Raw genomic sequence first — 126,398 nt, forward strand, 5'->3', positions numbered from 1 at the left:
ACTGTTACTACACTGTTGGCTGGAGAGACTACTGTTACTACTGACAGACTACTGTTACTACACTGTGGGCTTGAAAGGTTTCTGTTACTACACTGTTGGCTGGAGAGACTGCTGTACCGAGAGTCTATTGTTACTACACTGTGGACTGAAAAGATTACACTGTGGACTGAAAAGCCCACTTCACTGTGGGCTAGAGAGATTACTGATACTACATTGTGGGTTAGAGAGTCTACTGTTACTACACTATAGACTGGAGAGACGTCTGTCACTACACTGTGGGCTGTAGAGATTACTGTTACTATACTGTGGGCCACAGAGACTACTGTTACTACACTGTGAGCTGGAGAGACTACTGTTACTATACTGTGGGCTAGAGAGATAGCTGTTACTACACGATGGGCTACAGAGACTACACTGTGGGCTGGAAACACTACTGTTAGTACACTGTGCGCTGTTACTACTGAGAGACTACTGTTACTACATGGTAGACTAGAGAGAATACTGTTACTACTGAGAGACTACTCTTACCATACTGTGGGCTGGAGAAGAAGAAAGGAAAGCTGCTGTGGGCCAACTGAAAATCTGTGCCATTATATCACGACAGATCTACTCAAGGAAGCCGGCCAGGAACTAAAGTTTTTCATCTATCCATCCATCCATTTACTTCCGCTTATCCGAGGTCGGGTCGCGGGGGCAGCAGTCTCAGCAGGGAAACCCAGACTTCCCTCTCCCCGGCCACTTCCTCCAGCTCCTCTGGGGGAATCCCGAGGCGTTCCCAGGCCAGCCGAGAGACATAGTCCCTCCAGCGTGTCCTGGGTCTTCCCCGGGGCCTCCTCCCAGTGGGACATGCCCGGAACACCGCACCAGGGAGGCGTCCAGGAGGCATCCTAAGCAGATGCCCGAGCCACCTCATCTGGCTCCTCTCGATGCAGAGGAGCAGCGGCTCTACTCTGAGTCTCTCCCGAATGACTGAGCTCCTCACCTTATCTCTAAGGGAGAGCCCAGCCACTCTGCGGAGAAAACTCATTTCAGCCGCTTGCACTCGCGATCTCATTCTTTTGGTCACTACCCACAGCTTGTGACCATAGGTGAGGTTAGGAACGTAGATCGACTGGTAAATCGAGAGCTTTGCCTTTTGGCTCAGCTCCTTCTTCACCACGACAGACCGATGCAGCGCCCGCATCACTGCTGACGCCGCACCGATCCGCCTGTCGATCTCCCGCTCCATCCTTCCCTCACTCGTGAACAAGACCCCGAGATACTTACTGTAAACTCCTCCACTTGGGGAAGGACCCCCTCCCCAACCCGGATAGAGCACTCCACCCTTTTCCGGCTCAGGACCATGGTCTCGGATTTGGAGGTGCTTATTTTCATTCCAGCCGCTTCACACTCGGCTGCGAACTGTTCTAGTGAGAGCTGAAGGTCACGGTCTGATGAGGCCAACAGAACCACATCATCTGCAAAAAGCAGAGACCTAATTCTGAGGTCACCAAACCGGACACCCTCAACGCCCTGGCTGCGCCTAGAAATTCTGTCCATAAAGGTTATGAACAGAATCGGTGATAAAAGGTCCAACCCTCACCGGGAACGAGTCCGACTTACTGCCGGCAATGCGGTCCAAGCTCTGACACCGGTTGTACAGGGACCGAACAGCCCTTATAAGGCAGTCCGGCACCCCATATTCCCGGAGCACTCCCCACAGGACTCCCCGAGGGACGCAGTTGAATGCCTTCTCCAAGTCCACAAAGCACATGTAGACTGGTTAGGCAAACTCCCACGCACCCTCCAGGACCCTGCCGAGTGTATAGAGCTGGTCCACTGTTCCACGGCCAGGACGAAAACCACACTGCTCCTCCTGAATCCGAGGTTCAACTATCCAACGGACCCTCCTCTCCAGCACCCCGAATAGACCTTACCAGGGAGGCTGAAGAGTGTTATCCCCCTATAGTTGGAACACACCCTCTGGTCCCCCTTCTTAAAGAAGGGGACCACCACCCCGGTCTGCCAATCCAGAGGCACCGCCCCCGATGTCCACGCAATGCCGCAGATGCGTGTCAACCAAGACAGCCCCGCAACATCCAGAGCCTTGAGGAACTCCGGGTGGATCTCATCCACCCCCGGGGCCCGGCCACCGAGGACCTTTTTAACCACCTCAGCAACCTCTGCCCCAGAGATAGGTAAGTCCACCCCCAAGTCCCCAGACTCTGCTTCCTCATTGGAAGGCGTGTTGGTGGGATTGAGGAGGTCTTCGAAGTATTCCTTCCACTGACCCACAACGTCCTGAGCTGAGGTCAGCAGCGCACCATCCCCACCATAAACAGTGTTGTTGCTGCACCGCTTTCTCGCCCTGAGACGCCGGATGGTGGACCAGAATCTCCTCGAAGCCGTCCAGAAGTCGTTCTCCATGGCCTCGCCAAACTCCTCCCATACCTGAGTTTTTGCCTCAGCGACCGACGAAGCCGAGTTCCGCTTGACCTGCCGGTACCTGTCAGCTGCCTCCGGAGTCCCACAGGCTAAAAAGGCCCGATAGGACTCCTTCTTCAGCTTGACGGCATCCCTCACCGCCGGTGTCCACCAGCGGGTTCGGGGATTGCCGCCGCAACAAGCATCAACCACCTTATGGCCACAGCTCCGGTCAGCCGCCTCCACAATGGAGGCGCAGAACATGGCCCATTCGGACTCAATGTCCCCCGCCTCCCCCGGGACATGGGAGAAGTTCTGCCGGAGGTAGGAGTTTAAACTCCCCCTGACAGGGGATTCCGCCAGACGTTCCCAGCAGACCCGCACTATACGCTTGGGTCTGCCAGGTCTGAACGGCTTCCTCCACCACCAGCGGAGCCAACCCACCACCAGGTGGTGATCGGTTGACAGCTCCGCCCCTCTCCTCACCCGAGTGTCCAATACTAATGTTCTTCTGGTGACATGGAAAACGACAGGTCCGTTGAGGGGTTAGATGAGCACCGGTGTCACAAGACCAAAAGAAACAACACAAAAAACACGCAAGATTTCTCTTTTCATTGTGAATTCAGAGTAATGCTTTATTACTAGCTGTTGAAATATCTAATAAACTATTGAAACATGCACCACACATGAAAGCAGTACAAGTACAAGGGAACATTGTCCATTTCACCTTCCTGTAGGCATGTCCATGTGCGAGAAGGGCTCTGTTCCCACCATCCTACAGGCTGGAACCACAACCGTGCAGATAGTGGCCATTTCAGCTCACTGAAATGAAACTTGTTCTGGTCTCACAAATGCAGATCAACACAGTATGTGTGCAATATCCTATTACGTGCCGCAAAAACCACCCTACAGCTGAAAGGTCCTGATGGGAATTTTAAAAAAATAACTTTTTGTTCATTTACTTTATTTAGAAGTCTGCAGATTTTCTTAAAATGTGAGTGATAATTGAATGAAAATACTAGAAAGTCATATAGGATTTAATTTTGCTTTTAGAACTCAGTTGATAAATGTGCTTGATTTTTGCCTTGATGACACAGGCTTATTTTAGAAATTCAGTATTAAACATGTGGCTCCATAATGTTGTGCTTCCATTTCCAGTTACTTTCCTTATTTCCTTTAGCTTTATTTCCCTTGAGTTCCTCACTGCCCGTGCTGCTCCCTTAGGCTGCCTTTCAGTTCCCTTTCCTCCTTCTGCCTCCATTCGGTCACATGGCCTCCTTTCTCCTGCCTCTATGAGCTCCCCTCAGCCCGCCTCTTTCTTACCAACTGTCCGATTGACTCACGTTTAACCGTGTTCTTCCTGTCTTGTTTTGCTTTGCTCTCCGTCTTGCCCCCCACCCCCCCCCCCACCCTTGTCTGTGTTATACCTCTCCCCAATGGACCCCCCTCTCCATCTCTGCTCATGGTTTAACCCTGCACCAAACTGGCCACCTCCTCCCACATCACCATCTTCTATCACTTTTCCTTTCCACACCCATTTCCTTACGCTCTCCTTTTTCGTATTCTGTCTTTTTTTGTCTCTCCTCTATCCTCCTGCCTTCTTCCTCATTTGGTCTTTACTCTGCCATTTCTCCCACCTTTACTCCCCCCCCTTGCCTCCTCGTATCTCCTCTGCTCTTCTTTTTTCCTATCACCTCCTTCTGTGCCCCCCCCCTCCTCTTTGTCCCGTTCGATGTGTGCCCCTACCCGCCTGACCGCCCGCCCACCCGCCATGGCTGCTGCTCACGTCTTCTCCACCCGTATCGTGTGCTGTCTGCCAGCGGAGCCATTCCCGAAACCCCCTGGGAACGTGCCTCTCAGTACGTACCACAGCTCTGCCTCTCACCCATCTCTCTCTCTCGCTCTCTCTCTCTCTCTCTCTCTTCATGCTGACCCACCACATCTGTGTGTCACTTATCCATGGTGGCCAGAAATCAGAAACGATCCCAAAGTGCTTAAATTTGCACCTTCGATGGAGGAAAGGCCTCCTGTAGCTTTCAGTATCCTCATATGAGCAGCATTTATTTCTCTATACAATCGCTACACAGCCTCTTTTAATCAGCAACCAACAGGGCTCAGATAACTGAATGTGTCATGCGCCCCCTGGGCAGGACATACATCTTATATTGATAGTTTCCTCTTGCACTGCACTTACACCTGTGTAGTTATGTACATCCTCAAGTTTAGCCCAGCTAAACTTCTGAATTGGGAAATTCAAATGGGGATCGAATGTACACAGCTGTAATGCAGTGAGACAGATGAAACTCGCTTAATTCCTAATGACTATGGCAGTAGGTAACATTAATGCATGTTTGTACTTTTGAAAATGGAAGTGAGTTGGATCCATTATCTGTTGAATGTTAAGTTTTAAAATATGTTGCACTTTTAGCATCTGTTATGCAAATGGGGCCTTTCTTGAACTTAGACATTTCTGGACTTTTTGCCAATATTTTATAACTATTAATGCTGTCGCAATACATTTTTATTGCATTGTTTAATAGCATTGCTTGTTGCCGCAAGCACATCCTGCTTTAAAGGTGCACATTGGTTCTGTCGCACACTATTCAACATGACCAGGCATTACAGGATTAGCATTTATCTGACAACGACGACGGAAGACAGAGCCGGTCTTGCAGAGCTTTTCAGTGAGGTGCAAAGCCTTCTTTCATCTCTCCCGCAAGCCTTAAATTCAAGGCGTTACAGTACATAAGCACAGCTGGTGATACCAAACATGTTGTTAGATACCATCCCCCCAAATGCAGTATCTCCGGAAGTGCTGATTAACGAGAGCTACAGTACCTTAATTCCCTCAGTCCTCAAAGAGCTTGTCAGCTTCTGCAGCTGTTAGCTTCTTGCCCACTTGCCATTTTCTTGAAGCTTAGATGCTTTAAAGAGGCTCATTTTTGTAAACTCTACGCCGTGGAAAGATGCCAGTGGTTTTTTTTTATTTTATTTTACTTGCTTTTACTTACAGTACCAGGTTTTTGCACACAGTGAACTTTTCTACGTTTGCCCGTTACTCACTTAACATTTACTAAAATTACAGACGCTCTGCTGCTTACGAATGAGATACGTTCCGAACGGCCGTTCGTAAATTGAAATGTTTGTAATCGTTATTCAACATCATTTTAAGGATATACGCAAGTACAAAGGACTAGGATGCTGGGAGTACAAACGCTACGCTGCTGCGCGGCGGGAGTAGCGGCCAGAAGTCATACTAGGCGGAATTGGCGCGCAGAAAAAAAAAATTATGTTGTGGACAGGAAACAGGAGCCCAATGAACACAATATGGACTTACAGTCCTCTTCATTCATATGTCTGAAGGTTCGCAAGTTGAAAGTTCGTAAGTAGAGGAGCGTCTGTATACACGATATTCTTTGCTAACGAATACGTTTACAGTATGTTCACCATTTGAGTACCTTTATTAGCAAGAAAATGTCATATCTTTGATTCATCAAAGTAATCTCCTCTAGAAGTTATAACAGCAGAGAAAATTCAGCGCCTTCATTCCACAAGGGACATTAAATATATTTATGGGATGAAACAATTAACTAGTGCATTTAAAGGTAAAGGTCAGCTTAGAATTTATCACCACACAACCAGTTAGGATGTCGGACATGCGCTGTTACTGATACTCTTTCCATTTTATAAAGGAAGCTTTTATTTGACTTGTTTATTGTTTGTTTTATTTATTTATAGCTGTTCACTTAACTTTCCAATGCTTAACAAGAATAAAATTCTGCAGTTTATGAAATAAATGTAAAAGTGGTAAAAACCTGTGGCGTGCAAAAACTTTTAAATCCTGGTGTATGTGGAGAGAATTGCGGAATGTTTTGTGTGGCTGAGAGGAATCAGCTTTCAGCACTAGAGGGAGCTAATGAGTGCTTCACCTTGCCGCAGTGCTTGCCTTAAAAACGTTACAGAGAAATTCTTTCCACACTTTTTTGAGGTTCATCCGTGCCGAAAAAGCTAAACTACCTTTGACCAAGCCAGTTAAAAGCTATACCACATACATATTAGCCACATGATGGCTTAATGGAAGAGAAAAAAACAGAAAAGAAGAGGCATGCATTCCGAGGTTGAGCATCTCCCCCTGCATGCTGGTTGTTGTTCTGTTATTCTTCATCACCGGCCTTCTGACCCACCTCCTGGTTCTGGCAGCCTGTTCCTGATGAGAGTCCCATGAAGCGCTCCGTATCCACGTTGGCTCCACAGCGCCCCCCGGAGGCCAGTGTGCATGAGCGTGTCCATGAGCGGCCCGCACCGACAAGGTCGCACCACCATCACCACCACCATCACTGCCGCCACCGCCGGGAGAAGGAGAGGAAGCAGAGGTCGCTGGACAGGTCTCCCAGTCGGCAGCCTACCAGCACCGCAGGTCGGTGGGCCTGCGATACGCACAGTGGAACCCCGGCCTGCTCTACATTAGCTATCTATACGTGTGTGTTGCTGTTGTTGTTCTTAACATAAATCAACTGAGAACGGAATGAAAAAGAAACATAATAATTAATGAAACAATTTCTGTTCTCATACTCAGTCTGCTTTTTCAAACTGTTTTGATTTTCTGCCTGATCGGAGTCATTCAACACGGCAACAGCTGCATAAAACAACAGCCAATGAATCCATTTCTCACTGGGTCCAAGTGATCCTGGTGCAGTTAAACAGGTGGCTTATAGCCCCCGCTTCAGAAGCCCCGTGTTCGGATGCGCCCTTGCATGAAAGTTTTAGTACTGAACTGATGCCTTGACAATCACATCCCAAACGGCATCCACCATGCCCTACCATGCCCTCCACAATCGCATAAACACAACAATAAAATACCCTGATCTGAATCTGGTTACCGCTGGGTTAAAGTGCATTGGCTCTGGGACCTGACCCTTTGTCCCAAACAGGAGGGGGATCACAGCGGCGACACCCATGTCCCCACCAGACAGTCCATCTCCCATCTCGCCTACAAAAAGCTTCAGACTTTACTCCTCTACAACCTGATTGGTTATCTCTCTGAACCAATCACTTTTCATTCTGCCCTCAGAACAATTTTGTGTAAGGGAAATTCCCACAAGGGCTTTGCGTGTATCAGCCTCAGCATGAGCAGTAACACTGCAGCCAGGTTAAGCCCCCCCACCCGAGATCCCTGTGACTCTGTCAACCTGCATGGAGCCCTTTTTGTGCAGCACGGACACTCCCAGATGGAGATATCCTTCACCATGTCACCTGCTTTTGCAGGAAGGCGTCTTAGGCTGGCAGAGAGAGAGAGCAGCTCCTGTGTTGAAAAACAGCCTGTTTTCCTGTCATTTATGTCCCCTTGGTTTTTGATAAATGCAGTTATCGCAACACTTAGCTACTCTATACCTACTAGCGCACTCATTCTTTTAGGATCAATCTTTGGGCGGCTGTAGTGGGCTGGTGTGGTCATGGCCATTCTCTAATAATCAATAGCTGGTGGTTGATTTACATTCTGCTTACGGTTTTAAGCAAAGCAGCATGCAGCTGGGAGAGCTGGGTCAGGCAGTTCCTGGAGCAATTGGGAGTTAAAGGTCTGACAGTGAAATCACTCTGCCAGCCCCTGGGATTTGAATCAATAACCTTCTGATGATGGGTACAGAGTTCTAACCTGCTGAGCCACATGCCAAAACCCTGGCTCTTGTAATACAGAACTAAAGCAAGCTAATTTCTCAGAGTCTCATACAGTTACTACTAGTAAACTAATGATATTTAAATTCAGATTGGTGATGAGATTGGCAGTAAGATGCCTGACAACAGTATGATTGAGTAATGCAGGCTGAACCTCAGTGGAATGTCTGGTTTTTGACTCTCAGGGCTCGTCTGTGAGAGAGATCAGTGCTTGTTGCCTGGCGGCATTAGGGCACTAAGTGTAAGTGTGGCAGCCTGCAGCTGCCCCCCATTACGGAGATGAAAGGGCCGGACCGGCATGCAGACCCAGTAACCCTCTGATTTACAACAGTGGGGCAACGGTGAAGGCGGAGCGAAGAATTTAGGAGGGGAAAATATGTGGACAGGTTTTAGACGGCTGTCTGTGTGAAAACGCCAGAGGCCAGAATGTCTGTGTGTGTGTGCTATACTGGGAGCCCCAAAAGACAGCTGCTGTGAACCTAAACTATCCCAGAAGGAAATACACTGGATTATGTGTGCATATACAGTATTATGGCATACAATTATGAATTATAATAGAGAGGTCTTTTTTAATTATTAGATATTTCACAGAATAATAATCTTAGAACAAACCTAAGGGTTAGTGATGTCAGTTTGCCCTGTTAACCCTTTTGTACAGGTACTCCTGGAGAGCTCCCGGCCACACCATCGTCCCGGGATCGAGCACATGACCGCGGCCGCTCTCACGAGAGGAAGCACCACTCCGCGTCCTCGGAGAAACAGCGGTACTACTCATGCGACCGCTACGGCAGCCGCGAGCACTGCCACGCCAAGTCGGCAGGCGCCAGCCGCTCGGCGTCGCCCAACGAGGACCAGGAGTCGGCCGCCAACAGGCAGGTGCGTGGGGCGGGCAGGGGGGCAGCAGGGGGACGGTGATCAGGGGGGCGGCAGGGGGACGGTGATCAGGGGGGAGGCCAGGAAGCCTTACCAGACCTGTTTAGGACGACATAGGGAGGGATTGTCATGAGGACTAGCTTCTGAGAAACAGCATGTTTCTCAGAAGGAAAACTATTAAATGTATAAACGTCATACAAATAAGGCATGACTGAGAAGGAATGCAAAAAGGAAAGACAAGAATGCATTTCCTGTGTATGAGAAGATGCCACCGTGCCTTGGACTCCTGTGAGCTCAGCCCAGATGTCGTTTCTCTGGACTCCTGTGAGCTCAGCCCAGATGTCGTTTCTCTGGTGGTGCGTCAGACTCTCTCTCTCTTTGCTCTGCCCTTGGTGTTCAGGGCTCCTGGAACTCATGGCTTTTCTCCTTTGTCTCCACTCTCTTCTTCACCTCGCCCCCCCGCACATCTCGCCCGTCTGCTGTCCCATTTTAATTTCCCCGTGCTGACACCCGTCTCCGCGTCGCCCCCCTACCACCCGGTCCTCCCTCTCTCATGCTGTCTCTCTCTCTCATCCGCGTTGAGCCCTTCTTATGTATATGTCCATTTCTCACCCCCCTCCCCCCCATCTCGTTGTCTTCATCGTTTTTATTGTTTTGATTTTGCTTTGTTCCAATTTTCATGTAGGGCAGTGGTTCAGCTAAAGGCAGCCCGCTGATGTTGACGTCGGGGGCTAGCACTCCCCGGGGGCGCAGACAGCTCCCCCAGACTCCCCTCACCCCCCGTCCCGGTGTGACCTATCGGACCGCCAACTCCTCCCCTGTGCCGTTCGGTGCCCCTCAGGCCGGACCGCCCTCATCGTGCCTGGGGGGGCTGACCCGCGGGCTGTCGGAGCACGTAGCTCTCCTGCAGTTGGACTCGCCGCTGCCTCTCTCCCGCATTGGGTCCGAGCCCTACTTGGCTCACAGTGACCCACAGGTAGAGGGCGGGATGCAGGGCAGCCCCGCGGAGGAGCAGGCTGCTCCCCAGGGCCCGGCGGGCTCCTACGCTGGCCCCCCCTCATTGACTGCCATCCCTCACGTAGTGGCCATTCCTCCACCACCTGCGCAAAGTCGCGGGGTCCCCAACGGATACCACTGCACCCTGGTGGGAGGCCCCAGGGCCAGGGGCCCCAGGTACCACCACAAGGGCAAAGAGGACGACCGGTGCTAGCATGGTTTCAACACGAGGGGACGCCAGCTTCTCACAGACCGGGGTTTTTCGAAAGCGTTTTCTGGGAAATGTGATGAGTTTTATCATCTTTTGTGAGGGCGGTAGTTTACACTCCTTCTGTGTGTGTATGTGTATATGCATCCTTTTAAGGAAAGGCGGGGGGGGGGGGGGGGGAAGCATCCAGAAAAAGCATCGGCTTTTAGAGTTTAAAAAAAAGAGAGAAAATGGCTGAAAGCGATCAAAGCTGATGTCGGTGTTTGGGGTTTTGTCGGCTCTTTTTGCACTAATGGCTTGTGGCATTTGGTGACGCGAAAACACAAGGGACAGAGATGTGACATGCGGGTCTGACGTTTCTCCTCGTGCCCCATCCTGGAGGCAGAAGATGGGGGGAGGGGGGAATGCAAAAATGTTCTCCTCCGGTCGATCAGAAAGCAGAGGCCCGTGCACCTCTGCAGTGCCCCGGTCTGGGGTCACAGCCCTCCAGTGTGGATGGACATGGGCCTCGCAGTGTGACACAGTGACCCTGGGAATGCAGTCAGTTCAGTGTCTTTCATGTGATCCAGGGTGTCCCAGAGGACATTTCCAGGGGAGACTCGTGGGACAGGGAATGCGGAAAATGCTCTGCGTCGTGGCCCCGCGTTCATCTCTGCTGTAGAGTATCACTACCACTGTTTATATAGAAGAGCTATTTGGTCCTTCTTAGAAGCATATTTATTACAGACTATATTCTGAGATTATTCTTCATTTGCTGCTGTTTTACATTTATGCCCAAATCACCCTTACTTTTATCCCGACAAAGAAAAGAGTTAAACGTAATTTGTCTTTTAATAAGCTACGATAGGACTTTTATCTATTCATTATGTGTGTTTTTGTAAACTGTAAAGATGAACTATGTTTTATGTAAACGGCTTATGGTTCACTATCATGTCAGGTCTAATGTTTCCTACGTACTGCTCCTGTTGTTAATTACCAAGTGCCTAACCTTTTAAATATCTTGTAGTAATGATGCAACCTCAACCTTTTTTTCACTGCATCAACACTTGAGGGAGGGAGTTGGTTTAATTGAAATGAGGCAGGTGTGCTGGGCCTCTTAGAGAACATCAGGTCCTTGATGCTGGATGCGAACTGTCTCATGATTGTAATCTAAAATTTACTAAATGGATGTTTAGGTGGAAACGAGGATTTTTTTATGGTTTTCTTTTGATTTGTTTTTATTAATGCTGAACAGAAATAAGGGAACCTAGTATAAAGATATATACATTTGAATATAAAACAAATATGAAAACTGCATTAGTTGTATATCAGTCCAACAGGAACTATGTAACCAGAGTAACACAATTGCATGTTTGAGTCTTTAACTTGGTTGTGAAAGGTTATGAACACGTATAGTAATGATGCTTATTTCGTTTTCTCTTAAGGGTACTTGGAGAAAACATTGCTAGCTATTGCTATTTATTTCAATGTTACACTTTGAGAATGAACAAGGAAAATAGGATCTGAAGTCATTAAGATTGCAGTGCTTTATAAGAAGAGGATTCAGAGCTCTGGTGACAGTGTAACGCTCTGCAGAGGCAGTGCTACCAGCCCACTGGGTCCCTCTGCGTCCCAGTTGAAGACGCTGTGATTCCTGCTGGTGATATTTCTTGCTTTCTGAACCAGGCCCAGTTTATGTGTCTCCTTGCCTGCTACATATGAAATTCTTTTAATGGGACATTTTAAACACACCAGTCCATTGCTAAGAATATTCATACACAGTGATAAATAAATGTCATGTGAACAGCACTGTTTTTTTTTTAACTCGCTTTAATATGAAATTGTGTACATATTGATTATATTACCTTAAGTATTGCTGACTGTACCTAAGTCAGTCATTAAGTCAGTAGTACTTAGGTGTAGTAAATACAAGGAGACTTTCAGAGGCTCTAGATTGCCATCCAGTGCCATTTCCACGAAACGCTCCGGAGAAGGGCAGGCTGGAGCGCCGTCACAGAGTCCTCCCTACACCTGTAGCAGAACTGAGTTGTCTTTACTGTGCTGGATCCAAACGCTCCACTCTTTCACACATCAACTGGATGTCAAGGGAAAGGTGTTGGAGCCAGATGCTGTTACCATGACCACAATCTGTCAGGGCTCTGTGGATGCCGGGTTCATTACGAAAGCAGGGCTATGCAACAAGATGACACTTTGAGAAAAAAAATCTTCATCCGTTCCGTAGCTTTACGTGCTGGGATCTTCAGATTCAGGCTTCAGCATGATTGTGACCAAATCCTTTTTTTTATATAAAAAGTATGAAATGAAAAGTATAAAATAAAAAATGCATAAAGGCACAATGATTTAGGGAAAAAAAGGATATTTGAACAGAATTTCCGCAAGTTGATATATCTGAAAATTGCATGCTTGAGATTTACTCACTTTGACTACACCAAAACAAAACAAGAATAATCACAATATGGAAAAAGTAAATGACTCATTCATTTTTCCTATAACCCACTAGGTTTACCAACCATCAGGTGACTGATAGTTTTACACTTGTGTGTAGACTTCGACATCAAATTTTGTCCAGGTTGAAGTTTTGTTTTTCTGTACAACAAAAAATGGACCTTCACATCTCTGTAACTTCATCATTTTCCTCCTGTACACCCATGACCCCATAAGTTACCATGGTTTGGAAAGGGTTTGGGGGGGGGGGGGGGGAGCATCGTTAGTGCCCTCCTCTTAATGGTACATTTCTTTCATCTGTTCGACAAATATGCTATGTTTCTTCTTTTTAAGGAGGAAAATCTTTCACAATTTGATCACTGTTGGTTGCCAAATATGAATTACCTCCTCTTTTGTTTGTGCAAAATAATTCCTGTTGAGGTGTGGCTGTACTTAAAAAAGTAGTCTGCATGTGAACCACGTATGTGCATGTCAGCAAAAACATTGTTTAACTTCCTACTTTTTTGATACAATGTATTTCTTTTGTCATTCATTTTTAATGACCTTTGATATAAATAAAGGGGGTTTGTGAATAAGAAAAAAAACTTTATATTATAAAACAGTGTTGGGCGATATTAACGTTCCACAATGTAAGAGATGGAACTGACCGCAAGTGGGTCGTGGGATTGAGTCGTTTGCTGCCTGTTTTATGTTTATTAGCCAGACTTTGAATTCTGCAGTTGTTTCTACAGTTACATTTTGTATGAAGCAAAGTCCTTGAACTAAAATAAAACGTTAGGAAAAAAAAATCTCGTCTAATTACTACTCTAGCTCTTAATTGTAACACACATCTCTATCACTTCTGTTGTTCTTTCATAAAATAATTAAAGAATTGCATTTTATAAACACATTATATGCTACATTACTTTGCAGATACTAAAGAAATGACGCAATACACAAAACAGGAGACATTTCCAGCGTGAACATACATGGGAAGGGGCTTTCAAAAAGACTTACAAAGCTCAGTTCACAGGGTATGACGTGTACGCATGTAATTACCAAAGCAGTAATATGAACACAAAAAAATCACCAGTATAATAACAGAAATAATTAACATGCCCTGATATAGGATCACTGTTTTACTTCTATATTTCTCTCATGATTATTATTCTTATACAGTGGAACTTTGGAACTGGAACGTACGTCTCTTAAGTCGATCCAACTTGGTCATGGAACGGGTCTGTTGAATTTTTTCCGACTTGTACCTCGACCTAAATGTTGGAACTCAACCGTTTCTGCGAAAACTTGTATGGATCGAGACGCGTCTCTGATGGGCAGAAACAAAGGCAAACGGACCTACTGGCATGCCGATGCCTATGAATTGCTCTGTCTCACAGTACATCTCGACAGGGACGGATTATGGGTTGTGTGGGCCCCTGGGCAAAACGTTCGCGAGGGCCCCCACCACCACCACAACCACCACAATTCAAGGGCCCTTGGCAGCCAAACGCCCTCCCTCCATGTTTCCATCAGAGGCCCTATAGGGTCAGGGGCCCTTGTAGGCAGAGGATCAAAGAATGTAGGCCCTCTAAAATAGACAAACGAAAATACATTGTTGATAAGCGTTGCAAATTGTTTTGGGCTAGGGGCCCCACGGACCCCCTGCACCCCAAGGGCCCCTGGGCAGCGGCCCCGCTGGCCCGGTCCATAATCCGTCCCTGCATCTCGACCGAGTTCGACACACGAAAACTGAGATTGTTGTGAATTTTTGTGCTTTATCTGCAGTACATTTAATGATACAGTAATTATGGCCCCTAAGAAAGTTATAGTGATAGCAGGAAAACAAAGAGGAATGTAGTGAGAGTAACTAGAACTTAAACTTGTGCATGTGTGTCTGCTCTCGCTTCGGAGTATAGGGTTGTCATTTATTTTATGTTTATTGCTTTTTTGTCTGTCTGCTTTTTCACGTGTGTCTTACTGTAGTTTTACATTGATTGTCAATGCTTTTTTATCATTAGTTAGGTATATAGGTAGATAAGTTTAAATAGGCAATCATTTGAGGGCCTGGAAATTCATTTACCTTATTTCTAATGGGGATATTCGACTTGAACCTCGACCAAATCGCAACTCGACTTGCCTTCTGGAACGAATTAAGTTTGTGTTCCATGGTACCACCGTATATTATAAATTATTATTTATAGTAGCCTATTCTATATTGTGCTATTTAAAATGACCTAATTGTAAGTGAAGCCCCCATGCATCTTGCATTAGCCATGGATCCTAAGGTATTGCGATGAGATAGCATTTATTTCCCTCCATCTGTCTGGAGGTAGAGTGTGGGCGGAGTATACCTACAGTATAGCGGTCCCATGTGTGAGCTGCGGGTAGGAAAATAGCCAAAAGTCTGGCAGCACGTAAAGGGTCACACAACAACGGGGAAATCTGTTTACTTTAAGCGATCTGCAAAGAAAGGAATATCGTATTATTATAAGCACTATAAAGACGTTGTTAAGAAAAGTTTCACCTTGAAAAAGAATTTTCCGCTGTTTTTCTTAATGATAAGACAGATATGCGTGTCCCGGCAGCGTGGGTATTGTTGACCACGATGCTTGCTGCAGTCGGCGCTTCTGCTGATTACGGTCAGGGGGATTCCGCTGAGATGGGGTCGGGGATGCCCGTCACAGGTAAGACTTTGTAGAATGAAACGATTTCCAATTGAAACTGGTTCATACAGGTGATCGTCTACTGTAAGTCTGCTACTGGTTTTCAGTATTTAAATCGTCAAGTGCACCGTGAAAATGACTTTAATACACTAATATTAATATTGATACAGTAATATTGCCGCATGCGTGCTCAAGCAGATTCAGTTTTACTTTAATATACTATATTTTAAGCCCGACATGTACTGATATAAATATAATAAATATTATTATTGCATGCCAAGCAGTTACAGCAAGTTGCTTAATCTAATGTACTTTGAACAAATGTCTGTTGAACACTATAATTAGGCCTAGTCTTTGCACAGGAGAGAAGTAGCTAATTAACATTTTAAAAGATTCTGTAAAATCCGTGTGCTGGCATAAAATGTACGTAGTGCCTTTTAAACGCCTATCCCCGGAAGAATCCGTTTAGCTTATTTAATTATGTCTGTCGTGATTTCGCAAATTTTCCTAAGTTAGGTTTCAAAATTATGAAAGTATCTGACTAAATTAATATGTATATCAAAATGTGTTTTTATGCTTCAGGCTTACTTTTAACTGCTCTTCAGTGTAACCACCTACCTCGTGATTCCGATCTGTTATACAGAATTTGACTAACTATATATATGCTTCTTATGTATTCCTCTCATCCCCCGAGTAGATGACAAGTTGATGGATGGATGGATAGATGGATGGAATACAGTTATTTACAGCTTAGTGTAAACAATTAAATGTTTTGTTGTGCTGTCGTGAGTACTGATTGAACTCGATTATTCGATTATCAAAAAGCATCAATTAAAATGTCCATTTTCAATAACTCAGCAATATGGCAGCAGGTAGATGGCGCATATAGCGGATGAGGGTCCAAATAAAGAGTGAAAGCATCACTTGTGTGGAAGCAACATTAAAAGTGAAGGAAAACACTTGTATGTCAAAAAAAATCGCTGCTAAAACGAAAGTCAGCCTATCTTACATGATATGGTACATAATAACCATATAGGCTACTATTATTTTTTTGTGAGTGTTTTATGTATTTTGAGTAGAGCTAAATGATGCTGGCAAAGTTCACATTACAATATTTTAAGTTTTTGCAATATTTAGTAGTTGAAAAGTTAGCTACATAGCCAAATGGAATTTACTATCTACCAACAGTGTGAAATAAGTCGGTGCTGCTGCCGTGACCTAGAGCCGTGCGAAAAATCACTTGATTTTGCTTACTGTCGCCTCAATGGAATAAAAAATATTCAATCGTCAGATTAGTCACTAGAGTACTTTATTATTGATATAATCGATAGTGATAGCCCAAGTATTTTGCAACCATACCACTTAGTTTGTATAATGATCTGGCTCGCTGCAGGTCGCTTATTAGGCTACGTTCACACTGCCATGCTGAAGTGACTCAAATCGGATTTTTTGCCTTAATGTGACACAGATCTGATCTTTTCAGGGTTGTGTGGATACGCAAATCTGATCTTTCAAATCGGATTTGTGCCACTTTCATATGTGGTACAAAATCGGATACGTATCCGATTCGCAGCCATGCGACCTGAATGTGACGCGCAGATCGGAATTCATGTGGCTTTTTGCTTATACGCATGCGCTGACATCAGCCTGCACCAGCAGTGCAGGAAGGTAGAAATGGAGGAGAGCTGCGATAAGTCAGTGGAAGGGTGGAGAAGGTGGGGATTTAATTGATATTTGGGGAAATGAATCTGTTCAAGCTAAACTGGAAGGAACCTATCGTAATAGAGTAATATTTGAAATAATTGCCAAAGAAATGGCACAGCGCGGACACGAACGTGGCTACAATGCCAAAGAAAAATAAAGAGCCTTAAGTCAAAGTTTAAAGAGGCAAAAGACTCGAATCAGCACAGCGGTCATGGCCGCACAACGTGCCAATTTTACGACCAGCTTTTTACCCGTGTAAAAACGTATCAATGTGCGCATGCGTGACGTTTCGGAGGAGCGATGCGTTCACATTACAGTCAGATACAAGTCACTTGTACTTATGAATGTGAACCGTCAAGATAGACAAATCCGATCTGAGCAAAAAAATCGGAATTGAACGATGTGGCTGGCAGTGTGAACGTAGCCTTAGTGCCGCACACATTATCTAGTTATTCGAACCCTTTGCCCCTTGTCAAGTGCGTCTCAGTTACTTACCTTCCCCTTTCATTGTGCCCCCTCCCATCCAAAAAAAGCTTAAAACGATTCTTTGCTACATCATGATGACCAGCTTAGATTCAAACCTTTTTGTTCAGGTGGTCAGGTTTCCAAATGCTTCGTTTAGGGGGTTAGGGCTTTTATATGTTCGATTTAATGCAGTCAGTTCAATGTATTCTTACTCCTAGTTCCCAAACCCATGATGTCACAACACTGTACGGAATATTGACAGCCTGTTTAGTATTTAAATTTGGATTCTGTGTTAGCATGGCTCAAAAATCATTTCAGTATTTCCTTAGAGCTATATAAATCTAATCAGGGCTACCGAAAACCAGTCACATGGTCACACACATGTTATGGACTGGAACCTGTCCGGAGTACAATCTGTCTTGTGCTGATTAGTGGAAGCAATATAAATTACAATTAGCTTCACCCTGCTCTTGTTTCACTAGCTTACTTCAGAATGCAAAAGCAATAAGGATGAGTCTGTACTAGTTCTTCTTTATTTAGTACTTATTAAAATGTGTTAGCACCCCTGATCTTTGTTTAACTCCGATTCAGTAAGATCACTGAAACTGCACAGAGAAACAGAACCTTGCACACTTAGCCTACTGTATAACTCCTACACACCAGAATTCTGATGAAGATACTCTAGGTTGAGTGAGCATGAGGAACTTTGACCGCTATGACCTGTGAACATCATAGCCCTTCTAAGCACCCAACCCAGAGGTGGAAAGTTACGGTTCAGAAAGTACACATCCAGACCAAGATTTTGTTTCAACCAACCAGTTGAGTACTCTGTGAATGTGACTCTTTATACTCAGCTGGTTGGTTGAAACAAAATCTTGGTCTGGATCTGTACTTTCTGAACCTCTGCCCAACCCATTCTTACTGCTTTTCAGTGTTAAGGCTCAAAGTCCTGTTATTTGCCAGCAATCCGGGGCGTGACGGAGTGTTTTTGCTCCTAGAGCTTTTACGTTTTCAAATGTGCTGGCAGCATCTATGTGTCATTATATTGCAAGAGCTCCATAATATTCTGTACATTCCATGATTATTTGGGTTCATATATGAGATTGTCATTGATTACTGTGCACAAAATTAATACGTTTTTAAAAATTAAAATTAAGATTAGAGAAATACTCCCGAATGCTTTTCTTGTTTTGTTGATTTTGTTCCTTTACAAAAGGAGTCTAGCAGTCTGTTTAACTGTAAATTAATGATATCTCAACTTGATGAGTTAAGGTTTTTCAGATTTAAATGATTGTGTCATTGCTCCTGATTTTGGCTATAGAGGGGACGTAATCCAAAAGAGTAAAGTGATCCTCTGACCTTTTTATGAAGTTTGCTTCCAAGTCGAATTGTCCAGTTGAAATAATATCCATTGTTATTTTGCATAAAACCCCACTCAAAAAGCACAGTAAATAATCTTTGAGTTAATTCAAATATATGCAATAGCCAGCCTGTTTTACCCTATTGTACTTTAATAATGTATTTCGCTTGCATGTTCATTTGGGAATTATTTTTGATGCAGTCAAAATGTAGATCATGGAGATACAGTTACACAAAAACACTTTTCAAAGGAGGACAATATAAGCACTGCAAATCCAATTTTAATCATACTTAATCAACAATAAGTTACGACCCTGTCTAGGGGTTAGGGTGTAACAGATGAAGGGAATGGGGAAAGGGGAACACAGGGTGTGGTGTACAAGGGAACACACGTGGACAAAGGGGATATTTTTATAGTTTTTTATATTTTATTCACGCAAGACAGACACAGAACAAATGGTTTAGTGCAGAAAGACTCAGGAGTGATTATCGCCAAAATAAGAAACAAAAACCCACTTGTCCAACACAACCCAATGCTAGCTTAACTAAGTGTAAAACCAAACAACAAGTGATACTCCTAACTCCCTATCCAAAAACAGTCACAAAAACTTCCAAACAAAACCGGCAATCACTCCCTACGCACCAGATACATACACAAACACACATACAAGCCAAAGCGTAAAGTCCGAGGGGCGCGCGAAGTCGTAAACCAAAAACCGGGCGAAAGATCGAAAACCAGAAATCAAACAAAACCAGGGCAGAAGTACAGAGAAGGGCAAAGCGAGAAATCGTAATCCGAGAAACCAAAACCGTCATACACAATAATCATTCAAATAAGCAAACCAAAACACAATCCAAAATATGAGCAGAGCTCTCGAGGGTACTTTCTGTCCGGCTTTTCACTTCTGCCGGACGGAAGTGACGGCCGGCTTGCGGGGAAAGGTGGGCGGGGTCCAAACGGGGAGGCGGAGCAAGGGCCGAGCCAAGTGGTCCTGGTGGAGGGGGCGGAGCGAACAGCAGCAGGACGTAACACCCCCCCCCACAAGTGTGAACCTCATAGGTTCCACAAAACACAGTTAATTAGAAACAGGGTATATTACCCCAGTATATACAAAAAGGTCATACGCGTGAGAGGGCGTCAGCCACCAAGTTACTAGTACCTTTCTTATGGACAATCTGTAGGTTGAATGCCTGTACAATGAGGGACCAGCGCATTAGTCGTTGGTTGGAATTACACATTTTGTTCAAAAACACAAGGGGGTTGTGATCAGTAAAAACGGTCACAGGTTGGGGACTATCACCTACGTACACTTCGAAGTGCTGCAAAGCGAGTAACATCGCGAGGGCTTCCTTCTCTATCGTGCTGTATCCCAACTGGTGCTTAACGAATTTCTTTGACCAATATGAAATCGGATGGTCTAAACCCGCGGCGTCCTCTTGTAGAAGGACAGCGCCGGCTCCAGTACCGCTGGCGTCTACCTCCAATTTAAAAGGCTTTCCAAAGTCAGGGGCAGCTAACACGGGGGAACTAGTAAGCAGGGATTTTACAGAGTCGAAAGCAGATTGGCATTCAGCAGACCAATTCACTTGGGCGTCCTTACGGAGTAAATTGGTTAGGGGTGAAACGACATCCGAAAAATTTCGGCAGAAACAGCGGTAATAACCCGCCATCCCCAGGAAGCGGCGAAGGTCTTTCTTTGTCTTTGGTATGGGGAACGACGTAATTGCTTGGACTTTGGCGTCCACAGGCTTGACTGTTCCGTGTCCCACCAGGTTACCCAAGTAAGTGACAGTGCCCTGTCCGAATTCACACTTCTCGAGGTTTAACACTAACGAAGCCTCCTTTAATCTAGTAAAGACTATGTCTAACACCGTCATATGGTGTTCCCACGAGTCAGAGTAGACAACCACATCATCTAAGTAAGCTTCACAATGTCTAACACCGCCGAGTACTATATTCATTAGTCGCTGAAATGTGGCTGGGGCATTACGTAATCCGAAGGACATAACCGTGTATTGTAGGAAGGTGTCTGGGGTAGCGAAGGCGGAGATCTCCGAAGCACGAGGGGTTAATGGTACCTGCCAATATCCTTTCAGGAGGTCGAGCTTGGTTACGAACCGAGCGGACCCAATGCGGTCCACACAATCTTCCATTCTAGGAAGCGGAAAGGCGTCGGGTTTGGTTACCGCGTTGACTTTCCTATAGTCGGTGCAGAAACGAGACGTACCATCGGGTTTTGGGACAAGCAAACAGGGTGAACTCCAGGGACTGGAACTAGGAACGGCAAGACCCGTTTCCAGCAGGTAATCAGTCTCCTTTTTTAATAGCTCCCGCTTATGAGGACTAACGCGATAGGGGTGCTGTTTAATGGGGATATGATCTCCAACATCAATGTCATGTTCTAACACAGGGGTCTGCGAAGGGGTGTCGGAGAATAGCGACGGAAACTTGCGCACTAGGGCCTGGATATCCGATTGGGCGGCTCTGGGTAAGTGAGCAAGCCTTTTCTCGAGGACTTTAAGGGCTTCTGAATTTGGTAGGCGAGCGCATGGTAAACAATTTCTCCCGAGGTGCAGCTCATCGAGTTCGGGCGAGTACTCGCGCACCGGCACAGTAACCACAGCAGAGGGGAGCAAAACAGAAGCGGACGAAGGAACGGGGTCAGCACGATCAACGTAAGGTTTTAGCATATTGATATGACACAGGCGAGTTTTCCGCTTGCGGTTTGGGGTCTCAATGATATAATTTGTGGGACTTACTTTTTCCTGTATACTATAAGGACCTGAAAACCGGGCTTGAAGAGACGAGCCAGGCAAGGGCAAAAGGACTAACACGCGATCTCCCTCTTGGAAAGACCGTTCTCTAGCGGTCTTATCGAAACGAGTTTTCATCACCTCCTGTGACGAACCTAACGATCGCTTGGCCAAGTCCCTGGCTGCACCAAGGCGCTCACGCAGAGACTTAACATAGCCTAACACATTCCTAGTCTGAGGAGGTGGATTCGGGGACAACCACTGCTCTTGCAGTACCTTCAAGGGACCACGTAGCGTATGCCCAAAAACAAGCTCAGCTGGACTGAATCCAGTGGATTCCTGTACTGTATCCCGAATTGCGAATAAAAGCAAAGGTACTCCCTCATCCCAATCTTTTCCTGCCTCTGAACAGTAAGTTCGCAACATTGTCTTAAACGTTTGGTGAAAACGCTCGAGGGCACCCTGGGACTCCGGGTGATAAGCACTGGAGACCTGATGTCTAATTTTCAATTCCCGTAATACCTGGGAAAACAACCGGGAAGTAAAGTTTGACCCTTGGTCGGACTGTACATATCTCGGTAAACCAAATGTGGTACAAAATTTTATTAGCGCTTTCACCACCCCTTTTGTTTTTAAGCTCCGCATGGGTATTGCTTCGGGGTAACGGGTGGTGGCACACATTAGGGTAAAGAGATAACTATTCCCTGAACGAGTTTTGGGTAATGGACCCACACAATCAATAAAGACATGTTCGAAGGGTTCCCCAATCGCTGGGACTGGGCGCAGGGGAGCGGGGGGAATAATTTGGTTCGGCTTTCCGACTATTTGGCAGGCATGGCACGAACGACAGTATCTTTTTATGTCTGAATTTATTCCTGGCCAATAGAAGCACTTGGTTATGCGGGCGAGCGTCTTCCTAATTCCAAGGTGACCTGAACACGGGTGATCGTGAGCTAAGGCTAATACTTGAGGTCGAAGGGGACATGGAACAACCACCTGAAATACCGTAGCCCATTCCTTGGGAGACTGAGGAGGTGTCCACTTCCTCATTAGCACACTGTGATCCAAGAAGTAAGCTACTGCGTGGTCTGCTAAGTCTGCTTTCTCCACGGCCGAATCAAAGCACTCCTTCAGGGAGGGGTCAGCTTCCTGAGCGGAGATTAACTCTCCCCGTGTACATATGCTACCAGTGGCTTGGGGTGGAACAAGTTCTTCTAGTTCAGGTTCTGGACCAGAGCACGGGGGCAAAATGGTGATCTCCTGATCAGCCATAAAGGTGTCAGCTAGCTCAATGTCTGCAAATTTTCGAGCCTGGGACCGAGTGAGAACACAAGTGGGGAATACAGCAGGATAGTCAACATCCAAATTGTCGGAGCAGCACCCTGGCTCTGACGCTACCTCAGGTAGTGGAACTACCTTACCTCCCGCTATGTCGTTCCCCAAAATGAATGTAACACCCGAAACAGGAAGACGAGGTCGAACAGCCACTTTAACAACACCACAGAAATCATTGGTTTTCAAATACACTTGGTGCAGAGGCACTCTCACAGTTCCTAACTCAATCCCTTGCACAAGAACATCATAACCAGTGTACGTCGAGTCAGTAAAGGGTAACACATCGTCTAGTATAAAGGACTGAGCAGCTCCAGTGTCACGCAAAATGGTTACAGGGGTATTTACATCGGCATCATCGAACGAAACAAAACCAGAAAACACAAATGGTTGGAAGGCAGGTTCAACAGAGTGGGCTGGCGGCGAGACATCAATAACACAATCAGCAACATTTACCTTCCTAACAGCCGAACGGGTATTCTTGCGCCGAAGCGCAGGACAAACGGATATCAGATGACCAACCTCATGGCAATAGAAACATTCCCTGGTTTCTACGCGTGAGGTAGAAACAGCCGTCTCAGGGGTCGGCACCGATCTAGGGTGGAGTTTACGAGGCATAGGAGTAGGAACAAACACGGTTCGATGGGTCAGTATGAATTCATCAGCGAGGGTGGCGGCTTCCGCAAGAGACGTCACCTTTTGCTCATTCAAGTATATAACCACACGATCAGGTACACAGTTTTTAAATTCCTCTAACAAAAGCAGCTCTTTAAGATGATCAAAGTCAGTCACACCACTAGCGGTACACCATTTATCAAAGAGGAGTGACTTCTCCCGAGCGAATTCCACGTGAGTTTGCTGGGCGGATTTACAAAGTTTCCGAAAGTTCTGCCGGTATGCTTCGGGCACTAACTCATAAGCCCTTAAAACAGTGGCCTTCACCACATCATAATCTAGACTCTGTTCTAATCCAAGAGCCGAACATACCTCCTGAGCTTTCCCTACGAGTTTGCATTGAAGCAAAAGCGACCAAAGGTGCCTGGGCCAATTCAAAGTGGTCGCGATGCGCTCGAAGATGGGGAAATATGCATCCACTTCATTTTCTCTAAATATGGGCACGAGTCCAATATGGCGACTCACGTCAAATCCAATGTTCTCCTTTTCAGGAGATCGAGTTAAACCCAGCGGAGATTGAGGATTAGGACGCACGTTCTCGTCCGGCGAACCTACACCGGCACGAGCGGTGGAGCGAGCAGTTTCAAGGGGCGAGCTTACCTTCCGCGGCGGAGGAACAGGCTGTGGCTGGCCTACCTTCGCCCTTTGCACGGCAGCGTCCCGCTCTGCTTCCATCTCCAAAGCCCTAATTCGTAAGATTTGGGCTTGGCAGTCCTGCTTCTTAATCTCCAATTCGGTTTCTCTCAGCCGAATTGTGAGGAGGATCTCCTCCTTAGACGAGCCGAGATTCTTGGGATCCATGCGAGACCCTGGCACCGGGCCTCCGGCTTCCGCCGTCGTAGGCGACCGGGCTGGGCTAGGTGCAACACCCGAGAGATCTCCAGGCTCTGGCAGGATTCCTTGCATAACCAACTCGTCGTGCAGGACCTGCTTAATCACCTGCTTCGAGGCACCGACAGGGATCACCACGTTGAAGAATCCCGCTATGGCTACCAGGTCAGACTTCCTGCAAGCCTCAAATTGTTCCGCTGTGGGGTTCAGCGTAAACTCAAGCAGGTCGAACGTAGCCATACTAAACCTAGTTACACAAACTATCCCTACCACAGATAAACCGCCAAGCAAACCCGAAAAACACACAGCAACCGAGTGACAACACAGAGGGATGATGCAAAACAGTGAATCGTAATCCGAGAAACCAAAACCGTCATACACAATAATCATTCAAATAAGCAAACCAAAACACAATCCAAAATATGAGCAGAGCTCTCGAGGGTACTTTCTGTCCGGCTTTTCACTTCTGCCGGACGGAAGTGACGGCCGGCTTGCGGGGAAAGGTGGGCGGGGTCCAAACGGGGAGGCGGAGCAAGGGCCGAGCCAAGTGGTCCTGGTGGAGGGGGCGGAGCGAACAGCAGCAGGACGTAACAATAAGTTAATAAGGCAAGTATAGCTGGGGGATTTGTGACCTCAGTGCTGCCTTACATATGTGAATCGTAACCAGGGCTCTCTCAAGTAATTTAGTCAATGAACTGTGATGATTCATCACCTGATGTTATGATGAGCTGCTGTATCCAGTAACAGAAATGGTACAGATAAGAGGGATTTAGTCTACATTGCTTTATATTCCTTTGGAGAACATCACAAAGCGAAGATGCCATGACTTCACTCAGCAAATTCATAGAATAGTAAGTTTTCAGAAGAGATGCTAGTTAAATAGAAAAATGATACCTTTGCGAACATCATCATTATTAATCCTAACCTAACCTTTCTGTCAACACCCTGTATACTGCTGTTGTACCCTCTGGTGGGGTATAGACAACCTGCATTGGTCACAAGATTTCAAGATGTGCACAACAAATAGCTGAGATGTTGTGCACAGTACGGTAAATGGTGCTTATTGTGAGTTATTTTGACTTTAGTGCATTGGGATTAAGGACATTTTAGGAAAACTTCCAGCAGTCTTACATTAGTCTTTTAAAACTTTTCCATACAGATGTCTGCCATATCTTTCTACAGTTCCCAGGCTAGCTATCCAACATCCAATGTACCATTTAAAGCAGGGGTGTCAAACTGCAGTCCTGGGGGGCCGGAGCCCTGTGTAGCTTAGTTCTTTCCCTGTTCCACCACAAATGATTCAGCTCAAGAGCTGTGTGGTAATTAGCACAAGGAGTTGAATCAGGTGTGTTAAATGAGGGTGAACCAAAAACTGTGTAGGGCTCCGGCCCCCCAGGACTGGAGTTTGAGACCCCTGATTTAAAGCCTTTTTGATAGTTATTTTTCAGTTATACAGATGGTCTACATATTGTCTGCTACCAACTAACTCTTGCTAGATGCACCTACCTCTCACTTTAATGAAAACTAAAGGGAAGCATGATGACGAAGACTGTTTGCCTGTCAGACTGAAACCCCAAGTTGTTATGCTCCTCCACGTGACTGAAACATCGTGTGACTGAAACATCGTGTGGCTGCCTCTCTAACCATCATGCTTATTAAGAACATAAGAAATTTACAAACCAGAGGAGGCCATTCGGCCCATCAAGCTCGTTTGGGGAGAACTTAACTAATAGATGTTAAAATCTTATCTAGCTCTGATTTAAAGGAACCCAGAGTTTTATCTTCCGCTACACTAGCAGGAAGACTATTCCATACTCTAACTACACGCTGTGTAAAGAAGTGCTTCCTCAAATTCATTTTTAAATGTTCTCCCACTAATTTCCACTTATGGCCACGAGTTCTACAGTAGTATTTAAACTAATATTGAAATAGCCATTTGGCTGAACAGCATCCAGACCTGTTAGAATCTTATAGACCTGGATCATGTTCCCCCTTAGTCTCCTTTGCTCGAGGCTAAACAGATTCAGCTCAGCTAACCTCTCCTCATAAAACATTCCTCTAAGACCAGGAATCATTCTCGTCGGCCTCCGTTGCACCTTTTCCAAGGCAGCAATGTCCTTATTATTTATCGTGTGGCCATCACGCTTGTTGTGTTTTATCAGTCTGTAAAAACAATTGCTTTATTGCCCAGAAGTTATCAATATTCTGTCCCTAAAATGGAACCTTGAATTAATGAAAAGCTGGGATTAGGGATGTTTGATATCCCACTATATTGTTCCTTCTGAACATGGCTTTCATGACGATTTTACCCCCCGGGCCTGGTACTGTAAGTACAGTAAATGTCTCTGCCAAACTGACAGGGAAGTCATCTACGGAGTACTGCTTTGTTGATATTATCATTTATTTTATCACCTGTAGTTGGTTGACCCCTGACTGCACAAAATTATTCAGTGCACTGAAACAACATTGATTATTCTTACTTAATAAGCAATGACGTTTATGTACTATAATCATAAAATGCATTTTGTTAAACTTATTCAGTTTTGAATGTAAACTATACATCTCCTGTGACTGTGATACATTGTACTATTTAAAGCTGGGTATCATTCCCTCTGCTACCCCCCCCCCCCACCCCCTATTTTAACTGTGTGTTTTCTGTCCCATTTTTCTCTCCCTCGATTCTGATGACAGGGTCTTGGCTCTTGCTGAAGCTTTTCTCTCAGTTCACTTGCAGAGCACAGGAAGAGATGAAAATGTGATTACCAGCATATTTTGACTTCGCTTGGCAGGCTTGTGTTTTCTGGGAAATCGTCAAGCGATTAGGTTTTGTGATTCACCTGGTGGATGGTTGAGTACATTAACTGTAAATTATCCTACTGTGTGGGACAGAATACATAACAGACTTTTGTTGGATACATACTAAAGTTGGATCGATACCAAAATTTTGACTGTGATATCAATACTAAATCATCCATCCATTTTCTTTACCCGTTTGTCCTATGCAGGGTTGTGGAAGTTTAGAGCCTATCCCAGAAGCTATGGGTAACCCACGGTGGGCCACCAACCAATCACAAGGCACACATGCACACCTACAGGCAATTTGACAACTCCGGTTCACCCACAGCAAAGCCCAGGAAGAACATGCATGCATGTACACACCCAGAGCCATGGTGGAGACTTGTACCCCAATTCCTGAGGTGTGAGGCAACAGTGCTACCCACCTCACCTCCGTACTGCCCTCAGTGCTAAACTGGTACTGTAAAAATTCCCATTTAAATATTTTATTGAATTAAAAGGCCTATTTATGAATTAAACCAACATCAATTGCATATAATATAGTTTTAACATCATCTGTGAAATATACACACCTGACGATCTTGAAACATCTTATGTAAGTCAAGGTCAGTGAGAGATGTGTTGCCCCACGTAGTAGTGTTTACATACTGGGGTTGTTGTGTCTGCTCGTTCACCTTTTCCATTCTATTTAAAATCAAAATAGCGCCATATCTGACTTCTGTGCCCTGTTTATCAACCAGAGGCCGGCAGTGAGCAACAGAGCTTCCCATTATCTATCTAGGCAGTAATAATAGTGAAATGTTTTATTTTGAGATTAAATGTTAAAATATCAAGATTTTAACCTGGTAATTTAAATGTTTATATTGTAATGCTGGTGGAATTAGCGAATACCGTCATGCCTCGCAAGCGCGTGTATAAAGCCCCTGTTTGAATTTGTTAGTCTAGATCAGGGGTGGCCAGTCTTACCCACAAATGGCCAGTGTGTATGCAGGATTTTGGGGTAACCTTTAGGTCAGGTGCGAGGACTCTTCAGCCAATCAATCCTCTAATTAGTAATATAATTAGGGAGTTGCAGTGAAAACCCACATACACTGTGGCCCTTTCTGGGTAAGATTGCCCACCACTGGTCTAGATCCTTGTTGTGCTGTGTCCCCGACTGTCGCGTGTACCCTTGCGTGTGTTTGTACCCTTGCGTGTTCCCTTTAGCAGAGTCCTCGCCTGATCCTGACATGTCTTAGCCATTGTGTAATAACCCACCATGTGCGCCTTACCATCAATGTAACTTCCCTGTGTTTCACTGCCACTGGCGGTATTGCTGTATTGTTCCTTGAATGTAGTCCTTTGATGGACTTCACTGAAAGAGCAACTTCGTCTCAGACACTGCATCTTCGCGTTTGTTCGCCACCGCCATCATGATGCTTCCGTCTGCCCGGCGCCACAATATTATTATACATCCATTACAATTACTGGATTAAACTTAATTATTCGGCTTTTGAAAAGCATTAATATATACTGTACCTTCTCGATGACTTGCTATTATGGTGGAAGTAAGACGGCACAGTGGATGAGGGTCCAAATAAAAAGAAACCAGAAGCATAAACAGAAGCCCCCGCTGTGTCGGGACATTTCATATCACAAGTGAATGAAAATGCAGTCGCAGAATTTAAATATCACAACAGCACCACTACAATGTAGCAACAATCTTAAAGGAAGACATCACAGACTCAGACAATGGTGCAAGGATTGGGCGCTGTAGTATATTGATGGGGAAGATGGTGGCACAGGAGGTAGTGCTATTGTTCAGCAACTGGAAGGTTGCAGGTTCGAGCCCTGGTTCTTCCTAACCCCATCAAAGTGTCCTTGAGCAAGACACTGAACCCCAAATTGCTCCCGATGTGCAGGTTGGCTCCTTGCATGGCAGCCTCCGCCACTGGTGTATGAATGTGTGTGTGGATGGTGAATGTGAGGCATAAATTGTAAAGCACTTTGAGTGCTCGTAAGAGTAGAAAAGCGCTATATAAATGCAGTCCATTTACCATATGCTTGAAAATATGATGCCATTTGATAACATTTTGCTGGGAGACATGGCAGTGAAATTGCATGGTTTATCCAGATTTTGTCAAAGCTCTTGATGGGATGTATGTTTCTGACCAAAACAGAATTGGTGCATGGGAATACAGTTTTATAATCGATTTGGCAGCATTGTATGTTAAGTGATTACCAAGTGTTTTGCAAACTTCTTGTAAGATAGATTACAAATATACTTCAAATACTGTTCGATTTTCTGAGAAACTAAGGAGTGTAAAGGACTGGTTGCTTAAGTAGTGCTTGTTGTATATGTTTTTAGATGGTTCATTGTGATACTGAAGTCCCTGTGCCCTAACAAGAAAAATCTAGCAAGGACCTTTTCAATACAGAAGAATATTTTTCCCAGTGTTAGACATCGTATATTTTAATTGAATCAGTAACTCAAGAGTAATCAATAAATACAAAATGTTTTTAAGACAATAGGATACACAGAAGACAAGCAGTGCCTTATGTGTAAATGTTAACTGTATATGCATGTTACTGTAACATGCATACATTTAGCACATACCAATTGGTAAAGCTGAAATATAGCATGCTGAACAAATACCTGGCTGCAGTGTAATTAGATGTAGCAACAGCAGTCATTAGAAATATACAGTTTGCGGTAATTTAGGTCCATTATAACGGATGGACTGAAAATCAGCAAACCCGTACTGATATAGATGCCGTTCGGCCTCTTCACATGAGCTGCATGTGGTCATACAGTTAGGATGAGGCTGGCTGTCCTTCCCCCTTCAGACCCTGCCAGACGAAATGGTCTCTTCCTGTTAGACGTGGCGCACTGCTTCCAAGCAGCGGGAGCGGCCATAACGATGATCAGTCACTGTGCTCAGCAGGCACATGCAAGCGGGGTGAACCTTCATCACACAGGGTAGAATGATCCAAAGTCTGTGTCTCGCTCCTGTTGCCCTTCCATCACGTGTAATGGTCTGTGACCATGTGCAGCATATAACATTGCTTTTATCACTGGAGTGTTACTGTGATGTGCAGGGAACCACTTCATTCTGCATTTGATGCCTTTTATCCTGGGGGTGGGTGAAGCCAATCCGAAGCAGAAGAGCACCCAAGGCTGGGGTACAAGCCGTCGCAGTATACATACAGACTCAATCACACTCTATGTGCAATTTAGAGGTAGCAGTTAGCTTAACTGCATGTCTTTGGGCTGCGGGAAGAAGCCCACATGACACAGGGAGAAGGAGCGCAGAACAAAACACGATTCAAAACCCCAACCCTGGAGTGTGAGGACACAAGGCTCCCCATCAGGCCCCCATCAGGCCCCCACCTTCCCATGTCTTACAGTATAGTGCAAAAATCAGATATACGTCATTTTCCCTTTACGCACCACAGCCGTGCACTGAATAAGTGCTCAGAAGATGTATGGATTTTTAAGAGTACTCGTTAATTCAAAGCCTCGGAAACAGATAAATGTTGAGTTGTTTGAGTCTGAGGTATCATGCAGCCTCTTAGTCCAGGCAGACTCTACGACTTTTGAAACCTTGGTAATTAACATTCAATTGAGCATTTCTTTGTGCCATAAATACTTCTGGATACTTGCGGTTGCCAGACTCTTATGATTCATGGATAGCCTGCTGCTGTGCATCCATCTGTAGGGTAGAGTCTCCGGGTTTAAGTCTGCTAACCCTCCTCCTTATTCTCTTTAATGAAGATCCACTTGGATAAGGAGGAGCTCGAGGAGTGTCGGGCATAATGACAGACCATGCCATCGTCGGAATTTCTTTGGCAGGTGTAATTGCACTAGCTGTCTCAAGAAAGGATGCCTATACAAATATGATGAATTCAAAACACGATAAAGGACTGGCTTGAAGACAAAGAGCGCATTAGGATGTGTATCGTTAACCGAGCTATTCTGTGATTGGCCTGTTGACCTGTTTTTTGTGTCGCAGTGCTCCAGCTAATTTCTAGCAAAACATCGGCATCATTTTACCCACAATTAACTGTTCCCAGTAGCTAGCCTTGTCCAGTACCTCATATGACTTGAACCGTTGTGCCGCATGCCTGTACAGGTGCCATCTTTTCAACATGAAAGGGTTTCATTTTGATGTTCACCTGGGCCTTGTTGTTATAATCAGCAAATTACTGTCTTGAGTCAAAACCTAATCTGGTTCATAGTAATCTTAGTTGCCTTATTATCTGGACCCTAGATAAAGACTTTCTTAATCCAGATAATTAAAAGAGAGCCACGATGCTCTTACCTTTCACCCAGAGCCATGGAAACATATTTTTTAATCGACTGAAGCCCTGAATTGAGAATCTTCCCTTTAGCAATAAGGGTTATTTATCAGCTGGATGACACTGTGCCAATTGCAATTCTGCTATCATTCTTACGCACAGAGAAATGAAGTGGAAAAGACGTGCAGTCGGAGTGTATTTTGTGGACAGGAGACTGAATTGTAAGCTTTTCTGATAAAATCCGAGAAGCTATTATCTCAAAGTGTCCTAGAAAAGTTACATACATTTTCCATTAACTTTAGCTGATCTTTTGTTTGCAATGTGGATGCATTTGCAGTCCATATTATAGTTTGGTAAATTAACTTACACATTTTTGAAAGATGGGCCTCTTCTGTGGAAGCTTTGAGGCAGCCATGCTAGTTCCTACAGCAGCTTGCTGCAGAGAGACACCCCCCAGTTAGCATGCTAGTCATGAAGCTATTGCACGGGTAGTTCAGATCATAACTAGTCAGCAGATCTGTGCCACTTCATCACTGTCAGTCCGGTGTTGACATACCTCTCTATCATTCTGCCTGAGCTTGTGTCAGGAGTCAGAGCTAAATTCCTCACTGCAAGATGAAGAGCAGCCTAACTAAGGTGTAGAGCTCAGACTGTGTGATACACTGTAGTTAAGGATATTGAGTCAGAGCAGCCTAACTATGGTGTAGAGCTCAGACTGTGTGATACACTGTAGTTAAGGATATTGAGTCAGAGCAGCCTAACTATGGTGTAGAGCTCAGACTGTGTGATACACTGTAGTTAAGGATATTGAGTCAGAGCAGCCTAACTATGGTGTAGAGCTCAGACTGTGTGATACACTGTAGTTAAGGATATTGAGTCAGAGCAGCCCCAGTGTTATGTGGACAGTAGGGTTAGGATCTGAAGGTTGCTACTTCTGGGAGAGTAATTTTAGCATTGGGCTCTTGATCAATGCCCTTGACCCCAATCACTCCATGGACACAGTCTGACTCTGCTCTCTGATTCTCATTTGTACATTGCTTTAGAATTTAATAGAAAAATTGAATTGGATGCCCACTGTGAAATAGGTGCTCCACCATTCAGGGGAACAATAAGATTCAGCCAATGTGAAAGTTGTTTCTCTGAATATTTGGATGAACATGCACAGAAAAACGAGATTAGCTTTCTAGGCTATTTGCTTTTCCCCCACGTCATGCAGGTTTCCTCTAGGTACCCAGGTTTGTTCCCAAATCCATGCAGTTAGACTAATTAGCATCTCTGAATTGCCCATGGAGTACGGTTGTGTGTCTGAATGGGTCCCCTGTGATAGAAAAGCATCCCATCCAAGTTAAACCCCTACCTTGTGTCCTGTACTGCCTGGGATAGCCTATAGGTTGGAAGATGGATGGATGGCTGGATTTACTATTGAAGCTGAATCTCACATTCAGTTGCTGAGCGTTTTCTCTCTCTCTTGCATCTTTAAAACCCATTAATACCTCATATAGTTCTATGAGGAACAGACTATGGCATCTCTGCTGCGGCCGTGTTCATCAGAAACTGCAGTAACTGTATAGCAGATGGACCTGCCCTCATCTGCATCACTGTGCGCTGACCTCATTCCACACAAATACTGGTGTTTTTTTCATTTTGCAGGCTTTTTTTTAAGTGCCATAAACCTCTCACCTGCAGCGTGCCAGCAGCAGCTGTGAAACATGTGCAGACTAACTGGACTCGTATTTTTCACTTATCCAGGGTACAGCATATGTTCTTTGCCTATTATAGCAGAGATGAAGAAGACCAGGGAGGCCAATCTGACAGCAGCCCAAGTATAATATATTAAAACTTACTTGCTTCACAGAACAGTGTTACCCATGTGGTGTCAAGATGTGTACAGTATGTATTTCTGAACATTTTAACATTGAATTGGATCAGATTTCTTGTGGGTGTTAATATTATGAAAAGTGGTCGTTAGACAACAAAAAAAGAGTTCAACGTTTGGAGTGCCTGTCATCTGTTTCGTGTACAAGGGAATCACACACGCCAACTTTGGATAAAAGTTTTTGGTTTCAAGGTGATTTAAGCCAAATAAGGGGTAATATGGGTCTGCTGATTGAATACTCTAGTAATCAGGGAAGCTTTGCTTAACTTGAATCTAATAGAAACGGCTAACATTTGCCGATACCATAGGATCATCAAGCTATGATAAAAATTAAATTCATGGAGATGACAATGAAAATCTGGAAAGGATTTTAAAACTGTTTCTGAGACTCTGGGGCTCTACTAACCACAGTCAGACACTTATGATTCAAATGGAGAAAGTCAGTAAATCAGCCAAGTCTTTTCTGGAGTGGTAAACTGGTGTAATATCCACCAGAAAACCAGAAAATACTCAAGAACAGGGGTGGGCAATCCTGTCCACAAAGGGCCAGTGTGTGTGCAGGTTTCTGCATACTGTTCAAACCCAGGTGTGAGTTTGACTCTTCAGCCAAATCAGTCCTTTAATCAGTAATCTAATTAGGGAGTTGCAGCGAAGACCCACATATGCCACAGCCCTTTTTGGATAGGATTGGCCACCCCTGCTCTAGAACCACTTATAGAGATCCAGAGACCTATGTGGTCACTGTTGGGTTAATCGTTTTAACTTTATCGTTAGTAAGACGCTGGGAGAAGTGAACCCAACAAGGCAGAAATTGCAGATTGTTAAACATACCAGGGCTGACACTTTAATTCACGAATCAAGTTCGAACGAATTTCAAATGTAATGCAATTCGTTCAATTTTATCCAAAGACCTGTGACTAACCCCCCTCCAAAAAAATAGAATCATTCTTTTCAGTATTTTATTAACAGCCCATGCAACGTCACATTTTGTATTGAGCCCCTAATAGATCCGGGTGGGAAAATTTTTAAATACTTTTGCGTTGCTAATGATGTCAGCACTGTGTCCGTTTTAAGTACAAACCATAGAATTAATGGACTAATAAGTATAACCCTAAACAATACAGACGTGTCCAGTTAAGTGTGCTTCAAGCATTAAACTACGGGGGACAGTGCACACCATTAACTTTCATATGTATTTATACGTATTTATTAATTATTGGACTGTGCGGATCCATTCACCACCATTGACTGTAAGCAAGACACCTGGGCTGTTGAACGTGAAGTGCACACACAGACATTGAAATATTAATTAAAATTTGCCCGTACTTAAAGCACACTTTACTGGACATGTCTGTGTTGTTTAGGTTTCGCCTTGCTGTCATGTTACAGCAAATAGCAAGTGGGCAAGTGTAGGGGGATCGCAAAAGTATTGCAAGAGAACGTAAATCTATTAAAAATATATTTTCCCACCCTGAGATTTTAGGGGCTTCGTAGCCTGCAAACAACAAAATTGCAACAAACGGTCTAATGCACGTACAGTATTGGTTACAGTGACACTTTAAAATTCGAATGGGTTAATCATGGGCCTCATTAGGTCCGATCGCTCAGTGAAATATTCTCGAGTATTTTATCCCCTGTGCCAGTCTTCTTTTAAAATAAAAAAGTCAAGCCCCAGGTAAACTTGACAATCCCCGGTATTTTTCAATAGCTAGAAACGCCCCAGGCGGTTAATTACAGTTAGAATATAAATTGCTCACATCATGTGTGAAAGAATGTTCAGTTAAAAAGTGACAGCCCTGGAACATACTGTGGTTAGGGTTAAGGTTTAATCTTTTTGTCGGGAAACCTTAATGTTGGGAAAGCTCAGATGGATTTCGTAGGTAGAATCTTGCGTGGTGATAGTGTCTTGGCTGTGTAAGCTTAGCTGCTTCAGGGATTGGAAGACGTGTTAAAGATGAAACCATGGATTCTCTGTAGCAGAGAATGTACATGAGAACGTCAGTCCGTCTGTCTTTGACCAAGGAGGCCTGCTATAGTATTCCACAAGAGACTATTCTCAAACACAGAAAATCTTCATCAGAATGAATGAAGAATGAATAATATTTAAAGCCCAAATACTGTAGAAACCATATTGAGCTGTTGTTTTAGCAGTAAATGTAATCAAGTTCAGGGAATCACACAGGGGCAAATACTTCTGTGGTTGTGTGAAAAAGCTGACGATCCTACAGCTATTAATGTCTGAACATAAATCCTGGGAGTTATTTAAGTGCTAAGTTACAGTAATTTACCTGAATTGACAGTTGGCCATTGAAGACATTTATTTAATGTCCACTCTGTTATAGTGATTAATTTCCCAGTAGTTTATTAAGATGTACTCTGTCATGAAGTCATTACTGGTGCCAGTTTTGGTGACTGGACAATGATTTCAGACAGAAAAACAGACATGCAAAGTAACTATTTGGCATTTACTCTGAAATATATAGTTACATCCATCTATTGTCCATATCCACTTATGCAGTATAGGTCACACTGAACCTGTAGCAATTGCATGTGGTTTGGGAGCCATTTTAATTAAAATAAGAGAAGGCAGGAGAACAATTACCTTATCCTTTATTTTTCCTTAATAAATTAATAAGGATTATCATGTAGAGATCAGATGCCAAGGATGTTTTCTGACAAGAAGTTCTCTAGCCAGCTTGGAGGTGATATTTAGTTGATGTTTGTGCCTGGGGCTCTTTGAAGGATCTGTCCCAGGGGACCCTCCGAACACATGCGAGTGCTGCTGTTAAACAGTCCTGGCTCATGTGTTCTCAATTCTGTGCCATAGCAGTGCAGTTAGCACTCCGCACTGCAGTAACAGAACCAAGTCAGTGATATGAATGCAGTTAGCACTCCGCACTGCAGTAACGGAACCAAGTCAGTGATATGAATGCTCTGCCAGTCACTGGACTGAAATACACAACCTTTCGGACACGGCCATCAGATCCCAGGCTCACTGAGCGTTACTGGCAGATAATGTTGATTTTACGGAGAACCAGCCAAGTGTCGCTGCAGAATGTAAAACCCCCAGGTTGCGTGAGTGACCGTGAAGGGGGGGGGGGGGTATTACTGTATAACACCAGCAGAGGTGTTCCTCTCCTGGAAGTCTCTTCCTGCAACACCAAGGGCCACCCCACCTGATCCCCCCCACTTTCTCTCCCAGAAGAGATAGACCTGCTGGAGATCCTCTCACGGCATGCGCTGAACAGCACCAATGTCACTGTGTCGGCGAGAGCACAGGAGTGCATGAACCTGCAGATTGGACAATATGCTGCTGTTACTCTGCCGACTCACCAGGCTTTTGGACCCAGGTATTGCAGTGCACACAGGAAGAGTCAGGGGCAGCTTTGTTGTTTCTGGGGACTCAGTCACCTGTTACTCCAGGGGCCCCTGCACCCCCTCCAGATGTTTAAAAAACCAAATGAAGTGCTTGTTAGCAGAGTCAGAAGATCATAGCAAGGCAGCTGATAAGCAGACCATGCTGCTTCAGCATCTCCTAAATGAGGAACATGTCCAGTTAATATTTAGTGCAGTGACTGTTTGTGGCCAATAGGGGGCATCCAAACCTCAGGGCCCCCACGCACATGCGTTGGCTTTAGAGGTAGTAAACACTATGTAACCTTTTTTGTTGTTCAGTCCTGTTTGCACGCAGTCAGTGACACTGGAAGACCCCTCTGTGAGCCGTGTGTCTCCGCAGGTTTGCCGATGAGTTCAGTCTGCTGATGCAGCTGCGCAGCTCCCAGTCAGAAGAGCGCCCCCTGCTGACCGTGCAGAGTCCCCACAGTCACATCCTGCTGCAGATCCGCCTCAGCGGTCATAGCTTCACGTTCATCACCACCCAGCAGCGGCTCTACGAGTAAGGCAGGGAGAGAAGCCTCTTGGGGAGAGCTCCCTTCCCCTCCCCTACCCTGCATGCCATACTTCTTTGTATGATTAGGGGAGCAGCCAGAAATTTTAGCCCCCATGAAAGCATGTAATATATGACTCCCAACCACAATTATGCTCGAAATGTTTTAGGGCCCCTGTCACTCAGGGGCCCTTGGAATCATCCTAAATCCCATATATTTTTTCTTATATTTTCTGTTGCTGAAGAGAATTCAGAAAGTTCCTGTTCTTGTTACCTAAATATATGTATCATCTCTTGTTTGTACAGTAATTAACTGCCAGTTTTGTTTCAATAAAGCATATTTTTCTATGTGTTATAATGTGACTGTCTGCAGAGATTCCGTTACTTTTTCTGAATGTACTGTTTAATGGCAGTGGTCCACCTGGCTCCATGATACCTTCCCCATGTTTGACGTAAGGTTCCCGGTGCGTGTGCTGTCAGATGGCGGATGGCACCGCGTGTCCGTGGCCGTGTCTGCAGGAAGCCTTGCCCTCTACGTGGACTGCGTTTTGGTGGAAGACGTAAAGTGGGGCTACCCAGGCATGGACATCAGCACAGACAGCTTGCTGGTTGTGGGCGGCATCATCGAGGACTCTGAGATACCGTTTGAGGTAGGGGCCTGTTCACTTAACATTCACACACTGTGCAGACAGGACATCCAAGCAGCCCCTGTCCAAATGCTGGCAGCCAATCAGAACTCTCCTTATATTAATTGCTTTTCCCGCTCTTCACTCCTTATTGCTAAATCCATACCACTTTCACTCACTCTGTGTGATAGCAACGCATTAAGAATATCAGGCAGTGTCTTACAGTGAAGTTTCATCTGACAGCAAGAAAAAAAATGGGTGAAAACACAGACAGTACATAAGCAGATGATTAATGGGAGGCCCTGGGCTTGTGTACCAGCATCGGCCATTTGGTTATCGGCAGAGAAATGAAGCAGATTCGGGTCATTTCAGCAGTCGGCCACTTGATGGCAGCAGAGAGATGAGAATGTGGTCTGACGGTGCCAGAGGCAGGCGGACGCCTCGGGAGAGATGTGCTGTGTCTGCATTGCTGGGCTGTCATAATGCCTCAACGCTTACATCTCTCAAAGCTGAAATTCATCAGCAGTGTACATTTTTGTAATTTCTCATCCTTATGAATGAACATGAAGAAGAGCCAATGTAGTGTAGCAAGCCCTTTAATTGGGTGCAAAACCTTATAAGGTACAGGATCGTGGAAACGTCTGGCAGCCCTCTACTGCTGCCTTCCTAGGTACACACTGCTCTGCCTTAGCTCACACTGCTCTGCCTTAGCTCACACTGCTCTGCTTTAGCTCACACTGCTCTGCCTTAGCTCACACTGCTCTGCTTTAGCTCACACTGCTCTGCCTTAGCTCACACTGCTATGCCTTAGCTCACACTGCTCTGCCTTAGCTCACACTGCTCTGCCTTAGCTCACACTGCTCTGCTTTAGCTCACACTGCTCTGCCTTAGCTCACACTGCTCTGCCTTAGCTCACACTGCTCTGCCTTAGCTCACACTGCTCTGCTTTAGCTCACACTGCTCTGCCTTAGCTCACACTGCTCTGCTTTAGCTCACACTGCTCTGCCTTAGCTCACACTGCTCTGCCTTAGCTCACACTGCTCTGCCTTAGCTCACACTGCTCTGCTTTAGCTCACACTGCTCTGCCTTAGCTCACACTGCTCTGCCTTAGCTCACACTGCCCTGCCTTAGCTCACACTGCTCTGCTTTAGCTCACACTGCTCTGCCTTAGCTCACACTGCTCTGCTTTAGCTCACACTGCTCTGCTTTAGCTCACACTGCTCTGCCTTAGCTCACACTGCTCTGCTTTAGCTCACACTGCTCTGCCTTAGCTCACACTGCTCTGCCTTAGCTCACACTGCTCTGCTTTAGCTCACACTGCTCTGCCTTAGCTCACACTGCTCTGCCTTAGCTCACACTGCTCTGCCTTAGCTCACACTGCTCTGCCTTAGCTCACACTGCTCTGCCTTAGCTCACACTGCTCTGCTTTAGCTCACACTGCTCTGCCTTAGCTCACACTGCTCTGCCTTAGCTCACACTGCTATGCCTTAGCTCACACTGCTCTGCCTTAGCTCACACTGCTCTGCTTTAGCTCACGCTAGTCTGGTCAGTCCTGGCAATCATAGAAAAGCCAAAGTGCTGCTGTACCACTGTTCGTCCTACCATCAGAAGCACATCACCTGCCTGCCATCACCTGTCTGCCATCACCTGCCTGCCATCACCTGTCTGCCAGCACCTGCCTGCCAGCACCTGTCTGCCATCACCTGCCTGCCAGCACCTGTCTGCCATCACCTGTCTGCCTGCACCTGTCTGCCATCACCTGCCTGCCATCACCTGCCTGCCATCACCTGCCTGCCAGCACCTGCCTGCCATCACCTGTCTGCCTGCACCTGTCTGCCATCACCTGCCTGCCATCACCTGCCTGCCATCACCTGCCTGCCATCACCTGTCTGCCAGCACCTGCCTGCCCTGCCCCCCATATTGAGACTGAAATCTTAAAATTTGCGCAGCGTAAATTAAGATTGTGCCATCTTGTTCATTCGACTCCCTCTGCCGGCCCCTGGAGGATGCCCCCCCCTCCCCCCTTTGAGTCTGGTTCCTCCCAAGGTTTCTTCCTTCTAGGGAGTTTTTCCTTGCCACTGTTGCCTCCGGCTTGCTTTCTGTGGGCTTTGGGTGGAATAATGTAAAGCACTTTGAGACAATGTAGGGTTGTGAAAACGATCTATACAAATGAAACTGAATTGAAACTGAATTGAATCTGACATGTTTCAGACATGGAAAACCTATTAGTCGCCATTAAGCTTTGCCCTGTCTTGTTTTATTTCCTCTTCAGGGAGACCTAAGGCAGGTGACCTTTTTAATGGGTGACCCCGATGCAGCAAGGGACCACTGCACCCTCCACCTGCCAGTGTGTGAGAAGGCAGCCAAACCTACACCAACGGCCAAGATACTGCACCAGCTGGAGGTACAGAGCTCTGAACATGCCTCCCTAAGAACAGATCCAGATTAGAGTATGTCACCCAAATGCCCTCCACCCTGTATGAATGTAACGTGTACAGTTTTTACTGCTTTCAGTTCATAGCATAGATCCTTTACACCTAAAGACAGAGATACGGGAGGTTGAATACACTCCCTATTCATCTCAATGGGGTGTTATTGCCTTTGCTAACAGGCTGAATAAACCAGTAATCGCTTTACTTGAACTCCGTGTTTTTATTGTTTAAAGGGCAGTCTATGTAAGGGCTGTCCAATCATGTGGTGTGTGTGTGTGTGTGGGGGGGGGGGTGTTGGCTCTGGGGCCCTTCAGTCTGTCTCCTCACTCACATTTAAAACCAAAGTTGGTTGCTGGACCATTACGTGACACCCCACGTCCCACGGTGAAATATGTCTTTCAAGCAGAACCTTAGAGCAGTGCTTCCCAATCCAGTGTTTGAGGACCCACAGGGAGCTAAAATGTGGACTGTCTCTGGGTCTCCAAGCACTGGACACTGCCTTAGAATGTCCTCAAAGACCTGGGGTACTCGATAAAGCCTTCAGAGTGTGCTCTGGGTGTTGTGCTTCGCTAACAGTGAGCGTGGCTGTGATGACATCTGCAGGAAGGGCTACGAGTGTCTGATTATACATGAATCGAAATGGGAGAAACAGTGGCTTGCTGCAGTCTGATGATGCAGAGACCCAGGGGGTATCACCGAACACTTCATTTCAAAAAGACATTGTGGCTAAAAATATTATTATTATTATTGGCTGCCCTCTGCCTGGTGAACTGTGATCCCTGGGGTAGATTCCAGCCTTACCAATGACCTATAGTTCTTATGGGAGGGTGGATGCATGGATTTAGGGGCGCCTGTAGAATTTAATCTCAGGGAACACCCCCCCCTTCCCCCCGGCGAACAAGGGTGAACACCCCCCCCACACACACACACACATACACACACACACCAGCATGCCATTTGTGACTGGACTGTGTTACACCACGAGACTTGAAGAAGCGATAAAAAAAACAGGTGTTACAATAAAGAGTGGACAAGGTTTAAGCTGACATTTAGCATTTCTTGCATTTGAAAATAAGCTGTTTGTTAAAAAGCAGGAATCTGCTCTTTGTATCCTGCACTGTTGGTGTGACCATCCCATTTCAGTAATGTGTGTGTTGTTAGTGGGGCCCAGGTGTGGAGGTTTGGACCAATACCCATAACCAACATATTGCTATCCGCTATCACCGATACTGATAATCAGTTAACCTCTGAGCCACTTGTCAACCAGGGGGCTTCCAGTGGTGGAACGTGCTGAGCTTGCTGGTGCAGATCATTCTGTGGAAAATGCAGCAGGGCCTTACAGCTACAGGTGCCCATGGATTAGTTACTTATATTGTCATATAACTATTACAAATTTAATTAAAGGATTTTAAATAACAGCACAATAATTATGTGTGATTCATCCTGCTAATGATTTTTTGGTTGTAGCCCCTAGTATGCTTGGGCAGTATGGTGACATTATCGTACCAACAGTCTTTACACACTACATTATTTTTGCTCTAAGTAACAATCAGTAAATTTTTAAATAATCCGCTACACGTTTAACTGCGGAAAAAAGTCCAGTGATGTGCACCAAGATATCTAAGCATATAAGAGCACATATTCACTTCAATAATTAGTACAGAAACTAGTCTAACAATTTATACGGAAGATGGTTGCGAAAAAAAGACGATTTATTTGACTTTTTTTTTTTTGGTTTCAGTCCAGATATCTTCGGAATTCTTCACTGTTACCTCAGAGTTCACGATCAAGGTGAATTTCACGATCAAGCTGAACGGGCTACTAAAATTATAATCCTAACATACATTTTCTCATACAAGTTCTATGTAAGTCTATCTACTTATGTAGCCCGTTCTTTTCACAAGTGTATTGTAGAAGCCATTGGCTTTAAGTGAATGTAATTTATTTTGTCCTTTTTTTGGAAGGCTGATTTTTAAAATGAGCATCTCTTTAAAAGATACTATCATCCATCATGGATTATCACTGATACTGAGTATTGCTCAACACTGCTAATCCAATCATGTACCCTAGATCTCTCACTTTTTGGCGCAAATGTGTAGATCTCATCTAAAAATACATACTGTGCACTGAATGACAAAATAACGCATCCTTAAAGAATAAATAAGCATAGGGAACTGAAGGGATAAAGTGTATGGCATTAAGTTTCAGGCAAGGCTGATGTATCCTAAATGCACATATCTGCTGAAATGGAAGCCTGAATATAACCTAATGAGCAGTATAGCCATTAAGGACCCGCGTGTGTGATCAAAGGTCCCTGGGAGAGAATAACTGCTGCTCATGAACCTAAATGATGTTAGTAAACAATCAGTGCTAATGTCCCCAGATCAGTTAAATCATCTTCGTTTCTCATGAAACTACTTCTCTTAAAGTGCACAGAAGATGTGAAGCACAGTATTGACACTTTGATGTACAGCCCACACACAGGGGAATGTCCCAAGTAGGAAGATCCTTAACGTCACAAACAGCCACCACTTCTGGAAATGGCTCTATTGCACTTTTCCTTCTCTTGCTGGAAAGCTGAAATTCGCACAGGATTTTGAAGCATCGCCATTAGCAAGCCCAGTCAAATCATAATAGATGGATGACTCGTGCTCAGAGCAGCATCATAATCCATTAAATCCCGGCAATAAGAGCTGACTACCCCAGGTTCTGAGCTCTAACCTTCCGGTGAAGCTACACAACTTTTACTTTATCAGACTTTTAATAAGAGTTTGAGTTGTAGATGGGGGTTCTGATTTATAACTGCAGAGCCTCTCCCTGAACAACGTGTCGGTCTCCGTGTGCTGTGTGACTCTTCCCAGCTCTGCGCAGGGGTTTTCCTCTGTGCTGCATATGCCTCTGTGTTTATGTGTTTTGGCACAGCCCCTCTGATAGCCGACGGCTTCAGTTACACAAGCCCTCTGAATTCCTAAATGCCATTTTGCATCTTCCGTAAGGTTTGCTATAGGAATTTCTGCACCTGTCATCACTCACTGATCTATAGAGTACTGTAGCTGGCTACCAGATTTACATAATCCAAAATTTATATCCTCCTGAGACCCCACCCATTCATTTATGTCCATTGTAGTGGATATTTTGTTTTTGCATCTATCTTTTCACTGATGTAAGGAAACGTATTTATTCCTGTTGTACGCTAAAGAGGACATGCTGTGAAATTAAAAAGAAAAATAAATTTGAAAAAATCTAAATTGTAAGATGTCTTATTTCCTCCAAAGACAAATAACTTAAAATTGAAGGACACTTTTTTCCTTGGGTCTCAGGAGGATATAGCATCTATTCAGGTAAGTACTGTAGTGGACATTGCCCAGTATATTTCTGTCAGAAAACAATTTGTCCTCCATTATTATTCATATATCTGTGAGCTTTTCAGCAGCTTAATAAATATTTTCCAAGCCTGTGGTTTATAGCCTTATCACCCTCCAAGGTTTTGCAGAATTATCATTGGCTAGCTGAAATAAAGTATCAGATTTTCATTTGTTTTGTTAAATAAACATTGCCATTTTGTTGTTATGAAGGCTAGTTTTCATAGCGTTTAGTTTGGACTCCAGTCCCCTAGCAGTTTAACGTCAATGATACAAGCAGCAGTATGATTTCTTGGGACAGAGCTGAGCAAGTTGTCATGTTCTGTTTTCCGTGAGAGTCTGATATGAAGAAGCTTTTTTGCATGTGTGGGACGCAGAGAGGTGAGGGATTTACAGGGTGAGCAGGCAAGCAATGCTGGAAAAAATGCAAAACTGATGTACATGCTAAGCAGTAGAAATAATAATACTGTCTGTCTAACAATCTTCCACCCAAGACACATGAAACCACTTTAAAACAGAGGAGAACCGCGACTAAGATCACAAATTATGGTTGACTGGCCATAATGAAGCAGATGACCATTCTGTAGAGAGAGGCCCAGTGATTTCATGGCCTTTGATGAGACGTTTAACCCGTGTCACGGTTATCAAATAGGGAATGTGTACCTTTCAAGTCTTGTGGTTTTCCCATGAGCCTTAAATGCCAATGAAAGACTTTGATGGATTTCGCAGATTTTTCTCATTCCAGTTCATGAAGTGTGTAAATTCTTTCTAGGTTACTGTGCTGTCACATTACTGTTTTAAAAGAAATTGCTACAAACCTTTTAACCACCCCAGTCTATATAGCTTTATCAGGCAGTATTTACCACCCTTCTTTGAGGAAGCTAATGATTATTTTAGGGCTTCTCCTGGGAGATCTTACAGATTCATTTGTGTTTTTTTTTTTGTTTGTTTGTTTGTTTAGCAGATGTAGCAATAGCCCGATATACAATGGGTTTGTGAAAATTTTCGAGGAAGGTTATATTTCCAAAAACTTTGAGTATAATATAGATAATAACAATAATAACAAGACCGGCCTATAGATCAATGAGTAGTAAAAGCAAGTCATTGTAAACTTGGATAAACGGATCTTCCAAGGAAGATCACACACCGCTTGCTCCTACTGACAAAAAATAAATATAGAGCAGCTGTGCAGCTGGATTTTGTTTAATCAAAGCTATGGTCCAAAAGAGCTTCTTTTTTGTTCTTAGAAGTTCACCTTGTACTGCTAGCTTCTCAGATCCCAGACCACATGTGCAGAGGTTCATCTGTGCAGGACAAGGACCAGTGCAGGATCTTCTCCTGTTAACATGCACAGAGGACAGCAAACTGACATCCAGCCTATTGTCAGGTTTGTCTCTTCTTGCAGGTCAAACTCTGGAACAGACAGTGCATTTGAGTTCCAGCCTCTGAATGATCCCAGGATGTTCCATGTTTCTATCTCACGTTCCTTAGAAATCCACAGAAATTCAGTCCTGGGGAACTTAAAGCTAAATCCGCATATCTGGGATTATAATAAATGCAAAATAACTTGAGACATAGTGAATGTGAAGTGTTATTTTGTCAAATCCCATAGTATAAGTGCATTAAGTTTTTACTTATCCTAGAAGGGTTTTTTTTGGTTTTAGAGAAATGAAAATCAGCAAAATGGGTTTTTCTTTTTTTTTTTTTTTTAGAAATCTTAAGATGGGTCCTGAAGTATATATGAAGTATATTGGTTACTGATACAGAAAGGGAAAAGATTTTAATTTATCAAAAACCACAAATACTCTGGCAATCCGCTTAAGAAGATTTTTGAAAAGAAAGACGCTAGATCAACAATCGCAAGAGTGGTTCAGTGGTTCCACCAGATGCCACTGTCAAGGCAGCTAATGCTTATTGCAATTTAAAGAAAATCCATCTTGTTTACTTCACTCCCTGTTTACAGCTTCAGTAATGACATTTTCTAAAAATCTGTGAATTTAATCAAAAAACTAAAATAGCCAAAAGTATTTATATTGTTTGGTTACTTATGGTTATGGTTAGGGCTGGGTAGGGATTAAGGTTTTCACTGTTGGGATTAGAGTTTTGCAAACCTGTGTGTGTGAGTGGGTTTACCTATCCTTATGGGGACATAATGTCCCCATAACGTGATAAATATCTGTTTTTTTTTCCCTTATGGGGACCGGTTTCCTGGTTCCCATAAGGGAAAACTCTATTTTATAAAAATCGGTGACTGCTGTGAAAAAACTAAAAATGCAAAAACTCTTGTATTTTGTTAGGTTACTCATGGTTATGGTTAGGGCAGGGTAGGGGTTAAGGTTGTCATAGTTAGCGTTAGCATTTTTCCCATTGAAATGAATGAGCGGTCCCCATAAGGATATGTTTACCCTACGTGTGTGTGTGTGCGCGCGCACACATGTGCACGTGACATCTTGTCAGTGGTTCCATACGTGCAAGAAACCTCTAAATATATAGACATACAGTGTATATGCTTGCTTACAGGACCATCGCTCAATAGGAGTCAATCAACAGCATGACTGAAAGGGCAATTTAGCAAGACATCTGAAGGGGTCTGCAAGTAATTCTGGCTTTATTTTATAATTAGCCTTACCAACATTTACATTTGAGCCATAATTTTTTTTGTCTGTCTGAGAGGGTCTTAGGATTAGGATGGGAGTGAAACTTACTGCATCATCTCACACACAGAAATGCACTGGAATACAATCAGGACGCATTTATATTACTGTAAGGGGTTTGGCTGTGTTGGCCAGGATTTGATGGGTCTATGCATGACTAGGCCTGGGTCTGTCCATGCCATTTAAAGAATGTGGTTTTGAGGTTGTGTGAGATGGAAAAGAGGATAACAGAACAATAAGGTCTTCCTGTCCTGCAACACAAGCTGATCCACATGCAAGGTTCTGCTTTAAAAAGCCGAATCTGCTCATTTTCTGTTTGGTACTTTTCTGGGTGTAAGTTTTTTTTCAAAATATTTTTTCCAACATAGTTGTGAAATATCTGCATTTGTTAGAAACTGTACTTTACTCTATATACCACGAGAGTAGGAGTTGTATTTGGTTTTATTCAGGTATACTGTGTGTTTGTTTAGCGACTTTAAATGGCTGTAATTGTCTTATAAGCATTTGCTGCAGTCTGATTTTAAAATCCAATATCTATACATCCATATGTGTGTATGTTTACATAATGCAATATATCCATGTCGCTTATCCAGTACAGCATTGAGGAGTAACATAATATATGTAGCAGGAATTTCAGTAGGTACTGTAGCTGCGATCATTTCCCTTTATTTTAGAGGTGAGAGTGATTTCCTCATTTTGCTATCAACACGCTTCATTTTCATTTAGCAATGACTTGCCTGAAATGCTTTGTTGGTTTTTATTGGCATCTTTCAGGTGTGCAGCTTTTATTACCTTATGAGGAAGCCTTTACCTTGCACCATTTACCATGACTGTATTGGGCTAGTTACCTAGCTTGACTCGATTTATATGATAATGACTTAAAAGATTTTTCTAGTGGTGCTGACCTTGCATGCGGTGTTTTATCACCATATACCTTCAATAAATTTCACATCTCTTTTTTAGCTGACACTTTTTAGAGTGCAGCCCAGTAGTAAATGGCAGTCGTCATGCTAAATATCTATCAGAAAAATGACTGCATTTGAGGCAGGCAAAATTGGTCAACACTGACTTAAGTGTCATGAACTGAGAATCCAAATATACTTCCTAATGTTTGCCTAATGAAGGTTTCCATCTCTTATTATGATTATGATATATTATAATGATATATTTATTTATACAGCCCACAACATCTTTATTATTGATTATTTAATCTGGCTAACAGATCAATCCTTTGTATTCCACAAAATAAAATGATATAATGTTATTCTGCCAATAACCTTCACCACTGGCATCAGCGATATTAGGCAAAAATATATGTTATCAATCGAATTTTCAATGCAGAAATATGGTGACACAAGCAAAAAATATATAGGCATTCATTAGTGCTTTTTATGTAACTGAGATACAAAAGGAATTCCATCTGCTCAGTTTTCGCTGTACTACTTCTATGTGTTGCAAAGTTTATTGCTATAAACCCTATCCAGTAGTTCCTGGTTGAGTGAAAAGTACTGTACCTTCAGTTCAGTAACTACATCCTAGGAACTATAATTGGGCTGAGTTCCTGCAGTGGGAACGCACCAGAAGTTCCTAGTTCCTGAAAAAGATTCCTACTGTGGGAAAGCGCTTATGAACGACTAGTCAGATTGTCATGACCAACTGTCAGTAGCCGTCAATGCTCCAGTACCCTAAACAAGCTTCACCCCCATCCCCCAAACCCCAAAAGTGTGGATAGAATTTTAAAAAGGAGTGGGGGGTGGCTCACCTCAGAAATTGCTCTCCTGGGCATTTGCCCAGCTTGTCTTTGCCAGGATCTGCCTCTGCAAATCGTGAAATGGACATATTTGCAAGTTTGCCTAAAATGTCATTTAAATCAGAATAAATAATGTACATGTTGAAAAACTTTGGCTGTTTACATTTGAATCCTGAAACCAGATGGTATTTTGGACCTGTTTTACACCTGGTATCTTGCAACTAAATTTTATCCACCTGGGAGGCTGCCCAAGCCATTCTGCTCACCAGGGATCTCCTATGAATGGTCTCACCTCGAACAGACAGTTACAGATATGGGAGGGTAGCGGGGGGGGGGGGGGGGGAGGGGTTATTAAAGCCTTTCACTAGCATGTATAATAACTCTACTGTCTTGAATGTACTAATATGTTTTTCAGTTAATTCCATATATTGAGGTTATATGTCAAGCCTTGAAATGCTAGAATAAATATCATCATATTACAATTTAACTGTACAGCTACTCAAAGTGTATAACAAACTCAAATTTGCACCACTTTAAATTGCTCCTTAATTTAATTTAGGCCAGTCTGGATCAATGAGTTACAGATTAGCATAACTGCTAATGATGATATCATTGACCTAGACTTAATATTAAAAATATATAACTCAATTATTAATCTTTTTTATTTATAAAGTCTATGCTGTGAGATACAGGAAAGCATAAATGTGTCCTAGACCATCTCACTGTAACGCTAATGATGAAAACCTTTTAACGTGGCAGAGAATTAATCTTGTTCACCATAATTATTATTGCAGTCCAATCTGCATAATACCTGCTTGGCATTCCCTATGCTCTGCCATGACTTATTGCGAAAGGTAATCCATTCTAAGCTGAATCTGCTCAGGTATGTGATGCAGTCCAGCTTGTTGCAATTTAAAGACATGCCTCTGATTGGTTGACACCATAGACATTTACTGTAGTATTGAACCCGGTGTACTGTAGTCTGTGCTCCCCCCACTGATGTTTTAGCATCTCACTGGGCGTCTCACCCACAAAGCTTCTCATACATGAGGTAGTACATTGAACTGATGGTACTTTTTTGATCCCTGTGGGGAAATGAGCTTTTTGCGTACCACATCTCGCTCTCCTCGACGCGCAGATGCATGTAAGTGAGAGTAAGCTTGGCAGTGAAGAGCATCCACATGCTGCAGTGCCCCTGGAGCTGGGGGGTGAAGGGCCTTCCTCGAGGGCCCACAGACGGGACTTTTAAGGGCCGGGTTCGAACATGTGACCGTCAAATCCCAGGCACAGAGGCTTAGCCCCCCGAGCCACACACTGCTCAAATGAAAAGGAGTCTTGATGATGGGTGGCTGCTCAGCCCATTAAGCCACAGTACAGCCCCAAACTCCACACCTCGATCAGCCTACGTGTACATGCAGCTACGGGGCTGTCAGTGAGCCGTTTGCATGAGCCTGTTCTCCGGCACACAGACCTGCCCTCATACTCAACCTCACGGCTATCCGATAGAGCCAAGCGCCGTGCTGAAACTTCACTTTGCCGTGCTGAAACTTCACTTTGCCGTGCTGAAACTTCACTTTGCCGTGCTGAAACTTCACTTTGCCGTGCTGAAACTTCACTTTGACAAAGAAGGTAGCCTGATCTGCTCCTGCTGCTTAAATTTCATTGTGGTTTGTAAGCAAGGCCTTTGTGAAGCACAGAAATGAACTTTGAGGGTGTCTTTAAAGCCACCTGCTGATGACTCCAGAATGGTTCCTCAGTTCCAAGAAGCCATTTAAGGTGAGCAACTGTGAACCAATGCAAGAGCTTTCGACTACTTGCAATTCTCTTTCATGAATAATTTTAATATCATGTCATTTTTTGGGGGATTTTTGTGTTCACAATATTCAGGTGTTGTAGTAATTCACTATCAGTCATAAATTCCAAGATATTCAGAAACTGACTGTTTGCTTTAATCTTATCAGTCCCAGAGTATTTGGTGCTCAGCAGACCCTGGTTTTTCTGTCATTCACTCTCACTCTCATCATTTTATATAAATCTGACTGTTTTACCCTCAGCTTTAGGACAAATATGTAATGAAGGAAAGAATCCATGTACTGTATGCGCTACTTAATCTAATGTATAACTGGCATTTTTATCACATTTCCTGTTTCCAAAATAATGTACTTAATAATCATTATTTAAAAAAATATAAATCAATTATTAATCTTTTTTATTTATAAAGTCTATGCTGTGAGATAGAAGTGATCTTTAAAGAAAATCCTCTCCTTTGATATCTTCCATTTCCTGCATCTTGTCATCTTTCCCTTTATCTGAAGGGTTCTGTTATTATTTTATTCCAGAAAAAGATTCTTCATGGGACGCCGATCTTTCCTCCTGCTCCCTGGCAGCCTGGACTTCCCAGGAGAGGAGATTCATTCCAGGAGGAAAACACAAGCTTCACTAACCCCTCCTTCCATCTCAGCCACCGTGCCTCTCTTCTCTCCATTCGCACCCAGGTCGGGTGGAGCCATGGCAAGAAACTTAATCCTGCTACAGAAGCCTCACTTGAGAACTTCACTACTGACAAACGGCAAAGTAACCCCAGAAGAAAAACCTACCCAGCATTTTCTTGGAAGCCCTTGGATGATATCATTGACCTAGACTCCTCATCCTCTACTCCTCTGAGAAAATATTTAATTAATATCAAGGGAAACAAGAACATGGCTGAGACTTCACTCCACTCCAAGGGCACTGATTCCAGCCTTCTGGTAGAAGACAATCTTCTCTCTGCAGGAACACCTCCACCTGCACCAACATCCAAGTCAGCTATGGAGAGTTCAGGTGACCAAGGTGTGCCCACCAGTTATGTGCCCCCACAAACTGCTCGAAGAGGGCAACCACTCCTGACAGCAGCTGGCATGGTAGTGATTGTAGCCAGAGAAGCTAGTCAGATACCTGGGCCAAATGGCAGAATGTATAGGGTCCAAAGTGGACCACCAGGACCTGATGGGCCAGCAGGAAGAAGAGTAAGTTACTCTTTCATGATTTTTCTACTTGCAGCCAATGTTGACAGAGGGGGTACATTATATTAGCTTGTGATCATTATTTTATATTGAATGATTTTATTATTTTTTTCTTTAAATAAATGTTTAGGGTTGCTGGGGAAGAAGAGGCTACCCTGGAATTAAGGGTGACAAGGTGAGGGACATTGTTACTGGTATTAGATGTGGGTCTCATATAATAATTTGCTGTAGATTGTTCTATATGTTACCCTGATGCCAAGTGAAATAGATTTACAACTTAAAGGGGCAGTTCACCCCAAAACTGAAAAATATATGTTTTAGAGGGGGGCTAATGCTGTCTATCAATCTATGTTGTTCTGCTGGGAGTTGCCTAGTTTTGGAGATACAGGCCCTAGAAATGTTGGGCTTCACTTGAATATTGAATAATGATGGATGGCATTCTTTATGTGGTGAAGCGCCACAGAAACACTAGGAAAATTCAACAGTAACATCTCTTAGCAGAAATCATGACCTAGTTACTCATGATAATTTACAGATTTTACATGAACTTACAATGTACTGTGATGGGTTTTTGCTGCAGCAAGTTTTAATCACTAAAGGTAAAAAAAAAAAAATGACATAGGTAGGGATTCGAGTTACATGACTCACGACTCGGACTTGAGTCACAAATTTGATGACTTGTGACTCGACAGCAAAAGTGATGGAAAGACTTTGACTTGACTTGGACTTGAGGGCACATGACTTGAGATTTGACTCGGACTTGCAATGTTTTGACTTGAGGCTTGACTCAGACTCTCCAAGGAGTGACTTGTTCCCATCTCTGCAATATTATGCAATGTTACGTAATAGAAAAGGGCAGTGCCATATGATACAAGGTAGACATTATATTGTTCATAGTAGACAATGGCTATTATGAATATTATGTGGATGAAGTACAATGGGCGTATTTATTTATACATATAACCGGAGTGTAACAGAATCTGTACAAACAGCATAAAATGCAGATAGGGTTTTGAAAGGATACAATAATGTTAGAGATTCATGACAGTTGTTAGGCCTAGAGTTCAAGATGTTAAACTGGCAAATTGCTGTTGCTATTAAGGATCTCCTGAAGTGCTCCGTCGTGTATTCTGGGAAAATGAGTCTCTGACTGTGGTAACTTCTTCTCATTTTCCACAATAGACAGCAATTTCTCCCTCACTTTCCTCTCCATGACAACCTCCAGTGACTCAAACCCACTGAGCCACTGTGCCATCCACTTTGTTAATAACTGAGGTATAAACATCTGCATCCTCAAATATCCAAAAGTTCAATTAAAAAAAAAAAAGCAGTAAGTAGATTAAATTATTTTAGAACCCTAGTGAACATGTGCTACAGTAGGGATGGTTTGTATGTGCAAATGTGAGACACAGTAACTGACTTCAGTACTCAATACAATTTGTTGTTTTCAGGGTGACAAAGGGCCAGAAGGTGATGAGGGCAGGAATGGTGATCCAGGCCCTCCTGGTCCGGCAGGGATGCCTACTCTCTACCTTTGGAGAAATACAATGGATGAATGGGCTGCCTTCCGGGTGAGTCTCACGCTGTAACTGCATGAGAACTGCACGCCATCTGCAGTTAGGGGGCTGGAATTACAGCTTGTCTATGTGCACTGAAGGCTACAGTTAAAGTGGAAACATAATGCAGATCTGAATTAACCTGTGTGCTTCTGCCAGTCTTAGCCTTAGCTTTGAGGCAGCACCTAAAAGCAGTTCCATGCTATAATAATTTATAATATTTTACCACAAAAAAATATTCCAGCCACTGAATGAAAGTTACTGAAAAAGAATGAACAAGTGTATCCCTGATTACTAGAAAACGTATCCAATTATATCTCTCATACTAGTTCTCGCCTTCATTACCATGTGTCACGCTCTTGTGGAAAGTGCTGCCTCACCATCCCCACCTCTTTGTTTCTGATTGTCATTGTTAGGTTCCTGCAGACTGCAGTCTTTCCTGTAACTTGAAGCAATCATATGTGGTTCTCTTAGATCTAAGCCTTTTCTTTTCTTTTCTTTTCAATGGGCTCTAACCATTTTCCCCTTGCCTTTGTAACCCCCACCTCTAGAGGTGCTTGAATCCCAGATCAAAGGGTAAGAAGAATTGGGGTTTATAACTGGCCTTGATTGTATTTGTAAAATGCTACAGTCTAAGGAACTTACTGGAGACTACATTCTATGAAAGGATTAGCTAAATAGTCCAGGAGTCCAAAACAAAAAATTATTTTGAACATATTTTTGAATGTCTTTTTCCTACCCTTTAAAATAAGAAAAACAATAAAAATATGACTAATGGACTTTTTGTAGCAAGATGTAGTAATAATCGTTCTGTGATGACTTTCATCCTTTTGCCACTGGGCAGATTATCTACTGTGGCGGAAGCCACATGATGTAATCAGGTCAATACACATGTTGTATTCAGAGAATTTATAATTGAACATATAACCACTGGTCCTTACGGATGGCACTGCAGTTGTGACCCACTAGGACGGCTACTCTGAGCAGTTGTTTAAAGATGATCCTCCAGCTAGGAGGTTGGACATCTCTGGGTCCACAGTTCTTGGAGCTGATCCTCCGATTAACTGTGAACTGCCCGGTCTCGCTAACATTGTGTGGGTGGTGAACCAGCTGGGGGTAGGGAAGGTCACAGAGATCTGTGGTGTCCGGGGTGAACTTCTCCAGGCTGGTGGTGAGGCTGTCCTCCTGGCATTGCAAGCAATCTTTGTTTCCATTTGGGAGACAGGTGTCAGTGTACCTATCTAAATGGGGACCATCCATTCATTTCTATGGGAAAAACCCTAATCCCAATCACGACACCATTAACCTCTACCCATCCCTAACCTTAACCATAAGTAACCAACCCAAATACAAGACTTTTGGCATTTTTTATTTTTTGATTGCATTCACAGTGTTTTATAAAACTGAGGTTATCCAAATGGGGACCTCAAAAGATGTCCCCAAAAGTAGGGAAATTTCAGGTTTTACTACACTTTGGGGACAATTTGGTCCTTAAATGTGATCTATGCAAACCCATTCACACACACACACACACACACACACACAACCAGTTTCAGTCCATATGGCACAAACCTGAACTTCCAAACACCATGGTAGTCTGATCTGGTGGCATACTGTACAAGCCCCACGTCCACGGCTTCTAAGCTGAGCAGCTAATGCTGCTGTGAATTCTTAAGTATGCTACTGACATTTATGTATTCATTTTCTCTCCTGTATCCTGTTTGACTCACCTTATGTTGTCTTATATCACATTGTGGAGACTTCATTTGCAATGTACTTCAATTCAAATGATCAAAAAGTTACAGGCATGAATCTTGGCTAAGTGGAACAAAGGGTAAATTGGGACACACTTACAGTATATATTTGATACTCTATATTGTTACGCTTCTGTGGTGTATTAAACTAAGCTCTGGTCTTGAGCTTTCAAGACCTTTCAGTACTTTTATGTTTGGTAACATATATACATATACTGTACTTACTGACAGGATCTGGCATTAATAAGCTATACCTAGTTGTTCATACATAAAACATTGACATCGATTTGATTTTGACATTTATAGAACATTAATAAAGTCATTGAATAAGGTATGTCATTTAAAGCCCTATGTATTTGGTTATTTTTTTTAAGATTCTCTTTTTTGATATATATTTGGCAGGTTTTTTTCTCGTACAGTCTAACCAGAAACTGTTCCCTGCTGAAAAATGTTCTTTCTCTGATGGACCTTGTAATTTGGTCCAAGCATGTGCTCTTTGAGGTCTGAAATATCACCTAGAAAGTGGTGCTGCAGTTGAGCTGGTGTTCTCTGCCAGTATGAGTTTGCTACAGCATGCAGTCGTAAGCTGGGTACCCACCAAGCCGTCAGCAAAAAATAGTGCCAACCAAACCTGACGGATCAACACCCTCCAAGGATCCGAGCCCATTGGTTCCTGTCAATTATAAAATTTTGAGCTGGGACACGCCTGCATAGCTAGAGGTGAGAGGCCCAGTCAGAGAGTTTGCTTTCATCAACTAACTTTGACGGCAATTCAACATGTTCATTTGACCAAAACAGTGCCAGGGGGCGCCGGCCGTGTCTGATCCGCATACACGGGTGTGACAGCCAGTCATCGACTCTCATTGGCAAAGCAGCAGCTTCAGATGGCCAATAACTGGCCTGGTGTGTTTCAGGCTTTGGTGCAGTTTCTGTGCTTTTCACAACTTCTGAGTGTTATCCACACAAACACGCTGTCGGCCCCCGTGTTCCTCGGCCCCCGTGTTCCTCGACCTTCATGTTCCTCGGCCCCACAGATCGGTATTATTAGGGGAAATTCATCTGAAAGTCACCCACACTGGGCATCTGTTCACCTTTGTCAGAAGTCGCACAGTGAATGGAGGCTTTGGTAACTTCAGTAAACTAGCCACAGTCTGTTGGTCCATGTGACTCACTCTGCACTTTCCCAGAAACCAGAGTGACAGCACTTCTTACTCTAGGTATCTTATTTAGCATCTGGAACCCCAGCATGGAACCCCAGCATGGAACCCCAGGCATGGAACCCCAACCCTTCACTTTGCCTCTTCTTTTTGGCGCCGCCTTATTTTATCAAAAAATAACCACAGCACAATTTCTTGGTTCACTCCTTTCTCAAATTATGGGTGTGTGTCTGTGATAATATGTATTTTTTTGAAAACTGCAGCCTGGTTCTTCTCAGTGTCACATTAATGAAGAGCTTCTTCCTGCTTCTAGGAGCCTGATACAAACTATCCTAGCAGTGCACTTCACACCTGCACTTAATGTTCCCCGTTCCTTTTGAAGGTCAATTGATGTCATCCTACGATTCATGAGAAACTGTCGGATAAGTTAACGGTAATTTCTGGCATTAGAAAGTCGCTTCCGCCCTTTACTGCCTGGTTTCTGGTCGTTCCCAGTGTCTCCTGCTTCACCTTCTTGTGTCCTAGACCTGGAAGCAGGAAACAGCTGCTCAGTGTAGCCTTCTGCCAGAACCGCGGTTAAACCAGGATGTAAAAGTGCAGATTTGTTTAAAAATATAAAGTGGTCTCTTAATTTTTTTCTGCAGCTGTATTTATCAGGCACCAGACCAGTACACCATCGGAAAAAGGAGCAGTGACACAGTGACAGTGTTTGTGAGCCAGAACAATAGAAGTTACAGCCTTAATCATTTCTGAGTTACTCCAGTGCTGGTCTAATGTACCAGTGAGTCTGCGGGATTGTGAATGTTATTGGTTTATGTTTTCTAGTGTAAGATTTAATAAACTTTTTTTTTCCTTAAATTTTTATTAAGTATATGTTGTTCTTCTCTGAAGGGTCACTGATCTGGTTTTGTCCTGCCTTCTCATTTCCAGCATTCTGTTCTCTTCCATTTCCTTCAGTATGGCTGCCCTGTAAGTACAGCGCAAAACTGAATGTATCCAAGCTTGACAGGAGGTGAATGGGGCTGGTTTGTCTTTTTAATTCCTGTTCCATCTCACAGGCACAACGGGGCCCAACTGGACTGAGGGGGGAGACAGGACAGCCCGGGGTACAGGTGTGGGTTGTAACCCTGTGCTGGGCTGTGATCACACATACCTAGTACATTATTCTCCAGCTGGCTTCTCATGGATCGGCTGCTTATTCTTAGAACTGCAGTTGATCACATTGAGTTCTTCAAAGCCAAAATACATATATTTTCAATATAACTATGGAGTCGTTCCAGGGAGAGAAATGTGACACTTCACTTGCACATTTCCCTCTAAAGAAGTACACAATGCTTGCCCATTTTCTTAGAAGTTGTGTAATAGAAAGTCTCAACTGCCCATCTGTGCGTTTAGTTTAGGGAGGTGTCCTCCCCCCTTGACCACTGGCTGTCCTTCCTGCAGGGTAGACAGGGGGGTCCCGGACACCCAGGAGTCCCGGGGAGCAGAGGAGACCGGGTACAGCTTCTCATTTATGCATGGATTCTTATATGGATCTTTTAAGTGCCAATGACCCATATAGGACATATAGTTACTTGATGTCATGTTTATATAGAGTCTTAAAACAGTTTTCTGATTTCATGTAAGATCTACCCAAAATTACCGAGCATTTTCTTGTATTAAATATTGAAGGTTTCTGTTAACTTTTAATGTATTTAAAGCTGTTTCATTAAAATCTGAGTATCCTAATAAATGATCCCTGCAGACCATAAGGCTTGGCAGCCTGTCTTATGTTCTGCCATCCATATCTGGTTCAGCAGTCATGCCAGATTTTGCAGAGCCAAAGTTTGTTCCGCATTTCATGGACCCGCCACTCTCCCTGCTTACGACTTTTACCCGGCAGGGTTACCCAGGGCCAAGGGGGGAGCCTGGAAGGACAGGGACCAGAGGGACGGACGGCAGACAGGGGCTGAATGGTCAACCAGGACCACCTGGGCTCCCTGGGCTACAGGTCCATCGATGAAATCTTGTCTCAGAATCCATGGCTGCCATCGTGCCGTTTGCTAGTGTGTAATGATAAGACCTTCTTTCCCCATCCTTCATTTCAGGGCCCTGAGGGCTACCCAGGAGAAACGCCCCCACCAGGAGAGAAAGGGGATAAGGTAAATTTATGGTAAATGCTCTTGAAGCAGAGGTCAAAGGTCAAAGCATCATAGAAACGGTCGCCCTTGTACAGTATGTGGGTCAATGTGATTCATTTATTTAGTTTATGCTGCAAGGATGTTTGATTTGGATAAAGATATCTATCTAAACAGCCGTGGACCCTGGTGAAGTAGCATGTGAGCATTTTGGGTTGTGATTTGAGCATGGAAAAGTCTGTGGAATATGCACTATGGACAGCTTAGGGCTGCCTTTTCCTGCTTACACAATTCAAGTGCGGAAATAAGTACAAAGACAAATATACTTGAGACAGCCTCTTATTCCCATTGATCTACAGGGCTTCAATGGAGAAGCAGGGCTATGTGGAAATCGAGGGGAACCTGGCTGGAAGGTAGAGTAAGAGTCTTGCTTACAGTGTTAAATCAGTTTTCTATTAAAAGCTTATTTTGTTATTTAAATGTCTGTATAATTGTATCTCACTGCCCTCTAGCTGTTGTAAAACATAATACTTAAAAATGTCCATCCATCCATCACCTAAGTACCATCCAGTGCAGGGTGATGGACGTATGGAGCCTATCCCAGGTCACATGGGGTAAAGCAGTTGATTTAGAAATACCACTTCACCTGGTACAACAGGACTGTGGGAGGAATCTCACATAACATGGTGAGAACATGCAGACTGTTTCAAAGCCCCCTCCAGCTCTGAAGGTGTGAGGTAACAGTGCTACCCACTGTGCCAAGGTGCCAAGGTGCCACCTACATCAAAATGTATGAATTCAAATTTCTCATGAAAATGACGTCGATGTCCTTCAGTCTATGAGAGCACTGAGCAGATTAGGTTACAGAACATCGTGTCATTGGGTATTACAGTAAATGCACTTGTCGATAATTGCATGCACTCTTTTGCCATCATACAGTATTATAGTTTTATCTGAATGGTTCTTGTCTAGTCTGAATTCTGTCATGCTGGATGCATTAAGTTGTACATGTTATGGGTATAAGTTTCAAATGAGATGCAAATGAAGTTGCCTTTAGCGAAATTTGATTAATTTTGAATGTGCCATTTTATCTTCTTCAGGGGTCCAAAGGTGAACCAGGGCTTATGGGTGCTGTTGGACCCCCTGTGAGTATAATCCTACCTGTGAATAAGATGCACAGTTACAGAGCAAGACACAGCGAGAGTCTGTATAATGCCAGTTACTCACAGGGCACGAGGCTGGGGACACGCTGATGGGATGCCAGTCTCAGGAAGTGTGGGTTACCAGCATAGTGTTCCTGTGATTTCATTACTGACAGTGTGCCGCTAGAGATTTTGGGCCCCATGAAAGCATATCACATTGGGCCCACATCCGAAGTCAACAATCAATTTTGGGAGCAGTTGATGTATTTTGTACTATGAGTGAAATGTGCATTTTGTGTCAGGTAATATGGTCCATGTGCTGACATTGTAGGGAGCGAGGGGTGTCCGAGGGATGACTGGGCTGCGGGGGGCAGCTGGGCCGTCGGTGGGTCATGACGCGCCGCCGCTCTGCATATTTCCTGTGAAGGTGAATCTCATGCATGCTCCACCCTGCATTTCTAATCATGTCCTGGTCTGTTTCCAAGGGGTATTATGGGTCAGATGGGGCTGCAGGAGCCCCAGGATTACCAGTGAGTACTAGAGCGGCGGCATCACATATTCGCAACCCTTCATTTGAAAACAAAACTTTATTTGAATCAATGTCTGTCTAATTCAATCAGAATTTATGAGGAACAATATATATATCGTTTGAAATTAATGCCAATTCACTGGAAATGTGACCTTTGCGCAGGGAGCCCCAGGTTTCACTGGACGGGTTGGGGTACAGGGAGCATCAGGTCCTCTGGTAAGTTCCTGCTACACAGGCAGTCATGAGTTCACCATCAGAGTGTTTTGTTCGCTCCACGCATTCTGCCTCCTCCGCATAAACTACTTAAATGTTAGTACCTGAGTGATTAGCAGTTATTACATTCTGGTTCCTACAGGGGGAGCTAGGCCAGTGAGGTCCAGCTGGCCAGAGAGGTCCTCAGGTATGTTGTGTTTGTCTGGCTCTCTCTCCGTCTTCTCTTACAGGCGGCTGGTTATTGTGCTTCTCTTGGTTTGTTTCAGGGACCTGAAGGCTTAGAAGGTTGGAGGGGCTCAACTGGCCCCCCAGGTCCTCAGGTAAGTCCTTCCTGATCTCTGCGACTTAACCCGCTGTACAAAATGTTTCTTAAAAACCCCAGAAGTTTCACAGTGGTTTTGCTCTTTTATGGATGTAAAAAGCTCTCAGTTGAAAGATGACTGTTGAAATATTAATAACAGTAACTGTGCATTCACATTATTTTATCAGGGACAGCCAGGAAACGAAGGACTACTTGGGCCTAAAGGTGATACTGTAAGTCTTCACTACTGAAAGGCTTCATTTTATTTCCAAAACAATTCTGTGCTCTCTAATGCAGTATCTGTACCTGAGTAATGCAGTATCTGTACCTGAGTAATGCAGTATCTGTATCTGAGTAATGCAGTATCTGTATCTGAGTAATACAGTATCTATATCTGAGAAATATAGTTGTCTGTATTTCATGAATAGCTGTTGTCTGGTCTGTAACTTTAAACATAAAAAGTACACTGATAAAGTAACCATGACCTTTGACCCCTGTCCGCTTTGTCCCTTTCCCTTCACTTGCTTGTGTTTCTTAGGGCCAATCAGGCCCTGAGGGGCTACAGGGTGAGTGTGGTGTGGAGGGACTCATGGTGAGTATAAGGGGAAAGATCGCAATTCGAATTATACATATCATTTGCTATGTACCCGTAAAAAACTGAAAAATTACTTTAAATGCTGCAGCACTAACTAATGCAAGTTGGCCAAAAATATCTGAAAGAAGAAAAAAAAAAACCTAAACAGTAAAACTATTATGAAATCATATATATCATGTGTGTTAGCAGACACTTTTAGCAGTAAAATATACATACAGTACTGTTTGATATGTTTACTGTCACAGTAATATGTATCAACCCTGGGTATGTTTAAGTGGCATCTGTTTTGAAATGCATGTGTTTCCATGAAAAGATTTTTTTTTATTTGAAAGACCGAAAGGTCATTGGAATAAAAGAGAATATAACGAACTGCAGTGAAGTAGGTTGACAGTCTTACTGCATCTTTGAAAGTAGAATTACAGTTCAGGAGCCGGTAACCAGATAAGGTGTGAGCACCATCAGTCTGTCATAGAGAAATATACCATTTAACAAGCTTTAACACTTACCTGCCTGTTATTGCACTCGCTTTCAGGGACCCATTGACTCATAATCTGACAAACACTAGAATTTTTCATAAGTGATACATAACTGAATAAGAATCTGTGTCCTTCACCAGCTTCACCCCCTGCAGCAAAGGTCAAATGGAGAAATCTCTTTGAAAAGATTCTGCGATTTTCCGTTTTCGTTGTTTGGCAGTTAAGGTTGTTTAGGGTTAGTATTAGATTGCACGTGTGCTTCTGTACAGCCTGTGTAAATATTAATAACTGCATATATTAACTGTGATTCATTGACTTCAGAGTTTGCGCCCAGAAACATGTTTTGATATTGTAACTGTGCTGTTTGGAGCCAGCAGTCCTCAAACGGGTTGACTGTAGGTTGAATGGTTTCATTTTAGGCAGCATTCGCGGTTGGTTAAAGTGATTCAATGAGCTGACACCTTTGCTTTTTTCTGCTGTCTTTCAGGGTCCATTTGGCTTTTGGGGTCTGCCTGGGTTTCCAGGGAGCAGAGTAAGATCTACAGTCCATTTCTACTGACACATGCTCAGAGATCTGGCCATTAGGCTGATTTGACATCTTCTTTGATGTCATGGTTTTTTCCACAGGGAGACAGAGGATTGGATGGAAATAAGGGAAATCATGGACCAAAAGGAGATGCGGTCAGAACTTCTGTTGTTTAACTTTGTATCTGTGTTTATCTTCATGGCGCTGCAGTCAAGAAAAACTCCCTTTCATTAAACATGATTAGAGAGCACAGTGTCAATGTCAGGAAATTCTCTCCGTCTTGCTGCAACCCTCCCCATAGGGTTTGCGAGGTGCTCCAGGAATCTGGGGTCCCCAGGGGGACAGTGGTCCGTATGGATTACCCGGTGTGCCTGGGGTCAGAGGTCAAGCAGGTGTGCAAGGCTTACAGGTGAAGATCACGGCATACCCACTTCTTTACACGCATTTAGTTAACATAACTTGATCTGATCTGATGTTCCTCACGTAGGAGCACACCTAACTGAACGTTTTATCTTAAATGAAGTGCAGGAAGCATGAGGGGTTTCACCCGTGCTCTTAGACACCGATGAATTCTGTCTGTCTCAGGGTGAAAACGGAGAACCTGGTCTCCAGGGAAACGCCGGCACAGAAGGTCCAAAGGTCAGAACTGCAGCAGACTTTTGAACAGAAAACCTGATGTTCTGTGTTTTGCTGCTTGCATCCTAAACAGATACAAAACTAAAGCTATATACAGTATGCTTGTCATTTAGTATGACAGTGCGCAGAGCAAGCAAGCTGCTTCAGTGTTGAGTCATGCAAGTGGGGATGTTGCCAGGAACTCACACATTTTTTTCCCACACTCTTAACAAGGAGGCAACAGCTACAGTTGAGAAACAGTGACTAAACTGAGTAATTATGTGCAATTGAAAGGCGAAAACAATCACTAATGGGAACATCTGCATCTGCAAACCTCGTTGATAAACAGCACTACATCTCCAGGAGATCTGGCACAGTCTCCAAGTTACCTCGTAATTTAAGTTCTGATATTGTTTGGGGAATTTTCATTAGCAATAAAATACAAACAGCTCTGGCTTAGATGTTGTGAGAATCACTTTGTTGGGGATGGTGGATGCCATAATGATGCATTCTCCTGGAGACCGGGACAGGATCAACATAACATGAAAATAAACACAAAAAAATGATGTAACCATTTTGGCAGGTAATAAAAGGGACAGACTCCCTCAAAAAAGACACAAACTGCAACAGAATCTGTCCCGGGCTTCATTGGGACAAAGTGCAAAAGCCATCCAGATGTTCTCTCTCTGAGAATGAGGGACAGGTGCAACAACTAATCATGGTTACTGTAGCACAATGACCTTCCCTACTGAGACAATGGAACTGAATATGCAGAAATCTTTTCATTTGAAGTGTATTATTTCAGATTCACTAAGCCAGTACATTCTGCCACATTTTTTCAGTATAGCTTGGAAACATTGACATGAATTCTTCTAACAAATATGTAGAAACTATAAAACATAACTCAAGCACTGCACCTACCAAAAATCCAGCCATCCCTTCCATCCCTTCATATTCTAACCACTTGTGCCAGATGGGGGGGGGGGGGGGGGGGGGCTCAGGGTAGGATCACAGTTAGTCATTTGTAACAAATTACATAATCCCTCTTAACAGCCACTTTTTGATTTTTGTTGTTCTCTGTTCTGTTTAAGGGGCAGAGAGGATCTCCAGGCCGTGATGGGAAGGCAGGTCTCAGGGGGTCCAAGGTAGTGATCATGCAGGCCTCTGTGGCCTGCCTCCTCCAGCACATTCACAGGCAGCAGGCTCCTCCGCTATTCTGACAGCAGGCCTGCAGAGTGATGCCATATGATACAGTATCATCAACTCCAAGAAGGAGAAATATATTAATAAAATATGTAGCATGTGTCTGCGTAGGATGAAATGCTTTACAGGTGTGCTGATACTTTTTTGGGAATAGATTTATATATATATATAGTATCTGCTATGAAGAATATGAATATAAACAATGACATTGTAAAATGTCTCTTCCATTGTCTGCAGGGGGACTCAGGACAGCAAGGTCACGCTGGTGAACCTGGGATGCCTGTAAGATTGGGCTGGCTGGGAACAACCACGTCAGACCTGTATACAATATCACATTTCATTTTAATTTCACAAACAGATATAAATGTTATTCTAAATCAAATACATAGCATTGCAGGTTAAGTTTCCTCTTAGCTTGAAAAGATCTCATTTTGCGTGGTTTTTATATGGTCGTGTCTGCACCTTACTGCATCTTTTCAGGGTCTGCGAGGCCTTCGTGGACCTGATGGACCAGAAGGAAAGTCTGGTATACAGGTTCCCATTCTGTACCTTTTCATACCATAAATACCACTGTGTGATGTTGTGAGGTGGAGGTCTGGCTTTGTATTTTAATCTTCCCCCAACACTTCCCAGCCAGCACTGCACATGTCCTAGTGCTCTCTCAAGCCACCCAGCTGACCCTATTTATCACGACTGGGTTGGCAGCCTGATCAAGGTCAGCAGACTTTCATTACCTGAGCTGCATGTTGGCTCAGAGCAGGTAATCAATCACCATGTAACATGTGACTGAGTGAGGCCAGCATCTAGCTACTCCAATGCCTCCCAGCAGCTCATACTACAGTTTAGCGTTCATGGGGCATTTCCCATGGTGGATCACATGATCAACTTGTCAATCACATGATCCATGCCTATTAAATGCTGTAAATCTGAGATCTCTGACCTGTTTGTGGTACTTCATTAATTAAGTTGTCTGTCACTGAAAAAAACATACTCAGAATAGCGGAAATGCTACATAAACACATTGCTTACTCTGTCCACTGTGTGGCAGTCATTGCCAATGCAGCACTGTGTGGCAAATGTATAACCTGATGGGTTGTGGAGAAAATCCTATGGTCCTCTGCTTTAATGTTCAGGTTTATAATGACTGTCAGTCCTGACATTGTCACAAGGCCTGTCTTTAGCTAGTGATAATAATAGCAATGCATTATGGGAATGCAAGTCATCTAGCATGAAGAATAAACTTTGGTAGACGTTTGGAAAATGGGAATCTGACATCATGGCATAAATGTGTGCCCAAGTGAATAATCTGCTGATCAGTGACACTCGAACCTTTACACACATTTGAATTTGTGCTGTTCAGGTGATCAGTTTTGTGATGACAGCTCTTCTACTCCAACAGGGACTTCCTGGCTCCATGGGACATGAAGGAAGCTGGGGACCCAGAGTATGTGTCGTGTCCCTTATACTAATTTTCCCCATTACTATTTAGCTTGTAGCAACTTGGAAACATCCATTTCTAGATAGGTAATAAAACTTAGATTAAGAGTATGCAGAACATTGTTTTAATGGATACAAAAGTATCAGCGAACATCTAGTAAAAAACAATCTGGTTCCAGTTCAATCTGATTATGTCTTGTGTAGCATACTGTACGTTTTTTTTTCTGACAACACAACAGAGTGCTCCGACTGAGTGTGTGTGCATGTGTGCATTTAACTGTGCAAGAGAACGTGTTAGTGTGTCACTGTAAATGAGAGCTGATTCCTGGTCAAAATCAGGTTAAGAGAGTTTAAATAATAAAGCCTGTGTGTCATTGCACATCCATTAAGAGACCAGGACAGGACCATGAAAATCGGCAAAGACTTAGTAAGTGTTCCAGGGGCTTTTAAAGCTGGATTGCAGGCTTTCAGAAGGAGGACGGACAATAATAACCCCTAGCAACGGGTCACTGGGATGCCCAGTGTCTGTACGTGGTAATAGATACAGTAATGTAATAAATTAATGAATTGACCAATTGAATTATGATATTATAGGTGTATCTCACACTTTTGCATTTCTAGGGTTTTCATGGACTTGCTGGAGAAGCTGGACCAGGTGGACTCCCAGGAACTCCAGTATGTTCAACCTTACTGTCTGTGTCCATTGTCTATCCAGTAAAAATATCAATACATCCTTGCTTTAGCCGAGTTTATTTGAAAGCCTGAATAATGCCTAATAAATATCATGACTCTCAAGACTCACCTTCCTGCAGCTGAAACCTTTGACTATTGTTCTATTGAGATATCTATGATGATGTGTCAGTGGTGTCCAACAGGGTCCTCCAGGGTGGCCAAGACAAGACGGCAACCCTGGACCACCTGGAGAGCAGGTGAGCCATTAGGGGTTGGTTAGCTAGAATAAAAAATAATAATAACGAGACATTTTTCAATCAAAAGGTAAGACGAAATGATTCCTTATAACGTTATATTAAGATATTGTGTTGTAAGAACCTAGTGTTAATCTTTCACAGTGTTAATAATTCAATGTTAATCTTTCACAGTGATAATCATTCAATTTTAATCTTTCACAGTGTTAATCATTCCTTGTTAATCTTTCACATTCTCCATAATTTGTCTCTGTGTGCCTGAACATGGCTGAACATGGACAGAATGTCGCTTAATCTATATTGTATTTCTGTGTGATTTTTGAACTAGGGGTACATTGGGCAGCCAGGCTTGGAAGGTCCTCAGGGACATTTAGGGCTGTGTGTAAGTGTTTTTCTGCCAGCTCGAGATGTGGCTGTGGGTTCACCATTCAGGCATGCTTACTGTCTGACATAATCCATTACCAGTTAAACAAAGTACATAATTATCGGAGACTTATGTATACTTGTTATTAAAAAGACACAACTGCATTTCCCTTGCTGAAAGTTTACAGAGAAAACAAATGACACTTAAATATGTGATTATAAAGATTGACCTCTGAGTCTGTATGCTTGCTGTTTGTCTGCTGAGAGTAACACTGTGTGTATATATGCATCGTTAGTGTCATTCCTGTCTGTGTCGATGTATTTCATGGTGTTTCTTCTCCCCAAAGGGTTATCCAGGAGCCTTGGGCCTGCGTGGAATAACAGGCCCCATTGGAGAGAGGGTAAACAGTTACATCATATCACTCGCCCTGGCTATGCTAGAACGTACCGGCTGTAAAAAACGATTTCTTATTACAATTCTCCTGTTGCATATTCCATAAGTAAAGGAGCTTCTTATAGTTCTTATAGTTGAACTAAAATATCAAGCATTTCTGAGTAAGGTAGTGAGGTGCATTAATGGTCATTGTCTTCTCAAAAATAATTACAGCTTTTTATTAGTTGTATTTTGTAAGGATAACTGTATGATATAAGATTTTCTCATACAAAAAAACTGGCTCTCGTTCTACCCCGGAAAAAAGACAAGAAGACTTGGCTTGGTTATGTCTGTATTTGGGTCTGTGTCCAGCACGTTTGTGTATGCGTGTATTTACCTAAGGGGGAACCTGGAGTCCGAGGCTTACCTGGTCCCACTGGGAAGATCGGACCTACAGTAAGTGAAACGTCTCAGTTCCTTCCTTTGTGCTTCAGCAGAAACAGAAAGAAAGCTGAAAAGGGATTGTTGGTGGTCCCATGGCAATGGCCAGATATAAAATGATGCCAAGAGCACAGACTTAAAGGTCTCCATTCCCAAGGTTTTGATCTTTCCATTTAGTCACATGTTTGATTGTCTGCTTATATGAGGACATGTCATGTGCATCGTAATTGGACCCTGGTAACTTGTTGTTGCTATGGTTACTTTACTTGTTAATTTCCTGTTGACTGTGAATTGTGTTCCAGGGTGCACCAGGACCGCCAGGGATAACAGGTCCCCCAGGACCTCAGGTGAGAAACCTTAGTGTTGTCTTCAGCCTTGTACTCTTAAAAAACAGACCCAAGGCTTCACAGAACCTGTTTGCATCACTGGTGTATTTTCAAGCTTCACCTATTCTGAAAATGAGAAGATTCCCTTTTGGTTCCTTGTGCGCATGCTGCAGTGCATTGGAGGTGCAGTGCAATAACATATACTATAATTTTCTTACAGTACCCATAAGTCATATGTTAGTTCAAATTTAGCAGAACAGATTGATTATGATGTATTTCCTTATATTTATTTTACATATATTTCCCTCTTTTGGTTGATTCGTTTGTGAGCAATGTGTCTCGTGATATTTCTCTTCAGGGTAGGTTAGGAGATCCAGGACCTAAAGGAATGCATGGGCTTCCTGTAAGTACTGCTGTGCCGGTTATCTGGACTTCCACGTCCATGCTATTGTTTTCTTGACTGCGTTGTCCCTGGTCACTTAAGCCTGCGGAGGGCATTGTGCATAGGGCTGGTTCCCTGCTGCGACACAAGCAAGCCCATGTTCTTCATAAACCACTGAGTCATTCTGTCCCTAGTAGAATGGAGGATTAACAGAGCAGTTTGTGAGCGATGTTTTCCTGAACAATCTTTGCTATGTTTCAGAGCTTACCTGGCTCTCCTGGGCCTGCTGGTGGTCCAGGTAAACCAGGTCACTCGGGAAGCCAAGGCCTTCATGGATCTAAGGGTTTGGTTGGATCGGCTGGGTCTCCAGTGAGTAGACACACCCTCTGTTCTCTTCCAGTTTCTGTCAAGTTTACAACAAAGCTCTTTTTTCATTAAAGTTGCATCAAAAAAGATTTTCTGATTCATGCGCGATATGCAGCAACGGTTTTTTAATAACTCAAAGACAGGGAGCACTTAAGAGAACAAGATGCTTCGCAACACTAAGACTATGAAGTACATCAAATTTATAATGTAGTAAAAGTCATTTGATTAATGAAGTTTGAAGGTTAGTTGCAGGAAGAACAAATAAAAGCTCAGTAAAAACAGTTTCATAGACTTTTTTACTTTCCAGAAAAAAGCCATTAGAAAAAAATTAGATTATTTTTTGACATAATGACATGGTAAAATGCAATAACAAAAACATAAAATATTAATGCAAACATTATCATTGTCATTGATACCAGTTTTTCAAGGCTGTGTAAAACATAAACTTAATAGTGAAAGAACATTTTTAGCATTAAAAAAACCTCAAGGACACTGAACTACATGCTTTATTGAGCCCATCTGCCTTTTGTCTGGCCTTCCATGTTTCTTCTGAGTCTGAAATTGCGATTCTTTGCCAGGTTAATTCTCTTGATATATTTTATGAAATAGACACATCGTTATATTGGGTGATTGATCTACTCACCCCACGTACCACGGTCACTTGTTCATTGAATTGTAAATTGTGGAATTTCTTTGCTTAGTTTTTGGTAAAGGTATATAATGACTACAAAGATTCACGTGAGTCAGCAAAAGTAACTTTGAAGCGTGCTTTCATCCTCAGAGATAATGTGAAGATCAAAATGGGTTCACCAGGAAGTGCTATGGGTCATTGGTGCACTCATTCTGACAAATTGTGCAACTGAAATTTTTTGTGGAAATTTTTTTTGCACTATTTAAAGCCTTGTAAGAGCTGGAGTCTTTAAAATTGCTCTTGCATTATAGGGTAAACATGGGGCTGACGGACCAATAGGATCAGAGGGAGAAAAGGGAGCGAAGGTGAGAACTAATGCTGATGCTTACAAACAATATCATGATGGGAAGCAGGGACAACCCAGATGCTACCTACTGTAGGGGTGAACCGAGGGGCTTTTATTTGGATCACTAATACACAACCAAACAGAAAGAAATGGACTGCAAGGGGTTAAAACTGAAGGCTGGGAGGAACAACAAGGAGAGTCTATGGCTAATCTAACAAGGAGGCGAGGTTCAGGCTAATAGGGCAGAGGACACACTGACTAACAGCGAAAGGGGATCATATATACTAACCACTACAAGGACTCACATCAACACTAATGACTGAGCTGGTGAGCTCTGGAAAAAATTGAGACCACAATACAATTTTTTTGTTCCACACATTTCTCAATTTATGGCTGTGCGTCTGTGAATAATCTATTTTTTTTTGCAAACTCCAGCCTAGTTCTTCCCTGTTTCTCATTGATGAAGGGCTTCTTCCTTCTTCCTTGCTGTATCGGACATCAGTCCTCCTTCTAGGAACCTGATACACACTGTCCTAGCAGTGCACTTCACACCGGCACTTAATGTTTCCAATTCCTTTTGAAGGTCTCTTGATGTCATCCCCCGATTCATGAGAAACTGTTCGGATAAATTGACGGTTATCTCTGCCTTTAGAAAATTGTTTCTGCCCTTTTCCTGGCTGGTTTTGGTAATTTCCTGTGTCTTCTGTTTCACTTTGTTCTTGTGCACTGCTGTCTTAGAAATTTTGAACCTGGAAGCAACCTGTAGTGTAGCGTTCTACCAGCAGAACCAGGATTAAATCAGGATTTAAACATGCAATTTTTTTAAAGATATGGTGTGGACTCATAAATTTTTCCTGAGCTTTATATTCACCAAAAATGAGTACTTAACAAGAGACAGGTGTGGGTAAGTAACACATTAGGGAGGTACAGGATGACTAGTGACATCTGCTGACCAAACAGGAACATAACAGGGCTAACAGGGACAGATCATGACATATGAAACATTATGCTGACAAGTAGAGCAGAATTTTTAAATAAACACCACACCGCAGGCCTTTATTTTAGCGTTAAACTTCTCATGTATTTCACTGACATAGTGTATAATATTGCAATATATCAATACCATTATACAATGTGCATGTTCAATTGATGTCCTGTAGGGAATTCTGGGAGCTCCTGGTGACAGTGGACCCAATGGTCTGGATGGACAGCAGGTTCATAATTTTTTTTACTCAGAAGTTACTCCAAAGATGATAATGAAGTTGTAATGAAACTGATTGGCTCAATTTTTTACAAAAGCACTAAGCTAAATCAGAATCAAATATCATAAATCTGTTTTACTAGAATAATATTATGTTAAACAATATAAGAATGTGACCCAAAGATCCTTTGGAACCCTGTTTAGAGACATTAAACCAGAGCCCTTCTCGGGCCTTTTGCTGTTACTCATCATGGCTGTGTGTTTATCGTGTTAATTTCCGCAGGGTCTTCCCGGCCCAGGGGGCGCTGGGGGCTCACTTGGGGACAAAGGGGAGCAGGTTAGTACTCAGTGAAGAGCAGAAGAGCAGTAGTAGAAGTTACACCTCAAAGTTAATTTTGTTTGAACACCCAAGCTTATTGTCTGTCTTACTTAATAACAGGTTACAACACTCTTTGTTCTGAGTGCTAACATGTGCATTATGACAGGGCTGACCATTCAGCCCAACATCAATGGTTTTCTTAAGATTATCATCTGGTGCTAAAATAAGTGCAGTATTCTAATTAAAATGAGAGTGGATGAAGTTGGGCAATTTTCTACCTTGCCTAATCCTTTAGATTTTGCAGAATAAATGAGAATAGTTTGCCAACCAATCATTATGGCTCGTGTGTTAGTGTCTCATTTTCGCGCCTGATAGGGAGCCCAAGGCCCCCCAGGGATGCCTGGCCCCCCAGGAGCCCTAGGAGATCCGGGACCACAAGGTGCTGGAGGGTTTCAGGGTGACCCAGGACTGAAAGGCAAAGAGGTGAGAGTCCCGATTCCAGCCCATCATCCTCTAAATAAACACTATAACTGGTGTGTCATACGGTAAGTGCATCATTTTAAATGGTTGGATTGTCTTTTGCTTTAGGGTAATATTGGAACTCCTGGCGAAACTGGAAACAGGGGCTTTAAAGGGCCAAAGGTAAAAATAAATAACTCACAATATTGTACATTTATATGCTCTGTGCCTATAAGGAATATTACTGAAAACAAAATGTTACTGCAGGAAAAGCTGAAGATTTGTGGCTTTGGGTCTAGGCTTGTTCTCCTCTCTGATTCCTGTGCCATTTTCCATATTTTTGTAATGTGTTCTTGATCATGCTCTCTGGTTGCTGGACATGGACAGCAAAATGGATTTATGAAGTAAATTTCAGATTATAATTCAGTGTGTTGGGTTTATTGCTATCTGATCTCCACACGGGTTGGCATGTCCTTATTCATTTTACGGAGCTGGTATTGTACATCAGGCTTGTTTATGGTGGTGTTTCAGGGGGATAGGGGCCCCCACGGATTACCAGGGCAGGGTGGTCCCTCTGGAACGCTTGGTAGAAGAGGGGAACGAGGTATTAAGGGACCGAAAGGCTACACAGGACTGCCGGTGAGTAATTATTATTTGGTCTTCATTAGGTAGGCGCTCAATTGCAACTTTACAAGACCTACACTCATTGGCCTCTTTAGTAAGTACCCTGGTGTAGTACTGGTGTAAGACCCACTTCACGGGTTTGCAAGTCATGCATTCACACAAGCCATTCTACATGCCACTGATGTTATTCTTGCAATTGTGGGTTTCCTCTCATTATCAAGGTGTTTTCAGCCACTGAACTGCCACTGACTGGATGTTTTTTTTTTTGTTAATTGGCCAATGAGTAAATTGTGCTTCAAAAGAATGGGGGCATTAATAGTGTAGATTGTACTGTATAAAACCTGATCTTTACAGATCAAAACAGTTAGATATAGCTGGACTTCTAATACCATTTTCTTGCATTCTTTTTTTATAAACGTACATACCTGTATATAGTGAGGCAGCTTGAGTATTTCATAAAATTATTTTTAAGGGTCAGCTTGGGCTGATGGGTGAAGCTGGAGCCTTTGGTTTACCCGGAATGGAGGTGGGTGCTTCTATCTGTATGTCTGGATTTGGACTCCCTGTAATTCCATTAAAATTTGCCCATTAGAGTAACACCAGGCCTTAATGATCCGCATTTCAAGTTCAGACTGAACAAGATCAGGTGGTGAATTCAGTGTGTCCCTCTTCAGGGCGGGGCAGGTCCTCAGGGATCGCCGGGTAGGGATGGACCTCGGGGGCAAAAGGTACTGTAGTTAAATCATCTCAATCCAAACTTTCCTAACACGGTAGCTTGACTAATGAAACACCTTTACCACTACTCCGCTCCTAAGGGTGAGATGGGACCCAGAGGTGAGACTGGCCAGTCTGGGCTTCCTGGCGCTAAGGTATTGTGTTTAATACAAGTTTGTTGAAATCAGTTCAACAGGACACATAATCATTTTAAGAAGGGAAGGGAAAACTAAAAAAACCCAAAGTTCTTAAATAACATCAATGTGACTATGCTAAGATTAAGTGCTGTCTTTTATAAGATTAAGTTTATCATCATCATACTGCCTTCCAGATTTCTACTCCTTAAAATATATTCAATTTAAAAAGAGTGAAATAATTAACTTGTATTTCATGCCACTGTGTGTGTTTACAATATTATAGCATTAGATATGTATAATGTGGGTGTTTATTTGTGCAGTAAATATAATGACTTCCTTTGAGTTGCCTTTTGTCTTACCAGAAGGGAATGGCTGGAAAACCTGGAATCAAAGGTGTCACAGGATTACCAGGACCTCAGGTTGGCATGTCACCAGGATCTATGATCTTTCAGTTCCAAAGGATAAAAAAACTGCACTAAGTTCAATGCAGTCCGAGTCACACTCCCAAACATGTCATCCATTGAGTCTTACAGCAGAAGTCTTACACCAAAAGGTAAGAGGCCTGTTAAGACAGCGTGTTGTACCTCTATTTCGCTCCAGGGAACAACGGGAAGTAAGGGGCCCCAGGGAATTATGGGTCTGAAGGGCTACCAGGGGCAAGAAGGTTCTGATGGCGATCCGGGGGATGAAGGGCAGCCTGGAGAACCGGTGGGGGGGGCTAAGTGACCTTAAGCCTTTGTTTACTTATGTGATGAAATATCTTCATAGTGATGTGCCCTTGAATACACTTGTCCTTTACAGGGATTAGAAGGTCTGCCAGGGATTAGAGGCCCCAAAGCTCTCGCGGGATTAAAGGTACATCCAGGCATGTACAATTTACCGAGAAGAGCAGCTGTGAAATGATTTCCTCTTAACGGAAAATTTCTTTTTAATGAAAAACTAGTAGTTGCAATTATTTGTACTATGTCACTGATAGATGAGCAGATTATCTCAGGTTGATTAAAGGTCAACAGACATTTATGAGCTCAAGCTTTAAGAGATTGTGGAAGAACATGCAAGTATTTTTGACTCGGTTCGAAGAAAAAAATAACTTAAAAAATTACATCTAATCTTTCCCATGCAAAGGGTTCCCCAGGACTGCAGGGGGATCGAGGCCTTGCAGGACCACCAGGGACCCAGGTTAGTGTTCAGGGATGCTGAGGTGGGGGAAAATTACAGTTGCCATGGAGATTGGGAGTATGCAGTCCCCGTAATATGACACAAATTACATTTGTACTGTTCCAATATCACCTGCGTATATAATGCACAGTGAACATATTTAACTGGTTTTACAATGAGAATTTGAGGATCTAAGTAAGAAAAAGTTCTAGCATTAATAGTAATACTATTTCAGGACTGTTTTTTTTTTTTGGTCCATTATATAAGCCTTATTTTTATTATAGTCATTAGTTCTTGCACATACAGTAGCAGTTATATTCACAGATAATATGTTCTGCTTCCTGTTCATTGTCATTTTTGTCATTTCCTTCACTCCATCATAATATACTAGTACTATCATAAAAATAGCAGCGATACTTATAATAATCTTTGAAAAATAAAAAAAAAAGGATTTGGGAGATGGGATTTTTGTGTGTGCACCTCTAGATGATGCCAGTTAGCTTCACAGGTCATCAGTTTAATGCTGACTATTTTACTGAGGCTGAAAAATCTAATTACGAGATAAAGAAAAGTGTCAGAGAATTTTCCTCTGAAGTTAACCTCATTAACTTGTTATCAATGTGGCGTTCTGCAATACATGAGCCGTATCACATTTTAATGCCCTGATTCATGTTTTCAGGGACCCAACGGGAGCCCCGGAGCAGAGGGGGAACAAGGACCAAATGGAGAAAAGGTCAATGTGTCGTCATTTTTGTCTTTATCTTATATCCAGCTTCTGACATTTTCTCTGGATCCTGTGAGCAAAATAGTAAAGCAGGTAAAATTAGATCAACCTCAGCTGCTGGAAAAGCACTGTTCTTGTATTTCAGGGAGAAGGTGGACCTAATGGACACCCAGGAATGACAGGGCATATCGGAAAGACAGTAAGGATTCCTAGTCTGACCCTAGTGTGTTGTCCTAACATGTTTGCCACTTAAGGGATTGAATTTGCATGAATGCCCCAAAACAATTACCTGAATTTAGACAGCTTGTGTCTCTTGCAGGGGGCAAAAGGAAGGTCAGGAATGACTGGATCAAGAGGATCTACAGGACAGAAGGTTAGAGGATGGTTGTAGTTCTGATTTTATTAGATGGCATCATGTAACAACCAGTGCTTTCATTCAGAACGGTGGGTCAAATAATGCTTTAGTGATAAGAATAAGTTTATGCACAAACAACCAGAGCATTTACTGCAGTAAATGATATAATGATATAATATAAATAATATCAACTTGTATGCACCAAAACTAAAACCAGAACTTGATAGTTCAAGTCCAGAAAGTTAAAATCCAAACCAAGATTTTGTTTCAACCAACTGGTTGAGCGTGAAGAGTCACAGTCACAGAGTACTCAACTGGTTGGTTGAAACAAAATCTTGGTCTGGATTTTTACTTTCTGGACCTGAACGATCCACCTCTGGTTTTAGGTTTGGTGCGTACATGTTCATATTTATTAGCTACCTAGGTGAAGCAGTAAAATCATATTACATTACATTTATTAAACACTGCAATACACAAACACAAGTAGTCATAATATCCTCACACATGCAGTAAAACTAAAAACAATGGTTTAATTTTTATTCCACCACTGGATATAATTTTCAGCTTTTGAGGTATTGTTTCTACAAGAGATAATTACTGCAAAAAAAAATATATAAATAAATAAACAAATAAAAAGACAGTACAACTGCCATTCAGTTACTTTGTTGTCAAGCTTTATAAGGTTTAATGTTGTTCATTGTTTTGCGATCATTTCTCCAGGGAGAAGGAGGACAGCCAGGATCACAGGGGCCTCCGGCGGGGCAAGGTCCTCCTGTAAGTGGAGTGGTCCCTAAAGCAGAGGTCCCCAGATGTTTGTCCCCAAGGGCCAAATTCCATCAGCCAAATCAGGGTCCACTTTGGGGGGGGGGGGCTGGTCCCCTGACAATAAAATTTGCAGACCACGGGCAAATAAAATCGCACAGTCAAGATTCAATTGTTAGATTGTACTTCGGACCAGATGTAGACCAGAAGGCACCAGCCAGTGACCCCTGGCTTTATCTTTCCTAACTCTTTTTGACGTTCTTGTGCAAAGCTGGACTGATGACTTCTGATTTCTTTGAGGCCACCCTGAAATGAAATGTCAAATCAGCATTTTTGACAATGTACTTTATTTGTATGTTGACTAAATGCTGACAAGTACCTGGAAAAAGAAGAACTTGTAATAAACCGCAATATAGTAAATTATTTTTTCAAAGATACCTCTCTTATAAGAAAACCAAGTTAAAGAACCATCATATAAAATGAAAATGTCCACCTTCAAAGACTGCCAATACTGGTGATTATTAAACTGGTGTATATTATTAGCATATGTGGATATTGCCAAATTTAGAATGAAGTACATGACTTTATTGTTTACATGCTTACATTTAGTGTTTTCTGCTTTGTTTATGTGGATAAGAATTATCTGACTAATATGATCTTTAAGGTTTCTTGTTAAAAATGAATTTGAGGAATAAGAGTTTAATAGCTACACTGCTGTCGTCTTCCCCTTTCTCAGGGCATGCCAGGGTCACGAGGACAAAAGGGACAGACAGGTGACAAAGGCCCAGAGGTACGTCATGAAAAGATGACCGTCTCTGTGAGAAGCCGTGCACTTGCAGTTAATGATGCCGACGCTCACATTTCATTTTGCAGTGTTTTCAGTAATTGGGGGCCCTTTATTCATCAGGGGCACCAAGGGCCGAATGGACCCCCCGGACGGCCTGGGACTGCAGGATTAAAGGTGCTCTCATGAGCGCCTCCCTCAGGCGTTGTGCGGCATAGCCACTTCCCAGAGAAAGCTGACAGGCTGCAAAGTATACCTTGTGCTCGGATAGAACGTTTCAGTCTTTTCTGTTGTGCATAAATGATGCAGCACTGAGATTGCTCCGGCATTAAGGTACACCATGTGTTTCAGGGGAGTCCAGGTAATTTGGGGAAGGCAGGTGAAGATGGATTAAAGGGTGAACAGGTAAATTCCAACTTAAAAAAACTAACAGTTAATTAGGTCATACACTGTAGTATACTCCTTCGCCAGCATTACCAATATAAGTCTTATTCTTAAGGTTACTTACTAGTGCACTTTCTGCCATAATCAGTATTGATACATATGGGATCTATATCATATGTTAACCTCTTTATTTCACTGATCTTAATCTTTATCCCTGAAGATGTTATCATGGTCACATGTAAAATGTTTCCTGCCCATTATGCCTGCTTATGCCTGTGTGTGTCCCCTTCAGGGTGATATTGGTCCCACTGGCCCAAGGGGAGCACTTGGCTTGCCTGGACTTCCTGTAAGTCACTGTTATTTTTGCCCTTTTCCAAGACTGCGCACTAGCATTAGCATGCATGCTAATGCTAAGCTCATATTATCCCGAGGGAAAAAATAAAGCTCTATCACATTTATATAGTCTTTCTACAGTTGTATTAAAAGATCATTGCAGAACGTTCAAGTGTATGTAGTAATATAGATAATAATGGTAATAATACATTTTAGAGCAGCTTGTCATTGTAGAATTTGGGATTAAACTAACAAAATGTTCGTTTGTTTAAAATGGTATTTAAACCAACTTCTTTCCACAGGGATTATTTGGCCAAAAGGTATGTAAAATGGGAAATTTATTAGAATTGCATTCATTTTATACTTCATTAAGACTTGACAGACCCTGTGTGGATACAGCACAACATCTCAAATACTTCACAGATATATCAGCTATAAAAAACAAACACAGGAGAGTGGTGATTGTGGGGTGGTTACCATAGAGACCCCATTTATCAGAGCAGGACTACCTTCAGCGTGATGGGATTGTATGTAGTGAGGAGATGCTTGTGAGATGGAATGGGTGAGGCAGTGATAGAAAGGTTTTCAGTCACAAGGCTTAGGGGATATTTGCTGTCCTTCCATAGTGTCGGAATCGGAAGCTTTCATTTCTGCTGAAAATAGCTGTTTTCTTACATTCCCTGAAAAAAATGTTGCCACAGTGCCAAGCATCTCAAGCAGATCATGTCTGGTGGCTCGTAAAATCACTCTCTCCCTCCCCTAGGATAGAAGCAGAATAGTGAAACATTTTAAGCCTAAGATTAGAAATGTGTGAAGTCAGTTTTTCCTATGATTTATCCTCAGGGGCTGAAGGGACTTAGCGGTCGCCGGGGACCAGCCGGGGCGAGAGGACCTCCTGTACGCAATTCTCCTGATTTGCATAAAATCATCCAAACATCATTGGTCAAGTTCTTAAGCCAAAGGTTTTTTGGCTGCTGTAACCCACTGTAATTCTCCAACACTATCACCCGCATGATACATTTGCTGCCTACAGATAAACCAAAACAAAGCTTCTGTGTCACTCTCACGTCTTTCAGGGCCCACCTGGGGCTGGCGGGCCGCCGGGAAGCTCCCTGAGTCTGACGCTCATGCAACTGAAGGCAAAGACACATACTACAACGTTATACATTCTTGTGTGTTTTCAGCATTTTATACAGATGATAGGATATTATTTCATAAAATTTATTATTGTATAAAGACTTTGATCTTTAAAACAGATTGTGCTGGTTATTTTACTTTAGTAATGAAATGCACAGCATAATTTTCCATTATAATTCCTAGATTGTATAAAAGGATTCAGTAATGCACTATATTGCATAATGGTATCTATCTGGAACCAGTGTACTATCTAACTAAACACACTTTTGATCTTCCTCTTTCTTATGCTCTTTTGTCAACATTTATTTTTGTTCCATCAAGGAAATTGCATATATATCAGACAGCCCCAATTATCGAACAATCCAAATGTTCCTGAACACCCTGCACCGGGACCTGCAGTTACTTCTGGAGCCACCAGATGGCACAAAAGAGCACCCAGCTACCACCTGCTTGGAACTGTGGCTCTGTCATCCTTACCTTACCAACGGTTACAGCCTTATCTTCCATGTCCATTACAAATGATTGCAGTAGCTATTCACCCTAGCAATGCCCTCCACAAAGGCAGAGAGGCAGCACAATGGGAAATGCACGTTTGATTGTTCTTCTTTGAAGGGTTGATGTAACAGTAAACTATGGAATTTCGTGTGATTGACTTGTTGTTTTGATTTTTCAGGGTTCTATTACATTGATCCTAACCAAGGCAGTCCTGCTGATGCCTTTGCAGTTTACTGCAACTTCACTGCAGGAGTGAAGACCTGCATTTCTGCCCGCAGTGCTCAGGTTAATGGCATAATTCCCCTTATTCCCCTCTTTTTCTGTAAAAATAAATGCACATGTCGGCCAGAAGAGCATCGGTTCAAAGGTGAAAGCGGAAAATGGGTCATGAGAATTTTAAGGATCTCACATGTCATACGTGAAGTTAGCATTTTGCTTTTGTTTCGGCATTAAATTATATGATAGTCCTACTTTTCTGATGAAAGAACAGGAGATGCAGGTGGGTACGGAGGATGGACCTGTGACTGAATGATCTCATCTCATTCCAAGAGGGGATCTGCTTTACTGCCATTTAGCAGATTTCTTACTGAAAAGTTTAATAATAATCCATCCATCCATCTTCCATAATCACTTAGTCAGCATAGCATCTTGGTGAGCCAGGAGACCATCCCAGGAAGCAAAAGACAGGAGACAGGCCCTGTGATGGATGGATGGATGGATGTTAAAATTAAGAAATACTATGAAAATTGCTTTTGATAAACTAATAAAGAAATCTACCATGACGAAAGTTATGCATCAAAATAAATCACCAAAAATGGTCTCTGCTATTGAAAAAGAACAAAAATAACTTGTATATATGTTATATATAGCTCAATTGAATGTTACTAACTCTCACAACCCGGTGTGGGAACTGAGCAGCTAACTAACTGGATTTTCTGTAATTTCTCTACGTGTAGGTGCCTGAGAAGGCCTGGCTGAAGGACACTGGGCCGGAAGAGACCTTCCACTGGCTGAGTGCTTTAGAGAATGGCTTTGAGGTGAACAGCTAATTTGGCCACTTCTCTTCCGGTTCTTCACTATGAGTCCTGCTTTTAAACTGTCCTCTTAATGTGTTCTCCCACTGTCAGTTTGAGTACCCTGGAGCAAGTGTGGTGCAGCTCCGCTTCTTAAGACTCTACAGCAGATCTGCCACTCAGAGCGTAACCTACTTCTGCACTTCAGGCAGCCACCAGGAAAGAGAGGCTAACTTCCTGGCTGATACACGAAAGCATAGTTATTTGAGAGTGTTAAAAGACTGTGAGGTAAGCTTCTGGCTTCTGCTTTTATGCTGTCTGCTATTTGTAATACTAGCTGTGGTGGCCGCATTTGAGTTTTAAGTTTTTCATGTCACAATATACAGCTCTGGAAAAAATTAAGAAACTACTCTGTATTTTTTAAAAGTCTGCATTTTTAAATCCTACTTTAATCATGGTTCTGCTGGCAGAGGCTACATTGTGCAACATGCTGCTTCCAGGCTCAGAGTTTCTAAGACAGCAGTACATGAGAACAAGGTGAAGCAGGAGATACTGGCAATGACCAAAAACCAGCCAGGTGGAGGGCAGGAGCAACAGTCTAATGCCAGAGATGAATGTCAACTTATCCGACAGTGCCTCATAAATTGGAGGATGGCCTCAAGTGACTTTCAAAAAGAAAGGGAAACATCACATGGTGTGGACTGCGCTGCTGGGACAGTGTGTATCAGGCACCTAGAAGCAGGACTGAAGAAGCTCTTCATCAATGAGAAGCAGAGAAACGTCAGGCTGGAGTCTATTTTACACAGGCGCATAAACATAAATTTAGAAATGGGAAAACTTGGCTGTGGTCTCTTCATTTTTTCTAGAGCTGCAGTAGTTGCAGAGCTGCGTTTCTGTTCCTTATTTTTATTCATTGATAGCTATATGAAAGTTTCAAAGGAAGTATTTGGCATTATGAAATGAGTGATGAAGTAAGTTCTAGTGATGATGAAGTAGTTGTAACCTCTGGGCACTGACCAGCGATCTACTGTTGTGTCTGTTACCCCAGTCTTCTGATACGACGCAGTCTGGGCTACGGGAGTCTGTGTTCCACTTCGAGAGCGAAGACCTGGATCTCCTACCACTCAGAGACTTGGCTGTGTTTGGCGGCAGTAACTTTACCCAGAAGTATGGATTCACCATTGGGCCTGTCTGCTTCTGTTAGAGGGGGCTTCTCAGGCCTTCAGTGGGTTTTTGGCCACTATGAATAAGACCTGCAGAAACTATAAAAAAGGAACAAAGATCCCTTTTCTCTAAAGCCTTTGTCACCCAGTTTCTTTCAGGCAACCAGAGCACAGCAAAAGTAAGAATTACAAGACATCTCCTTATTTATTTTCCATTCATTCCTTTGGCTTCAAGGGTTGGATTACATTGTTTTTGTGGGACTCACAAATGACCCTTTTTGCTTACCAAGACTTTCAAATAATTAGGCTGATTTACAGTATTGGGGAGTACTGAATTACATGTAATTAAACTAGGAGGACTACATATGGTGGTTCTTCAGCTACAAGTGTATTTGCATAGTGTTTGAAGTAGTTAGATTACATTTTTGCCATTTTTTGTGTAGCAAATTAATGAAACTGCAAACAATTCTGGGCCATAAAAGTAAAGGGATGTTTTTTATTTTTATTTTTCCATTGCTTCTCTATGGTTAGTAATTGAACCCCCTTCGGGCCCCTTACCCTTTCATCCTAACCGCTGTGAAGGCATGCCCAGGCAACGCATTTGCCAGGCTGCCAACAGGGGCTGGTGTTTCTCACTAATATCACACTTTGCTAATAGAGCATGACGTCATGGATGCACCACCTCAGCCTGAGCATGAGGAAAAATGATCACTGACAGGTTCACATGCACCTACATTACGTCTGTTTAAAATTGTGTGCTTAATACACATGCTGAAAGAAGTGTGTCTGTTTATTTGTGTAGGCGCAAACTGACGACTGTTTTATTTAAGGCACTTTTTGCAATAAAATCAATTAGAGTGGTATTTTTGCTGGCATGTGATTTTTTTATTATAGTATTTTATTATAATTTTGTATCACATGCACTACTGCATTTCTAGTTTGGACTACATTTTCTAAGTAGCTTAACTAGATTTCTCCCTTAGCGTAGCTTTGCTGTATCTTAACTTCTTCCAATGTGAAGTCACTGGTAGCTTTAAAAGCTAATGCAGCTACAGTAGTTTCCCCCATCACTACCGATGTATGCAATTGTTTTTGTATATTGGTATCTTTTGTTACTTCATAGGTGTACAGTTTATTCAGTAAATTCAGCTGCAGGTATATTTTTAAGAACCGTGGAGTCTACTATTTGTATGATTTTACCTGAAAGTTTTTAACAAAGAATTCTGAATTAGTGCAGTACAGAGCAAATGACTGAAACCGCAGAGATAGCAGGAATGTCACTTCTATCTTGCTATGCAAGTTATTTTGGATTAAACTTTCTGCTAAAAAAAAAAAAAAAAAGAATTAAACTGTATAATTCAGTTTGTATAAAAACAACTCAGTAATGTAATGGCTGTGTATCATTATGACATAATTCATACATTGTACATGTTGGTGTTTGTGCCAAATGGATGTCTCTTTATAATCAGACATGTTTTGTGAGTAATACACTACATGCCAAGTAACATATAACATCACACCACAGTAAATGTAGGCTGGGTGAAGCTGGCCTAAATTACTGTTGTCATTGTACTGCAGCAAGGGTACCTTTAACTGCTTTGTCATGTTAAGCAGTGACAGGAATTAAAGAAACTGTCTGTAACATGCATATAATTTTGTCTGGAAAAAAATTGAATGTTTGTAAATCCAAATGTTTGTAACTAATATTATAACATTGTGATCATACTTATACCTACATCTTAGATTAGCTTATCTGCCAAAATTAGTAGAAATTTGCTTTTATAACATAATTCTGTTACATATACTGTAAACATGTCCAATGTTAATAAATTTGAATTGAAATCTATGTTCAACATTTTACATTTTGTGGTTGAAATATACTCAGTTTAAACTATTAGCTGTTTTAGCTGAATGGTGATTGAATAATAGTTGACAGGTACATACAACATGATTTAAATGTAGTTGCCTTAGCTGGCTGAGATTAATCATTGGTACCACTGGATATTTTTGTTGTACAATTTTCGTCAATGTTTTACTCATTTATTCACTTAATTCACATTTTATGATTTTAGGTGTTTACCCTATTATGCAAACATTTCGGACATTTATTAAACATGTTGTATTTCACTACAGAAATGCAGCTGCAGTTGGTTATTTTCGTTATTTGAAATCAAAGGTCCATTTAACACTAGGGAACTTTATGACCTCCCGTTATTCTGCACAGACATTTAAACTTTTGTCTACATTTGATCTCTGCAGTAGATTCAATAACTATACACTCACCTAAAGGATTATTAGGAACACCTGTTCAATTTCTCATTAATGCAATTATCTAATCAACCAATCACATGGCAGTTGCTTCAATGCATTTAGGGGTGTGGTCCTGGTCAAGACAATCTCCTGAACTCCAAACTGAATGTCAGAATGGGAAAGAAAGGTGATTTAAGCAATTTTGAGCGTGGCATGGTTGTTGGTGCCAGACGGGCCGGTCTGAGTATTTCACAATCTGCTCAGTTACTGGGATTATCACGCACAACCATTTCTAGGGTTTACAAAGAATGGTGTGCAAAGGGAAAAACATCCAGTATGCGGCAGTCCTGTGGGCGAAAATGCCTTGTTGATGCTAGAGGTCAGAGGAGAATGGGCCGACTGATTCAAGCTGATAGAAGAGCAACTTTGACTGAAATAACCACTTGTTACAACCCAGGTATGCAGCAAAGCATTTGTGAAGCCACAACACGCACAACCTTGAGGCGGATGGGCTACAACAGCAGAAGACCCCACCCGGTACCACTCATCTCCACTACAAATAGGAAAAAGAGGCTACAATTTGCACGAGCTCACCAAAATTGGACAGTTGAAGACTGGAAAAATGTTGCCTGGTCTGATGAGTCTCAATTTCTGTTGAGACATTCAAATGGTAGTCAGAATTTGGCGTAAACAGAATGAGAACATGGATCCATCATGCCTCGTTACCACTGTGCAGGCTGGTGGTGGTGGTGTAATGGTGTGGGGGATGTTTTCTTGGCACACTTTAGGCCCCTTAGTGCCAATTGGACATCGTTTAAATGCCACGGCCTACCTGAGCATTGTTTCTGACCATGTCCATCCCTTTATGACCACCATGTACCCATCCTCTGATGGCTACTTCCAGCAGGATAATGCACCATGTCACAAAGCTCGAATCATTTCAAATTGGTTTCTTGAACATGACAATGAGTTCACTGTACTACAATGGCCCCCACAGTCACCAGATCTCAACCCAATAGAGCATCTTTGGGATGTGGTGGAACGGTAGCTTCGTGCCCTGGATGTGCATCCCACAAATCTCCATCAACTGCAAGATGCTATCCTATCAATATGGGCCAACATTTCTAAAGAATGCTTTCAGCACCTTGTTGAATCAATGCCACGTAGAATTAAGGCAGTTCTGAAGGCGAGAGGGGGTCAAACACCGTATTAGTATGGTGTTCCTAATAATCCTTTAGGTGAGTGTATATCTTCTGATTAACCAAGAAAATAAACACCATATTCTCTCACTTTCTATACACATCATTTAAAGGAAGAGCATAGGGCCAAGAACGGATCCTAGGAGGACAAATGCTGGTCTTTTAAAATTTATATTCACCCCAGACCAGCAAACCATACAGGCCAACCAAATGCTTCAGAGTATTTATACTGTCACCAAGATTGAAAACTGTATTCTTATAACTCAAAACTGTAATAATGACATAGTAATAAGGGTAATAGATGGCATTTATTCCATGAGATCTTATCAAATTAGTTCTAGTAGTGTGGAAAATCACGAGTTATTTGATCATATTTTCCTACCAGCATGCTGTTACACTAGCTTTACATGGTTCGCACCGTGCCTTTCTCCCTTACTTGTGGTCTGTCTTCTGCACTTTGTGACCTTCGATATGGACTGACTGGCTGTGTTTCATATGGCACCATCAGGTTTGTTAGGTCTAAGTAAAAACAGTTTTCTAGAAAAAACATTGGGATGTGTCCTTGGCTGTAGAAACTAAGAACATCTTTGTGGAGAGCCCAAGATGGTTTGGGACATTAAAATGAACCTCTACAGTTTTCACAGATCTGAGAACACGCATCTTTCCATTTTCTTTTGTTTCATATTTCTATTGTTTCCATCTATTATATGTTGAAATTGATCGCAATGGAATTCATCAGTTAGTCATTTTCAGAAAAACCCAACACTAGCTAATAAAAACGAATTTTCACCTCTATCGGTAGCTGAACATACTGCTGCGCTTATAGCTCATATTCTAGATATATATACCCATTTGGCTGTTCAGTTTGAAAGAATATAACATTTTTCAGAATATTTCAGGTAACAAAACGAGCTTACAATATATTTCACTTAACTGGGTGCTTTTTAGAAATACCATCTAGAGCTGGGCGAAATAGCAGAATATCGCATCGTCGACGAACGGTACCCTGCCAAAGGAGCTGATGCTGATTTCTGGGTGTTGTGTCGTTCATGGCACCTGTATGTCACTGTATACAGTGCTGTGTAAAAAAAAAAACAAGTTCCCGACCGTGCCCCTTGACTCAGTAATTCTGTATACAGCATGTTTATACCATCCATCCATGCACCTATTTTCTAACTGCTTTTCGCGGTCGCCGTTGTGCTTTCACCCGAATGAATTCAGACTCACTTCTCGCACGTTTCCTTATAGCGCTCCAACTCGCTCCTCTCGGTAAACTCCGGAAGGCATCGGCGGGGGTGGCGACTCGGCGTAATGAGTCAGGCGGACCGGCCGCTCATTGGTCGGCGAACGGAGTTCGGCCCCGGGCTGCATCACGTAAACATTCCCTTCGACGAGTGCAGGAAGGCAGTTTGTGTCATAGCTGTCTGAAATTTAATGTGTGGGGAAAGGACACTAAGGTAATCGGGGAGAAAGGTGGGATATCCTGTTTAATTTGTCTTGTTTCGGCCGCTTTAGATACTTTCTCAGGGTCCAGGTGTCTCGTGACCTGTCGGCTAAACTAGCGATGTAAGCATACAGCTACCTGGATAAAAGCCGTGTTTTAAACCACGCAGTCGCGCTTTTCCATTAGATCAGCCAGGACAGGGAAACTCTGCGTTCCCGCTGACGGAGCGGGGTGACCTGTAGCTCTACTAGTGAAGCCGCTCGTTGGGCTCAGCCCCCCGCCCCCCAGGCCCCACGCCACGCCTCGGCGTTTCGTCAGGACGCGAGACCGTGGAGACTGCGCCGCACGGGGGCTCGGGGATAGCTCAGTGCGAGCGGGGGCTCGATCGCGTCGGGAGCGGGCCGGCCGAGCGCTTTGCGTAGAAAGCCGGGCATTGTGGTGGCAGCTGCTCGGCTGCCGTGCTTCGGACTAACGCGTCTTTGTCGTCGTTCTGTCTCTGAATGTCAGTGCTCCCTCCTTGGCTCCGGTAAGCCTCCGCTGCCTCGCTCGTTTATCCGGTGTGAGAAAATCTGCGTCTCGCTGTTGATTACTGGTTTTAGTGACATCAACTGGTTTGTTTATTTGCTATTCTGGTTAATGTGTGCGGTAGAAACCCTAGATCGTAGTGTGATATAGATACTATGGTATCAAGTGCTCAAGGAAACGTAGAATCTGAAACCCTCCGTTTAAACGCCTCGTTGGGAATTATTTTTGTCGCCGTTTGTCAGATGATTAATTACCTTCAATAGGATATATTATGGATTATTACTATTCTGGTAGTGTTCTTACGTGTCACGGGTTTGCTACTCGGGCGAATTGTGTGGCTGAGGACTCAAAAGCAAAATCGCTGCCTTTTACATTTCATTTTTTTCAAACGCTATAAACTTCTAGGTCTGACAGATGCGTTTTTGCATTACAGCATCAAAGCTCAGCTCCTGTCTTTAGAGGTCCATTTATGAAGCTGTTACAGAAAGCACTTAAAAGCACTGGTCATTTGGTGGTGCTCTTCTTCAGCGCCGCATAGCTTATACGGCTCCTGCGAAGATAAATGTATTCCAAATGTGTTGCCGGAGCGTCGCCTGAATTCAGATGAAGGCTATATTCAACTCACTTTTCTTGTCTTGTGTGTGTCTCCCCTCCCCTCCCTTCTCCACTCCTCTCCTCGCACAGCATCGCATCTATGACCTCCTTCTCAGACTGGATCGAGTATGTACCCCCCTGCGAGAAAAGACTTCGTCTCCCTAACCGTCCCTGAGCAGGATAGGGGCAGTTACAACAACAGCAAGCAGTGGCGTAGGCAGTCCTGCTGGAGGGTGAGTTTGCCTATTTTTGTGGCCAACAGCCTGGGATCTCATCTGAACACCAGCCTTAAGTGCTCAATTATTTCCGTCGGACGCATCCTGGTTGTGATGGTGTCGTAATCAGATTAATGTTAAATCTTAAATCCCTGTCATTAACTGTGTGTTTGTAGTTTATTAGTGATTACCAGCGGTGCAGCAGGTTGTACTGTCGAATCCCACTCCAGGCTCTCTCTATGTATATGTCCCATGACCATCTTCCCAAGTGTTAGGAGGATGGCTGGAGGTTTTGTTTAGCTTTTGTTGAGGTTAAATGAATGATTTTGCTAGTAGCTTTCTTTTTCCGTCGGCCTTGCTCAGCCAGCGAGTGCATGACGACTCTCGTCACGCGACACTACGCAGATAGGCCACAAGGACGCTACGTAGGTCCGAGGCATCGTGTGTGTCTTCAGCTCCAGCCCCGTGTGCCGTAACCCACCTGTCACAAGCAGCTGGGGGTGCTTGTTGCATCTTTCATTCTTTGTACCCTGGATGGGATACTAATCAAGGGCAGGACACATATTTTTACACGATTGGGGGCAATTTAATAATATAAAGTATAATAGTCAATGCATTTAGACTGCAGGAGCAATCTGCATTTACATGCATGACACAGGGTGAGCATGAAAACTCCGCATGCAGAGTGTAGGTGTGATTCTAACTCCCAGCCTGGAGGTGTGAGCCTACAGCGCAAGCCACTGAGCCACAGTGGCACTCAGAATAAAATCATTGTAAATAAGGTGGTATAATTTGGTTGTCCTTCACTGCTGTTTTTCTCCCTGGTATTTTTGGTTTAATGTCTGTAGCTTCTCTTGATTTCTGCTTAAAGTCTGAAAAGGCCTCGTGCTTGTGGGATATGTCAAGAAAGTATCCATAATGACTTTTTCTGCATTACGCGCTCCTGTCAGATGTTTGACGAGCTAAGAGGATCTGGCGGCGTTGCCGCAGTCTCTGTAGCGCATAGAGATGTTCCATGTTTATTTTTTTTGTGTGTCTGTCCACAACCTAGAAATGGAAGCAGCTTTCCAGGTTGCAGCGCAGTCTTATTCTCTTCCTGCTGGTGCTGCTGCTGGTCTGTGCCATCGCCACGTACCCCACCCTGCTGGAGCACTGGGCAGGTATGCTTGTTCACCTACATGAGGTGCACGTAGTTCCCTTCTGAGAAAGTCACCCCAGAGAAAATACACAACCAACTCAGGAATTGGTGGCACTCTGTATGAAATAAATGATGTATCAAATAAACTATACAGATGGTGATTCGAATGATGAATAAAGCACAATTATCGAGTGGTACTTTTTTCTCACTGCAAAACAATTCCAAACAGAATATCTAAAATCAAACAAAGAGGCCTCTTATGGAATTGTACTCTTTTTAATCAACTGCTTTTCAGTATTTTGTTTCCCTGAGGTATAAATATGAGGCTGCATGACTGTAAAATCCCTGTCATTGAATGCCGTGCGGATGCCAAAGATCTCTCAACTGAAATGAGATGGTCAGGTCTGGTAACAGATATTTTAAAATATATAAACAGTTGTACATGCCATAAAGCAGGGAGATAATCAAAACGTCTGGGACAGCTGCAGATTTGGCATGAAGAAAAGGCATGTGTGCAAACACCGTAAGGTGAAGAGGAATCCAAGGATCAGGGTTTCAGAACAGCACAATTTAGTGGAATTATGGGGTTATCGAGTTTCTCACCCAGCCCCAGGTCAACAGGCTCTTCAGCAAGGTCGCACAAAAGAGGTCTTTTCTGAGCCCTACTCACTAATTGCAGCGCCTGGACTTCACCGGGCATCATGGGAACTACAATTTGAATTGTAGTTTTAATGAGAGCAAACTCATTGGCGATGTGCAGTGTCTGCATGTTTGGTGTCTAAAGAAGACTGTACAAGGGAAAGCACCCAACAGACACAGGAAAATATGGAGGTGCATCATTAATACGTTAGGGGTGTTCTCTTGTTAGTGGTTAAGGGCATAATGAATTCTACTAAGTACGAGGATATTTTAGCCTAAAACCTGTTTACCTGTGCCCAGAGGTTGAGACTTGGCTGTACATTGACCTTTTAACACAAATCAGCTCAGAAATAAATTATTTGAAGAGAGACTCCCCAGAAGAGCAAATTTCATAATACCAAGGATGGTGAAGATCCCTCAGTATGTGTGCTGCATAGTTTACAGGAAGAGGCTCAGTGCAGAGGCTCAGTGCAGAGGCTCAGTGCAGAGGCTCAGTGCAGTTGTCCTCGCTGATTATTAAATGGATGGGTGCCAATAATTTTGAAGCCTTTGTTTTACAGGAAAAAATGCAACACTCATTGGGAAACAGTGTTAACAGTATATTGCTTCCCTTTGTACTTGAGTAGAACAGTTTAATTATGACGACTGTCGTTTATTTTATGCGATCATTTATTTTCATGAAGGCTATTAGTAATTTGTTCACTAACTGCATGGGGTTTATAAGTAAATGTAGTTTTTAACATTAAGTTAAGACAACTGAATAATGTTTTCTGATGTTTTTAATGTCTGTTGGGTAGGGGAAGGGGGGCAGTGACTGAACTGTGTGTGTGTGTTCAGGGCAGTGACTGAACTGTGTGTGTGTTCAGGTCCTTCTGGGGAGGTCAGTAAGAAGGAGTGGCACAAAGACGACGCCGACACCCTTCTGAAAAATGTGTTGCCAGGGGCCCCTCCAGGTGCTGGCCAGCAGGACAGCCCCCCGCCTGATAAGCAACATGCCCCCATCCTGCCTGAACCCCCCCCTGTGGTTGGTCCAGCCCCGTCGCTCGTCCTCTGCCCCGCACCTCTGCAATACTGCAAGACGTTACTCGCATAGATTTTCCTGCACAGCAGCCTACAGTATACACTCGCCCTCCGAATTCTGTTGTCTCAACGTGTCTCTCCCCCCCAAAGCAGAAAAAAGCAATCAATAGACGGGGACCCCCCAGCTTACAGAACTATTCTCGGAAGAAAAAAGAAAATGTCTCCGACTCCCAGGTGGAGGAGAAGCTGGACCCAGCGCTGGGGAGCAGGGACCAGGTGGAGGGAGAGAAGCCAGTTATCAGGTTAGATTGAACATGCAGTTTCATTTCCGTGCTTTAAGACACTTGATAGGTTTTTTTCCCAGAATCCTCGGGGACGCCTCTCCATGTTATAAAGTGGGATCTGTAAATACCCATATGGGCCTCAACTGAAAATTTGACATGGATCATATAGTGTCCGAGTGCTTTATGAATCCCCGTTGAGAGGGGAAGGTAAGCTGGTGGTCTTTGTAAGAGCCTTAAGCCCTTTCCCCAGTTAAAGTTGGTATATGCTTGAAGCAGTCCTGTAATTCCCCAAACACACAGTTGCCATGTTTGCCGTCGTGTGTCTGTGTAGCTGGCGAGGGGCTATGATTGAGGCAGAGCAAGCAACTGAACCCCAGCCCTCTGCCAGGGAGAAAGAGAGGGCAGATGGGAAGGAGCACCTTGAGCTGGCCAGGCCGGTGAACACGGGGAACACGGAGAACCAGGAGCCAGGTCTGTGTGCTCTGCCATCTCTGCCTATATGTATGTGAGGCATGTAGATGGATAAAAAATACATGACAATCCTTTGCCCTTTTTAATTAGTCAGTAGTATTCTGGGTCATTGGTTCCCGAGGCTCCGTATGCAAGTGTTTTTTGTGCGCGTGTCGCTTCAGGAGGTACGACAGGCCGTCTTGAGGCTGTGAGAGAGGCCTTCAGACACGCCTGGAAGGGCTACAAGGAGTTTGCTTGGGGTCATGATGAGCTGAAGCCCATCTCCAAGTCTTATGGGGAGTGGTTTGGACTGGGCCTGACTCTGATTGATGCTCTGGACACCATGTGGATCCTGGGCTTAAAAGAAGGTAATTCCTGAGTACTCAAGTAGACCTGTTTATCATGGCAGTAAATAAGATGTATGTTACATTTACTATGGTGGGATTTGATTATGGTGTTGACAGTCTATTCTCACTTTGTTAAGATGGCTTTGTATTCCATTTAAGAATTTGAAGAGGCTAAAACCTGGGTAGCGACAGAACTGTCTTTCGACAAGAATGTGGATGTCAACCTGTTTGAGAGCACCATCCGGATCATAGGAGGCCTGCTCAGCACCTACCACCTGACTGGTGACGGCATGTTCTTGGAAAAAGCCGTGAGTCTCCCCTTAGTCCGTACTTCAAGCCTTGATGAGGAATTGTTCAGTAAGGAAGGTTATTGAGATGACCATCTCAGAATTCTCTACGCCCTACAGAAGGACTTAGGATCCCGGTTGATGCCTGCCTTCAACACCGCTTCCAAGATCCCCTTCTCGGATGTGAACATCGGCAAGGGCACGGCACACGCCCCTCGCTGGACGTCCGACAGCACCGTGGCCGAGGTGACCAGCATTCAGCTGGAATTCCGCGAGCTGAGCCGGCTGACCCAGGATGAGCATTACCAGGTAAGTGTCCTCAGTGTTCCATTGAATACAGAAACGCCCTGCCGTCCATATGCAAATATTCTGCATTCACCGGTGTTCTGCCTGGCCCTGCATCCGCCGGAGGCTGAATGTACGGACGATAGGCTGGAGGCCTCGGCCCCCGTAGGCTTCCCTGAACCTCTGTGCCTCATCTTCTCCTGGCTAGAAGGTGGTGAACGAAGTGATGAGGCTGGTGCACAAGCTGGAGGGCAAGCAGGACGGTCTGGTGCCAATGTTCATCAACACTAACAGCGGTCAGTTCACGCACCTGGGCGTGTTCACGTTGGGCGCACGCGCCGACAGCTACTACGAATACCTGCTTAAGCAGTGGATCCAGGGAGGCAAGAAGGAGACTGAGTGAGTGAACTGAGCATAGAGCGCCCCCTTTCTTTCTCATGGCATCACTGCTGCTGTTTGTGTCATGCCACCTGCATTAATTAGTCTCCACTTGGGCTTCTTTTTAACATGTATTCGTTACTTTTGGCTTTATTGTCTTTTAATGTCCCTTTTTTATTTAACTACTAGTAAGACTTTTCTGTAGTTTTTGTGTCTGTTAAAATAAGAGGATTAAGCCCAGGATTATCCTAAATGTTTACTGTAATCTGCTATAATTTTGCATTAATCCAGTTTTAATTGTTTTCTTGAATTCAGTCAAATACAATGTATCTAACTGAATATCCATGAGGTTCCTCTTTGCATATAAAAGTGTGATACCCATTAGATTGCTAATGTTTCTGGCTGCCAAGTTAGTTTGCTGTGGTCTCTGTGGAATAGAGTCAGATTCTACGCAGTCTTGTGAGAACAGTAATCCTGTGTATCAATACAGCGCTTTCATTTCTCTGTATAAAATAAGTCGTGCCAGCTGTCAGCATTAGGATTCGGTCACAGCTGGATAGTCGCGGTTTCCTGTGCAAATGCGAGGTGCTCCCACCTAGTGAATAATGGATAAAGTAAAAGCCAGAAACAAGTTGAATCCGGTCTTGGATGTACACATTCAGTTCAGGACTCTGTCTCCGCTAGAGGCACATACCACACTTACCACAGACAAATGAATAGTCCTGGTTCATTCCTGGAATAGACATACAGTAGAGGTGTCAGATTAACACAATATGACCCTGAACTGGAAAAACATGGAAGAATGACTGTTATGGGGGAGGGGAGGGGGGTTAGCATCCGGGCATTTCCCATAATGCACCTTGTGCGTGTGCTCTCAGGCTGCTGGAAGATTACGTGCAGGCAGTGGAAGGCGTGAAGAAGAACCTCCTTAGGAAGTCCTCTCCCCGGAGCCTCACCTTCGTGGGGGAGCTGTCCCACGGTCACTTCAGCCCCAAAATGGTCAGTGCGAGCGTGGCTAAGATACCCACTCTGCGCCGGGAGACTGGCAGGCAGCTGGCAGTTCCGCTAAGAAAACCTCTCCGCGTTTTACGCTGGGATACAGCCTGCAAAGAACATCGGTGTGACAATAACAGCTTGGGCTACTTTATATTTATAGTGCTAGAAAGGAGGTCTGCGCCCGGCATTATCCCAGAAGCTAGCTACCATATTCTTCCCGTTATAGTGCAGCAGCAATCACACAGTGTAACTCTGTATCTCGAAACCAAGCTCATTTGTGTTTGCATAGAATAGAATAGTGATGCTTTGTATAGTCACATAGATACATTGTTACATAGTGGCTCAGCTCATTAAGAGTTGGTTCTGGATAGTTTGCAGTCTTCATGTTATGAACAAGATCCAGCAAGTCTGTCTTAAAGTCTTATTTGTAGGTAGGTCAGGGAAAGATAATATGGTGCATAATAATAATTATATAGTATAGTAAAAATAAAAGCTATATGTGGTACTGTACTGTGCCTCGAACTGACAGACTGCTGAAGCAGCACATTGTTTTCAGGATCGTCGTTAAGTAGTGTGTGCATTTGGTTTTATTTAACCCAAATTTTTCAGATAGGATTTATGGCAGCAGGTTCATAAGTGCAAGTTGCCTGTAAATCAGCCGTTAAATCTGGGACTGTCTATATTAAAATCAAGCCCTTTTGAAACACATCTTTTCATAAAGCAAGCTCTGCGTGGATTGTGTTTTTCATGCAGCGTTTTTCATCCATTAAGTGAACGCTTCAGTGAGCTTTCCGCGCATTTAATATGCATTTCAGAAATAAATGTGCACCCTCTGTAACATGGCCTGTTTTCAGTCTTCGGTGTGTCATTACGGCTCGGAAATGAGTCTTTCAGATCGGAAACCGTGCTCTTGGGCGCGGGCAGTGATTTGCAGTAATCTTTGTAGGCAGTGGCGATAGCCTGGGAGCGAATGAGCACGTAACTGAAGCTGTAGCTTTCGTGCAAACAGCCCATATGTGGCAGGGGAGCCTCCTGCGTGTTCTGGGAAGAGGCCCTGTGAGGTGATGCTGCAGGGGAAGGAAGAGGGGGAGCTGGGAGAGAACGTGCTGCAGGCCATCTGCAGTGCCACACTGGTGGTTTGGCGCTAGCCGAGCGTGTCCGGTGCAGCCCCCAGATTTACCAGTCCTTTTCAATTCTACTTTAATCAGCTGCCGTTTTTACTCGCAGCCAAATTATTTTTGCCCCTCTGTCATTGGAGATGCTGCGTCCTGCTCTGAGCGTGACGCGGGAACGGCTCTCGGTAATCCAGGTCTGAACAACATGGTTACACCAGATGTTCCTGCTAGAGAAGCTTGCAGAACCGAAACTAAAAATTGCAAGTTGAATTAGGACACAATGATTTATTTTATTAATAGTACTTAGAAGAAGCTTTATAGCAGGAAATGCAATATGCACTTCTAATAACTTCTGTGGTCTAACATGTAGAATCGTTGGTTTTAATTGGGCCTTTGGTAGCTGCAGAATAGCTGCTGTTATCTCACAGAACATGCCTTCCTCCTCCCTCAGGACCACCTGGTCTGCTTCCTGCCCGGAACGCTGGCTCTCGGTGCCCACAACGGTCTGCCCAAGGAGCACATGGAGCTGGCCAAGCAGCTGATGGAAACCTGCTACCAGATGTACGCCCAGATGGAGACAGGCCTGAGCCCTGAGATCGTCCACTTCAACATGCCGCCCTACGAAGGCCAGGACGTCGACGTGAAGGTGACGGGAGACTCGGCTCGGCGGCAGGGCCGCCTTTACATGCAGGCTGTGTCTTAGGTTGCCCGCTCACCATCTGTTCCCCCCCCCCCACAGCCCGCAGACAGACACAACCTCCTACGACCAGAGACGGTGGAGAGCCTCTTCTACCTCTACAGGTTCACCCAGGATAAGAAGTACCAGAACTGGGGCTGGGAGATCTTCAAGAACTTTAACAAGTACACCAGGGTGAGCAGACAGAAGGGGCCCCTTCCAGCAGACACCCCCCCACACACACACTGACAGCTTTAACTTGCATTGAAGTAATATTTTCTTAAATTGCCTTCAGATATAACAACATGATTGAATTTACAGCAGTTCCTGATAGTGTTGATATATTTGGTAATTATGAGGAGAAACAAAATAGTCTTTATTTGCTAAACCTTCTTCGTCAGGCCTGGGCAGGTCTGTGTACTCCTGTTACCAAGGTGAATATGTTAGTCCCGTTAAAAGGATCTTGAGAGCACTTTGCATATTAGTGTGTGTCTGAGCACTTTGATAGTATCATACCCCAGCTAATAACTCTCCTCTGCCCTCCAGGTCTCCTCTGGGGGCTTTACCTCCATTAACAACGTGCGAGATCCTCAGTACCCTAACCCCAGAGACAAGATGGAGAGCTTCTTCCTGGGCGAGACGCTCAAGTACTTCTACCTGCTTTTCTCAGACGACCCAAATCTGATCAGCCTGGACAAGTACGTTTTTAACACGGAGGCACACCCCCTGCCTATCTGGCCGTCCGCGGCGTGAGCGATGCAGACACATCGCATGCCTCAGGGTTTGGGTTCTGAGAAGTGTTCTCAGAAGTTCTTTATGAAGACCTTAACACTTTGCTGATGGTCAACATGAAAGCCTGTGTTTAGAATCCAGATTTTTATAATGGACAACAGTGTCAGAATTATACACAGGTTATTACAGCATGTCAAGGGCTTAGGGAGGGGGCGGGTAATATATTTTTAATATGTGTTCTGCGAATAACCTATAAAACAAAAAATGTCTGGTGGAGTTATATTGCAGTGTAGCTCTGATCAGCAATGTGGTAAATTGGCCAGTAATGATTCTGTGTGATGAAAAGCTGCAATTTTTATTTTTTTTGTGATGGGGGATACAGAGGATGAATAGAATGGGGGGTTAAAAATGAAAAACAAGAAAAGCTGATATCTGAGCCAGGGTATAAGTGACCCCATGGATAAATACTGCCATGTTGACTCTAGAGTACACAGCCCCTTCCAGTCTGATTCCAAAGTGAATGATGCATTTTTATATATATTTTTAAAATATATAATAAATTTAAATCCTTCCACAATCCCTTCTGTCATTCCTAGAACCATTATTATAATAAGTTATATATGGATGTTTGCAATGATATTTGAAGTTTATTTGTTAGTAGGGATGCACAGGTATTCATAGTAGTATCAGTATCGTATCTGATACCATGCTCATGTCGTCATGACAACGTGCCGATGCCTTTAACTGATACCACATAATGACATATCAGCGATCCATTGTTTTCCACAGAGACTAAAAAACTGACGATCAGCCCCCCTCTCCACCCCCTGGGTGGCAAGTCTTAACACGGGCTGTTTACTGGATTGTCTGCATATTGTTTTGTTCAGGCTTTAGCAAAAAACAAAAATGAAGTGCCCCACATGGTTTTGTGGTGGGGGGGGGATTTCAATATTATTGTTTATCCTAATATTTTTATGTTAAAATGACGCATATTTTATTGACATCGCACAGCCCTAATTGGTATTGGTATGGGCGACTACCAGAAAACGAGTATCAGTACTCATACTCGGTCAAACAAATTGGTATCAGTGCATCCCTACTTGTTACTATGTCAGTATGAAGGCTTGTACTGCATCAGGGACCACAGTGTGGTGACGACAAGATGCAGAACTCAGTTTTGTTGTGTTGACAGTTATTAACGTTGTTGATTTTCTTTGTGTGTGGTTAAGTGGATGCGGGGGGGGCACTTTCTTTTTGCAGAGACCTGTTGTGACTTGAGAGGGTCTGTGGTGCATTTAGGGAGATACTTGTGACTGGTATTTAATTAGAAAGAGGCCTGCAGGACAGCAAGGCAGACAGCTCTGTGAATGGACTGCAGGGAAACTCTAGAATGGAGGGGAAATGTAGGGGATGTACCTAAATGTGATCTCAGCCATTGTTCCTGTACATATATACATATTTTAATTGTACAGATGATTGACGGGGTATGTTTTATGGTCTTCTGGGATTTTTTTTTTTTTCGCTCTAGCAATTGACACTGTTAGTGTAGCCAAAGTAGTTGACTGAGTCTGTTTATTTGTGCATTATTTTCTTTAGAGGAATCAGTACCAGAGGGCAGAAAACTGCTGGTTGTTCAGGTTATGGTGACGTACGGAGTGCCAATGGCGAGTTTTCAGTAGCACAGAGGAGGCCATGAGCTTTTAGCGCAGAATCGTGTCCGCTGCCTCGTGCCGCATGTGTACCGCACATGATCCTTTATTTTCCCGATCTTAGTTGGCTGTGTTTGAGGTAATAGTGGCTTTATAGTGTGGTTTTGTCACGGCGAGAGAACTGCACATTCATGTTCCCGTAGGACACTTTATCGTTTGACCTTTTTTTTAAATAAAAAAAAAAGCTTTTGATGTAGGAAGACTTACAAACAGTTAGTCTTCTTTCTTAGGTGTGATATTTTGATTTGTGCTCAAGTTGTGATTGTTGCGTGCAAGTGAAAATTCCACTTAATGCTTTTTATCAGCCACTCGGATGGGTCGTTATGTAAGTAGCAAGGATGAAGAATTTGCTTTTGCAAATAAGTGCTGAGGTTATTGATTATCAAGGAACAGAGCCATACTGGTTCTTGGTAGCCGAGAGCAATATTATAGAGTGGTCGTCTGCAGTAACTGGTCTTACTGCGTTGTTAGTGGAGTTTCACTCTGATCTGTGCCTTTGAATCAGTGGTATGTACAGTGTCCCTGTATGCAGGCTGCTTGGCTGTGACTCTGTTTTCCTGCCAGTGCATATAGTTTGGATCTATATTTTGGTTTATATGTACATGATTGTTTCTTTTTTCTCTTGTTAAAATATTTGGAGCAGGACTATATTTGTATTATAGCTTAATTTCCATGGTTGAATGCTTGGAATAATGTCTGAAATTCACAAGACATTGACTCGTTTGTCGTTGACATTTCTTCCTCGATTTAAATCAAGATCAGCTTTGAAAAAGCTACAGGGATTTAACAGTTTACTCTAAATGTGCCCGTACAAGTCACTGGAATTTCATATGAAATGACTTTGCACTAATTACAGTTCCTGAAGTATCACCTCTTCTGTACAGGGTTACTGATATCAAGTCATCAGTGATACCGGCAATGTATCCATGCTTTTGTATTTTTTTAATAAATGCATGGGATTAAAAGAATTTGTTTAAATGTTTAAAACAATATGATCCCTAACAATGACCAGAATTTTAAATTTACTCCAAAAACCAAAGACATTCCTGATGCTTTCCAAAGACGACTCATGTTCAACCTGCATGTCGTGAAATTGACCTTAACAAATAGCAGTGGTCAGTAGACCATATAGAAACTTCATTCAGCGTTGCCCCAGATGTCATGTCCACCCAATATCAGTCCACTGACAAACTGATCAAGTTCTCTGCATTGCCCTGCATACAACAAAGCTCACTGTAATCCATACCAGACTTCCATCCCTGAACTTTTTATCTGTACATAGGCAAAGGTTTTGTGAACCGAGAATCAAAAATCAAAACTTTTTTGAAAAAGACTATTGATTTTATTGCATTTGTACAAATGTTGGCATTAAATTTTTACGAAAGGTTAATAAAATTGTAGTTCATAAATTTCAATGTATACACCTGTGTGTTGTCATTTCGAGGTACATTTTCAGAGTGTTTAATTTTCCTCCATTTTCACCCAATGGGCAATTATTTCAGACTCCTTCCTGCGGGCCTCAGTCACTGATAAGGGATCAGCTGGATTCGACCCTCTACAAAAGAAAGGACAAAACCAACTGAACGCTTATGTAGACCATTGCAATGCATACGCCTCACAATAGGTGCTCGTTCAAGCTTGAGAAGGAGTGTGTAATTTTTTCCAAAGTTGATTAATTACATTTTCAGTACAATCAAAAATGACTAATTAGCTTAAATGTTTAAGGCTTCAGTTCTGCACCTTTAGCTTATTCTTCACGTTATACACTGATACAGCTATACTGACTCCTACCTTAAATCTAAATGGTGTGCCCCTTCAGGGATGTTGACTGCAATGAGTGACGGGCTCAGCGACTTTCGTACCTAAAACAAAATCACATACTAATTCCACCTTCTGTTCCTATTATAAATCACTTCATTTCAGTCATTTCACTAATTTAATAAGTCTGCCTTTATAATAAAAGTTATGTTTCTAGAAGTTTTGCAGTTTTCTGTGGCATTCCAGCCCAGGCAATCTTACCTTCAAAAGTCTAAAAAAAAAAACAAACCAAACTCTTACCCCTCCATTTGCCCATGGATCAAGGTTGCCATTGGAGAAAATGATATTGCTGGCTGTGGAAAGATCTGCAAAGAGTATCACAGAAGCACTGTAATTCAAAGACCGCATAAGGTTCTTTCAAAGCACTGCTCCAGAAGTGAAGAGCCGATCCGACCATAACTCTCACCGTCCCCCCAGAACTGGGCTCTCAGCCAGCCTGGCCGCGGCACCACGCTCCACTTCTTTGTGCAGTAACTCTCCCGGTCTTGCTCTGTGAAGAGCAGCGGCGGGAACATGTCCGTGACGTTGTTGCTCTCAAAGCACAACTCGATCTCCGTGCAGGCCTTCAAAACAAACCAGGAAAGTTCACTTCTCTCTAGCAAACTGTTATGCATTTATAAAGCATTGTGGCATATATAACGGTCAAAAAGTGAACATGGCTCATCTGGAAGAACTTGCCTGGTAGTCCCAGGCGAGACTGTTAGGTCCAAGGCCACAACCGGTGGGATCAGCACACTCTACGTAAGCTCTGTAGATGTCATAACACTGGAGCTCACCTGTGGAGTTGTACACTATACCTGTGAAAGAATCATTCAAATCGGTCAGTAGAAGCAAAGTGAGAATTAATCACCTACTAAGCAACCAGTGACACCCTAAATGTTTGAGTTGATTGCTCATGGGAGTTTTATATACACAAAAGTACTCTGATGGCAGAATGAAAAATGACTGGTTATCTCTCTGAATCAATCAGATTGTTGAGGAGTTGGGTCCAAGTAACTAGAGGAGGCAGGATCGACCAATCAGATGTCTTGGTCCCGCCTGTACAATCTAATTGGTTCTCTCTTTGAACCAATTATTTTCCATTCTGCCTTCAAAATATTTTGGTATCAGTAAAACTCCCATGACCCAACTGATTCCCATTTGGATTTAGAACATCCACATTGTGATTCTACACATATGGATTATACAGAAAAATCAAATCCCTTTTTGTTTTACTCGGTAGTTTGTTTTAATGTGAGATAATGTCAAATTTCTTCATCACAAATAAACAATAGAACCAGAAGCTTTGCAGAAAGAATTAGCATTATATATAACATGCTACATCTTTAAGAAATACTTGACAGCCAAATTAATTTTGACCCTGTAATGTTATGTATTCAACAGGAACAGGAAAACACAAAACAATGGAAATATTAAACAAAAGAAAATGGAAAAATAACCTCTCTAGTATCTGTGAGGTTTGTTTCAGTGTTTCAACAATTCTGGGGCCCTCCACAAAGATAAGGCTTCTGAAGCCAAGGAAACCTTCCAGTGTTTTTCCAGAAGAGTCTGTTTTGGCTTAGACCTAACAAACCTGATGGCGCCATTTGAAAAACAGCGAGTCAGTCCATATCGAAGGTCACAAAGTGCAGAAGACAGACCACAAGTAAGGGAGAAATGCACGGTGCGGACCATGTAAAGCTAGTGTACCAGCATGCTGGTAGGAATATGTGATCAAACATTACTGACGATAGCGACATCAGCATCCCAATCCCGCTTAAAAATTAACATAAATCACATAATTTACATAAAAACAATTCTCTGAGCCAACAGATATGACAGTGATATAAAGGTCCTCGTGACCACAGGCACAAGGCAGGATGAGCTCAGAATGAATTATACGGAATCTGTGTGGGTGCGTTTATGTCCTGTTACACTCCATATTAGCCTAAACTATAGGATTCGCACCTCCACGCAAAGTGCAAATCGCTGGCTCTCAGAGGCACACCAGGGAGACCAGCCTGAACTTGCATCCAGAGAAAATACTTTTCGAATGGATCAAAAAAAGTATTCAATAACTCCCAGCGGTTTGACAAGCTTCCAGCTTCCATTAGAACACAATTCAGATTTATTTACTCAGCTAAATGCAATATTAATAATGCTAAGTACTTCAGTTTTTACTATGCTTGATACTTCTAATGTTAAAAATCTTATAACTATAATTGTACAACAATCTAATTTGGCTATAGTCAAAGCAGCATAAGCAGCTCAGTTTAATGCTACACATTTACATAGCAAAAATTCACAAGTCGGATTTCAGTTCAGCAGTCATTTTACAGTAATATTAGTGCTTACTTGAGTTGGCACTTGCATATCTAGGTTACCGGTCCATGTACATTCTCTTGGACCTGGCACAAACTATATCCTGTAGTGAGACTATATTAAACAACAACCTCCACCCTTGCTCCAATCTCCAAGGTTAGGCTTTCTTCCTTCCAGCCCCGGAAGCCAGCCCTGACGTGCATCACTCTATCCAAAGGAGTCGGCCTTCCCTCTCATCACTGTACAGTGACACCTACTGTCCACTGGGCATCTAGGCAGCTGAGCTAATGTCATTTTCCTCCGATTATTTCCTCTCACTCTATACGAATAGGGGCTAACAGCCCACCTACTGGAGGTGTGTGATAGTTGCCATGGTCACTCAGATAAGGGGTACCTTCGAGCTCGTGGGAGTTTTACTTACACAATAACGTTCTGAGGGCAGAATGGAAAATAATTGGTTCAGAGAGATAACCAATCAGGTTGTAGAGGAGGTGGGTCCAAGCAACTAGAGAGGCGGGACCAAGACATCTGATTAGTCGATAATGTCTCCTTGAGTTGCTTAGACCCACCTCCTCTACAATCTGATTGGTTATCTCTCTGAACCAATCATTTTTTGTTCTGCCCTCAGAACATTTTTGTGTAAGTAAAGCTCCCACAAGCGTTACGCTTAGAGCCAATATGGGCTGCTACAGCCTTGGGGAGAAATCAGTAGAAGTCAGGTCCACCACCTACAGCCACAGTCAACCACCCGGGGACCATCAACCTGGGATTCTTGACATTGCAGGCAACACAGGCCACCTTCTACAAACCTTTAGCACACTATCAACCGATGCCTTGTTTTACAGCAATACAGTGTTAACAGAGGCACAATGCTCCAAGTACCGTAGAACATCCTCAAAAAAATAGAGGAAGAGCCCTTACATTTCACCCTGACACTTTCCTTCTCCAAGGGGAATCCTGACTTTTTGCAGCCCAAAGCAGCTGCTCCTATGAAAAAGTGCTGAAAACCTTTACATCTCCCTGCCCTGCTTGAGACGCCAGATAGCAGCAGAACCCTGATTCTCCCTCAGTGTCATCACAGCACGGCTGCATAGTAAGAGAAACAGTAACCGTAACCCTAAAACCTACTAAAGGTCTCAAGGGGCCAGCTGACCACTTTTTTTCCCCTCATTATGTTTTAACTGAAACACGCTTCATTTAGCTGGCATATTTAGAACTGGGACACCGCTCTTCGTTAACCTGGATACCTTTAGAACAAGGCTTCAGAGAAATAAACTGCTATACGCGTTATATAAAAATATTCAATACTAAATAAATACTCTCTGGAATGGTCTATTCTGTGCAAAAGTCATACATAAAGTCATGCTACTCTCCAACTAGCATCATATTTTAAGTATACTGCTCAGTGATACTTTACAAGCAATGTGTAGTGGAGTAATACCTAAGCTGTTTTAGGTGCGGTCTCAGAGGAGATCGCTGATAAGGTATCCAATTTAAGACACAGGAACGGGTTCAGATTAGCAAAAAGGACTTTGACAGCCCAGCAGCTGAGCAAGGGACTACAGTCAAAGCCCCACCCCCAGTAAAATGCTCTGCATGACCAGCAGGAGGCGACCTGCAAGTGGACACAACATCTGCCGCTTGTCCACCACTGTCCCTATGCCTTCAAACTATCAAGACAAACAGTGTGGATGCTAAAGCACATGCTCTCTCACCTCTTTATACTGGGGGGGGGGGGGGGGGGCATTTTACACGACTCCCAAACCTCATCCCCCATCCCTAGTATTTGTTTTGTTAAAACGCACATCACTTACCCACAGTTTCTCTTAGGGCAGACAGTAAATTCGGTCCATTTAGCATAGTATCACAGGCCACCTAGAGAAACAGAGGAGAGCATTTACAGGTAAGGGGCTCACAGAGTTCGGCGTCGTTCAACCAACACAACTCCCGCCACTTCTTCCGCACTACCTTCACTGGGTTAGCTGGCATTCGGCCCATGAAATGGGTGCTGTAGGGGTAGTCAAGCATAGCCATGACCGTAAAGGCGTTACGCAGGAGCCCCTTAAGCTGATGAATGTCTTGCCTGGATTCTGGGGTATTGCAGAGATTAAAAGATGACTGGATACGTCTATAATCTGCAAAGAAAGAGGACTTCATTGTAGAATACGAAGCTGAGGTATTGAGTTACAGGAACCCTGGCAGAAAACACCCCGTGTATTTAAAGAAGGCTTAAAGTGCTATAATGCAGCTATAATGAAGATTACCTTCATGGTGAGCGAGGCCCTCGAGCTGGGAAAAGGCTCCCCTAACTGCAACACTGCAGGAGGGATTGTAGCTTTCAAAGTCCTAAATCGAAGGAGGACTGTGTTATGCTGATTACTGGGCTGGACGTATTAAAGAACTTCACATTACAAAGACCTTCCCCAGTAATGAGAACTTACTGCAGTCACATCCTGGAAGAACTGCCTTGGATCCCCCATTCCAGCTGTAGATAAGATGGGGGCACTGGCAGCCAGAGCTCCCGTTACTATATTTGGGTACCTCAGTCTCATGTAGACACTCAGCATACCTCCATAACTGATGGGGAAACAGGAAACAAATGCATCTTACTCATTCATCTTACTCGCCAAGTAAAACTGACTAAAATGACAACATTCAGCTCCCAAAACAAGTTGCCGTACCTTCCACCGAAAACAATGACGGGGCACATTGTGGCGCCAAGTTCCCTTTTGAGCTCTGTGATCATAATAGCATAGTCTGCCAGCGCCTGTTCCACAGTCAGCAGCCCGATCTCCGGGATTTTGAAAGAATTGTTGCCAAAGGGGAGCGACTTGCCATAATATCTCTGCAGGACGAGACAGCAGATCGCGGTGTTATGCTACAGTGTTTCATTAAACTGCAGCAAGTCGTATAGCATTACCTTCCATAACAAGAAACTTAAGTAGAGGGAAGAAAGATGCATGTTTGGATTCAGATTTCATGGCCTGCACTGCACATTAAAGAGACATTGCACCCATCATCTATGTTCATTTTTAACCCAGACTCCCCATATGACAGGACGTCACGAGTTGTAGTAATTAAGTGTCCCATCGCATGACCTTACATGCTCAGCAAATATCACCAATGCATCCTGCTGTGCTGCCAGTTCAGTTATAAATCCAGAATTCATAGCAAAATCCCAAATGTCTCCCTCGTTTCCAGTGTAGAAAAAAATAGGTCCGACGCCTTTCTTCCAGAACTGATCTAAAGAAACAAAAACCGCAATATTACTCGAAGAACCGCAAAATCAGCAATATTTTGTGCCAGCTCAAACTACATATCTGAAAAAAAGAAAAATGCGCATTTCTTTCAGGGCAGGCAATTAACAACAGACGCTGTCAAAGGTCCGAAGACGTTTCTGTGCCCCAGCTCTGCTTCTGGGATGAATTTTGATATAACACATTGTGGAATCAAGGCATGACAATCCAAAAATAATACGATTTACCTGTAATTAAATATCTCTGGTCGTAGGTGCCGTTGCCCATACTGTTAAAGTTGAAGTGATCTATCATTTGAGAGAAATATTTCTCTTTGAATTGGGGTGTCGGAGGGTCGCTATTGCTCTTCCAACGAGCCTGTAAATAATAGAAAGTTAAACTCGTGCTATGGGCAACTACAGTCTGCATACGTAAAGGTTTTTCCAAGTTATCAAACAAGTCTTTATTTTGGTAATACTTAACTATATAACCAATAAGCTATAGGTTAGATATAGGTCGTGTTTTTATCTAAAGTAAAGCTAATATAAACAGAATAAAACAAGAGTGATTTATTTTTGGTCGAATTAAATTGTGCACAACAATACTTGAGGGATACAATATCACGTACAACACAACTAATTATTTAACTACTGACGACAAGCTTCCTTACCTTTTTGATTAACCTTTCTGCTGATACATCTCTGCCTTTTTCGGGTTCGCTTAGTTTCATTCCAAAATTATCTTTTTCAAAGGAACTGATCTGAAACCCACTGCGTGGAAGTCCATGGCTTATATCTAAACTAAAAATTAATACGCAAAAGATCAAAAGCAGCCGGGCAGACATGTCAAACATCAGTGCAGAACTTCCCCAGTAGGTCATGTGAGAAGTCGGCATGTGACAATGATCGTCTGTATACAATTTGGCGTGACGTTTTACCATGCGACGCTCGTGTTTACAATACACGGATGCTGTCGCGTCATTTTTGCGTGGCGATGCTTTTACATTCTGTCGTCCTAAGTTATCAGGAGCTGCATTTTCTCAATGCTGTTCTATCAGCGTTACCTTTCACTGCAGGATCAAGTCAACCGTGGATTTGAGTCGCGCATGCGCTACCGATAAGAGTCAACCATTTACGTATTGAACTGTTCTTCGAGTAATAATTAAAGTTCTTCAGATCATTTTCTAAACGTGCTCCCTTACCAGTTGTGAACAGTTAAGACCCATCTCATGTATTTGCATACATGTTTATTAAATGGATGATTACTTTTAAATCGTCTGCATTGACACTGGCAAAGCCCCTCTGGGAAATGGACATGTATGTTTTTTCATATTTAGCTTCCTTCTACTTAGTCTTCAGTTTTTGTTATTTTTAGTTGATTTGTATCTGGCTTTCATTGCTGGCGCCTGCGCAACTCAGATTCATGGTTGACTCAGATCCGGTGCTGTCATGGGCTGTGTCCCACTTCAGGTGCTGCGTCCTTTGAAGGCTGCATTCAAAGACTGAATTCATCACAGCAGTGTGACAAGGCTGTCCCATTTCGAAAGGTCCTTCAAATGCAGCCTAGAAATGTGTCCTTTTGCCAAGTTGTGAAGGATCCTCCCCATGGATCGTTTGCAGCCTAACATATTCCAAGATTCATTGCGCAGAAGTAAAGTGGGGGTGTCCCGGCTAGGCGATAGGAGCAGCACTTCATGACTCACGGGTAAATCCGGGAACAGCTGGTGCTGCAAATAGGAAATTATCTGTAGGTCAGACCATCGTATTCGAAGGATGCAGCCCCAGAATTCAGATACAACCATTGACAGCTCTCACGCATCTGGCGTGACACTCACACTTTCAGACTCTCACGCTCACGCAAGAAATCTTGCAGCAAATCTATATTATTTCATTATAACCTTAAAATTAGCTACATCAAAAACACAGAGGTAGTTTAAAACCCTACAGACTATTTTAGGTAATAAAACTGTTACATATGCGTGTGCGTGTGCAGCAGGGTTGGGGCCATTCCGGAATGCATTCATCAATTCCAGTCCAAATCAGGAAATGGAACTGGAGTTGGGATTGGAAAAAAAACTATGGAGAGCAGAATTGGAATTGAATTCGAATTTCAGGGAGATTTAAATCCCAACTCCAGTTCCATTTCCTGATTTAGACTGGAATTGATGAATGCATTCCGGAATGGCCCCAACCCTGGTGTGCAGACTGGTAGAATTGAAAATCTTACATTAGCCAGCTGACCAAAGGTGGCAACTCTGTATTATTGTCAGTTTGCACATGCCATATCAATACCACACTGCTATATCTCATTATTTGTTTATTAACATGTCTGTTTTCTCTTTTAATGCTTTGAGATTTGCCTTTCCCCCCATGCAACTGTGATCTGAAAACTTCATTGTGTTTCCCAAATACATGTCAGATTAATTCACAAAGCTTGAAAAACTTTAAGTGTTGTTATGATTGGTAACCAATAATCTGTGTCCTAGTGCTGCTGTTGTTGTTATAACTTCTTATTAAAAAGTGTCAATATTTGCGTGGTAACTGCACACCTGTTAGTTAAACCCAGGGCTGGATTGACCATATGACATTTTCCTAGCGATCCCTGTTTAAACCATTAACGTTGGACTTTAAACGTATAATAGGTGAATCTCTAACGGGAATATATGGACTTTAAGAATCATTTTTATGATCAGTTATTCACATGCAGTGAGACCATGGCCTACTTCTGTGCATTCTGAAAATGGAGAAGACAAAGTTCAGATTTGTCACAAAGTTTGTCGCTTCAGTGTTTGTAGATCTTTTGTCAGATGTTTCTATGGTATATTGAAGTATAATTACAAGCATTTCATAAGTGTCAAAGGCTTTTATTGACAACTACATTAAGTTTATGCAAAGAGTCAATAATTGCAGTGTTGCCCTTCTCTTTCAAGACCTCTGCAATTTGCCCTGTCTGCTGTCAGTCAATATCTGGGCCAAATCCTGACTTAAGGCAGCCAATTCTTGCATATAATCAATGCTTGGAGTTTGTCAGAATTTGTGGGTTTTTGTTTGTCTACCCGCATCTTGAGGATTGAGCATAAGTTCTCAATGGGATTAAGGTCTGGGGAGTTTCCTGGCCATGGACCCAAAATGTCAATGTTTTGTTCCCTGAGCCACTTAGTTATCACTTTGGCCTTATGGCACGGTGCTCCATCATGCTGGAAAAGGCATTGTTCGTCACCAAACTGTTCTTGGATGGTTGGGAGAAGTTGCTCTCGGAGGATGTTTTGGTACCATTCTTTATTCATGCCCGTGTTCTTAGGCAAAATTGTGAGTGAGCCCACTCCCTTGCCTGAGAAGCAGCCCCACACATGAAGGGTCTCAGGATACGTTACTGTTGGCATGACACAGGACTGACGGTAGCTCTCACCTTTTCTTCTCCAGATAATCTTTTTTCCGGATGCCCCAAATAATTGTAAAGGGGATTCATCAGAGAAAATGACTTTACCCCAGTCCTCAGCAGTGCAATCCCTGTACCTTTTGCAGAATATCAGTCTGTCCCTGATGTTTATCTTGCAGAGAACTGGCTTCTTTGCTGCCCTTCTTGACATCAGGCCATCCTCCAAAAGTCTTCGCCTCACTGTGCATGCAGATGCACTCACACCTGCCTAGCAGCTATATCCTTGCCTATGAAGCCCTTTTGTCCAAAGCAATGATGGCTGCACGTGTTTCCTTGCAGGTAACCATGGTTAACAGTGAAAGAACAATGATTTCAAGCACCACCCTCCTTCTAAAGCATCCAGTCTGCTATGCTAACTCAATCAGCATGACAGAGTGATCTTTAGCCTTGTCCTCATCAACACTCTCACCTGTGTTAACAAGAGAATCACTAAAATGATGTCTGCATGTCCTTTGTGGCAGGACTGAAATGCATTTTTGGGATTAAATTCATTTTCATGGCAAAGAGGGACTTTGCAATTAATTGCAACTCATCTGATCACTCTTCATAACATTCTGGAGTATATGCAAATTGGCATCATAAAAACTGAGGCAGCAGACTTTGTGACAATTAATATTTGTATCATTCTCAAAACCATGGCTACTGTATATTAAAAGAGCTGATATATCTTACATTTTATTAATCTTTTAACAATACTAACTAAATAAGTTACTAAATCATAAAAATTGCATTTTAAGTTGCATTATTATTTTCTGGACCAAAGAACGTACATTATGTACCTTTTACCAGGATGGATGCATCCAAGGAGATTGTCAAAAAGAATTGATAAAATGACTCAGGTACACAGCATGTTTGTGGTATTAAGAAGCTTGTAGGAGGGATTCTTCACCATGTTTGGTGAAAAGAAAGTAAGATGGAATCTCTGTACCTGCATCCTCATTTTTAGCAGTTCAAACTTGCAGCAGTTTTCATATAATCTTTTGTTTCTGCTCAAATATGCAAGATCTTTCCAGTTAGTTTTTTTCTGGTTATCGGTTGACAGCCCTAGTCATTGTAGTAGAGAAAACCCCAGTTCTGGTGAAGCCACATTCCTGGACATATGAAGTTCATATTTCAATCTTTTTTAGCTGCAAAGTGCTTTGTGGAAGTGCATTTCAGACAAAAGCAATACAGATGAAGTGTGACGTAAGCCTCTGGATTTGTTTGTTCGTTCAGCTCTCCCTCCATGAGTCATTGTGCTTTTTTCCTTGTTGGCACTTCCTATTGAATCGGCTCCTGTCTCCTGGTGCCAGACCAGTCGTGCTTGTTCCCACCCCCTTCTTTCAGGAATGTGAAAGGGACTTCCTGGTACCTCGCTATCTGTGGAAGTCGCTGCCTTCACCAGCTCATGTCCACCTGGCTGAGGATCACCAAGCACCGCTTTTGCTGCGCAGAAATATCTCCACTTTGTTTTTTGCACTTCAGCAGCTGTTAGGGCGGTTTTACCAGACAACTTGAAGGTAAATAAACAGGAATAATCATGCTTTTCATAAACAGAATAGACTGTAACTGTAATATGAATACTTGTCTAGAGGTGTGTTTGGCAAATAGAAATGTTTTCAATTCAGCATATGGAGCTTGTTAACTTCTGCTGAACGGGACTGAAAAACATTTTAATTTGAAACAAAAATGTAGCTGCATTTTCTCCTTTATTTGAAATTTATTTTTCTTAGTATATTTATTTCAGTTTTGTCTGAAATAGCAGCGTGTAAAGCGGCTTTTTCAGGAAGCAGAGGTCACAGTGCCAGGTTTTTGTTTTCATTTGTGGAGGTGCAGGGATAGGACAGGCAAGGCAGGCAACTGCCTGCCCCCCCCCCGAGCTGAGAGGGGGGGCCCTGAACTGAGAGGGGACCCTTGAGCTGAGAGGGGGGCCCCCAAGCTGGGCCGATTGCATAGAACATTGCAACAAGAAATCCGCTGTATTTGTGTATTTTCACAGTAAAGTGAAAATAAAGGAATTGTTAAATCCTCATTGTTAATATTATTAATTTAGACTTCATGCTAAAATAATGGTCATAAATTTTACCATGTTGGGCGGGGTGCGTTGGGGCCCATGGAGTTTTTTGCCTAGGGCCCCCAATGTCCCCCGAATTGCCTCTGCTCACACGCATCCCCTCTCCTGCCTTCAGAGGACCATGCTCTACACGGAGCTGCTGCAGTTGTGGGACCAGGCGGTGCAGGCCGTGGATGGACGGGACTGGCAGGGTGCGCTTACCAAGCTGCAGGAGATCACGGAGCCCACGTCCCGCACGCTCTTTTTGACTGCAGCCGCATATCTGGCCCTGGGCCAACTGGAACCTGCTATCAAGGTGAGGAGGGGGCAGGGTCCGGACACAACTGGGGGGCAGGTGACCCTACTACATACAGCTCTGTAAAAAATTAAGAGACTGCTCAATGTTTTTTTTATTATTATTATTTTTTTAAATGTGCATTTTTAAATCCCAGTTTAATCCTGGTTCTGCTGGGAGAGGCTACACTGCGCAGCTGGTTACTTCCAGGTTCAAATTTATAAGACGGCAGTACACAAGAACAAGATGAAGCAGGAGACACTGGGAATAACAAAAAATAGGCAGGTAAAGGGGCGGAAGTGACTTTATAAATACCAGAGATGACCATTAGCTTATTCGGTAGTGCCTCATAAATTGGAGGATAACCTCAAGTGACCTTAAAAAATTATGGGAAACATTAAGTGGTGTGAAATGCACTGCTAGGACAGTTTATAACAGGCTCCTAGATGCAGGACTGAAGTCCCTTAAAGGAGAGGCCCTTCATTAATGAGAAGCAGGGAAAAGCCAGGCTGGAGTTGGTATATGTGTGTGGTCCAGATACACCTTACCTTGTGGGGACCAAATGTCCCCATAAGGGAAAACTCTATTTGATAAAAATCCATGACTGCAATGAAAGAACTAAAAATGCAAAAACTCTTGTATTTTGTTTGGTTACTTATACAGAAATGAATGAGTGGCCCCCAAAAAGATATGATTACATGTGTGTGTGTGTGTGTGTGTGTGTGTGTGTGTGTGTGTGTGTGTGTGTGTATAACACACCTGTAAATTGACAAATGACTGAAAAAAAATGTGGCCTCTTAATTTTCTTCAGAGCTGAATTTGTAGTATTGCATTCTTTTTTCTCCAACGATGAATTCCTTTTTGCTGAAAGGTGTAAAGGTATGCGGCATTCTTACACTCATGTGTCATCGCTCCCCCAACCAGACCCTGGATCAGGTCATCGCCAAGGATGAGCACCTGGCAGTCGGCTTCTTCCAGAGAGCCGGAGTCCATATGCTGGCCGACCGGTAGGATTGGCTTCACAGCTCAGCCTGCCTAATTCTGCAGCAATCATCAGCCACGCAGATTCAGCTGACTCGGAAATCATAATGGCTCATGATGTTTCTCAAATTCGACAGAAAAGGCTCTACTTTGATGATCTAACGCTAAGCGTAAAGTGGAATTAACATTACGGGTGTGTCTAAATCCATTTCGTTCTTTTGATGCCGGGAAAACCAGACACTACCGCAAGGCAGGAAACGGTCCTCCTGACTCACTTAATTCCTCAGAGGCGTGTTTTGGGCGTAACATGCAATGAACCAATAGGAATGCCATATCACCTCACCTTTAAAAGGCAGCAGTGTATGCTGTACTGCAGATTAATATTACAATGCCGCGTTTGCCAAGCAGGCCAGAAAAGGCGTGAGCACCTCATGTACGGGAGCAGCACTGTTTCACCAAAGTCTTTCGAGGTTAAGCAGGTGTGGGATGAGGTAGAGGAGAGCATATCTTTTTTGAATTGCATTTTTTGGCATCACCAGATTATTCTCGCAGTGCCAAAAGTGAAATAATGATGTCAGAAGACGGTGAAAACAGAATCTCGCTGCTCAACCAGAGAGGAACGGCTGGCCTGATCTGCTGCCAGCATACGCTCCTGTATACACCTTCTAAAGTCCTCTAATGTGTCCGCATTTAGGCATCCATCACGCATGACAATGTTACACAAAATGCAACGTGTCACAAAGAATGCAGCGACCTTCAGGGGGCTGCATTGCAATGTTACACCTGGCTTTCTAAATATCCGAAACGAATTTTCAGCAATCCAAATGTCCTTTCAATTACAGTACATGCTTAATTCTGATAATGAACTCAAAAGATTTTTTTAATGATACGGACTGTTCTTAATATATTTAATTAATAATTTATTTTCATCTGGTGTTTCATTAAACCGTACGATTAAGTGAAAGAATCAGATGTACTTTATAAAAAAAAATAACATTTATAAATTAAATTAAATAAAATAACATGAAAACCATTAATGCACTTTTAGTGGGTAACGTAACGAGCATCGTAAATACCATTTAACAATACACCACTGACTTTAGACATGGTTTTTGTTGGTCAAAAGCACAATGTCAATTCACTGCCTTAAAATAGCAACGTGCCAACAATGCATCACGCCACGCCTCATTTAAAAAACACTTAGAGCAGAAAGCGGGCATACAGTACAATCATTTGCTATTTTGGCGGTGTTCACGCGTGGTGTGAAAATGAGCGATGCGCTGGTACAAAACTGTGCGCTTTGAACAGGTGGAAAATGGAGCCCAAAGTGTTCATTTTTCGATTTGTAATAGTTCATCAAAACCGGGAAGTCGCAGTTGCTGCTCCATTGCTGAATATTTAATTTAGATCAAGGGTAGGCAACCCTGGTCAAAGATTGTCAATATCCAGCAGATTTCCATCCTACCTGATGAGTTACTATCTGTTTGAGATAAGGTGTGTTTCATCAGAGACCAGGGTGGTTAATCATCCACAAAGCATGATTTCTTCATTGACCAGATGACTTAAGCCAAATGTAAGGGTTGTCAGTAACTTTACTTGACACATGAATAAAGTAGTAGTACATGCTTACTTAATGCATTAATTAACCAGTAACTAAGGGTTTGTTAAGTACTAAATAGTACATAAACTGTCATGATTTATTAATGATAAAAAAGCAATGGGATGAGTACATAACTAACACTTAGTTACTGGTTAATTAATGCATTAAGTAAGCATCAATGGTACCTATGCTTTAAATATATGTACATATTTGCTTCTCAATTTAATTGAAAAGATCTTAAGTTGTGAAATGCTGTCCATGCAGAGGTTATCCTGTGTAGCTTGGGTGCCTTTACTGTAAGTGCTGGCAGTGAGGATGCCATGGAAGTGACCCTTTCTGTCTCGCCAGGCTGGAGGAAGCTCTGGGTGACTGTATCTGGGCTCAGAAGCATATGAGGGAGAATGCTGTCATTGACTACAGACAGCTCGGCCTTCGCTACAAGCTATACAGCTGGCAGGTCAGTACTGCTGACCCATATACAGATACATGTAATGTGACTGTTGTCTGATTACTTTACTCATGAAACCTACAATCTGTTGTTGCACAGGTATTTCTTCTCTCAGTACCTAATAGAAAGCAGATCCCAGTGTTACATGAGCAACAGCAAACAATATTTGCCCATGACATTAGTTTACTTTTTCTTTCTTCTTGTGCAGTGATTTCAGACTGACTGAGTCACATTTTTGGGGGATGTGTGTGCATGAGTGCGTGGCTGTGTACACGTTGCCATGTCTGTGTGAGCTTGTGTTTGTGAATATAGGAGCAAGAGTGAGAGATTAGGAAAGAATGAAAATAATTGAGAAAAATAACTTAGAAGAGTTAAAGTATACAGACGCTCCTCTACTTACGAACGAGATACGTTCCAAACAGCCGTTCGTAACTTGATATGTTCGTAACTCGTTATTAAACATTATTTTAAGGGTATACACAAGTACAAAGAACTAGGATGCTGGGAGTATGCACGCTACGCTAATGCGCAGCGGGAGTTGCAGCCAGAAGTCAGGCTAGGTGGAATTGACATGCAGAAAAAAAATTTGATGCTGCAGACAGGAAACTGGAGCCCAATGAACACAATTTGGACTTAGAGTCCTCTTCATTCGTATGTCTGAAAGTTCGTAAGTAGAGGAGCGTCTGTATATATAAAAAAGGCTGTCTGTTTTCTGGTTATGCCCTCCTGATTGCTGTCAGTGATGTTGCAATGATACCAGGTGGAGTTAATTGTAGGCGCACATATACCGTTAAATGCTAGGGAATATTCACTCTTCATTACGAACCAGTGCTGCTAAATTAGCCAATTCTACATATTTTGGTCACAAAGCTGTGTCTCCTGTACTGGAAAGGTGCTGTACAATGCAGCGGCGGTGTACAGTCGAATGGGATTGTGGGAAAAGGGGAGGAACATCCTGGCCACAGCATCCCAGGAAAAGGGAGGAGCACGTGGAGGGATTGTGGAGATGGCCCTGGACAGTCTCTCGGTAAGCGAGAGTGATGTACTCCATGCAATCTGGGGTTCCTTTCTGTTACTTTTGCATTTGAGAGTCAATAGGAGAGATTAGTGTTCTAGAAAAACATATTATACAAGCACTTATGTGTCTCCCACTTCCTGTGCTCTCACGTATACAGAGAAAAGACATTTTATCCCCTCTTCTGGTGCCAGAGGGAGAGGTGTTTCGTCCCAGGAAACAGGATGTAGAACAGCTGCAGCTGAGAGACTTTTTAGGCAAAGCCAAGGTACGTACACTGTGCCGTGGTGAAACGGCATTGATTTGGTTGACAGAGTATACGTTGGCAGGTTGATCAGTGTTACAGTACATCACCACCCTAATGGCACAGTATGGCTCTGCATGCATACACAGGTCATTTCCTCTGTGATCCCTAACGATGACTTTGGTGGCTTTGAGCCTCTCAGGATGCAGGTAAGGGTCATTGTTATCTGTGCAAATGTCAGCAGGTTCACATCTGTGCTCTCTGGTCTCTGAACGTTCTTCTGACTTCCACAGCAACCTGGATTCTATGAGCCGCAGGCAGACGGAGCCCAGTGAGTATACACACTGGGATGAAACTAGCACTGTAATCTATATATTGCATGAAGACAATGACATAATATCTGTACCTGTTTATCGGTCAGAAGGCTTGCTAATGTGTTTCCAGTATTTTATTTAAATTATTTGAAGAGCAAATTTCCAAAACTCACTCTGTTTTCAAGAAAATTTCTGTGGAATTTTGGAAATGTGACCAAAGTTCTTTGTTGGATTACATGAGGATTGGTTCCCAGTACTGTGACATATGACGGGGTCGCCTGACTTTAGGTCACTGGCGGTCTGAAAAACAACAAAAACGGGTTGAGTGACTTTTGGAAATTTGCTTTTCATTTATTACCTGAAATTTATTCCTGGTCACATTTTAGAAGCAAATGGATATGTAAGCAAAATACCATAAAAGTCATGACATTATAATTTAAAAAAAAAACCTTACAAGATTCTTTTATATGATTACTTAAATTAACTGCTAAATTAGAAGATGAATCATAAAAAAATTTAAACCAAGGTACTGAACTCACTGCAGTCTACATAATATTGGGATTTTAAAGGGTCATTATTAACATTATTAAATTCTTTTTTTTAACTTCTGGGCCCTGTACTATGAAGCGGGGTTTTAAGGTAGTCTGGGCAAAATGTACAGTAAGTGAACGAATATGAAGTCCATTTAAACTGTATTACCTTAAATCCGACAAGTTACCCCGATAAGCCAGTAACCCCGCTTCGTAGTACAGGCCACAGGTCATTATAGGTGATGCATGTGGTTGTTTATATTTAAGTGGTTATTCTGAATCAGTGAAGGTGGACAATGTTGTTGTGCTACTCTAACTACGAGTGCAGATGGCATTATTTCACTGAGAGTGACTCTTTATGTATATAAGTCCAGCCCTCATTTTCTATATTCCTGATAGCTCCCTAATGCCCTCTTTTTCCACCACTAACATTTGACTGCTAAATATCATGAATGCTGATTTTGTCATTGTTGCAGAGGGAGGGTGGATCCCTAAGAAAGCCCCCAAAGCGATCCCCCATTGGCCCTCACACTTTTTCAGAGACGGTGACTGGAGTGTTCTCTTTGGGTGTGACAGGGAATCCCGCTACATGCGCCTTCGCAGTGCTTACACAGCCCAGGGTCCCCAGCAGCTGACCGTACGCGAAGGGGAGGTGGTCTTTGTCTTCAGCAATGAATGTGCAGATGGACTCGCCACCGTCATTTACGACGGCCAGGTACGGGAGACACCAGAGACGCTTCTGGGTGTTTTTCTCTCTCCGTTTTTGTTACATGTGCCATAAGTCCTCGTTGTCATTCTTCTTGTCCCCTGGCTTTTTTCTAGAAAGGCCTGCTCCCCTTCTCACTGCTCGATCCTTTGGACATCTACAAAATCAAAGGCAAAAAGAAAGGAAAGGTTAGTTACTTTTTAATACCCCTTTTTACCCATGCTTGCGTCCTCCTACTGTTGTCATGCCTACTACAGTATCAGTCTGCGACCCAAACAGAGACACAGGCAGTCTCTGTCTCTGTCTCAGTCTCTGTCTATGTGGCTGCAGTGTATCTCCCACATGCCTCGACCGTGGCGCTTATGTAGCAGCCAGCAGAGACTCTCTGGTTTAACTAACTGCCACAGTGGAGATTTTAATCTTGACGATCAAACCCGACAGCTGAAGGCAAACTATCTGATACATTCAAGCACGTGACACATTTTCTGCATTCCAGATTCAATTACTGCCCATTCCAGTAATTCCAGTTGAAGAGCAGATAGTACATTAACGCTGCTGTTTCAGATTTCTGACTCCCTGGTTTCTGAACTGGGTGTAAGGCACTAAATCAGTCTTCCACAGATCCCCAACGGGATTCCACTGCCACCAGGCCTCAAGCCCCCAGCTCGGCCACTGCCGCAGCCCAGCCCTGCATCAGCACAGTCGGGTACGTTACACCAACACCACCATTAATGCTTTTACAGTCAGTTACTGAGCTGCTCTGTAATATAAGTTCCTTGCCACTCGGTGATGAGTGCGCCGTTTGAACCCATGAGACACACTTGTTTGCCGCATAATAAATAGAGCATGGCGCAGATGGACCGATGAGGTTTGGTATGTCTCCCCCGCAGTGACTCTACCGGCTGCATCGGATCCTTCCTGCACCTACTGCGCCTTCTCCTCTGTGACTCCACCTGAATACCCCAGTGCTGCTGGCAGCGGAGCTGAGCTGGTGAATAAAAAAGCGCGACTGCATTTGTATAAGATGTCTGCTCTTAGCATAGCCTTGCTGCATCTGAACAGTAATTGGGATTTAGTAAGACAGGGTTATCAATGTATACATACAAAAGAAGGATAGCAGGATGTGTTTAATGATGCCATATATAAACATCATATGATATCAAATGCATGCCTTGATCTCCTTATGGGAAGAACACTTGGACCTATTTCCATACGTGTTAGCCGATTGCTTGAAGAGTGCTTCCTGTGCCTGTCAGTTATGTGCCCCCCCCCAGGGCTCAGTATGACACCCCAGGGTGCTTCTTAATCGGGCCTGTACAACTAATGAGGATATAGCTGTACTTAACTTTAGGAAACCAGACTCCAATACTGTATTGGTCATTGAGCAAGGATTAGCCTAACAATGTAATTGAAATGCATTTAATTATATAAAAGTAATACTAATGCCATTCATTGATTTTATTCTTATCATCCATAGTCGTAGATGTAATTACTGAGGCCGTGTTTGGTTATATAAGAAAATTTTTAAATGCATGGTGTACTACTTTATTGGCGGATGTGTTAATATATGGTATTTTTTATAATAAATGGACAGGAAATGTATGGTATTACAATATGAAACAATAAGTGTAGGACATAGACAATGGACGCCCCATGTGTTGTTTTGAAGGTTATTCTCTTTCTTATGTACTTCTCATCTTTCACCTCAGCCCAGCCCAGCTCCGGAGGGAGAAGGCGGCTCTGTGATAGTGAAGGTACACTATACGTGTACGGTGGCCCTGAGTGTCCCAGTGGGGACACCGTACAGTGCGCTACGGGAGCGGATTGCACACAAGCTTGGGCGGCCGGCTGAAAGGCTCTGCCTCAGGTATACCCGAGCGTCCGAGAGCGTCCGCCCCGTGCTTTCCTGGGTTAGCCCGCAAAGTTTACGCTGTCGAGATAAACAGGATATTCATTACTTCTGCCACCAAAAATGGCCACACTTCTGCATCCTCCCCCCCAGATACAAGCAGCAGGGCTCCCCAGCTTTAAAGGCCATGGAAGAGCAGGGTGGGCTTTGCTCCCTTCTGCAAGGGTCCGAGACCGGCAGAGTTACGCTGTGGTGCCAGGTACCGTCCGTCCATCCATACTCTTTAACCAAACGGACCACATAAGCTACCTTTAAGTAAAAAGCAAGCGTTATGGCTAGATGGCGTTGGGTCTTTGTGAGATTCAGCCACACTCTTTCCTGCCCGTGATGCTGTGGTGCCATTTTATCTGCAGTACTTAGCTTCCATAAGCAGCCAACGAGCAGCCTGTGCTTCCTATGCCAGCCAAAAGCATTTTGCCAGTCAGTTGTTAGGGGAGAAGAAAATTAGCAGAGCATATTTAAACATGGTCTTTGTAGTCATCATGAGGACCTGTCTGTGAGTGATGGTTGGCATCACTGTAAAACATTACATCAGCGATATCCGGGATGGGGTCAAAGCACAGCAACAGTGACAGCTGAGCCCGGCCATCGCACCGAGCAGATGGCAGAGTCCTTAAGAAATCAGCTTCTCTAAGTGTGAAACTTGTGTGCCTCAGTGAGCTCTGTTCTGTCGGCAACATCAAGTGAGCTAGAAAATGAACTGTTTCGGCTCCCCTTGGAAGGAAGTTCGATGCATTTTTTCCCCCAGAGACTAATTTATGTTGTTAAAGCAAATGCAAAAGTTAACCTTGAGAGGAAACAATCGGCTGTGTTCTACAAAGTCTAGGCAATATATTTCATCAAACACCTCATCATGGCTAACATAAGGACCAGGACAATGCCTTTGATAAAGACAATGACTATGTACCCCTGAAAGCTCACCTTCATCGCAACAGCGGATGAATATAACCGTTATTTTATTTTTATTCAGATCATTTAAGGGTAGTGGCTTTGAAGCATTCCACTGTGCTCTTCCCTACAAAAAGGAGACGGTATTGATACACTTTTCATACACCATTAGTTGTGTAACATGTATTTCACATACTGTAGCACACCATAAAACTTCCAGAAATAATGCAAAGAAAAGGAAGGTTATGCTTCATGCTTCTTTACATATGAAAAAACACTTTATTCTCTCAGTATTCTGAGTATAAACTGCAAAATAATCATTTTGAAAGATGCAGCACCAGTATTTAATACTATTAAAATGATAAGGTTCGCGTTCAACAATGAGGATGGAAATGTGCGGAGCTGCACCTTGGGTTCTGATCACACCGGAGATGAACTACAGTATGATGAAATATGTCACCCAGCCACCCAGATCCCCAGGAAATGACATGAAGTCAGAAAGACTGAGCAGCCCCTGCCTCACATAGAAAAGTGCATCTACTCTCTAGAAATAGGCCTGTATAGGCAGGCCGTCTGCGGCACGGACAACATGCCGAAGAGAGACCGAAATACTGCAGCACCAGCAGGCTTAACAATGCAGTTTGAGAAGGTTCTGAATGAAAATAGGCTTTATCTGGAGTCACGCAATGGGCTCCTGTGCCCAAACTCTTCTCATTTAATGAAACAACTGTAATCTATAATAAAACATCACAGTTTGAGGTATTTGCCCACATAAAGTGATTATATTTGGCTTAGTTTTTCCCATTTTGTAATATGTTCATTTAAAGGCCATTGAACTGACAGGCCCCTTGTTTTTCTTACTCAGAGTGAAGACCCGCTCTCCAACAGGAATATTCTATATCAGGTGATGGCGCTGTATGACTATACTGCCCAAGGACCCGAGGATCTGGAGTTCAGTGAGGGGGACACTATAGACATTCTGAGTGAAGGTAAAACTGGGGACGCCTGGACCACATTGCTACAGCCTGGAAGCTTCAGAAAAGCTGGTATTGCGGCTGAGCTGGTTGTTCTTTTACGGTTTTGTTTACCCCGGAATATGTTCATAGAGGTCTGTGTTTAATTAAGGGCTGATTTAGGTCATAGCTTATTTGGCATGCTGGCCATTTATAAATGGCAGACCATCCTCATTAAGGTCAACACTGCACCACAATTTGGTCGTCGTATTTTGTGTATCGTGCCCAGACTCGGGTGACAAATGCTGGGTTATTTATACATGGGTGTAGTTCGGTAACACAGCTTTTGTGTCTGTCTGACTTGGATTTAAAGCAGAAGGGGAAGCAGAAGATCATGAAGAGTACAAAGCAGGTCACGGTGGGGGCGAGAATGTAGAACGGGGACAGCGGGGCTGGGGGAGGCGAGGCACTCGGCCTGGGCACGGCTTTCCTCAAATAGCCCCTGAGAAATGACACTGTGCAGTAATTGGGTTCCCCATGTGCAAGCAGGCAAAGGGGATGTTAAAGCTTAAAAGGGCCAAGAGGCCTAATAAAGAAGTTAATGCTGAAAGCTGACGGAGCACCTGCGGCCCAGAGCAAGATAAGAGGTTATAAGAAATATAGATGGATGAATGAAATAGAGCAGGACTTAGAACTGGGCACTGTATCTGTGGTTAGCATGGGGTTAGAGTGAAAGGGTGCCCCCTAGGGACAAACAGGGCGTGTCGCAGTTTGAGTGGCGGTAAACAGACTTGATTGTTTCTACCTCTTTCTCTGCCCAGTCAATGACGAATGGCTGGAGGGCCACACGGCCGGAAATATCGGCATCTTCCCCAGGTGTTTCGTCTACCAGGACGCCCCCAAATCTGATGACAGCGCTTGAAGATGGGAGACGAGGGGGGAGCGAGGTGCTCTGTGATGTCCATGAAGCAGCGCTGCACCTGGGTGATAGTGTCGATGGTCAGAGACAGGTCTCATTCACATACATTTATATGTATTTGTACCTTTCCTCAGTATAATTCTCTAGGTCAGGGTTGGTGGTCTTGGTGTAGAATACCTGCAGATTTTTGGCATGTACCAGCTTTCAGTTAGAAAACTGCACACTTCATCTTTTATATGTAAAAGTTTATACAATTTCTGCTTAAAGCATTAAAGCTTAAAACAGTGTTGCTGTTTTAAATGTTTCTTATTTTAAGTTCTGCTTTCTGTTTATATGCACATTAATACTTACTTGCAGGCACTACAGTGCAGGGCAGGTAGGGGGCACCAGAGTCCGGATTAGAAGGCTTTTACCTTTCAGTGAAATGCCCTTTAATGTTAAATTGGGGCTAAGAGATGTTAGCTAAGATTTCCAAAGCTCTACAGTAGATCCTCTCCTATCACATAGCATCCCTGATGTGAAATGCGATATACAGGAGGATATGAGTCAGAAATGTGATTTATTTGGGCTTGATGGACACAACCAGGAAAAACACCTCCGAGAGCCAGGAATAGGGTGTGGGTTTGTCTACAGCTGTGGTTCCACGTTTGTTTGCACAGCAGATGGCACAGTTAAGGACATGCATCTGAAGGTTGCTGGTTCAGATCCCGGAATGACTCCTGCTGTTTTGCCCCTGGGCTAGAGGACTTAAACTAGCTGCAGTAAAATGTCCATCTGTTTAAATGTGTGAGGATTGTAAATTGCTTTGAATAAAACCATATTCAGTACAGTATTCGCTGTGGGCTATTGTCCATTGATCTGTGTGTGTGTGTCACAGCTGACTGAGGCGGCTGCAGCAGTACAGAGAAAGGGAGCCGTCTGCAGGAGACAGCATGCATGCTACTGGCCAAAAGCGCATCAGCAAACTTTAATGGCTCTATTAATGTCATTTACTGCATACCCTAAACCAAGGCAGTTAACAAGTAAACAGGTAGTAATTAAAATGCTTCCTGTTACACTGGTGTCTTGTTTAGTCAAGTTCATATTCTCAAATTTATATATAACACACATTGTGAAAAGCCTTTCCAGCAGCAGAACTACTGCCCTTTGTCCGTATCGAAGAACGATCTTGTAAACATGAAGTATCACCATTAAATATGTTATTGTCCAGGCAAGGCAGGATAAGTGGGAATATTACAGGTTATTGCCTTTGAGCTGGCGATATCCTGGAGGAGGCAGAAAGCAGTGACTGCGTTTTCTTACAAAAAATTATCCCTACATTAGTCAAGCACCAATAAGCACAAAGCTCATGACCATCATATTGTTGTCTTCCTTCCTGCATGATTGTGAACTTGCTTATCTGGAAATCATCGACTCTCTAGAAATTCGGTGCTTGGAAAACCACCTGTATAGGCAGGCCGTCTGAGGCACGGACAGCACGCCGGAGAGAGACCGAAATACTGCAGCACCAGCAGGCTTAACAATGCAGTTTGAGAAGGTTCTGAATGAAAATAGGCTTTATCTGGAGTCACGCAATGGGCTCCTGTGCCCAAACTCTTCTCATTTAATGAAACAACTGTAATCTATAATACAATATCACAGTTTTGAGGTATTTGCCCACATAAAGTGATTACATTTGGCTTAGTTTTTCCCATTTTGTAATATGTTCATTTAAAGGCCATTGAACTGACAGGTCCCTTGTTTTTCTTACTCATCAATATATTGTGATAAGGAGAAATAATCTGTTATCGAAATCAGTTCCTCATTCATGCAGAGGTAAAATACCTAAAATACCAAACCTGCCTTTAACTGAGATTACATGATTATGTCCACAACTGCACTTCAGAGCTTCACTGCGCATCGAAATAGGAGAAATGCATTATGAAATAAATGTCATGCATAATGTCTGAGGCCTGGGGATTGCCTGCACAAAGGGTAATCCAGTGATCAAAACGGAATAGTGTGTGAGTCTGTTTATCCATTTGTTTCTAGGTATTTAAGATATGCAGAAAAAGTAACTTTTTTTTGTTTTTATTACTTTTATTTATTTAGCAGATGCTTTAGACCAAAGTGAGACAGAGAAAAGCTTGGGGACTGAGACGGAGGACAGCCAGCAGCTCTTGTGCAGTCAGGGTTAGGGGCCTTGCTCAAAAGCCTAACAGTGACATAATCACCTGCCAAGGGATTCGAACCTGTAACCTTCCGCATCCCTATCCCTACGGAGGGGGACACAAAGCACTTTTCCTTAGGCAAAATTGATATCCTGCATTTGATCTAATTGAAAAGTACCAGTAATCTTTCATTACACTGTTTCATAATGATTTGTGTGATTTTATAATGTCAAATTAAAAGCTGACACAGTCTGCATGTTAAGACTTGCTGCAGAGATGAAGGAAAAGGCTATCCAACCTGACACTTTCACTCCATCATCGTGACCTCGTTAATTCTGACAGATTTAAATTAATCCCCCCACTTACATTTACCAGTTGGACAAATTTGGGTCTGCTCCAATACTTAAAGTTGAGGTTTGCGAGATTTCAAGATTTTGATAATGAGGAGTGGTATAACCCTACCCATGATGAGACTATCAAACCTGACAAATGCACGACACAGGTAAACACCGCCTTGTTGATAGTTATGTGCCTATACCGTTCCTTTTGAAAATGACAAACTCACCACTTGCCCCTTATGAGTTTGATGAAAAGGCATCAGCGAGCCCTTGTCCAATGAAGGAGTGGCTAATCAAGAAAATCAGGAGAACTGCCGGTGCTAATGGAAGTTGGGAAATAAATTTAAGGATATGTTAACAATATAGCAGGGGTGCAAATACTCAACAGGCAAAAACACAATTTAATCCAGACGGCGTGATTGATCCCACCCCTAAAAGCCAGTCTGGGGAGTGACATTCCCAGGTCGAAACAAAGTCAGGTATTAAAGTGACAGGCTGAGCTGAGAGTGCTGACCGGTGATCCACCTATGAAGAGTGTGCAAATTAATTTAGCAGCACACGCTCACCAGGTAATACAGGTAAATATACTGTGCACCAATACACCTCTTCCTTAAGAAATATTATACAGCAGGAAAAAGTAATTAAGGCAAATACTGAAGACTGGGAAGTTATTTCTTATCTTAGAAGCACATCCCAATAAAGTGAGGCAAATTGTGCGATATTGCTGAAGAAAAACTCAAAACTGCTATAATTTTAGTCAATTTATATACACATTATCAAATTTATTTTCAGATTACATAGCTTATTTCTCATTTCACATATGAAACAATATCCGTTTTCTGTACAGAGGGATCCAGTCATATGACATCAAAATGCTGTCATTGGCTACATCAAATGACCAGTTTTACAGAACTGAAAGATATTGGGAATTTATGTCAGCAGTATAAACTGGCTCACTGGGAGGAGCCTATGGGTGGCCTATTTACCACACTTAAAGTGGGACAGTTTTGCTCTGCTGGGCCGAGGTGTCTCCAGTAAGCTGTCATTGGATCCTTCACCCTTATTTGCACTCATGGGGAGAGTTGGGATTCACTGACAGATCCAGTTTAAGATGTCACATGTACTGACCATGGAGACTACATATTAAACAGTCTGTCTGTTGTAGCCCAGTTGGCTCATTAATTTAGCACTTATCATGTTGTTATTATACTTATTGAAATATGCTATCTATCAATTGTCTTTGCTGGAATTTGTTTAAAATTGAATGTAACCAGAATTATGATACAGGATTTCTACACTGCTAAGCACTTGTAGTGTAATATGTTGGACTGAAACTGTTCCAATCACCAAGGGATGACTTGTTTTCTTTGAACACATTGTGTGGGAGCGTCAGTTACGGCACTACGGCCATGTGGCACGTTTCCCTGAGAGTGATCCGGCTCGCAGGATCCTCATTGCCGAGGGGACGCCCACGTAACACCTGGCTGTGGCAGATGGATGGCCATTTCCGGAGGGTGGGACTGGACCCTGTGTCAGCCTGGGGGGTCGCCGGCCGGGATCCCATGGAGTTTCGCTGTGTGGTGGGTGCAGCAAGGCACTGCATCAGCGCTTCCTCCCCAACCAGACCTGACCTGACCCGAACACCATTTTTCTATTATTGTGAAGAAAACATTGTATATTTTCAGGATTTTTCTGTATGATTGAAGATTCAGGTCAATAACAGTCGACTAGTCATTTTTTTCAGGGGTGTCATGAAATCAGTTATCTGATAATCAGTCAGTTGTTTTGCTATATTTGTCTCATAACATTCAGTTCAATGTCAGACCTATAAAACAATCCACATCACTTAAGTCTAACTACACTAAATGACCTACACAGCAGATAATATGGTTAAATGAGCATTTGTCAGCATTCGTTAGGCTTCCTGGATTTTAATTGCTAACTATGTATCTTGATCTCTGGTGTACAAAGAACCCTCTGCAACGGGATCCAGATCAAACGGTCAGATGAGCGCTAAGGAGAACAGGAAGGTGCAGGTGAGGCAAACGGGCCGGCCCTGACCCACTGACGCAGAGAGCCCTAATCCCTCCCTGCAGTAGATAGTTAGCTATAAATATCTCAGCATATAAATAGGGTAAGATGTAAACTCAGCACTGTGATCCATGAAGCACCCTGCTAATGTTGTTCCTCACAAGAGCTTAAAGGTTGACTGACCCTTATTATTACTTATATGCAAATATAGCACAGTGGCTATGATAATAAAAATAAGCAAGAAACCACAGGTCACACCAGGACATAGGTGAGAAATGAACATAGAATACCTTTTGGTTTCAACTGGCCAACAAATAGTAAAAATACATTCATTACTGGCAAAATAAATTAGATAAATATTTTGCATAAAGATCTGTTTTTGAAGCCATGCAGTGGATTTAATCAGTTTTCACTGCTGTTCTTATTTGTCTGAAAGGTAACTGTTTGCCTCAGAAGGACTGTGAGTTGTTGGATCACCCAGTAACTGATGCATTACACACGGAAGTGATCTACAGAAGAATCCCCAAGTATGGGCCACTTTTCTTTAGTGAAAACATATTTATAAGAAACATAAGAAATTTACAAAGGAGAGGAGGCCATTCGGCCCATCAAGCTCGTTTGGGGAGAACTTAACTAATAGCTCAGAGTTGTTAAAATCTTATCTAGCTCTGATTTAAAGGAACCCAGGGTTTTAGCTTCCACTACACTAGCAGGAAGACTATTCCATACTCTAACTACACGCTGTGTAAAGAAGTGCTTCCTCAAATTTGTTTTAAAATGTTCTCCCGCTAATTTCCACTTATGGCCACGAGTTCTAGTATTTAGACTAATATTGAAATAGTCATTTGGCTGAACAGCATCCAGACCCGTTAGAATCTTATAAGACCAATAAGAGAGGAAATTTTTCAGGAGACTTTGATCCTTTCCAGAGAAAGCCTCAGAGAGTGTAAAGTCAGGTGAATTACTTCTGTGATCTGCTGATGTTACAGGTTCAGTCCGCAGAAAGCGCAACCGACTCCAAATGATGAGTAGGAATTTTTGAAAGAATCAGGCAGTTCTAAGCATTTTAGACTGTAGGACCAGAAGTAGGAACGTGTCTGGAAAAGTGAGCATATAAAACAATGTGAAAGTTCAGTTAACATGATTCAGATTAAGCTATGAAAAAATGTAATTAACTTTGAATGAAAATTATTAACCAAACGTTTATAGAACAGAGGGATGTTCTTTCCTACAGCATTTTATTCTCCAGACTAAGTCATCATGGGAGTTCATTCAGTAGACCATTTGTGTTTCTCTTAACAATTGAACCATTATCTCACTGACTTTTCAAAAGAACCTGCCTCAGAATTTATCCAACTCTGCTGATTTAGCCGTGTTATTCATAATAACATTTCCCTACCCTTTTGCAGA

General features: G+C 43.1%; 5 protein-coding genes and 2 long non-coding RNA genes across 16 annotated transcripts in view; 6 read left to right on the forward strand and 1 right to left on the reverse strand.

The window, feature by feature from the left end:
* cacna1ba (calcium channel, voltage-dependent, N type, alpha 1B subunit, a) overlaps positions 1-10,321 on the forward strand; it is a 153,757-nt gene extending 143,436 nt beyond the window's left edge. The window contains exons 45-48 of the mRNA XM_072703813.1: positions 4,224-4,262; positions 6,604-6,820; positions 8,735-8,952; positions 9,635-10,321. Of these exons, the coding sequence (XP_072559914.1) occupies positions 4,224-4,262; positions 6,604-6,820; positions 8,735-8,952; positions 9,635-10,159 (999 nt within the window). The 3' untranslated portion in view covers positions 10,160-10,321. The remainder of the gene's footprint in view (positions 1-4,223; positions 4,263-6,603; positions 6,821-8,734; positions 8,953-9,634) is intronic.
* Positions 10,322-20,660: 10,339 nt separating this feature from the next.
* On the forward strand, positions 20,661-21,907 carry LOC140581342 (uncharacterized). Its single transcript, XR_011984422.1, has 3 exons — positions 20,661-21,072; positions 21,180-21,444; positions 21,549-21,907. It is a non-coding gene; the product is annotated as an uncharacterized lncRNA (long non-coding RNA).
* Positions 21,908-50,366: 28,459 nt separating this feature from the next.
* LOC140587682 (uncharacterized) lies at positions 50,367-52,571 on the forward strand. The gene is made up of 3 exons (XR_011989363.1): positions 50,367-51,025; positions 51,153-51,197; positions 52,474-52,571. It is a non-coding gene; the product is annotated as an uncharacterized lncRNA (long non-coding RNA).
* Positions 52,572-55,006: 2,435 nt separating this feature from the next.
* On the forward strand, positions 55,007-82,324 carry LOC111857502 (uncharacterized). 5 transcript variants are annotated; one of them, XM_023838435.2, is made up of 60 exons: positions 55,007-55,052; positions 56,420-56,458; positions 56,548-56,601; positions 56,933-56,986; positions 57,372-57,479; positions 57,577-57,630; positions 57,966-58,019; positions 58,707-58,751; positions 59,080-59,133; positions 59,234-59,278; positions 59,440-59,493; positions 59,633-59,677; positions 59,757-59,810; positions 59,980-60,024; positions 60,330-60,383; positions 61,350-61,394; positions 61,490-61,543; positions 61,690-61,797; positions 61,974-62,027; positions 63,095-63,148; positions 63,444-63,488; positions 63,687-63,732; positions 64,606-64,650; positions 65,265-65,318; positions 65,519-65,572; positions 65,898-65,951; positions 66,280-66,333; positions 66,708-66,761; positions 67,049-67,093; positions 67,431-67,475; positions 67,716-67,823; positions 68,763-68,816; positions 69,958-70,011; positions 70,282-70,335; positions 70,693-70,800; positions 70,906-70,959; positions 71,308-71,415; positions 71,873-71,926; positions 72,075-72,128; positions 72,216-72,269; positions 72,614-72,670; positions 72,852-72,959; positions 73,053-73,106; positions 73,377-73,430; positions 74,089-74,142; positions 74,279-74,332; positions 74,453-74,506; positions 75,209-75,262; positions 75,987-76,040; positions 76,158-76,211; positions 76,386-76,439; positions 76,711-76,764; positions 77,054-77,071; positions 77,595-77,648; positions 77,828-77,923; positions 78,210-78,375; positions 78,562-78,668; positions 79,340-79,420; positions 79,511-79,684; positions 80,445-82,324. In XM_023838435.2, the coding sequence occupies exons 17-60, from the start codon at positions 61,506-61,508 to the stop codon at positions 80,598-80,600; spliced, it is 3,009 nt and encodes a 1,002-aa protein (XP_023694203.2). In that variant the 5' UTR covers positions 55,007-55,052; positions 56,420-56,458; positions 56,548-56,601; positions 56,933-56,986; positions 57,372-57,479; positions 57,577-57,630; positions 57,966-58,019; positions 58,707-58,751; positions 59,080-59,133; positions 59,234-59,278; positions 59,440-59,493; positions 59,633-59,677; positions 59,757-59,810; positions 59,980-60,024; positions 60,330-60,383; positions 61,350-61,394; positions 61,490-61,505; the 3' UTR covers positions 80,601-82,324. The 5 variants fall into 5 exon arrangements, with proteins under 5 accessions (XP_023694203.2, XP_023694205.2, XP_023694208.2 ...); XM_023838437.2 differs by lacking the exon at positions 59,234-59,278 and having other exon boundaries at positions 59,080-59,175; XM_023838440.2 differs by lacking the exon at positions 72,852-72,959.
* A 3,002-nt stretch (positions 82,325-85,326) lies between these two features.
* On the forward strand, positions 85,327-98,261 carry man1b1b (mannosidase, alpha, class 1B, member 1b). Of its 5 annotated transcripts, none has more exons than XM_023838491.2 (14): positions 85,327-85,465; positions 86,662-86,804; positions 87,838-87,946; positions 89,430-89,587; positions 89,734-89,885; positions 90,199-90,338; positions 90,500-90,685; positions 90,824-90,972; positions 91,072-91,260; positions 91,445-91,635; positions 92,493-92,613; positions 94,177-94,371; positions 94,465-94,596; positions 94,948-98,261. In XM_023838491.2, the coding sequence occupies exons 2-14, from the start codon at positions 86,700-86,702 to the stop codon at positions 95,152-95,154; spliced, it is 2,034 nt and encodes a 677-aa protein (XP_023694259.1). In that variant the 5' UTR covers positions 85,327-85,465; positions 86,662-86,699; the 3' UTR covers positions 95,155-98,261. The 5 variants fall into 5 exon arrangements, with proteins under 5 accessions (XP_023694259.1, XP_023694258.1, XP_072559950.1 ...); XM_023838490.2 differs by having other exon boundaries at positions 85,343-85,481; XM_072703849.1 differs by having other exon boundaries at positions 85,343-85,481; positions 90,256-90,338.
* On the reverse strand, positions 98,162-105,190 carry dpp7 (dipeptidyl-peptidase 7). Its single transcript, XM_023838494.2, has 13 exons — positions 104,868-105,190; positions 104,446-104,575; positions 104,065-104,204; positions 103,643-103,806; positions 103,403-103,538; positions 103,226-103,307; positions 102,930-103,096; positions 102,776-102,836; positions 99,339-99,457; positions 99,067-99,223; positions 98,901-98,965; positions 98,634-98,704; positions 98,162-98,397 (listed from the first exon to the last, which is right to left on the reverse strand). Exons 1-13 carry the CDS (start codon positions 105,135-105,137, stop codon positions 98,304-98,306), a joined length of 1,656 nt encoding a protein of 551 aa, XP_023694262.2. The 5' UTR covers positions 105,138-105,190; the 3' UTR covers positions 98,162-98,303.
* A 3,658-nt stretch (positions 105,191-108,848) lies between these two features.
* Positions 108,849-121,301, forward strand: noxa1 (NADPH oxidase activator 1). Of its 2 annotated transcripts, none has more exons than XM_023838373.2 (16): positions 108,849-109,134; positions 109,804-109,983; positions 110,887-110,969; positions 112,892-113,000; positions 113,884-114,018; positions 114,167-114,274; positions 114,400-114,459; positions 114,544-114,581; positions 115,662-115,809; positions 115,917-115,988; positions 116,422-116,506; positions 116,691-116,791; positions 117,510-117,667; positions 117,803-117,908; positions 119,463-119,586; positions 120,372-121,301. In XM_023838373.2, the coding sequence occupies exons 2-16, from the start codon at positions 109,810-109,812 to the stop codon at positions 120,470-120,472; spliced, it is 1,602 nt and encodes a 533-aa protein (XP_023694141.1). In that variant the 5' UTR covers positions 108,849-109,134; positions 109,804-109,809; the 3' UTR covers positions 120,473-121,301. The 2 variants fall into 2 exon arrangements, with proteins under 2 accessions (XP_023694141.1, XP_023694142.1); XM_023838374.2 differs by having other exon boundaries at positions 108,855-109,134; positions 115,671-115,809.
* Positions 121,302-126,398: the final 5,097 nt, after the last annotated feature.

Source organism: Paramormyrops kingsleyae, chromosome 2 (genome assembly GCF_048594095.1).
Source record: "Paramormyrops kingsleyae isolate MSU_618 chromosome 2, PKINGS_0.4, whole genome shotgun sequence".
In the NCBI taxonomy this organism is placed as follows: Eukaryota; Metazoa; Chordata; class Actinopteri; order Osteoglossiformes; family Mormyridae; genus Paramormyrops; species Paramormyrops kingsleyae.

Excerpts from the sequence above, each read along its gene's own strand:
- LOC111857502 (XM_023838437.2), top strand. The coding sequence starts at position 61,506 with ATGGAAATAAGGGAAATCATGGACCAAAAGGAGATGCG. Across the intron at positions 71,927-72,074 it reads TTGGTTTACCCGGAATGGAG|GGCGGGGCAGGTCCTCAGGG; the intron begins GTGGGTGCTTCT and ends GTCCCTCTTCAG. Across the intron at positions 76,212-76,385 it reads CTGGGACTGCAGGATTAAAG|GGGAGTCCAGGTAATTTGGG; the intron begins GTGCTCTCATGA and ends CATGTGTTTCAG.
- man1b1b (XM_023838491.2), top strand. The coding sequence starts at position 86,700 with ATGTACCCCCCTGCGAGAAAAGACTTCGTCTCCCTAACCGTCCCTGAG. Across the intron at positions 89,886-90,198 it reads GGAGAGAAGCCAGTTATCAG|CTGGCGAGGGGCTATGATTG; the intron begins GTTAGATTGAAC and ends GTGTCTGTGTAG. Across the intron at positions 90,339-90,499 it reads CACGGAGAACCAGGAGCCAG|GAGGTACGACAGGCCGTCTT; the intron begins GTCTGTGTGCTC and ends GTGTCGCTTCAG.
- dpp7 (XM_023838494.2), bottom strand. The coding sequence starts at position 105,137 with ATGGTAAAACGTCACGCCAAATTGTATACAGACGATCATTGTCACATG. Across the intron at positions 103,539-103,642 it reads GTCATTGTTTTCGGTGGAAG|TTATGGAGGTATGCTGAGTG; the intron begins GTACGGCAACTT and ends TTTCCCCATCAG. Across the intron at positions 98,966-99,066 it reads AGCCCAGTTCTGGGGGGACG|ATCTTTCCACAGCCAGCAAT; the intron begins GTGAGAGTTATG and ends TACTCTTTGCAG.
- noxa1 (XM_023838373.2), top strand. The coding sequence starts at position 109,810 with ATGCTCTACACGGAGCTGCTGCAGTTGTGGGACCAGGCGGTGCAGGCC. Across the intron at positions 109,984-110,886 it reads AACTGGAACCTGCTATCAAG|ACCCTGGATCAGGTCATCGC; the intron begins GTGAGGAGGGGG and ends TCCCCCAACCAG. Across the intron at positions 116,792-117,509 it reads CTGGCAGCGGAGCTGAGCTG|CCCAGCCCAGCTCCGGAGGG; the intron begins GTGAATAAAAAA and ends CTTTCACCTCAG.